The 144,179-nt window shown below is 36.4% G+C and overlaps 6 protein-coding genes and 3 long non-coding RNA genes across 33 annotated transcripts in view; 6 read left to right on the plus strand and 3 right to left on the minus strand.

The window, feature by feature from the left end:
• Window positions 1-4,158: 4,158 nt before the first annotated feature.
• LOC118279338 (uncharacterized) lies at window positions 4,159-15,459 on the minus strand. 2 transcript variants are annotated; one of them, XM_035599003.2, is made up of 6 exons: window positions 14,770-15,459; window positions 13,937-14,207; window positions 12,968-13,110; window positions 10,381-10,508; window positions 4,969-5,056; window positions 4,159-4,263 (listed from the first exon to the last, which is right to left on the minus strand). In XM_035599003.2, exons 1-6 carry the CDS (start codon window positions 15,362-15,364, stop codon window positions 4,217-4,219), a joined length of 1,272 nt encoding a protein of 423 aa, XP_035454896.2. In that variant the 5' UTR covers window positions 15,365-15,459; the 3' UTR covers window positions 4,159-4,216. The 2 variants fall into 2 exon arrangements, 1 of the variants encoding a protein (XP_035454896.2); XR_007705906.1 differs by lacking the exon at window positions 4,159-4,263 and having other exon boundaries at window positions 5,036-5,056; window positions 12,823-13,110.
• Window positions 15,460-19,268: 3,809 nt separating this feature from the next.
• Window positions 19,269-22,997, plus strand: LOC118279258 (23 kDa integral membrane protein-like). Its single transcript, XM_035598900.2, has 5 exons — window positions 19,269-19,498; window positions 19,949-20,146; window positions 20,535-20,693; window positions 21,527-21,757; window positions 22,239-22,997. Exons 1-5 carry the CDS (start codon window positions 19,445-19,447, stop codon window positions 22,323-22,325), a joined length of 729 nt encoding a protein of 242 aa, XP_035454793.2. The 5' UTR covers window positions 19,269-19,444; the 3' UTR covers window positions 22,326-22,997.
• Window positions 22,998-23,493: 496 nt separating this feature from the next.
• LOC118279223 (serine/arginine repetitive matrix protein 1-like) lies at window positions 23,494-44,767 on the plus strand. Of its 3 annotated transcripts, none has more exons than XM_050698257.1 (19): window positions 23,494-23,572; window positions 23,781-23,982; window positions 24,987-25,136; window positions 25,656-25,716; window positions 26,225-26,320; window positions 26,730-26,839; window positions 27,245-27,884; window positions 28,526-28,597; window positions 30,067-30,175; window positions 30,855-30,986; window positions 31,966-32,059; window positions 32,525-32,637; window positions 33,273-33,523; window positions 34,336-34,489; window positions 34,959-35,095; window positions 35,742-35,821; window positions 36,245-36,307; window positions 36,760-37,110; window positions 40,426-41,790. In XM_050698257.1, exons 1-19 carry the CDS (start codon window positions 23,562-23,564, stop codon window positions 40,555-40,557), a joined length of 2,958 nt encoding a protein of 985 aa, XP_050554214.1. In that variant the 5' UTR covers window positions 23,494-23,561; the 3' UTR covers window positions 40,558-41,790. The 3 variants fall into 3 exon arrangements, with proteins under 3 accessions (XP_050554214.1, XP_050554215.1, XP_050554216.1); XM_050698258.1 differs by having other exon boundaries at window positions 34,339-34,489; XM_050698259.1 differs by lacking the exon at window positions 28,526-28,597 and having other exon boundaries at window positions 40,426-44,767.
• Window positions 44,768-45,731: 964 nt separating this feature from the next.
• LOC118279224 (endoplasmic reticulum metallopeptidase 1) lies at window positions 45,732-74,436 on the minus strand. 5 transcript variants are annotated; one of them, XM_035598810.2, is made up of 20 exons: window positions 74,256-74,436; window positions 67,177-67,251; window positions 65,255-65,308; window positions 61,052-61,168; window positions 59,794-59,974; window positions 58,025-58,186; window positions 57,224-57,351; window positions 56,733-56,831; window positions 55,931-56,075; window positions 55,146-55,297; window positions 54,457-54,601; window positions 53,481-53,601; window positions 52,763-52,865; window positions 51,591-51,783; window positions 50,889-51,070; window positions 50,171-50,311; window positions 49,440-49,657; window positions 48,375-48,493; window positions 47,015-47,196; window positions 45,732-46,544 (listed from the first exon to the last, which is right to left on the minus strand). In XM_035598810.2, the coding sequence occupies exons 1-20, from the start codon at window positions 74,307-74,309 to the stop codon at window positions 46,377-46,379; spliced, it is 2,739 nt and encodes a 912-aa protein (XP_035454703.2). In that variant the 5' UTR covers window positions 74,310-74,436; the 3' UTR covers window positions 45,732-46,376. The 5 variants fall into 5 exon arrangements, with proteins under 5 accessions (XP_035454703.2, XP_050554217.1, XP_035454705.2 ...); XM_050698260.1 differs by lacking the exon at window positions 74,256-74,436 and adding an exon at window positions 68,137-68,154; XM_035598812.2 differs by lacking the exon at window positions 67,177-67,251.
• A 23,717-nt stretch (window positions 74,437-98,153) lies between these two features.
• Window positions 98,154-144,179, plus strand: part of LOC118279402 (uncharacterized) — a 46,572-nt gene continuing 546 nt past the window's right edge. Inside the window, exons 1-9 of one of the 16 annotated variants that reach the window (XR_007705893.1) lie at window positions 98,162-98,705; window positions 98,867-98,944; window positions 101,190-101,267; window positions 130,055-130,132; window positions 137,094-137,171; window positions 139,491-139,568; window positions 141,803-141,880; window positions 142,019-142,151; window positions 142,308-142,447. Coding sequence is in view for 9 of the 16 variants with exons in the window: in XM_050698247.1 (XP_050554204.1) it covers window positions 98,887-98,944; window positions 101,190-101,267; window positions 130,055-130,132; window positions 137,094-137,171; window positions 139,491-139,568; window positions 141,803-141,880; window positions 142,308-142,348 (489 nt within the window). In the remaining 7 variants the exon portion in view is untranslated. Of the gene's footprint in view, window positions 98,706-98,866; window positions 98,945-100,798; window positions 101,100-101,189; window positions 101,268-122,255; window positions 122,435-122,587; window positions 122,666-122,793; window positions 122,927-125,516; window positions 125,650-130,054; window positions 130,133-130,260; window positions 130,394-132,806; window positions 132,940-133,096; window positions 133,237-137,093; window positions 137,172-137,299; window positions 137,360-139,490; window positions 139,569-141,802; window positions 141,881-142,018; window positions 142,152-142,307; window positions 142,448-144,167 lie in introns of those variants that run through there. The other 15 variants (XM_050698246.1, XM_050698245.1, XM_050698247.1 and 12 more) reach the window with 15 other exon arrangements.
• Window positions 103,507-104,021, plus strand: LOC126911366 (uncharacterized). Its single transcript, XR_007705904.1, has 2 exons — window positions 103,507-103,573; window positions 103,962-104,021. It is a non-coding gene; the product is annotated as an uncharacterized LOC126911366 (long non-coding RNA).
• On the minus strand, window positions 105,914-110,385 carry LOC118269700 (uncharacterized). The gene has a single exon (XM_035584953.2). It carries the CDS (start codon window positions 109,968-109,970, stop codon window positions 108,996-108,998), a length of 975 nt encoding a protein of 324 aa, XP_035440846.2. The 5' UTR covers window positions 109,971-110,385; the 3' UTR covers window positions 105,914-108,995.
• Window positions 119,953-128,250, plus strand: LOC126911365 (uncharacterized). 3 transcript variants are annotated; one of them, XR_007705903.1, is made up of 3 exons: window positions 119,953-120,068; window positions 120,230-120,307; window positions 128,213-128,250. It is a non-coding gene; the product is annotated as an uncharacterized LOC126911365 (long non-coding RNA). The 3 variants fall into 3 exon arrangements; XR_007705902.1 differs by lacking the exon at window positions 128,213-128,250 and adding an exon at window positions 123,086-123,123; XR_007705901.1 differs by lacking the exon at window positions 128,213-128,250 and adding an exon at window positions 120,727-120,764.
• LOC126911364 (uncharacterized) lies at window positions 134,566-135,162 on the plus strand. Its single transcript, XR_007705900.1, has 3 exons — window positions 134,566-134,770; window positions 134,925-135,002; window positions 135,122-135,162. It is a non-coding gene; the product is annotated as an uncharacterized LOC126911364 (long non-coding RNA).

Below are 144,179 nucleotides of genomic sequence, written 5' to 3' on the forward strand. Positions count from 1 at the left end.
CACGAAATAAAGCAACCCTGAGTACGTATGTAGACATATCAAACAGGCAAATATCGGTACTACGAGTATCCTAATCCTCTCACCCTCGATAATTGCCAATTCCCAATACAGCCAAACATCGGCTATCCACAGAAACACGATTCTAACTCACAAACGTCAACTCTCGGACCCTCAACTTTTGGCACCCCAAAAAAGCATTAGAAAGCGTGACGTAAGCAAGGGAAGGTTCAATGAACTTTCATCCCTTATAGAGTAAACACGAGTCAACGACCTTGCAATGAGGGTTAGAAATTTTGTTAGATACTGTGACGTCACGGTCTATGGGTACGAGTTATTTTGACGTAACGTTACCGCGTTGCGCCTTCTGATTGGTTGGTGAGATTGTAGCAGCCAAATTCAGCCAATCAGAGCGTTGGACGTCACAAACGTGTCCATCACGTTATAGTAAAGTGAAGCACTCAAAAAATTTTGGCTGTGGTCGCCGATCGCGTGTTTGTCCTTAGGGAGACATGTTGTAAATCGTCGAGGGTGCGTTATTGAATGGCAGTATTTCTATTCTATCAATAATAAATGGGCTGGCAATCTGTTGTCGTGTGGACGTGTATATATACAGGTTTCTTTTTGACAATAGTATCTTATTATCTTTTGAGTTTTCTATTGCAAAGTTAGTATATTACGGAGCCGCGGAAGACTTGACGGGTTTACGGGGCTCTGACTCGAAGAGCAGGAATAGGAACGTAGAAGTTTTAGGCAGAAATAGTCTGATGTTCCCTCTCGCCTCACCCGAACCCGAAGTCATTGGATAAACCCTTAAAAAAGTAGTACCTATAATTTCCAAAGGATTGTTTTGGGTTCTAGAGTAATATAAGTACCAATTCGGCAGTTATGTTGCCTGCTTTGTCAGTTGGAAGAAATAGAAACCAATCTGCAATCTCCAACCTGTTGCCATCTTGTATAACTGAGTGCAGTGGCTGAGCAAAAGTTGACTGTTAAGATGTACAAGAAAAATACAGTTTTTTTTTTATATAAAAAGGTGTAAGTATAAGAAAGCGTTGCTGCATATATAGACTTTCAAATGTGTAAACCCAACGACTTTTAAAAGGCAAAAATGGTAGTAGGGAAAAATAGAAGTACTGACCTGAGTTTGTTTCGGCATTTCTTCTGTGAGTAGTCCGATAGGAAAAGCCGGCCTCATCTAGTTATTTAAGAGATTGACGTGTAAAAGTGTTATCTATACATATAATAAAATCGTAGAAAAGTGCTGTCTGTACATTGAAAATAAAAATAAAAAAAATAGCAGGGGTTATTGTTATGTCGATGTCGAACCCAAAAATGTAATTAACTTTTTTTTTGTCTGTTTGTCTGTTTATCTGTTTGTCTGTTTGTCTGTTTGTCTGTGTGTCTATGCGCGCTAATCTCAGAAACGGCTGATCCGAGTTGGATGCGGTTTTCACGAATATATTGTGGTATGCTTCAATTTACATTTAGTGTTTGTTTCATGTCAATCGGTTCATAAATAAAAAAGTTATGTCAAATTAAAGAATCACGTCGAACACTATTCTATGCTTATACAATTAATCTCCGCAACTATTTGACGGATTTGGTTGAAATTTGGTACAGATATAGTTTAGAACCTTAGAAAGCACATAGGATACATTTACATTCATTTGGTTGGGTATCGGCCGAGCGCTTCGGTACTATCGTAAAAGAAGTGTATTATCAGTCGTATGATTATTTGTCTGTAGTGGTCCTGCTGTTTCGTATACCTATTCTAAATAAATTGGTTTCGTTGTATTTGTCAATTAATAAGTTTATTTGTTGGGTTTTCCTGGTTTTCTGGTTAAATTATTTAACGTAGGTTTAGTTTGATATCGATTATTAGTAGTTACTGTAGTTAGTTTTTTTAATAAAATTGTAAGTCTAATTTATTAATTAATTAGATTAGATAGATTAGATTTAAGTCGTTTCTTTTAAATTATTTAGTTTAAGCTTGGTTATTATAGCATAGAGGATAGGTTGTAATATAATTTCTTTTTTAATTGTTATAAATTTCGTAATTCGTAGCTTTCTTTAGTTTTAAGTTAGTTTTCATCTTAAGTTCGGAAAGATTATAATATTTCTTTAGTTTAAGTCCGTTTTTAAACTATTTTTTTCAATGCCCTAAGTGAGTATACATCTATTAAATTCAAACGCAGAGCTCATTATGTTGATTTTTGAAGAGTTCCCTGGAATATCTTCTACATCTCATTTTTGAAGAGATTCCGCGAGATCGGGAACTATGTGGTTAAAACCAAAAATTTGCCGGAAGTCACTATTCCACGCGAACGAAGTCGCGGGCAAAAGCTAGTCTTATAATCAATTTGCAAAAATAAATATCATTTACCTACACATTCATAACTCTCTCTTAAATAATATGCGACTTATTTATGGACCTACAGTAAAATCACCCTTTTTCAAAACAGGTAGCCTGACCCATCGTAAAATGGATTCAATTCTATCTCTAATGGACTTTCAATTAAAGTAGAATTCACTTTGTTTGATCCAGTGCAGGAGAGGGGCCGCTAATATAATAAAATCTGATACTTACGCCGTTGATTAATCGCATTGATTAAAGCTATGGATGATGCGAGGGTCGCGGAAATGCTCTATATTATAAGTATCAATATATAGATACTAGGTACCTTTCATATATTTGTATATTACTACCTACTAGTTAAGTACCTGCGTAAAATTCATAACATTTTTTTATAGGTACGTACCTAATAATTTCATATCATTATTATGTAATATTTATATAACTGAGTAAACAAACTAAATATTCCTCTTCATAAAATTGTGTAAACTAGTTTGACAAAAATGCAGTCAGTATCACGTATCAACGAAAATCTATTATAAAATTTCTTCAAGAAAATTAATTATCCCTTTACAACTATACGATTTTTACTTCGAACTCTTAACGCCATCTTACGTCTAAAAGCAGAAACGTTGATGGCTAATGCTATCATTTACACACAGATGGCGCTGTTTGAAAATTATTTGAGTATCCTATCGTAAGTCTACATCTACATTATTTATCATATACTACTATAAATATAGGTAATTTCAATTGATAACGTAGTTTATTTATACTTACATTTTGTTTACAAGAGGCGGTATCTAATCTCATTGCCTTTACCGCTAGATGTCGCTCCTAGTAGCAAACGCCATTGCTAACTTTCAAGTCGAGGCCCAGTCGAGTAGAAACTGAATGTATCGTTTTTATATTGAACAAGCGACTATTTAATTTTGCCTTATTATACAATATTCTTCAGAGAACACTTTGGCATTTTGTTAGATGAAGGTAAGCGTCCACAGACCTGCATCGGACAGATGGCATCAACTGCGTTCACTCTATCTACAGCGATCGAATTGCCGACGCGATTATCAGCAGTCGGATAGCCGATACCAGTTTCAAGCGGATTTTTAGCATCGGCATTCCGTATGACGTCACCGGTAAGCATCGCATGTAGGCATTGCCAATGAGCGGTCCGTACGATGCGGATCAGTGGACGCAGTTGTACGAGTTTCTATACAAGACAAACTAAAATCCGTTGCGTGCGATGCGGGCCTGTGGACGCTTACCTTTAATCTGGACGGTTTTGAGATGTTGAAAGTGAGTCTTAGGTTTTAAAATTGCCCGTGTGTGCTCAAAGAGCCATCAAACCACCACAGATAGGGCCCAGTAGGGCTGATGCCTGATCCGGAGCTGCGGACTACCTAGCGGGTTTACCGGGGCTCCGGCTCGAAAAGCCGGAAAGAGGTGGTTTTTAGTCAGTAAGAGTCTGACACTCCCTCTCACCTCACCTAAGGCGAAAGAAGTCATTGGATGATTTTTCCCCTCAAAAAAAAAAGAGGTTTTAAAATTCCATGCCGAGGACATTAAAAAAAAAATTCAAAGCCCGTAAATTGGCCAAGCTCAAGACCTTGCCCTAAATGAAGCACACGATGACACACTACCAAATTAATCATTAAACTAAGAAAAATAACCTTAATTCCATATTAACACAAAACAATTACCTTCAAATTCCTTTGCAAGGGGAATAACCCATTGAGTATTAAGATAATGTATCAACAAACGCGATATAACGGATTAGGATATACGAACGGAAACAATGTGTATATCGTGGTCATATATCTATATTGTATTACTATCTAATGATATAATGATAACTATCTTCTATCTCGCCATGTGGTTGCCGATCTCACATCTAAACAGTTCGTGTCCTGTTGACAAAGAAAACAAATGTTATTAAAATAGGTATTCACACTATTAATGAAGTAGCTAACTAATTCATAGGTATTTTTATTAAATATTTATTACGTATTTTTAGGCTTTTGCCCTAGAGTGGGACGATCATGGCTGTAATCTAAATCTAAACTATTAAGTATTTTTTATCGTTTATATAAAAATAAATTGCTGTTCGTTAGTCTCGCTAAAACTACATAACTGCTGAACCAATTTGGTTATTTGTGAAAGCTGGACTTTCCAGTGTGTGTAAGCTTTAAAAGGTGAGAAAAGTTATTAAGGCGTTACGAAGTTTGCCGGGTCAGCTAGTAAAAGATAAAAATAATATGGTGAGAACCGGTTTGAAACCATTTAATATGGATGAAATCAATTGTAGAATTGAAGTTTTTACTGATAACTAGGCATTGTAAGTCCCCATTACTTTTAATTAAAAATAATGGTTAAAAGTTCTACTAGTTTCGACTAGACTGCGCGACGTCGCCGCGTCCGCGCACGCTCCTCACGAGGAAGTCTCTCTGTGACTCCAAACGAAGTCTCTCTGTGACTCGTAACTAGTAAAGCTTTTCTCAGTATATTCACGTGAGTAAACCGTTATTTTTAGTTAATTTAGTATACCCCACGATTTTTCTTCCATGTACTATGATAGATACATTAAAATACCTATCTAGTTTAGGGTATATTACCTTGATGAGTAGCAACGTGTTCCCTCAACTTCTTGATACTGATGAACTGGTCCTGGCACACGCGGCACTTGTAGTGGTAGTCTACTATCTGTAATTATAAAACACAAGAGTTCGAAAACGGTTTTAGGTTTAGATACCCGAGGTAAATTTTTCTAATCAAATCAAATAACTTTAATGCATCTGTGGGACACATGTTACCTCAACGCACTCCTTACCGCCAGCCTGCAAACATCAAACAACCGCGCGCGCCGAGCGCGCCGCGCATACTGCCGTGGCGCGGGCGGCGATCGAAGACAATATCCATCCGTTGAAACAAACATGAAACTGACCACGGCGAGATGGGGGCGCTGTAGTTATTTATACGCGGGCGCATTCGGTCACTCAAAAACTAGGGTCCAGCTACCCTAGATCTGATTGGCTGAGCCATTTTGGAATGATTTTGATGTAGGTACAACGTTCACAGATCATTTGTATATATAGAAGCGAAGTTTTGGAAAATAAATTCATTCACATTTTGACCTCATCATCGCTTGTTTGATTTACTCAAAATACCCAAGTCTGCGTGTGGAAGTACCCCACAATTGGTGACCCCGAGAGAAAAAAAAATGTCGCTGGAGAACTCAAGCGAAGGAAGCAAGCCCAAGACGATGGACTCCGACCTAGCTGCCATATCCGTCCAATCAAGACTGCTACCTTTCTGGCGGGAGATTCCACGAGCCTGGTTTATCCAGTTTGAAGCCGTCGTGGATCCTTTAAAAACTTCAGATGACCAGAAATTCCGCTACGTGCTACAACAGCTGCAAACAACTGATCTTCAACAGCTGACGGACATTTTATACAACCCACCGACCACGGAAAAATACAATGCTGTGAAAAATCGTCTACTCGCCGTGTACGACAAGTCTGACGTCAAGAATTTCCAGAAGCTGATCAGTGGTCTAGAGCTGGGTGATCAAAAACCCACACAACTGCTGCGCAAGATGAGAGAACTAGGGAGCGGCATGATCACGGATGAGGGATTAAAAATCGAGTGGCTTAATCACCTACCCACACAAATGCGCGTTGTGCTATCGGTCAATACGGAATCATCACTAGATACCCTCGCAGCAATGGCTGATAAAATGGCAGAATACTCCGAACCCGCAACGGTTGCCGCAGTGTCCACAACCTCGCAAGAAACCATGACGTCACAGTTTGAAATACTATCGAAGCAAGTGGAGAAATTATGCCTTGAAGTGGCTGAGCTACGCGGACGATCAAGAGAACGCCACAGAAACCGTTACACACCTTTCCGATCACGGTCACGTTCACAATCTCGCCGACAGAGTAACAAGACGTCAGTCAAACCTGGTGATCCTACGTGGGAGTGTAGATATCATTTTCGATTCGGTGAAAAAGCAAAGCGCTGCGAGTCACCGTGTTGTAGAAAAAACAAAAATAAAACGGCGTCAAACTAGCCTCGACATCGACGGTGGCGGACGTCGATGTCCCCTGTTCCACCAACCGCCTTTGTGTCTTCGATCGCGACACTCGACAGCGTTTCCTCGTAGACACCGGCGCCGAAATTTCCGTGTTAGCCGCAACAAATAGAAGAAAAATAAAAACAACAAGCGCCTACACATTATACGCTGCAAACAATACACCAATCAATACTTACGGTGAAAAAACGTTAAGGTTGAATCTTGGCCTAAGACGCAGTTTTCTATGGACATTCATCATAGCCGACGTTAAAACCTCGATCATAGGGGCTGACTTCCTACGACACTTCAAACTGCTGGTCGACCTCCACAAGAAGAAGCTCGTCGACTACGTGACTGACATATCAATCGACGCGTTTGAAGTTGCATCAAGTGAACAATCAGTGCATGTCATTAGCTCTGACCAGGCATACTATGACATACTGAAGTTATTCCCGGAGGTGCTGCGACCTATGTCCTTGAAGGAGCCAGCAAAACACGACATCGTGCACCATATTGAGACGAGTAGCCCACCGGTCTTCGCACGAGCCCGCCCTTTGCCGCCCGATAAATATAAGGCTGCTAAGGAAGAGTTCGACCACATGCTGGAACTCGGCATATGCAGACCTTCAAAGAGCCCGTGGGCGAGCCCGCTGCATATTGTTAAGAAGAAGGATGGAGGCCTAAGGGTATGCGGCGACTACCGACGACTGAACGCGGTTACTCGACCTGACCGCTATCCTATACCACGGATACAAGACTTTACGTACCAGCTGCACAATATGAACATATTCTCGAAACTTGACCTCAAAATGGCCTATTATTGGATCCCAATCGCAGAAGACGACGCACAGAAAACAGCCATTATCACACCATTTGGGCTGTTTGAATTTACATGTATGACGTTCGGCTTACGCAACGCTAGTCAGACGTTTCAGAGGTTCATGCACCAAGTGCTGCGTGGCATTGACAACTGCTTCTGTTATGTCGATGACATTCTGCTATACTCAGAGAACGAAGAGAGCCACAGACACCTTCTACGTCAAGTACTGGAGCGCCTTAAGAAGTATGGCGTCATGCTAAAGGTTGAGAAATGTGAGTTCGGCAAAAACAAGATTAATTTTCTCGGCTACGAAGTCTCAGGGAACGGGATCAAGCCCACTGAAGAGAGAACCAAGGCAATATCAAGTTACCCGAAACCCAGGACAATAGCAGAATTACGACGCTTTCTGGGTATGCTCAATTTTTACCGCAGCTGCTTACCCCGTCAAGCCGAACTACAGAGCGAGTTAAATAAATATCTACACAACATGAAACGAAATGATAAAACGCCCATTGAGTGGACACCGCAGGCAGAGTTGGCTTTTGAAAAGTGCCGCCAAAGCATTTTGGAAGCCACAGAGCTGATGCACCCACTACCTGGAAGTCCCCTTGCCTTGATGTCAGACGCTTCTGATTTCAGCCTAGGCGCTGTTTTACAACAGAAAATAGGAAACGGTTGGAGGCCACTCGCTTATTTTTCAAAAGCAATGAGCTTAACCCAACGTCGCTACAGCGTATATGACCGCGAACTATTAGCGATTTATACGGCTGTCAAGCACTTCAGGAGACTTATAGAAGGAGGCGACATCACAGTGTACACAGATCACAAGCCACTAGTGAATGCACTAACACGCCCACCGAGTAGCAGTGACACTCCGCGTCGAGAGCGTCAGCTAAATTTTATCAGCCAATTCTGTACGAGCATCAAGTACGTGCAAGGCGAAGATAACTCGGTGGCAGACGCACTGTCACGAATTGAAGACATACAATGCCCTTCAATCATCGATTACGCAAAGTTAGCCAGCGAACAAGAAAAAGATCCTGTGTTGAAACAACTCAAAGGTCAAACAAACCTGAAGTTCATTGACGTCACAATGCCTGGGATTCAACAACCAATCCAGTGCGAAACATCTACCGGAACGCCCCGACCTTACTTACCGATTACATATCGTTTTGAGGCATTCAAAGCTCAACACGATTTGTGTCATCCCGGCGTAAAATCAACTAGAAAACAGATGTGTTCCAAATTTTTCTGGCCCAGCATGAACAAAGAAGTAAGCGACTGGACTAGAGCCTGCATCAGCTGTCAGCGAGCGAAGGTTCATCGTCATGTAGTAACCCCGTTGAACGAGTTCCCACCGTCAGCACGCTTCGAACATATACATATAGACATAGTGGGACCACTGCGATTGTCCAATGATCGACGATACTGTGTGACTATCATTGATCGTTGCACTAAGTGGCCAGAAGCCGTTCCTGTGCTCGAGATTACCGCTGAGGAAGTAGCGAAAGCCCTATACGTAAATTGGATTACTAGATTTGGTTGCCCGCTAAGAATATCAACCGATCAAGGACGGCAATTTGAATCATCATTGTTCCGGTCACTAATGATCAAGTTCGGAATATCACGAATACGAACATCGGCGTATCACCCACAATCCAACGGCATGATCGAGCGGTGGCACAGATCATTCAAGGCAGCACTGATGGCACGCGGCACTACTACACAGTGGACAGAAGAGCTACCTACTGTGTTATTAGGTTTACGCACGGCTTTGCGAATCAATAACAGTTTAAGCCCAGCAATGATGACGTATGGCACTACGCTTCGCTTACCATCAGATTTCATCGTGCCAACCAAGTCAAACTTTGAAGAGAACGACTATGTACGCCGCCTCACAGAAACCATGGCTTCGTTAAAAAGTGAGCCTCGATCAAACAACAGTCGAACAAAAACATTCATACATCACGATCTCGCCACGTGCACACATGTTTTCGTGCGCAACAACACTGTTCGCGCCCCGCTAACGCCGCCGTATGACGGGCCGTACGAAGTTATCGAGCGATATGACAAGTGTTACAAAATAAAGTTACCGCTGCGCACATCAGTGATTTCTATAGACAGGCTCAAACCAGCCTATATCCTTAATGAGTCTGAAGAAGATCATCACGGGCCTGATCAAGCAACCCAGCCGCACATCACAAAATATGGAAGGACCGTGAAGCCCGTTGTACGCTTTGCTTAGAGGGGAGTGATGTGGGACACACGTTACCTCAACGCACTCCTTACCGCCAGCCTGCAAACATCAAACAACCGCGCGCGCCGAGCGCGCCGCGCATACTGCCGTGGCGCGGGCGGCGATCGAAGACAATATCCATCCGTTGAAACAAACATGAAACTGGCCACGGCGAGATGGGGGCGCTGTAGTCATTTATACGCGGGCGCATTCGGTCACTCAAAAACTAGGGTCCCTAGATCTGATTGGCTGAGCCATTTTGGAATGATTTTGATGTAGGTACAACGTTCACAGATCATTTGTATATATAGAAGCGAAGTTTTGGAAAATATATTCATTCACATTTTGACCTCATCATCGCTTGTTTGATTTACTCAAAATACCCAAGTCTGCGTGTGGAAGTACCCCACACATCCATAGTGTACAGTGTGGTCTACAATTTTATCGTATAAGCCGGTAAACGAGCCAGCGGATCACCTGATGGTAAGCAATCGCCACCGCCCATGGACACCCGAAACACCAGAGACGTCACAAGTCGTTTACTGGCCTTTTAGGGGTTAGGAATTTAAGGGTGATTGGGGAACAGGGGATTGGGAAGATTGGAAAGGGGGTAATTAGACCTCCTGCCTCTAAATCCTTAACACCTCTGGTGTTTCGGGTGTCCATGGGCGGAGCCAATTGCTTACCATCAGATAATCCGTCAAAGTCAAAGCATTTATTTCAATTAATCCTAAATTAGGCACTTTTGAAACGTCAAATTGAATTGTCCGTCAGTCAGTCTGTCAGTGAAGCTACGCGTCTGCTCGTTTACCGGCTTATACCTACCATAAAAACCAATTGATATTTTATCCAGACAGTTAATTCCTAGCTGCTATTTAACGAACACAATGACTTACCTCAGCCAAAATAGAAGATATAACAGTCTTATATTTCTGCACATCTTCCGAGGTATGTGTCTTGAAGTGAGCCAGTAGGTTGTACACCGTCACGAACGAGCGCGTACATATCGGGCAGGCGATGCTCTCTGTAGAGGAAAGGAGACAAGTCATTAGATTATAGTAACAGTAAAACTAACCGACGCCGCGAACCTTGGTTCACCTTGAAAAAGGAAATCAATTATCTGGGGCTTGTTTTGAAAGTGCCAACGAAAAAATTGGTACGTGTCGATAGAACTAGCCATTTGGAGCAATAGTTAATACAGCAATAAACTTGTAGGATCCAAAATGTAGAAGCTACACAGGTTTGAAGATTCATCATTTTCATACATTGTATGGAGGCGTCTGATCTCCTTTTCTGCGCATATTTTTTTCTTACGTAAGACATTTATCCTATTAATAACAAACCCAACAAAAAGAAGAATTAACGAAATTGGTTCAGCTGTTTTCGAGGTTTGCGCTTAGCAATACATTTAGCTTTTTTCATTTTCATATTATAGACTAGCTGATGCCCGCGGCTTCGCTCGCGTGGATTACGGACTTTCTAACTGATAAAAGTAGCCTAAGTTACTCCTTAGTGCATTAGCTACCTGCCAACAAAATTCCCATCAAAATCGGTCCAGCCATTTCAGAGATTAGCAGAACAAACAGATCGACAAACCAAATCAAATCATGTTTATATGCTCAAACACATGTGTACATACATTAAAAAAAGAACAATCGCATGCCAGATAGCAGTTTAAAATTGTAAAGAATATGATAAATGATATTTATTTCTGTAAGTAGGTTATAAAATAACACTTTTACACGTCAATATTTCAAATAGCTAGATGAGGTCGGCATTTCCTATCCGACTACTCTGAGAAGAAATGCTGAAACAAACTCAGAGGTCATAGTCTCTTTTAAAGTCCAGACAATGAAATAGAGGATAATGTGAGAGAAGCGTGCAAGTTGATTCTGTAGTGGTCTTTAGAGGAAAGAACCACAACAGTATGAGTATGCTTTTGGTGTACCTATGTATTGTATGTATATTCATATGCATGTAGTAAAAAGCGGTTATTTCAATATTACACACAGACACTCCAATTTTATTTATTAGTCTAGATTAGATGAATTATGATATTGTTTGGTATCTATTTATTAAAAGTTGACTGGTATTTCATAAAGATAAGGCTATCATTCAAAGTAGTTGTTGAAATAAACACGAAATAACGATAAGAAAGGCAATTAATCATTACAATTCCCTGAAAAAACAAAATATTTTTGAAATTTAAATTTTTATCGGAAATTTTCAGTATGACACAATTCTTTGTGTAATCTACAAATTATTGACTCGGGTGTTATATTGTTTGTTGATGAAGCGAAAGAGGTACCTATGTAAGAACCGTAACAGTTGGCGTTCCATAGTCTCTGCCTACTCCCATGGCAGACAGGTGGAGCCTGTCACCTGTCCGTCCTGTCTCAGATATGTAGTTAGGGACATTTAACAAAACAGTGATGGATATTTAAACACGTGATCATACTCATGATTACAAACAACTTTTCCAAAGAAACTTTTTTGTATACTCACAGGTTTTATTTTTATCACAATAACAAAACAACTAATTTTCGCGTGCTCTCGCATGATCAGCTGTTAGCAGTTAAAGTAACTATCTAATTACTATATATAGTCTACCGATAACGGGGCCGCGGGCGCCTCGCCTCGCGAAATTTGTTCTCCACCCTCTTTTACATGGGACTTATAACTCAAATGGTGAAAAGTGACTGTACACTATACAGTGGCATTACATGCCGTAATGTGCACATCTGCCTACCTCATAAAGGTTACCACAAATGGGGCTCACTACGGCTGTTACCCGATCCGGAACTGCAGCCTACCTAGTGGGTTTACCGGGGCTCCGGCTTGAAAAGCAGGAGTAGGAACAGGGTGGTTTTTAGTCAGTAAGAGTCTGACACTCCCTCTCACCTCGCCCAAGGCGAGAGAAGACATTGTATGATATCTCCCCTATAAAAAGTAGTGTTATTTCCAAAGGATTGTTCTGGGTTCCAGGGTAATATAAGTACTAGTTAGCCAGCTATGTTGCCTGCTCTGTAAGCAATCAGCAATCTTCAACTCTAGCCAACCTGTTCCCATCTTGTATAACATAAGATGATTCCCCCTTAAAAAAAGGCTTGGCGTGACGATACAAAAAATAAATCTAATAATCTAGTATACCTCGCAATAGTTATGATGCAAGAATTACCACTGAGGGACTCACTCTTAGTGTTCTTCTTGACGCCGCGCCACGAGGTCTGGAAGCAGGGCGCGCACATCCTGCAGTACGCCAGCTCCTTCATGTACATCTTCTAATCTAGTATACCTCGCAATAGTTATGATGCAAGAATTACCACTGAGGGACTCACTCTTAGTGTTCTTCTTGACGCCGCGCCACGAGGTCTGGAAGCAGGGCGCGCACATCCTGCAGTACGCCAGCTCCTTCATGTACATCTTCTAATCTAGTATACCTCGCAATAGTTATGATGCAAGAATTACCACTGAGGGACTCACTCTTAGTGTTCTTCTTGACGCCGCGCCACGAGGTCTGGAAGCAGGGCGCGCACATCCTGCAGTACGCCAGCTCCTTCATGTACATCTTCGCCTCGTCCTCCTCGTCTTTCTCTTCTGATTCGTCCTTCGTGTCTGATGATTTTCTGTAATGGACCATTTTAATATCAAAGTTAGGCAGTAGGGTATGTTACATCACTAATATGTAAGTGTGGGAGAGCCATGCTTCGGTACGAATGGGCCGGCTCGACCGGAGTGACACCACGGCTTCACAGAAAACCGACGTGAAACAACGTTATGTGAGTGAGGTTACTGGAGGCCCAATGGCCCCTTCCCAATCCCCGTTTCCCCAATTAAATTCCTATCCCTCAAAAGGCTGGTAACGCACTTGCAATGCCTCTGGTGTTTCGAGTGTCCATGGTGCGGTACCGATTGCCCACCATCAGGTGTTCCTTCTACTGGTTTACTAGATTATCCCAAAAAGGAAATAAAATAAATATTCCAAGCAGAGAGCGCGATGCGCGCGAAACTCGAGTCGCCAGTAGTCGACAATTGCCGCGTCGTGTGTCGCGGAATGCTGCTCATGAATATCGACGGTTAAAAGGAAATAAGCGACATTTTGGTCAAAAATGAGTTTATTATGCTATCCTACGTAAAATTTTCCTCTTTCGAATGCGCTTACTCTCAAGGCTCTACGATGACATTTTTGGCGTTTATACCCTAGAAAAAAAAAACATTTTCCTAGTAGTCTTTCGACGACCGACAAGTTTAAACGGCTCTTCTGAACATTTGTCGCTTATACCCTATTTCCTTTCAACCGTCGATATGAGCCTCTAGCATGTCTGGAAACTAGTCGAGCTACTCGTTAAACAGTTATGTGAGTAAGCTGATAACATAATACCTAATTAATTTAGTATGTCTCACGAAAGTTATAATAAAATTATAAAATAAATACATGAAACAATAGCTAACCTGTCACTTGCAGTTATCAACTTGTACACCGCAGAAGAGGATTCTTTTGGTTTGTACGCAACGAGGACTTCTCCCTCCTTAGTCTCTTCTTTACTGAGAATCACCTCATCTGTGATATGATACGCTCTATGTCTTCGTGTAGCCAGCCCGAATGTTGTCAGAACCTTTTTCTCCTTGTACCGAGGGAGCACGCATTGGAAGATCTCGGACTTCTTATCACCATCCTCGTTCTCAACCGATGTCTTACTCCATATTGTCGTTTCTGGTTTACCTGTAGTTATTTAATTATCAGTTTCATTATGATGTAGATATATTGGGTAATATCATTAGGTATGTATTTGAATGTGTATAATTTTATAATTATATTTTAAATGAATTAATTGTAATAAGTATGTTTTTAATTAGTGGCATATTATAAATACGGTTGTTACAATTAAGTAATGTGTACAGCTTAACATTACTTTTTATTTTATTTTTTGGCACAGTTAAAGATTAAGAATATTGATGATCATCAGCCTGTTCTCGTTCACTGCTAGACTAATAAGCCTCTATAATGGGACACTACTGAGCTGAATATTACACATTTACCCCAACAGTCATTGATTCTTTGACAAATGTGACCGGCCACGGCCACTACAGCTTTGTAAATCCTTTGAGCCACATTGGTATCTTTAGCTATTATTACTACACATAAAACAAAGTCAAAGTCAAAAAACATTTATATTATACCTAAGTTAGGCACTTTTAAAGCGTCAAATTGAATTGTCCGTCAGTCATCAGTCTGTCTGTCAGTGAAGCTAGGTGCTCATTCCAAAGTGTACAATAATACAAACCTGTTTGTTTATTCGGAACATTACGAAACACAACAGTTCTAGTGGAACTGAAAGTGTCCCCTCTCTCCGGCTTCAGTAAGTTGTCGCAATGTTTAAAATGTTCCAAACACACGTTATTCCAGTTATTCAACCTCTTTTCGTCAGTGTCCTCATTTTTTATAGCTTTCACGGGCAAGCATAGTGGGTCATCGTAATCTGGGATCCTTATTTGACATAGTTTACGGTCTATGGTGGGCTCTTTAACAGGTAGATACTTCACCTTCTTAGCTGAACCTAGTTTCGAAGTGTTGGCTGGTTCTTTAGCGTGGTACGTTTTCACTTTACTTTTGATTACGTTTTGTTTTTTCTTCTTGCCTTTCGTGCTTGGTGGACTGGCAGGGACGAAGTCATTTCTGGGATCGTAATCTGAATCCTCATCGTCCTTCCTCCTCTTGCGTCTACGTTCAGCCGGCTGCCGTTCCACAAGCAATGGGGTTATCTTCTGTTCGACGCGGGGCACTAAATGTGGAACCTGTACAGGAACCGCTTGAACGCATTGCTGAACAATATCTGCGTCTTCATCTAAAAACTCTATATCACCATCGGATTCAGCCATAATTTTAATATTTAGCTTAGTTTTCTTTAATAATAACAACACAAACTATCCAGTAAAATCGTTTATTTATTTTGACATAATCTGTCAAACTCTACATTTTCTTAAATTGTCTCTGGATTATCATTCGTTTAGAAATCATCAAATCAAGCCGACACAGGCTCTTCGAAGTATTTTAATTTAACTAGCTTTGTAAGCGGCTTTGCCCATTTTTATGGCGCGGGTTTAGGATATAGAAATGCTTAGGTAGTAAGTAAGTAAAGTATATGGTAAATATCTTTTGTTTTAGGGAGAAAATCCTCATCATCCTTGCCTTTTCACGCCTTGGGTGAGGCGAGAGGGAATGTCAGACTCTTACTGACTAAAAACCACCTACTCCTGCTCTTCGAGCCGGATCTTCCGCAGCTCTTTATCTCTCACCAGCGCTTCTGGGCCCCAATTATGATGATCTGATGGCTCTTTGAGACGCACGCGGAAACATGACGCGCCGTAATTCTTTCTAAGTTATTTTAACCGTGGTATGACTCAAACGTGCTGACAAATAATTTCATGGAATTTAATTACCTAAACCAGACATAAATAAAAATACTTACTTACAGACATTCTTCCGGTATTTACAAACCTACTTAATGAAATTTAAATGTGTTGTCGCAGATTATTATCAAAATATAGACCTGATAAGAATATTTTGATGACTATCAGCTATATTGAATTTATGCTGTAATCTACGCACTTATTTATTAAAACCATAATAAATTATACAGACTTTAGTATCAGTTTTTGCATGTTATGACTAGATAACTAGCTACTCTCACGCGGTTTCACTTGCTTCTTGGCTCCCATTAAGCATAACAAGTGGTACAGTTGTTTGTGCCTATAGTACCTACACTAGGCTGTCGCTTTCGTGCTCTCCTGACTGTCCGCACATGCAGAGTCTTGATTTATTCATGCATTGACGATGATCGACGGATCTCTATGACGTACGCACCATGAGCGTAAGATTTTGTTCGCAGCGCGATGGACGGCTGTATGAATAAGTTTAAAGTAATTAAAATTATTGTACTGGCTAATAACTAATGTATTGGCTTAAGAATGTAAAACTATGCATGAATTTTTCTACTAATAAATACTTTTAATAGCGTGATGTATGTTATAAATAATAGCCTTTGACTGTATCATGTCAAATTATGCATTTTTGTCTACTAATAAATGATAAATAAATAGCGCGATGTTTTATAACTAACTATAATAAGTAATAGCCTTCCTAGATAAATAGAGTATCAAACACAAAAATAATTAATTCGGATGTAGATTCGGAAATTAGTGCGTTTAAACAAACAAATAAACTCTTCAACTTTATAATATTATTATTACAAAGTATAGACTGATTATAGATAATGCCCAATTATTATCCAATAAAATACCTAAGTAGAAATACTTAGGTTTTTCAAGAGGTTCCTAAGTACTGACAAGTAGTAAACGGCGATGCGGGTGTGCTCCTGGGTTTTTAGTGGGTATGCCGGGCATCTACCGGAGAGTCCCACACATCCAAGGGTCAAAAAAAGATGTTGTTGAAAATTATAATCACTTTTAATGGCCTAGGGATTTTATCTGAGAAATAAAGATCGAAAGTCCTATTTACAAGCACTGGACCAGCCAGGCAACCACATAATAATTTGTACCTAATGTCGCACTTTTGATAGTATTTTCGGTCATATTCATTAATAACTCAAAATCTCAATATTTTTTAAACGTTGCCTCACTCTAGATTAAATTTTCTCCTGTATCGTGGTATCGAGGGTGCGTTTACAAACACAATTACACATGCACATGACACCCATAACGGAAATAACAATTTGTGGATCACACAAAGAGTTGCTCCGTGTCGGAATCGAACCCGCTGCACGTTGCGCGGCAGCCGGTTGTCCTGCCACCGCGCCAACCGTGCAGTCTAATCTAGTCTTTGTGTAGCGTATGTAAAATGGTCACTCCTATTTAAAAACGTAACGAAATCAGTCACGTCTTCATTTGGTTAGTTTACGGCAAACGTGAGCGCATGAACAATTACGTCTACAGAAGTATTATTGTCTGCAATTTTATCAAAATTCGTCATTTTTATTTTGGTAATAGTTCGTAATCTACTTCATTCTTAATGATCGAAAATTATTCGGGCATTGATCCTCTTAAAACGTCAAGATAAGTAAAGATAGATTTATTTATGTGATAAACTTTATAAAATAATGAATCAATGTTTTTCTTTTAGAACGGCCATAGAAAGGCAAAGATATGGAGAAGTTTGGAGGACCCTTTGCCTCCGGCAAGACAAACAGACACACAGAAGTGGAGGAAGAACGCACAAATACTAATAGCTTAAGATATTTTTTTCCATGTCCAAATAAATAAGAAACTAACTTTTGCCCGCTCCTTCATCCGCATGGAATAATGACATCTGGCAGTATCATCAATAAAGCGACAGACACAGTGAAAGAGATAGTTCTTTCATAACAAACTCATACGTATCTACTCATCAGTAGCAGCGCGGCAATCGCCGCGTCGTGTGTGACGGAATGCTGCTCATGAATATGAGCCTCTAGCATGGCTTGAAACTAGTCGAGTTCCTCGTCAAACATTTACGTGAGTGAGCCGATAACATAATAATTAAACTCATACGTAATTCATTTTGTATATAAAAAATATTCATAATCAATAATTTGCATTTAGTATTGTAATCTTCAAACATAACACTAACTCCCACTAAAGCCGTGGCAGATACTTTTAAAGCTCCTTATATAGATATAGAAGATAATATTTATTTATCATTGCACCACTCGCCATCGATAGGTATTTCACGTTCACACATTGAAACCCAAGTGGATCCGTACATTTCAATTCCAGAGGAAGTTCCTCAAACGGAACCTCCGACTGTTGAATGAAATCCCTGCCACAGTTTTCCCAGAAGGCTACACTACAATTTGGGGTTCTTCGAGAATAAATAGGGATTTTAACCTCTTACCTAGGTGGATTTTTTGCAAACATCGTGAAACGGCTGAAGAAATAAGACGCATATTCAGTTCAAGAGTGACCGTTACAGACATAAGGAAGCTTGTATTCATTGTCACTTTGAACAAGATTTTGTAAATAAAGATGTTTTTGAAATTGCCCTTTTCTCTATACACTCTATTTATCATCAAGTTATTAATTTGTTTTGACGTTTCTGGATAATTATAAACCAAGGAAGATTTTCTTATGTACGCTTAGTGTAACATCATTTTTTTTAATAATTCCAGTTTTCTGTTGACCAAATTAGAAACACAAAACAAAATTCGATAAGACTTTACTTGCTATTTTAAAACGAATGATATTTCAGCCATTATTAGTATTCATAAATGTTTATTGATTATTTATTTTATTTATTTATTCAATTTCCATATAATTACATTACAATATACCTACTAAGCCCCACAAAACCGTTTTAATAGTTTGACTGTGGGGTCGCTGAATCTCTATGTTAATAATATATGTTTTTACAAATTAAAAGTGTCTAAGTAATATAATTTTAATTGAATGAATTGGTAACTGATAAAAACTAAACCAAACGAAATTCAACCAGTAATTTTTTATGAGAAACAGAAACTAGCCACTTAAGGACCACAGCCTTAGGACTGATTTTGTAGAAAATCAAATGTATTATCAGCTTCCGATAGGAATACGTCGAATTACAAGTCACCCTGTACATAAATACGGATATAGGCAGGTAAACACGTTGGTAAGTCTAATATAACAGCTATGCAGTATAACATTATTACTGATACCCCGTATCTCACTTAGGTATTATAAAGGTATCAACGCGGAAAGGTTTACGTAGAAAAAAGACCCGTACTTAATCAATGAGATATAATTTCATATGCATTAACAACTACACAACGATAAGTTAACAGGTTTGGCTAATCAGTCGACTTCGAGATTTGCAACGGATACACCACCAATGTGCCTTGTGAACACTTAAAAGCTTACCATTAAAAATTTGGACTGTACACAGTCCGACTAATTGTGAAGTGAATACAAAATAAAAACGAAATCAAAATGTGTCGGTGTCTAGCGAAATATATTTTGTTTGCAGTTAATTTAATATTAACGGTTAGTATTTTAAAATGTTTTATATGATTCTTGTTATTGGTTTAATAAAGCATATTGAAGAGTCCAACAATAAGAATACAAGTTTATGTTTTTGTAAAAAAATAAACATAAGTGATTTTAGTTTCATGGATAGATATTATCGAAAATGATAAGTTTTCAACGATGAGAAATATCTAAAATTATTATTAAACGCTTTCAATATTTAAAAAATGATAATTCTACGGAAACTAGCAAACCCGGCAAACTCCGTTTCGCCACCAATTATTTTCCCTGTTTTCCTGCTTTTCTTTTGAATTTTTTTTTTTTGCTTTAAACCTCACGAAGCCCAAAACCTTTCCAACAAATACAAACCATGGAAATCGGTTCGTGCGTTCTGGAGTTAAAACGTCAGGAAGGAAAACCAAACTTATTTTTGTATTACAACTAAATTATAATACTTTTATGTTTCAGCTCCTAGGCCTTTTCCTTATAGGCTTCGGAATATTTATAAAAATCCAGTACAACAAGATGCTAGATGACGTGCTTGGCATAGAACTCGATCAAGACTATGCACCAATCTTCGTCATCTGTATAGGTGTAATAGTAGCTATTATTTCCATGTTCGGATGTTGTGGAGCCATCGCCGAGTCAAGAAAGACGCTTAAATCGGTGAGTTTTTCAGTGGAAAATTAAATTTATTTGCTCTATAGGTAATGTGGTGGCTTACTCCTAGAAAATCTAGGCTACTCGTATTAGATCTTGACGCAGGAATAAATTATTTTTTAATACATCATCCAACAAAGTTTCAACTATGTAGGCTCAACAGTTTCGGAAATAAATGGCTGTGACATATAGACAGACAGACATGACGAATCTATAAGGGTTCCGTTTTTTACCATTTGGCTACGGAACCCTAAAAACCAAGTTCTTTACTAATGGTAAAGAAGAGTTTGAAGAGTTCTTCGCGTTTTGAAAATGTGTGTAAATAAATTGATATTCAATATCTCGAATTGAAAACGTTGCGATTAGAAAATAATGATATGATTTTCTTTTTCAGTATGCCGTGTTTATGGGTATATTAGCTGTCTGTAAGATAGCGTTCACAATATACCTGTTTGTGGCAATGTCTGAAGTGAAAGACAGTTTACAAAGAAATATAGAACAACACTTTAACGACCCAGGTCAGAACGTAGCGTTCCACGCCCTTGAGGCTACTGTAAGTATTTTTTTTAATAATTTACTAGCTACATCCGCGCGGTTTCACCCGCTCTGCTCAGCTCCTATTGGTCATAGCGTGATGTTTTATAGCCTATAGCCTTCCTCGATAAATGCACTATCCAACACAAAAAGAATTATTCAATTCGGACCAGTAGTTTCGGAGATTAGCGCGTTCAAACAAACAAACAAACAATCAAACAAACTCTTCAGCTTTATAATATTAGTATATATAGTATATTAGTATATAGATATATTTAACATTTTCTCTCGTACTCAACAAAGTCATCTAATGATTACTTAAAGTATTCCTTAGTAACGACATGGTTCCGAAAACAATTGCTGAGGACTGAATGACTAATCCTAAATCTAATCATTAAATGACTCTGAGTATGGCGGTTTATGTACGATCGAACAAAGGCGGGCTTAATGCCGAGTGGCAGAGTGGTATAGAGAAGTCTTACGGTATAAGCATTTCAGAGATTATATCGTTTTTTATTGATTTAAATGCGTAAAAAGTAAAGACAGAGTCTACTAAATTGTCACCTACGTAAAATATGAACCGTTCAAACGCTAAATTTGAAACCGATTTTATCACTTACGGTAATTGTAACAAACAGACCTTACAACGCCAACCCGCATTAAGCAAGCGTGGTGATTCATGCTCAAACCTTCTCCATGCGAGAAGAGGCCTTTGGTCAGCAGTGGCCACTTATAGGCTGTTGATGTGATGTGACAGACTCTACAATCATATTATTTCCATTCTCTTTAATATGTCACAAATTATTATTTTTAACGTTCATCATCTAACGGTAAATGTAATTTTATTTACAGTTCAAGTGTTGTGGCACAACAGGCCCAGAATCTTACATCAACAACAACAATTTGGCAGCACCAACGTGCTGCGAGAAGTTCAACAAGGACCCTACGACTACTGACGATGCGAATAGAATCTGCTCAATAAACGAAGCCTACCCAGTCGGCTGCACTCGATTCATTGGAGACCTCATTTACAATTTCTTAAGAACAGTCGCTTTTATCTTAATAGGATTTATAGTATTTGAGGTGAATATTTTTTTAAGAAATTTAACTAGGTATAGCTATATTTTATTGCCTGCCTCGTTGGTCGAGTGGTCGCAAGTGCGACTGCCCGGCAAGAGGGTTTTAGGTTCAAATTCTGGGTCGGGCAAAGTATTGTTGAGCTCTTTTCGGTTATTCGAAAGTTTTTCAGTAGTAATACGGAGTCTGGAATTGTGTATGTCAATAGGCTTGTTATTGGCCCTATAATCTTGACTGCAGACTGCTACGTAACTTATCGCAGATATGCAGATTAGATTTCTGCATGGAATAACCTGCATCTTTGTGTGAACCACATTTATTTTATTTTGTTATAGAATGTGTTTGGAAACTCAGGAGACAGAAAAAAATCCTGGTATAAAGGAACTAAATATAAAAAGAAAAGAAACAAGACTTATATACTGATAGAATATAAAGGTGTGATATATGTGTTGTTACCGAGAGCTAAAATAACAAATTTGTCTTTCAGTTGATGGCGATGCTGTTGGCGCTATATGTCGCCGCTACGATACCACTGCCGGTTGTGAATCCCCCTACAGTATACTATTCCTACTAACGTGTGCGTGTGGCTTCGCCTGCGTTTACGTGGCATAAAAAGTAGCCTATGTGGTATTCCAGACTACCTACCCCTTTCCGAAATTTCATACCAATGACCCTTCAGCCATTTTGACGTGAAGGAGTAATAAAAAAACAAATATGCACTCTCGCATTTAAGCCCCGTCTCCACTAGCAACATTTGTCATTGTTGAAACTGTTCCTTGTCGCACAATCAACAATATCGTGGCGATGTCGTCCGACGTCACCTGACATCGTCCTATGTCTCTGGGGACACAATATGTCGCTCGACAAATGTTCCTAATGGGGACTAGGCTTTATAATATTAGTAGGGTTACTAATGCCCGAATACTCAAACGCTACTCAATTTTAAGACGCTCTCAAATGTAGTTCTGTCACTATCAATTCTTTATAAAATGACAGAGATAGCACGATATTTAAGTACAACTTAAAATTGAGTAGCATTTGAGTATTCGGGCGTAAAGCTCATAATTATCTAACTGGTGCATAATTTACCTTCTGTATATTTCCTATTCATAAAGTGTTAAAATGTGCACCAATTATACCAACGCTAAGTAGGTAGCTCTGGAATTAATAACAAACCTTTAATCTCTGTACAGATTATCTTGATAATATACTCGTACAAAATATATTTTATACTTATTTCTTAAAACTGTGTTTTATTTATTTATATGAAATCCTTTTATATACTTAAATAGATTAATGGATTAGTGTTATCTAAGTTAATCTTATCATAATATTATTGGAAAGTACATTGACATTTTTACATTTTTTTTGAGAATTTGATTAATGATTGGATGATGTAACTTGCTCATTAATCGTAATCAGTATATAAGTCAGTAATTGAAATGATGATGCTTGCTTCTGACCACTAGAATAAATTAGAAATACACAAACAAAAACAGGCCTAGAATATCTATGTTCAGCAGTGGATCTCTTGAGGCTGATATGATGATGATATAACAAACAAGTAGCAAACTTGGATTACAATAATAAAACCAACATAATAAAACCAAGGACGTTGAAAAAGATGTTTCTTTCAACATCTTTCAATAAAACACACAAAGGGAGTGATGAGATTTTTTTACATTCTGTCATCCATAGACTATGGTGGTTTCTGAACGAATTATTACTGTTCCAGTCATAGACAACACAAACGCTTTCAGCTTTTCTCAAATGAACGTATAGTCTATGGTTAACACTTATTATTGTCAACATGTCGGACAAGTTAGTATTTTTGCAAGAATTACTTAAATTATAATTTTAATACAAATATTTAGTGTAAAATACCATTCTGTGTAATCTAAAGTGATCAATTAACGTTATTACATCAAAAACAGTGATTAAAACTTGTAATTCCGTCGTAGAATTTGCGTCGCAAAATTCTGACATGTGTTGGTTTATCATGATCGATAAAATGTTTTTTTATTTGCAGTGAAGACTTGTTAGGTGACGATTTAGGAGACCAGAGCCTTGCGGACTATAACCTTGGCAATGAGGAAGAGGAACAGCTTTTGGCTGATGACTATGACAGTGCTGGACCTCAAAATGTACCGACCTCTATTGGATCCAGTTACCGTGAGCCCATTGATATGGGGCCACCGGAGTATCCCAGTCATCTAGAGTATAATAACCAGGTATGTTATTTTATTCACTCCTTTCGCCCCTAAAACGACCCACCTGACCACTCCTTTTTCATAATTATCCCAAGTTAGTAAGGACTGGCACAGTAACTATGTGTTCTTTTTACATTCTCCCCTATTAGACATGATTCTATCATAAACTCCTTTCTCTTACATATAATTTTTCACACAATCTGTCTATTGTTACTGCGAATATCTGATTAACCATCTTTCTGTGGTATTTAAATGCTCTTACAGCTAATTTTAATAATGATTTCATTTAATATTGTGAAATATTGCATATTTGTTGTGTCGCACACAACAAATATGCTTTACTTTTATTATAGAATTATGTCATAAAATACAAAATGGTATTTTTTTTATGTTAAATGGGCCGACGTTTGGCCGCTATCTCGCCTGATGGTAAGTGATGATGCGGCCTACGATGGAGCACGTCACATTATTAGATTAACTGCTGAACTCAGAGACATTTAATGATGACCTAAACCATTAATTAGTAAAAATGTTCTTAAGAAAACCATGACTGAGGATTGGTTTAGGTAAACATTAAACGACTCTGAGTATGGCAGTTAGTTTAGTCTCATGCAACATGTCAAAACATGTTCAACAGAGTTCTAAACCAATAAATATCTTTGGAATTTGTTATACTTATAGTCTTACTAGCATTGGTCAGCGGCTTTACCTTCTCATAGGATAAATAAAAAGTATTCCATTAAACAAGTCAACTCACACCCTGTCTGTTTACCAAATTTCATCAAAATCCGTTCTGTAGTTTCAGTCTGATTGATGAATTAACATCCAAACAAACTTTCACATTTATAATATGAGTGTGATAGTATCTGCTTAACCCTATTATATTACCCCCAAAGTACATATAACTCTGAAAAGTCACACTGGTGGGTTTTGAACCCTCACTCTCATCCAATAGGAAGCGGATTGTGTCTTAAACCACGATATATATCAATAAAATATTAAACTTGTTTCTATTTTATTTCTAGCCACCCATACAGTACCAAGCTATTGCGGACACAGAGTGCGTAGTGCCGAATATAACGGTAGAAGTACCGAATGCTCCGATACCAGAGGTGCCTACATATGCTCCGTATGAACCACCAGTTTATGAGGAACATGCCGTACCACCAGCTATCGTAAGTTTACTTATTTTCTATTTAAGTTTTCAACATTCATATTCATAAATAAAAGGCATGACTATAGTTAAAAACTTATAACATAATAAAAAATGTATAACATAAATAAATAATGTGTAATATGATTAATTACATAAATAATTATTTACATATTTATGTTATAAATGCTTTGCCGGCCTTTTGGAGACTAGGTATTTAAGGGTCGTTGGGGAATCGGGGATTGCGAAGAGGGGTAATTCGGCCTCCGGTAACATCACTCACACAATGTAAGGGTTGCTTGACGTCGCTTTTCTGTGAGCCCGTGGTATCACCCTGGTCGAGCCGGCCCATTTGTGCTGCAGCATGGGTCTCATAAATTTTAGTAAGGAATATGATCCACAAGACTTGGTCTTCTCTAAACTTTGTACTCTCCTAAAACTTTGTATTTCATTCTTGTAAGACTAAAAAAGACATAAGTTCAAAGAGATTTAGATGTGTTTGTGCGATGTGTTTCACCAAATGTGTTGTTTGTGTTTGCAGCCAGCAGCCCCAGTGGAATCCCCACAGATAGTGCCAACGGACATGAATGCCCAGATACAAAGTAAGTTTCAATACATTGTGTTACTAGAAAACTGTTACCAGCCTATAACTATCCTTGTCAATTACTTACAATTAATTAATCTAGTTAGCTTGTTACATCAAGCTAATGAATATAACTATTTCTTTTTAAATTCTCAATAAAAGTCTCCTTAACTGATGAGGATGCATGAAAAGACTGATGACTAAGAAGTAGGTACATAAGATTCATAGCAATTGACATTCCATTGTCTCTGCCTACCTAAATTAATTATTATGTTATCGGCTTACTCACGTAACGTTTTGACGAGGAACTCGACTAGTTTCAAGCCATGCTAGAGGCTCATATTCATGAGCAGCATTCCGCGACACACGACGCGGCGATTGTCGCGCTGCTACCTTCTCTGCCTACCTCCTTGGGAGACAGGTGCGAGGTTATGTATGTATGTAATTTCAGAATTCAGAAATCTTGTATTGTTGTCAGTGTGCATGAAAATACGTAATTAACTTCTAAACTATATTTTTATTCCCAGATGGAGATCTGGGCGGTCCTCGTGAAAGGTTTGTCTCTGAGAGACCGCCGGGCGCTCAGCGACTGCCGCAAGTTAGAGATATACCAGATACCTTAGGTAAATATTTCTTAATTTGTTTCTTTTACATAAACAAAAAAGTAGTTTTAAACTTTTAAATGACACAGATTGATAAAAAAAATTACTGCGGATTTCCATATAAACCTAAAAATAGCTTTTTAAATTAATGAAGTATCGTTAGTGTAATAATTTTTAGTCCAGTTAGTCTTGGACTGTCTTGAATTGAAAAAAAAATTACAATATTTGCACCGCACCGTTGGCGTGGTGGCTGCCGTGTAACGTGTAGCAGGTTCAATTCCCGTACGGAGCAATTCTTTGTTTAATCCACAAATTGTTATTTTGGGTCTGTGATCAAATATTAGTGTGGTGCACTTGAAATTTTTTTGTAAAGTATTACCAAGTACATTGTACCATACCCCAATAACGTGAAGTCCCCCCCCCCCTGCAGACAAGGTGGTGATCCCCCGCGGCGGGTTCCCCCGCGGGCGCACGTCGTGGCGCAACCCGCAGTACGCGCAGCGGTTCCCGCACCCATACAGGAGGAACAACGTACATCGGGTGAGTGCCGCAATACTGTTCATTTAGTATTTACTGACTTGAATGTAGATAAACTGCACGATTGGTGCGGTAGCTAAGCAACTGGTACCCTACAATGTGTAGCGGGTTCGATTCTAGCGTAGAACACGTTACGAACGCACCTACGAAGCAGGAGATAGTGATTATTGATATTGATAGAAATTAATGATGCTTAACATCAGACGCCTTAACTAAGATCTTCAATATTCCTCAGTTGATATAGTGATAAACTTCCTAGGGAAGGTTAATAATGCAATAGAAGATCCTCACATCTGCTAATGAGATACTGAAGTTGAATCATTGCTTCTGCTTACCCCAATGAGACTCAATCGTAAATTGCCTCAAGTTTTGTGTAGATATCTTCTAAATTTGTTCCTTTCTTTACAGGGAAACTTCAACCAGCGCCCATCATTCCCACCCCCGCAACTAAGACCCAGTCCCCCACACAACCGACCTGAAATCCATCCCGAAATGAGGCCAGAAATCCGCCCTGAAATGCGGCCTGACATCCGACCTGAGATCCGGCCTGAACTACGTCCTGAAATAAGGCCAGATATGAGACTGGAACCTCCGAATCTCCCACCAATGGGGCCGGAAATATCCCCGGAACGGCCATTAATGCCACAGGACATGCCTCCAATGTACCGTCCACCGATGGAACGTCCTCCATTCATGCCCCGTTTCCAGTTTAGGCCCCATATGGATGAGCGTCCTCAATTTGGGCCTGTGAGGCAGAACTTTGAGCCTAGGCCAGTGTTTTACAGGCCGGGTTTCCCACCGAGGCCGTTTGCTCCCCCTATGAGGGAGATAGTGCCTAACGCTAGCCATATGCCGCAAGTGACTATTAGGCAGGCGATGCCCATGCCCGGGCCTAGTATGGACAAGGTGATTAAAGAAGGTCCCAGGGAGCCTGAAGTTAGGATGTTACCGGTGCCTCTGCCTGCGAACCTGCCTCCAAGAGGATTGGCCGGCAAGAAGGTTCTGATCAATCCACACTTTAAAGGGAACTTCCAACCGCCTGTTGAAGGTAATTATTATGTTTTTGTATTATAGAACTAAGTTTTAAGTGGTCATTTTGACTGCACGGTTAGTGTGGTGGCTGGGCAACTGGCTGCCGCGCAACGGGTAGCGGGTTCGATTCCCGCACGGAGCAACTCTCTGCGTGATACATAAATTGTTGTTTCGGATCTGAATATCATGTATATGTGAAATTGTATGTTTGTAAACGCACCCACGCCAAAGGAGAAAATCCTTGTGTGGGTCAACTTTTTTTAAAAAGAAATAAAAATAGTTAATGTTATACTGGTTATATCATTTATCGGAAATGACTGGCCAGATTCTCATTGTCTTATCTTTTTTGGATTTCTTTATATTTGTTTGTGAGCAATCGCCGCCGCCCATGGACACCCGAGGCGTTACAAGTGTGATAACTTTTGGGGGTTAGGAATTTAAGGGTTGTTGGGAAATTGGAGATTGGGAAGATTGGAAAACGGGTTAATTGGGCCTCCGGTAACCTCACTCACAAAACACAAGCGTTGTTTCACGTCGGTTTTCAGTGAGGCCGTGGTATCACTCCCTATGTAATTTTCTAGTGTCATAGATTGCCATAAGCGAAAAATGAATGTAAAATAAGTGTGTGTCCGTACTGAAGTGTAACACTGTTGTTAGGGTTGCCGGTCTACATTCCGACACGGATACAAAAGTCGCCGCCGCTCAGTCCCACGATTGAGAACAAATTCGGTAAATGCTAGCTTTATTAGTGTTTAGTGTTCATTTTGTATTATTTTATTCGTATGTTGTGTAGTGCATGTCTTGTAGATTTAGCGCCGATGTTTTATTCTTATTTAAGCACTAGTTAGAAGCCAAAACTTCGATCTATTATACTAAAAATCGTTATATGTAAATAATTCTCATAACTTAACTATGATAAAATTCTATTGGCTTGCGTTTTTTTATGGTATAAACCGATAAACGAAGTCAAAGTCAAAGCATTTATTTCAATTAATCCTAAATTAGGCACTTTTGAAACATCAAACGTCAAAACGAGCAGACATATCGCATGATAGTAAGCGATCGCTGCCGCGCATAGACACCCGAAACACCAGAGGTGTAATTAGTGTGTTGCCGGCCTTTTGGGGATTAGGAATTTAAGGTTTGTGGGGAATCAGGGATTGGGAAGATTAGGTTGGGGGTTAGTGGGTATTCGGTAAACTCACTCACGTGGCCGTTTTCTGCTCGGCCGTGGTATCACTCCAGTCGAGCCGGCCCAGCAGTGCCGAAGCATGGCTCTCCCACACTTAATTTCTCCTGGTACTTCAAAACGATTAGGACGTACGTGAAATTAATATTGCAAATATACCGTTACCTTACGTAATAGTACAGATTTAAATAATTATTTTTGTGTTGGATAGTCCACGTATCAAGGTTATAGGCTATATAACATCACGCTATGATCAATAGGAGCCGAGCAGAGCGAGAAGTAGTTAGTTAGGTTATAAGACCGTAAGGTACCGGCGCATTATGCCCCTATGTACTATGTGTAACTATGTATCTATGTGCTAATAATACCACTTTTCGTGCACCATTGTACTATGTATCCTTGCTTTTTGTTTGACTAGATTAGTAAGTCACAGCACACGCAAAACTGAACCTTACACAATAGAAATAGAGTCTATATTTATATATATGAATTGGTTTGAAAGAGTTTTGGTATGTACTCTAGCCCAGTTTGTAAAGTCTATGTTAGACACATTGTACTATTGTTAGTTTTCCTAAATAAAAAAAATAAATAAACAGTACCCTGAGTACAAGAACGCGTTCGGCGCTGTGATTGGTCGGTGCGAATGATCCAACCAATCACAGCTCGAATAAAGCCAACTTGAACAAACCAGCTAATCAGAGTGCCGAACGAGCGCTCGTTTTGATTACTTTAAACGTAAAGCAAACTCATACTAAGGTACCTGATTGGCCGGTGCGAATTAACCAACTAATTACATATAGCGCTAAGCCATGTATGAGTATGTGTTTCTTACCTACATGAGAAAATCTTAGTGTGAGGCAATATTTTTGTAAAACAAAATATAATTATGAAAGAAAATAAGAGTTTGTGATACGTGTGAGCAAACATAAAAAAAAACCACAAATAAACAACCACAAGTAAAACTATGAATAAAGACAACAAGACTTATATCTATGAATATTTTGCGCAGGCCCAGTGAAAGATATCGATGATGCAGCGGAGAGGTTTATCGCGGAACAGCGCAATGCTCTCGCCAGGGCCGCCGTCAGGAAGTACTCTAGACGATCACCGCCACAGAGGTAAGTCGGAATTATTTTTAACTAGCTGTTTTATAGAGCACAGGGATCACCATCAGAGTAATTACTCTTGAAACCAATTTCAATCCAATAAAATTTCAAAACTATACACCCCTAAACGAAGCTGTTAAAAAAGCATTCAGAGTACGGAATATACCTAAAGCCAAACTCAAAAGGAATGAGTACAATGGGTACTAGTGTTGCTATTCAAGAGTTCGTAATTTCACAATGTCAAAAATGTCTATCGAGAGTACATTTCACAATATCAGTATCGATCGATCGGAATTGGATTCAAGAGTAAGCCACGAGATGATCCTGATAGTCAGCAGTCTGCGCCACCCATGGATACCCGTAACGCTAGTGCACTAAACTTACTAATAGTGTAGTGTATTACTGGCCTTTTAGGGAATGGGGTTTGGGTCTGAACATCATAGGATTCTGGTAACCTTATTAATAAGGCTGCATACAACGCCCAGGGGGTTTCAAACGGCGACCTGTTTGAAACTCCTGGGCGTTGTATAAACCGACTCGACCGTCAGACCATTCTTACTGAAGCATGACACCCAATGTCACAAATGCTTCACTATTGAGGATAGAGATATATATTAGATATCGTGAGGCATGTTAAGAGTAATTAAGTATTCCCAAATTGTCTTAACAACTAGTATTGTATTGGTTCCAGATACATAGAGAACACGACGATAGAGATAGAGAACGAGCTGGCTGGGGGTAGACGCCGCAGCCACGACGACGACGACTTACTGCGCCGCCAGGAGGAGTTCATCAACGCCAACCGCGCCGGGCTCAGGAGGAGGTACGCACTACACACACTTGTACTCTTTATTCAATTATGTGGAGATTATCGAAATAGACTAGTTTCCTACTAGTCAAATTTAATACGGTACTTTTTTCGAAACTTCAAAAACTATATTTTCTATGAAATTTGTATGAAATACTCTATTATGACGTCATCAGTTTTTTAACGTCAAATAGCAGACTTATTTCTAGAAATTTAGCTAGAAGAAATCGAAAATTAAGTAGTTCATCAAATTTATGAATGAGAGTGTGATTATTTTTGAATATTTTATTGTATTGAAAAGTTGTAATAATTTATTTTTTACCCAGTCATCATCCCTATTGCTTTTCAAAAGATTTACATATCAGAAATGAGCAAAGTTTCCTTTTGTCTATAGGGTAACTGGTAATTAGTGAACGATATTCAAACACGTGATTGTACACATGATTACAAACAACTTTCCCAAACAAAATTTTTTGTATTCTTATTAGTTTTCTTTTTATCACAATAATAAACAACAGACGGATATTAAAAACGTATTTAGGATAACACCCTATTGCATTGACAGAGATCTATACCAACTAGTGGACTAATATGAGCTGATAATTATAGTAACTGTTTGGGAGAACTCGACTAGTTTTAAGCCAAAAAAATGGGCCTCTAGCATAGAGGCATTCAAGCTTCCTTGTGCGAACTGCTAGGAAGTGGAACTCCTTGCCGGAGTCTGTGTTTCCTGATGGGTATAACCTGGGTGTCTTCAAGGCCCGAGTGAATAGGTTGCTTACTTACCATCAGGTGAAATAGCGGCCAAACGTCGACCCATTAAATGTAAAAAAAGAGGCCCATTTTCACAACCAACATTCCGCGACACACGACGCGGTGCTGTCGCGCTGCTACGTATTACTGCTAGTAGTCGTGAAACAGTTACGTGAGTCAGTCGATAATATATGAATTGATTTAGATAATAATGTTACTGAATGATTGTTGTACCCTGTAGGATGCGGTCCCCGTCCCCGGTGCGTCGCTCGGTGTCCCCGCGCCGCTCGCCCGAGCGACGCCCGCGCCCTGATACTGCACGCCACTCCGACGAGGTAACTACTCTTCTGATACTGTCCTTATTGACTTTCAACTATATTGGCTTGTGAAAAAGAACATATATGAAGAGCTTTATACAACTTTTTTAGATTGAATTAAATAGTAGTTTAAGATTTTTAAGAATGGTTCCCATTTCTTAACTGATAGGTTTACCTTTGTTGAAACACTTTTGAAGTCGCCTCAAAATGTAATGTGAATTTGAATTATCGATAGTTTGACGCCAGTAATTTTGATTCGAATTATTAAATATATACAATTTTTATTTAGTTCCAAATACAAAGACTTTTCTAAGAATCGCGTCTTAACTTTGAATTTCCAAAAAGTTCAAATTATCGAAAGTTTAAAGTTAGTCGGCTGTATTATGCATTAAGTTTGGTATCACACATAATAGTACATAATCTGTACTGACGATATAGAATTATCACAAAACTGATGAATATTTCTCCCCACCCCCCCTACAGGACAGTGAGTACAAGCGGCGTCTCCGCGAGCAGGAGAGTTTACGCGAGCGAGTACTGCGCGCCAAGGAGGTACGGCGGAGGAAGAATGCGCTGCAGAGGATACACGGAGACCGGTGAGTCCTAGTGCATCTCATTGTGTTTTTTTATGGTATAAGCCACTAAACGAACAGACGGATCGCCTGATGGTGTGCAAGGGCCTTCAGTTGGGGCCCAGTAAGGCCCGGAGCTGCGGACTGCCTATCGGGCTACCGAGACTCCGGCTCAAATAGCAGGAGTAAGAACAGGGGTGGTCGGGATGGTTTTTAATCAGTAAGAGTCTGACACTCCCTCTCGCCTCGCCCACGGCGGGAGAAATCATTGGATGATTTTCTCCCCTTAGAATAAAAAATCCCTTGCGTTTCAATTGTTTATGTGTGAGCACCAAACTAATGATATAGTTTTGTTAGCCTAAAACAGAATTTTTAGTAAAACATGTAAAACCGAAACCCGGATAATGCTTAAAAAATCACAAAAAGTTTAGTGTCATTATCCTCATCCAACAGCTAACAATTCTGCCAATTGAAATCATAAAATTTGGTTTCAATAAATTGAGCTGTGTGACTGCTCAATCTATCTAATAGAAATAAGATGATAATAATTAATAAGCTACCACGATGCTTAAAAACGCGGGAGAATAATGATTTGTTAAATAAAAGTTTTTGAAGAAGACCCTGTTCAACCCTAACTATAATTTCCTATTTGTCAACAGTGAGCGTGAAAACCAAGAAAAAGAAGCCTTACTCAAGACTCCAGAGCAACCAGCACCATCGGAACCGGAGAAGGCCACGGAGACACACGCACAGACACACGCACAGACACACGCACAGACACACGCACAGACACACAGGCCGGACACGACCCGGACCAGTCCCGACGGAGACAGTGCCAAGCCTGACTCCAAGGAGCCGGCCCGGGACAGGTCGCCCGTCAAGGAGGAGGTCGAGGTTAATTCTACTTGTGGTGAGTGGCTTTTGGACATTGTTACGGTCGAATGGCTTGGAAAGATTGATTCTTACGGTCGAATGTACATTTGGGAGCAAAGAAGCGGGGTTCACTTTTAACCGTGTTAAAAAAGAAGGAGGTTTTTCAGTTTGACCTGTATGTATGTAGGTATGAATGTATGTATGTTTGTGCGCGATTATCTCACGATTGGCTGAACCGATTTTGATACTGCAGAAACGTGTTTGTTAAGGTGCTCCCACACAGCAGTTATATAACATTATACAACATTGTGTAACATTTATAATAGCATGTAACATACTCTACAACCACTGTTATAATTTGTTTAAACACAAATGTTAAGTTATATGTCTATAACGTTATATAACTGCTGTGTGGGAGCACCTTTACGTTTTAGGACAAAATACTCTTATTTTAAAGGTAATTAAATTACCTTTCACACTACATACTTGTATCAGAAAATATTTATCAAGAAATGAAAAGTAAAACGCTAGTGATTCCATTTCTTTGTCCCCAAGTGTAGATATAGTGAAAGAGGTAAAATCCCTTCGTCTTTTCTAATAACAGTTTTGACTCTATGTTTTTTTAATATGTAAGACCGCTTTTTAGTTACAGTATGGAATGAACAAAAAGCTAATCTTTACAGGCCATATTTTATCTTGTAATAATAATTGGGGCAACTGCTTGATGTATAAGTCACGGATTCAATTAAAAAAATTGTTTCCATTTCCTCTGCCTACCCCCTGGGAGACAGACGTGAGGTTATGTATCTATGTATTTGTTATGATTCACAAATTGTTATTCCCCCCCAGAAGGGCTGACCCCCCCTAGGGGCGAGGCACTAACCCCCCCACTGCCGTCGCGGCGCGGGGACAGCGACGACGACCTGGACCTCATCCTGGGCGACATCGACGGCATCCTCTCCGACGACGACGACTCCGGCCGGTTCAAGGACAACGCTAACAAGTACGTATACTGCTGACTGACTTACTGTTTATAGAAATCGAAACGAGAGCTTGTTGCTTGTTCGGCGCTCCCTTAGTATGAGTTTGCTTTAAGTTTAAAGCAATCGAAACGCTTTGAGGCTTGAATAAACCAACCAATTAGAGCACCGAACGTGCTCTCGATTCAATCTCGTTGAACCGAAAGTAAATTCGTACTAAGGTAATTAAAAGGTACTTATATTCACAAAGCGACTACTGGTTAGTTGCCTACTTGAGTCATTTAATGGTTTCTTAACCCATTCCTTAGCAATTGGTTTCGGAACAAAATCGTTACTAAGGAATAGTTTAAGTTATCATTAAATGTCTCTGAATACAGTAGTTAGCTTGTACTTTTATCCTTCTACATACACACGATCTGTGAACAATTTAGTATTGAACCAAGCTTAGAAAATGTAACAAAATAAATATGAACCGTCTTCCTTCCCTCCCAGACCGGAGCCCCAGAAGTCGAAGCCTCAAGTAGACCTCCGCACGAAGCTGCCTCCCAAGTCCGGCGGTGAACAGAAGAAGCAACAACGACAGAAGATCGTGTTCACCGACGACAGAGACGAGAAACCCAAGAAAAAAGGTTTGTACTACGAAATACATTAAATTGTCGGTACGATTTAGGTTATAATACATTTAAGATAAGCGTCTACAGGCCCGCATCGCACGCATCGCACGCATCGGAAGAATCGCATCAAACGGTAATAAATTTTTCAGACTGTGTCCACGGATTGCCGATATCACTTTTTTCTTGGAATTCTGTATGACGTCATCAGTACGCATCGCATGTAGGCATTGCTGATGATGCGGTCCGTACGGTACGATGCGGATCAGTGGACGCAGTTATAGGAGTTTCTATACAAGGCAAACTAAAATCCGTTGCGTGCGGTGCGTACTATGCGGGCCTTTAGACGCCTGCCTGTAACAAGCACGGCACTGGCTCGCTTCCGGCACGGCGCTTTTTTATTTTGGTAACAATACAAAACCGCTGCAAGCGCACTGGCAGGGAGATGGTAGTGAATTTATCTTTACGAAGGAGTCGGAACTGGAGTTTCTTCCTCGTTCTTCTCCATTCTAAGCTACACTCTGGAACGAGCACCTAGCTTCACTAACAGATAGACAGACATACTATTTAATTTGACGTTTCAAAAGTGCCTAATATATGATTAGTTGAAATAAATGCTACTTTGACTTTAATGAATGTTTCATAATTATTGATGTTGTTACAGAGAAGTCCCCACCGCGCCGAGCTGTAGTCACTAGCTCGACGGTCACTGATGACTTCGAACCAGAAGTTAAGAAACTAAAGGTATGTATCGGATATCAATCTTCTGTTGTTGGAATAATAAATATTAATTAACGCCTGTGTTACGTCTTTCCTATTATACTCGGTGTAAAAGGACCATTTCCGAAAACGAATACAGGTGATAATGAATTGAATACCACAAAGAAGCCGAATTTTATTACAAATGTAATGATTTTTCCATGTAATGTCAGCCTAAAAAATTTAATAAAGGTTTATATGTGGATCACGTGAATATTCATAAAAGCTCTTCTAGTTTCGACTAACAGAGGGACTCAGTTGGTTACTGAGTGACTGAATTAGCAGGGCAGCGCGAAGTCATCGCGTCTGCACACGCTGCTTATGATGAAGAGTCCCTAACCGCTATTTTTAGTTAATTTAGTATGTCTCACGATAGTTATTATAATTGTATTCTGTTTATTTTTGCAGGTAAAACCCAAGCAGGACTCAACCCCTGTGAAATCCAGACAGAGGATAACTTATGAGAAAGAGGTAACGTTTAATATTATATAAAACACGCATTGTTCTTAGATAGATTTGATAACAAATAAAAATTAATCCAAATAGCTATCTTCTGCTTGCTCGGGACAGTTTCGCAAATATCAAGTGAATGACTCATCATTATGCCAACTTCACAATTTGGCAAGTAACAGAACCTTTAAAATTTGTAAAGTTACAAATAGGACTTAATAACTATCTTGGCTGCATGATTGGCGGCATGACACTAGCGTGTTGTAGTCTCGCAAGGAATAACTCATTGTTGTTATCCACAAATTGTCCCAAAGGTGCGATGTATATGTGAACTTGTATGATTGTAAACGCACCCACGACATAGAAGAAAATACAGGATAGGGGCAACCGTATTTTGTAAACAAAATAAGTCGTTCATATTTTGCCTGCTTTCTCTACGAAACATTATCTAAACAACCACAATTTGTCAACAGCAAGCCGACAAAGACAAGGACGAGGATAAAAAGTCGAGTTTCTCGAACCGGCGCGTCATACTACAGAGGAAATCTCCAAAGGAGAAGTCAGTGTTCTCCCGCATCGAGGTCAAAGCTGACGTGTCGCACCCCGGGGCCGGGATATTCAGCCGCGCCGTCCGCACGGCCATCAACCCCGACCCCAGACCCGCGCAGACCCCGGGCCAGCCCCGCGACCCCGCTGTCCACGTAGACTCTGGTTCAGACGACGAGGACGAGGTCCAGTCGTCCGCGTCCACGGCCCGGGTATCGAACCTGCCCCCCGGGATCACGGACACCCGCCTCAGAACTCTCGCCGGCAATGAGCTACAGGTAACTTCTATAGGGTCACTTTATCGTTGGTTTTATCTCTTCAAGTTGGTGGCTCGAATGGTCATGTGAAATATTGGTTTTGCTTGAAGAATTGTGTACCTTTGGATTGAATTGCCGTAATGTACACCTCTGCCTGCCCCTTCGAGGATAAAAAGGCGTAATGTTGTATACCTTTGGTATTGAGTATAGTATAAGAGTTTTCTAGTCATTTTATCTTGAACGATAACTTTGTATTATGTAGTATTGAGATTTATAATAATGATCTGAAGAAAAATGAAGCACATACATTCCGTATATTGTTAAAGAGAGACATTTCTTCATACACAAGAATGTATATGGATGTGAACCATTTGTAAGAATAATTATCTTTTTATTGTTAAATAATTACTGCTGTGTGGAAAATGATTATTGATAAATGAAAACTGGTTCGATATCCAGTTTTGAAACGGACATAAGTCACTGTATAGTTATGTTGTTGAAAGAGCATTTAATTGCGCAAACTTGCGCATCGATGCGCAAAATGAAGTTGATCTTTTCAAGTTATTGTGCAGACCTAGATGTACCCGGTCATATTTTGGTATTTATAATAAATGGTGGTCAAAGCATTTATTTCAATTAATCCTAAATTAGGCACTTTTGAAATGTCAAATTGAATTGTCCGTCAGTCTGTCTGTCAGTGAAACTAGGTGCTCGTTCCAAAGTGTAGCTTCGAATGGAGAAGAACGAGCAAGAAACTCCATCGTTACTCTTTAAAAAATGATTTTTTTACAATCTCTCTGATACATTATTTGATCATTTACCTATTGTATATATATGTGAGAACAATGTAACGACAATACAGCGTCATGGACGATGCACGACAGTTTTATGTGAATTTTATAATAACTTCTGTTTTTTCTTTACTTTTATTTATTTGGAGACTTAATTGGGTATAAGATATTCTGATATTCCAACCTTTTTAGAAGTAAATGAATCCATTCGAGCCACCAATCGTGTGATATTGTTTATACACTGTGATATCCGACTGTGATATTTATTTATATGTACATACGGTATATTATTGCGTACCTTCGTAAACGTACACTGTAGTACACAACTTTTATATTATTGATTACTAGTTTAATAAATTGATAGTTATATGCAGGCTTATTAATTCGCTTTAAAAATTTCGGTAACTGGTATAGATTCAAAATATGTATAAACCTCAAGTTTCCTGCTTGATTATCTAGAAAAAACTACCTTCAATGCCTTTCGTGATTAGGTTGCTCGGCTGATTAATATTTAAAAAGACAGAATTCTATAAAAAAAATATTTTTTCTCTATAAATTGGGTTTTGAAACATTTTATGACTATAGAAGAGTGATATTGTGTCAATCAAGAGATTCAGAGGAAATTTGAAAAAATAAAAGAACTTTATTTTATTATCTTTATTACTAGCTTCTGACCCTTTGCTCGCGTTCCCATGGGAAAAAAGGCCTATAGTTATTCCAGACCATAATCTACTCCTGTTCCAAATTTCACCTTGATCCCTCAGTCGTGTTTGAATAACAAACATATAATAATTCAGAAGACCGGGCGGCACTTTTGTACGTCAAAGATCGATAGACGAAAGATGTAGATAAAAGTTAATTTGAAACAATAGAAATTAATAAGCCTGTAAGTATATTTACTAAGTTATTTTCACATTTGTTGTATTCACAGAAATATAGTATGATTCACGAACTATTATTTTTATAATTCAAATATTTTAAAGAAGACAATTTTACGACAAGTGTGATTAGTTTAGTATTATTAATTGAAATTTTAATTACCTTTTAGACTGAAGTACTTACGCGTATTGTACCAACATATTTTTTTTTACAAAAATTATGTACCAAATGTTTTTGTACATTACACTCTTATACGGGGTGATATTTACCTTGTTATACACAGAATGATTAAAATAATCTTTATTTATGTTATACCCCTTGTTTTAAGTACAGGGGTCAAAATGATTTGTATCAAATCTTCTACAAATGTTTGTCCAATGTATGGATCAAATGCTTGCCATTATATGACCAATGTTGGCTTGTTACATATTACTCAATATAATGACTTATTCTATACGTTGATTAGTGTATACGGTATTCATATATTTCGGAAAATTCGTAAGTAATTTCGTTCGAACCCGAAACTTTTCGGACAGTTCCGAAATATATGAGTGAACCCATATACTCTAATTAACTAATTTGTTACTTTAACGTGATCTTAATATATGTTACAAAATAGATCATGTGAATGATTTAAAATTATATGAAAGATATTATGTATATGTATGTATTTGTATTTAAAGTATAATGCATGTGTTGTGCTATAGTTTTGTAATATTTTATATGAATGATACAATTTTAATACAAATTATTTTTATAAATTATTCTTAAATATATGGACATAAGATTCAATTCGTTATTGAATTAAAGTTCTCAGAATAGTGAAATTAAGAGTTTATATCTACAGTAAAGTATTATTATTTGCCATATTAGAGTTTTAAAGTTATAAAAGAAATTGCAAGATGTTAGAAAGTGCCATATAATTTTTTTTTATGAAATTTAAGTAGTTTTCAGCAAATCCAAATAACTGATGTTTAAGTATTGCTTGGCTTTTGTCGGTTATTCGAAAATTTCTCAGTAGTAGCAAGGATTCTAGAAATGTGCCCGGTATATGGCAATAGGCTCACCCCCTATTACATGGGACTTATAACACAAATGGTGAAAAGTGGGAGTACATTGTACAGTGGTATTACGTGCCGTAATGTGCACCTCTGCCTACCTCTTTGAGGATAAAAGGCGTGACGATATAATAATGATGTCTTTACATTAATGATTTGTTTAAGTAATCAATATTTGTAGAAATAGACGTGTGATAAACACAAAATTTGAATTTAATCAATTACTGTCTAATCGACGTTTTAATGGAATTCAGTGCTTATGTCCAAAGCAGTAATGATCAAAATTAATTTATTTCAATACCTTTACATATTAAAATTGTATTATTCACAAATAAAATAAGAAAAGTGTTAAGTGATTGTTTTTGTATTTAAGTCTCAATATTGTAAAGAAATACCGCCATTTTGTTTTAGTAGTAAGCTCATCACACTATGTACTGCACATAACATAACAATACACTTGTATATCTGTCCATAACATACCAAAATGTTCTTTATATGTATATTACTTAACATTTTTCATATTTTCCAAGACAGCTTTGTACAAAAAGTTAGTTTTTTAAGGAGAAAAGGATAAAAAAACCAAAAAACATCGTCGATTCATGTTCCAGAGTTTAATATTGGATAAGGAAGATCGCACAGCGAAGATTGTATTCAAAACGTCGGCCGCAGCTGAGAACTTCAAAAAGAAATTTAATAACAAGATGGTTGCCGCTAGCCGATTAACTGTTACTTTACATTGAACCTTAAAAACTGTACTATAGAACCTATATTGCATTGTCTAACAGTAGAATAGAGCTCATTTTTCCTTAACATTATGTTGTCATACGATAATCGACTTTATTAACCATTGGGTAGAGTAGATATTTGAATAAACTGTTTGTATTTAAGTATAGGGAATGTTACGTTGTTTGGATATTGCTACGGGATGTTCAGAATTTTGTGACTTATGTTATTAATGCACCCTTAGAATGAAAGTGACCGAATCTTAAAAGTAAGTTGTGGGAAATGAGCCAGAAAGTCTCAAAAAATTATAGTATTGAATACATTTTAGTATATCTCTTCCATATTCCATGATTTTTACTAGATTTATGGATTAGTTCTTTGGTTGTAGAGTATATTTTATAACGCCAGTTTATGATAAAATCGAATGTTACAGAAATTTTGAGTTTAGTCACTTTCATGTTAAGGTGCGATATGTTATTACGTAATTAGGTATTTAGTCTTTAGATTGACTAAAATATGTTTTGACACAAAAATTGTGTTTTGTAAAATCTTTAGACTAGAATCTACATATTAGTTATTGTAAGTAGCTGGATTATGTTGTTCGAAATTGTATGTTTTTTAGTGTTTTTGGCATGGTTAAGTTAAAATGTATTTTGATACTTATTACTATAACAGTGGAGTATACATTTCAATGCTTCAGACGACTTCGCTGTTTTAAAACGGTGAATGGTAATTAATTTATTGAAATAAGTACTTTATTTGAAGGTAATAAGTATCATAGTATGTTGTTCGGTAAATATCTTCCAAGCACTTTATCCCAGTAACATATTTTTCACTTACTTGTAACAAATGGACTTTATTACCTAATACATAAAGGTTAGTTTACTACAAAATATTATAATGTAACACATATACTGTTTTAAACTTTATTTTCATGTATTTAGAGTCGATATTTGTTTAAACAGCAATAGTAGGTAAGCATTTTGCCATAGTCACTGCAGTTTTTATGTAGAAACATGATATACATGTAAGCACCAATATTATATATGCTATAGGATTTTAAACCATATGTACAATAGTTAAAGTTAAAAAATCCAATGTAATAGTAGAATGTTCTGAATTGTAAATCCACATACATTTGGTGTGAATTTATGTAATTACAGTGGTTTATTGTTATAGTTTATTTATATGTCTAGGTGAGACGGGTTTAGGGAATAATAGTAATAAAAAAGAAACATAGTGTCTCCAAGGGTAAGGTCCAAGGTCAATGGCTTACCCTTTGGTGAATCGTCTACACATTTGCCCCTTTTTCATAAAAACTGTAAAAGAAATTTAAACGTCATGAAACAACTCGAAACTGCAATTTGTGGATCACACAAAGAGTTGCTCCGTGGGAATTGAACCCCTACAATTGCACGGCAGCCGGTTGGCCGGACACCGCACCAACCATGCAGTCTAAGCCTTTAACAGTCTCTCTAGACATGTAGATAAACTAGCGACTAGTTGGACAGGTTTTGAATAAGATACAGATAAACTTCACTAGCAGATATTATTATTACGCATACATTTTTTTATATTTTAAAGTATTGATATCTAGAATCTGTGAAACAATGAATAATAATCCTAAAAATATATAAAATAAGGAATACGGTTTTAATGGACTTATATTGTATGGTCACCAACAGTTTGAGAGTGTGTACCAAATATCAGATCGATCGGACGTCAGATTATATGCAATTACTAAATTTGACTTAAACAAACAAACAGTTTAAACTAAATAAGACCGTTTAAAAATGTGTACAATGTAAAATGTTGTAATATTATGCAACTGTATTTGTATTTAATTTAGTATTCCATAGTCTCTGTATATCCCCATGGGAGACAAGCGTGAGGTTATGTATGTGTCTGTATGTAATTCATTATCTTCCTTGATTTATAAAGACACAAAAAATTAGTGAATAGTGAATATTTCTGCCTATCCATTATTGGATTGTGTGTTATTGTAATTTCAAAGACTCGATTTGCTCTTTTTTTTTCAAAATTGTGTATACATGTAGTTGTAAACGTATATTAACTTGAAAGCAATATTGTATATAAAGATTTATATTGTTTCATAACTAAAACATATGAAAAAATACATTTTGTAAAGTTAAAACCTAAATATCTGTATTTGTAGTATCAAACTTTCTTCTGTTTGTGGGTTGAAAGGAGTGATGATATGATTTGTATTATTGTTTGGAAATTAAAACTAATATTGACTTAAGATAATTTTGAACTGTGAAGCAAAATCATTTGTTTTTGTCTTCTGTTTACTAACCAGTATAATAATATATGTTAATTTACTTAAAACTGTTGAGAAAATGACCAAAATGTATTGTGGATTTCGAAATTTTCAATTGTATGTATGTATATGCCATTGTAACCCTTATTAACATTGCAATAGAGCTCTTAATCCAGTTGTTACTGTTTTTAAATTGTTGTTTGTTTATATAATAAGTTTCATACATAAATATCTATGTCCGAATTATGTAAAGAAGTATGTTTCTTTAGTATTTTGTTTATACGTTATTTGAAATACGCATTTAAAAAAAAATGCTCGAAAATATTCACTGTATAGAATGGATTCTAGTTATTATTCACAAACGGAAATACTGAAACAGTCTTATACTGTTATAATAAATATCGTGAGACATACTAAATTAACTAAAACCAACTGTTTACTTACGTAAATATATTGGGAAAAGTTTGACTAGTTTCGAGTCACAGAGATACTCTTTATCAGCCTATTGAGAGCAGAGTAGACACGCTGCTCATAGTGATAAAGAGTCCCTCTGTGACTCGAAATTAGTAGAGCATTTCTCAATATATTTACGTGAGTAATCCGTTATTTTTAGTTAATTTAGTCTTATATTATTGTAAAAATTGGAGACCCAATTGTATATGATTCCAATTGATAAAAAAAAGAAGTGATCTTAACAAACTTACTTTTTCAAAGTATTATTACTTCCCCATACAGTCTAGTCCGCTTATAACTAAAAAGCAAAATCAAACAAATAGTTAGTTTATTAGAAAAAGGGAAATATAGCGATTTACTCTCATATTCGCTTACACACGTTCTCATATTCAAATATGAATTTTACGTTCTATAAAATAAGGTCTTAATTTCTACTAACGACATTAGGTGCTTGATTTTATCAATATTGCATTTATAACATTTTAGATGTTGCTTCCAAGATATTCTAAAACTTAAATATAAAAGGATATCTTAGATTTTATAATATATAGTTGTAATAATGGCTAAATTAAAGAGTAGTTCGTTTTTCTAACTTTTCACTAAATATGTAGTAGGATTAAAAATTTTATTACATCAAAATCGAATGAAGATTCGGAGACGTTTGTTTTTCTTATTTCGATCTTATAATCCTATTTTTTAACATAATGTAAAAGGTTATATCTTAAGTTTGGTCTTATAGGATTAGTTTTTAGTATTTTAGTGTAATTATGCTTTGAACGAAGCTGATTTGTTTGATTTAGAAATGTTTTTTTACCTATTAAGGTAACTGTTAGCGCGTATAATGAGAATTATACAAAACTTATATATATTAGACTTATATATTATATTTCTGTCTTATAAGTCAGCTTCGTTCAAAGCGAGAATGCAAGATATTGTTACAACAATGTAAAATGCAAATAAAATACGCTAGATTATAAACTTTGTTGTTTGTTTTGTCTAATGTAATGACCATTCATATAATGATGTGATTTTTTTATATATATAGATCTCAGGAAATAAATATGCAGGCAAATGTTGTGTTTTAATTTCTTATTGTAATTTATTGTTTTACCCCGTTAGTATAAGTTTAGTTATAAGGTTATAATTACTGATTTTGTAATATTCACTTTTGTAAATTACTTTTTGAGTGTTGTATGAGTGCTTTTGAGTATTTTTGTATATGTTTTAAATGGAAGTGTGATGTTATGAAGTCAGTAAGGTGTTCACTCACCAATTGTTAGTGAATGAATGAATGAGTAACTTCATTCGGTCATTCACTGAAGAAAAATCTAAGTTAAATCATGTTACAATTTGTTGGGTGAACCAATGTTTTGTTATTGTTTTTTTTTTATTTGATTTGTGATGAAACAATCGTTTTGCTTCGCGTATTCCTTGGAATATGATTGGAGCGACCAAAGACTGAATTTGAAATAAAAAGACTTTTAATTTTGAAATATGGTATTTTTATTGAGAACATCCCTAGTGACATGGCATTGTCGCTGCCTACCCCTATGAGAGACATGATGATAATTTAATATCATCATTACCCTACACATGCACTTTTGCATTAATAAAATCTGGTCATAATTCACAAATTATACCTTATATCACTGCACAGAACTAAGTAATTAATGAATATTATTACGTTAACGTCCAGGATGTTCATAACCATTTATAATGGTACATAGTTTGACAAATGTCAGAGTTGACCTCTTTTTTTTACATTTGATGAGTCGACGTTTAGCCACTATCTATCTCGCCTGATGGTAAGTGATAATGCACCCTACGATGGAGCACGTCTGTCTATAAGCAACCTATTCCTTCGGGCTTTGAAGATACCCAGGATATACCCATCAGGAAATAGACGGCAAAGAATTCCACTCCCTAGCAAGACGGTCTTAGATTGTGCCGACTATAATCGGGAACTAAATTCCAAATTTAACGTAGTTTTGTTAGTCTAAACAGTATTTTTAGCAGCATTTGAAACTGATACGCCCCAATTTATAGCGGTACGCACATCAAACATACTGACAAAATGTCAGAGTTGACCACTTAGATTGTTAGACTATAATTTCACGTACGTCGTTTTCATTTTCAAATACCAGGATTAACATAGAATTCTATTATCATGGGCCGTAGGAAATATTTATGAATAACAATTTATTTTGATAGAAATTTTAATGTCATTCAAGAATGTTTGCTACCCACTTTGTAATATACTTCTTTGTGAAGACTTACTATACACAGTGCCGCCGGCATGAGCCGCACAAAGCCGCCAAACATCATTCCAGTTGTGATACTGACATAGAATGCTAGTGATGTGCCCATTTTATGGTTGGTTGGTTGCAATAAATAAGGAAATCATCAGCACTGCCGCCGCAGTTGTAATTTGTTAACGAATAAAAATAAAATACAAAATTAGGAAACAAGTTTTTATTCACTGGTCCAATTCATAAAATATAAATTACTTAATAAAAAATATCAAATAAATAATTATGACTAAAAACACAGTTATACTGTATTTTATTATAAATATTGAGCCATTTCACATCTTACAAACTAACTTGTTCTACAAAAATATATATAAAAAAAATCTTAATCTTATTTACAATCTGTGGGAGGCAAGAGTATTGTTATTGTCCCTGGCTTTACTTGTATCGGTCATTCTGTTCAGTTCATTTCAAAATATTACACAAGTAACATACAATACAATATAAAGCTATATTAACATTATAAATGTGTAACCCATTGCCAAAATCTGCTTTAACGACTTCAACGAGATTTGCAACTCATAAAATTAAATAATAGTTTGAGTTTATTCGTTTAGTCAGAGCGTATGTGCTTGTTTACTGATTAACGAGATTGAAATGCGTTCGGCGCTCTGATAGGCCGGCTGCGATGAATCAACCAATCAGAGCGACAAACGCGCTTCCGTTTCGATCTGGTTAAACGTAAAGCAAATCCGTACTAAGCCCTCAGTAGCCATCAATGCCCAAATTCATCTGTATAATGAAAAATCGTCTTTATAGTCTTTCAAAGTAAACCTACCAACTACTCCTTTAACTAAAACACATAGTTGTTCCTAAAACTAAGGAAGGTGGCGACATTAAAGTACCGCGGCATGGCATCCAATATGGCGCGGTACTCGGCCGTCATCTGCTCCGGGTGGTAGATCTTGTGCGAGTGGTGGGACACGTCCACTATTGGCTGCGACTGGAGGGAGGCTGGGACCTGGAACAGGGAAAAGAAGAAATAAATATATAATAAATAGTTCAAAACAATCTTAAAGACGACTATAGTCATAATTATGTCCATAGCATAAGAAGAAATGGATACAAGCCTAAACTATAATTACATGAGCTTATAACAGCCTATACTGCTGACCAGAGGCCTTTTCTCCTATGGAGTAGGTTTAAGCATTCATTACCACGCTTACTCAATGCGGATTGGCAAATCCAAACTTATAATTACAAATTATAAGCCTCGGTTTCCTTACGATGTCGTCCTTCACAATTTTCAGTGATGTCTATATAATCTTAGAAAGTACATTTAACTTGGAAAAGTCACATTAAACCCACAATCTCATGCATGATAAACCTTGAATCTCCGGGCGACCACAACTTACAAACATCATTATCCGCCAGTTATTCTACATTTTTATTTTAAACTATTAAAACGTCAATGAACAAATTCCAACTCACATTAAAAGTTACATCAAGATAGTAATTGATGGAGTCCTCGAAGTACGTAGCAGTGGAGTGATAGATGACGTACACAGGACGCTGCAGTAACTCGCCGCTGCTCTTTGGGGCGGAGGACAGTGACCACGATGTCACAGACACGTTGGTACGTGGCCATAGGGTTATCATGTTGTGATGCGCTCCTGGAGAAAAGTAATGTGATTTGTTTTAGTAGAAGTTATATGTGATCTGGCGCTTCGTAAATTTTGTTATGTTATAAACCCCATGTAATAGAGGTTGCATGCACTGCCATACTCGGCACAGTTCCTAACTAAAAAGGAGAAAACGATGTTTTTCAAAATTGATGACAGGAAATGAAAATGAAAAATCTATTTAATATAATCTTTCAGTTAGGTAATGAAAAAATATTAGACACGTATTTTTTTATTTTGTCATATAAGATAACAATACTTAGATAAAACGAATGAAAGTTTAGGAGTGGGAACAAATACGTCATTTCTACGAATAAAATGTACCTATAAGTGACTACACGAGATATTTCAAATCGATATGATTTGAAATATTGACTATTGTTTGAAAGTATTTGTTTCCGTAAGAAAACAAAGTATACATGTCTAATATTTTAAAATAATCTACAAGATGGACATTAAAATAGAAACTTGTCATGTTTGCGAGCTTGCAGGAATCTGAGAGCCCTTGTATAAAAGTCACGGATGCAGTCAATCGACTGACTTTAGACATAAGATCTCTAGATGTCATTTACCTCAAAATCTAAATTCCCAGGTAAAATACTAACTAATAATAAAGAACAATAAGCGTAGTAATTATTGAAAACCTATTTGAAATTAAAGTTAGTTAATGAGCTAACAACTTTGGCCTATTTAAGAGGTCAACTCTGACATTTGTCCAATAGAACTTGTTATGAACGTCCTGGAACGTTAATGTAGAAATATATATATATATATATATATATATATATATATATATATATATATATATATTATGGCATTGCTTAGGGATCGGTTATAAACAGCAACCGATCTTATTTACCTCTCACTACATGGCATATTGGTAACTGTCAGAGTTGACCTCTTATTTTGTGCCGACTATAATGGCAGACGACAAAAGCCGCACATAGACGACTGACGAGCAAATTAACGGATGAAGTAATAAATCCTACATCGCACGTTATTATGAAGTTTACATGCTAATACACATGGATAGAAAATTCCAACGAACAACAGTTGGGCAGAAAGCTCGCCAAGCACGATCATCTCGCCTGGTTGGAGAATGATTTTTTTCTTAGGGAACTTTAGTCACTGTTTCCTAAATCTCAAACAGCTTACATAATAAGACTTACCAGTGAAAACGAAGCTATATTTGCACTCGTCTCCAACACAGGATTTGTTCGCCACTCTGGTAGAGGCGGGCGGGTCGAAGGGCGCAGGCGGACCCGTGGATAGCAACATTGCGTCTTTTCTGTACGAGATATTATTTGGTATTAGTATTAATTAATACGTGATGCAAAAACTTTGGACTTTTTAGCGATAATTGCGCGGACGTAGGAGCATAAAATTTGGTACACTTATAGTTATGTGTAGGAGAAGTGCAGAACGCTAATATTTTTTAGAACTAATGCTTATAAAGTACATTAAATCAATAAATAAAACATTACACACTACCATGCATAGTATCTGATCGTATACATATGACAAAACGTCAAAAACGACAGACATTGCGATGATATTCTCATGTCTCATATGAATAGAGTTTTATTAAAGAGTTTGAGTTAAATAAAAATTATCCTTCAACGTACGTTAAGTGGTATTGTAAATTAAATCATATATGGTCGACATTTCGACCACTAGGCGACCACTAGTTAGTATTAATAGTTTACTAGCGGTAATGAGATTACCTGTGTGGTGATCGTAAAGAGAAAAATTGATTTGTCACCATCACTACTCTTATATTTTGTTAAATATGCAATCTCCATTTCGTTGACCAAGCTGTGGAGATCACGACAAACCCTGTCTATGTAAAGGAGGCCCATTATCTAGTAGTATCTAAGAGAATTTTCTAATAATCTCCACACTTAACTGTGGGATAAGCTTTCGTCGGCGGTATTTCTGATGAGATAAAGAAAAGCGTATTCCTTTTCAAAAAGCCAGCAATGACTTTACTGGTGTTGCGGGTATCCATAAGCGCGTTGATCGCTTACCATCAGGTGATCTGATCTCTTACCGTCGCTGATCGCTTACCGTCTGCTCGTTTGTCCCCTATTCTATAAAACAAAACAAAAAACTTGGCGGGCAGGTTGGAGATCATTGAAACGACACTCAGCCGCGAAAACAGTGCCGTGCCGTCGCCATACATACCTAGAGTAAAAATGAAAACGTATTTTTGTAAAGTATAGGCAAGTACTCACAAAAACCTCGAAAATCCAGTCCTAAACAGTGGCAGACCACAGAAGACTTGTTTCTCACAATCCTCATCGAAGCCTGTCCTGGATTCCAGATTGTACCCGGCAGCAGACAGGGCGCGTAGTACCCGGGGTGCAGAGTAAGCGTCGTGTTTCGTGACCAATATACCTGATGTGGAGGATTCTAACTTGCCCGTGTGGTCGTATGAAGATATTTGTGAATGCTGGAATGGGATAAAAAATGTTAAGCTTTTTTTATGGTATAAGCTGGTAAACGAGCGGACGGATCACCTGATGGTAAGCAATCGCCGCCGTTCATTGACACTCGAAACACCAGAAGCCTTTTGGAGGTTAGGAATTTAAGGTAAGTACCCCTACTTATTGAGGATTCGGATGATTTGGAATGACAATTACCCCCGAAATTACTAATTGTCACTCATTCACACAACGAAACACAACGCAAGCGTTATTTCACGTCGGTTTTCTGTGTAAAAATACTTCTACTCTATACTTTACTAATTTGTTAAACGTTGTCCACGTTAGTATTTTCTTCTGTATCATACGTGTGTTTACAACACCCAAAATCTTAGCCCTGGGACACTAATTTGTGGGTCACACAAACTGAGTTGTTCCGTCAGAGAATTGTACCCGCGCCACCGGAATAACTATGAAGTCATATTAATAAATTTCTATTTCTATGTTGATTGTGCAAAATAAATAAATAAACAGATACTCACAAACCAGTAATGTCTCTGTAACGCGATGCCGTCTTCATCGTACGGCGAGAACGGAATGAACATGAGCACTATACAGGCTGCGCCCGACACTGATAGCACTAGCCACAGGAACTTGCGAGAAAACAGCAACTCTATACCAGACTGGGGAAGAAAAATGGGGTAGATTGAGAGGAGTAAATAATGGGTCCTTAATTCCTAGTAAATAATGTAAGTAACCGCTGTATTCAGAGTTATTTGGTTCATTACTTATTAATTATTTATTTATTCTCCCTCTAATAATATCTTTTGATTTATTCCGTTGCGGGATCCAAATTAGTATTCGTTAATAATAATTACGATTGAACTGAAAACGTATAACGGACAAACAACACTTTAGTAACCAAACTGGTGGTTTAAAATTGTAATGGCGGCTTTTTAGTATATTAATCTCTGAATAATTCGTCTATTCTATAATATAAAGAAAATTATATTCATAAATAATATTGTTTACAAAAGTGTAAAAGTACTGTAGTAATATTATAGATTTGACTTATTACATTTTTACGTAGACGTTCCAGGACTTTCATAAAATGTTATACTTAGACTGACAAATGTCAGAGTTGACCTCTTAAATTGTGTCGACTATATTTTTTGGAGGTCGATATCCACTTTGGGTTACCGAGTGAGACGTCTATAAAATTATGTAAGAAACTTAGTAAAAATATACAATTATACTTACAACAGTACAGGCCACGAGTATAACGAGCGCTATATTGATCATGGCGACGGTGACATCAGGTTTGTCGCCAGCCGAGCGTCCCATGACGGGCAGTATCTGCGCGTCCAGGCGGAGCGCCAGCGACAGTGTCAGCATACACGCGGGCACCGACAGGATCAACTCCAGGAGAAGGTGCTGCCAACCTGACAGACGGAAATATAAATATAAAATATTGTTCGAAAACACCAATCGTATAATCGTATAATAAAAAATAAAATCAAAATTGTCCATAAAACATCATAGAAGGAGTGGTTGGTATGAATCTTTTTTGTCCGTACAAAAATGTCAAAACCACATGCTCACTACAGTCGACACAATCTAAGAGGTCAACTCTGACAGTTTGTTTTTGTCAGACTATGTACCGCTATTTAGTAGTTATAGTAGTTTAGTATTATGGATTTTCTATCGCATTGATGAAGCTTGTAATGGTAGTTTTTAGGTGCGATTTAATAAATAACTTGTAATGAACGTCCCGAAGCGTCCACTAATAATATTAATTCATTACTCATACTCTTTCATAAAGAGTGCCATTTATACACTCTTTAAGTCGTCGTATACGTCTTTGATAACAGAGATTTTTATATTTTAACATTTAAAAACTTATAGAATAATAATTATTATGTTTTAACTAAACTTTGACTAAGAACTTCAAAAACCACTTACCTCGTAAAGCTACGAATCTGAGTATAGTAAGCGAGGCTAGTGATGTCATAGACATGATGAAGAGTGGCGCGCTGAATATATATCGCAGTGACGTCAGCGAGGGCACACAGCACAACACTAGCAGTATAACTGACAGTAACAGACGGGTCCCCGCCATCGCTTGGGCACAGCGGAGGGAACGAGTCAGTCCTGTCTGGAAAAAAGAAACAAATTCATAGTTGAAATACTAACTGCCGCATTCAGAGACATTTAATATTCACTTAAATTATTCCTGAGTAATGATTTTGTGTCAAAAACAATTGCTAAGGACTGGGTTAAGTAACCATTAAATTAATCTGAGTAAGACGATAAAAAACACTTCCAATCATTTGTCATCTTCATTAGGAGAAATGGCCATAACTATTGAGCCCAAACTCGACGTGATTGTTAGCGAGCAGCTCAAGGTTCTATCAGCCACTTTCCAATTTGAACATAAGGAGGCTTAGGTACTCTTGAATCCAATTGGGTACTATCCTCGGTCAAAAATAAATTATTACAACTTTTCAATACAATAAAATATTAAAAAATAATCACACTCTCATTCATAAATTTGATGAACTATTTAATTTTCGATTTTTTCTAGCTAAATTTCTAGAAATAAGTCTGCTATTTGACGTCAAAAACTTATGACGTCATAACGCACTATTTCATACAAAGTTCATAGAAAATATCGTTTATGACGTTTCGAAAAAAGTATTGAATTTGACTAGTAGGAAAGTAGCCTATTGCGATCGAACGAAATTTATATTGAAAATTGCATCAATCATCCCATTGCATCCGAGGATATTAAATTTAATGACCTAAATTGGTATGAAGTTTGGCTTTACAATCCGTATTCTGAATGCTATTTTAACGGTTACGATTGGGGTTGTATAGTTTTGACATTGAATAATTATTGAGATTTTATTGGATTGAAATTGCATTGACGTTGAGATTGGATTTAAGAGTAAGCGCCCAGACCACCTGGGTGGTACCAAATATTGTATGGTCATCAGACATATCAAAATTCTTAGATTTTATTATATAGTTCGAACTAATAAAAGTCTATTAGAAAGAAAAAGCACATTTAAGATTTATTATTTATCAGTAAGCGTTATAAATGTATAAAACAATAATAATAATTAATTTCTTACCGTTTTAAAGGTGTAAGCATCGAATCCCTGAGAGACTGCGACCGCTACAATAAGGTACGGTATCCAGTACAATGGTACCACCAGCCAGGGCTCGGACAAATATCTGAAATATTACATTATTATTACATGAAAATATTGGATTAACACTTCATCATCATTTAGTTATCTAAATGGCTGACCTCTTAAATCATCATCAACTATGAAGTTAGTATGTGACTATAAAGTCAGCACAATTTAAGAGGTCAACTCTGACATAATGCTGACTAAACCACTGCTGACAAAAGGCCTCTTTTCACACAGATATTAATTACCACGTTCAACTAAATTGGGTTGGCAATTTCAAACATATAATTAGAAATGAATTAAGTTCAGGGGGCCTACTCTAATTTAACGAACGAATGAATGAAAAACTTCGCAGATTGCATACTACAATTTCTATTTATTGCGAACTTTCGTGAACAAAAATAAACGAATGAAATGAAGATAAATAAATAGGTTTTGATTTAAAATTAAAAATAAAACGTTATTTTAAGTAATTCTATTAGTAAATCAATAAAACCTATGGCCGAAGATTAAACGAAACTTCGCATTCGAGAACCGGAGTAGCCCTACAGGTTGCCTCTAGATGTTTTCCTTCCTGGTATGTATTGCTGTTTACCACCAGTTTAACTACCTGCTTGTTTATCAGTAAAACACACATAATTATTATAATACTGACCTCAATTGCACAGTTGTAGCGACCATTATAAACGTGAACACAAACACGACGCCTGCTCCAATCAACATCGCTAATATGCGACTTAATGCACTCAGCGATAGCTTTGTCACTGCCGACCACCCTGGTGATAGAAACCATTATTTTTTAATATAACAAATTCAATAGGGATAACAACTGGGTCAAAAATAAATTATTGCAACTTATCAATACAATAAAATATTCAAAAATAATCAAACTCTCATTCATAAATTACGATGAATTAGTTAATTTTCGGTTTTTCTAGCTAATTTTCTAGAAATAAAATCTGATGACGTAATAATAGAGTATTTCATACAAAGTTGATGGAAAATATCGTTTTTGACGTGTCGAAAAAAGTATTTGATTTGACTAGTAGGAAACTAGCCTATTATAGTCAGCACAATCTAAGAGGTCAACTCTGACGTTGTCAGTCTATGTACCGCTATAACTTTACCATAGTGATGTTACGTGTCAGTTGCCCTTGACAGATCTATCGTGACAACGCGGTCAATATTGACTGACACTAGTGGAGGATTTGCCTTCAACAATTTTTAGTTAGCAGTTAAAGTCTTAAAAAACGGGTATTTTAACAGATTCTGTATATTTGTATTATGTAATATTAAAAGGTAAAATATCAAAATCGAATTATTTATCGTTTTGATTTTGTGTATATTGATGTGGATCTTTCAAAAACCTTTTTATCTCAATGTCATTGATTCGTCAATGTTCTGCACAGTCACCCTATTTCGGAAGAGCTTGAGATATTAGTATATTTTCTAATCCAGTAATTACAAACTCTTAACTATTTTTACTCGATATGACTTAGGAATCGATCATAAATAGCAACGGATCTTATTTACTTCTCACTACATGGCAACTGTCAGAGTTGACCTCTTAAATTGTGCGGACTATAACTGCGTGTAACAGTGAAATTAAAAGTATAAAAAGGACAACATACTGAATCCAACGATCCACACGTAGTAGGCGACGCTGCTGAGTCCCAGTAGAGCTATCAGTACATCCACGAAGTAAGACGCAAACAGTGAGTAACTGACTAGGAACCAATTCAAGTAATCATAGTACACTGCCGCTGAGGGCTGGATCTGAAAGAAGGATGATTTATTTAATTCGCAGTCCAAGTTTTAATTCAGTATCAATTCTTAAGTCACAAGTCATAGGCAACTTAGAAGCCAAGTCACTCGCCAAGTATGAAGATAAGATTAAAATCAACAAGTCTCAAGCCAAGACTCAGGTTAAGGCTCAAGCAAGCTTCAAGCCAGGTCCGAAGTGCAGCAGTGTGTGTGATAAACTATAACTATACTAGTCAAGTATCAAAGCTGGGCTTCTTCGTCAATCTTATTACTGGGCTTTTCGGTTTTTCGAATATTTTTCAGTAGTAGCACGGAGTTACGAATTGTACCCAGTATATGGCAATAGGCTCACCCCCTATTACATGGGACTTATAACACAAATGGTGAAAAGTGGGTGTACATTGTATAGCGGTAGCGGGATTAGCTGTAATGTGCACCCCTTTGGAGATAAAAAGGCGTGACGTTGCACATCAAGTATCAAATCTCAAGTCACAAGTTTCAGTCTCAAGTTCAAATATCAAATCTCAAGCCTAAGTAAAGTCTCTCTTTAACCCACCTTATTCGCCAGTTCCTGATTGGAAGCAGTCTCAGTAAGTAGCGCCAGCATCATGTCCCCGGCGCCCTGCATGACGCCGGGCTGCAGCAGGGACGGCTCGTCATTGCGCGTGTGGTACACAGCCGCCCACTTTACGAATGCTATGTCAATACCTGGAGGGAAGGAAGAATTAAAAAAAAAATAAGACAAATCCAAAAATGTATAGTATCTCAGAAACTAGCCATTTTCGGACTAGAGACCGAGGGGCTAATTTTGTAGGAAATTTGTTGTATTGTCACCTCCCGAGAGGAATAAGTCGAATTACAAATCATCCTGTATTTCTATAATATAAAGATAAAGAAAAGATAAATGTCTATAAATGAAATCATTTATGAAAGCGTATGAGTAATGAATTAAAATTATAGATCGTCTCATTTATATTATTTTACTGTCTAGACCGTCTGGTCCAGGATGTTCATAACAAAAAATAGCGGTACACACTACACAGACTGACAAATGTCAGAGTTGACCTCTAAAATTGTGCCAACTATAGTAAGATCTCTGGTCGGATAAAGAATTATAAAATTTTTTTGGTTTTTTAGTACCTACTAACATAGATTTTAAAATAATTGAGGCTGGTAACAAAGTTCTTCTATAGCAAAAAAACCCAATACTTATTTAATTTCACGACGGAATTTAAAGACATTGACTACCAACAAAAATCTGTTAAAGGCAAATTCTCCTCTAGCGCCGGTCTCTTTTGCCCCCCATGGCGTTTAATGTAATGATCTTATACTAGTAGTTACCCTGTATATTCCCGAAGTCCCTCCATATCCTGAAGTCAGTGTCGGAGGGTATGATTCCGTTGGAGAATATGAACTCGGCCATGCCTTGAGCGTTGGGGCGCGGCGCGGAACGGTGGTACGCTTGGAGTACTCGCGGATCTGTCACCTGGAGGAAATTTAACATGCTTTTATTGGGTCTAACTATATTGGGTGACTGGTAATAAGTAATAGATAATTTAACACGTGATTGTACTCATGATTACAAACAACTTTCGTATAGCAACTTTTTTGTATACTAATTAGCGTCCGCGTTATAGGAAGACTAGTAGCTATTTCGACTTTACTTTGTTATTGTTATAGAAATAAAACCTAACGAGTATACAAAAAAAGTTTCTTTCGGGAATGTTGTTTGGAATCTCAAGATTCACGAACAATTGTGTCTTGAAATATATATATTTTTTTTATTAACAATTAACTGTTTAAATATCTTTCACTTAGTACCAGTTACCCTATATAATAAAATATAAAAATCTAAATTACGCACACGCTTTCAATGGGGGCTACCGTTTTTTTGGTTACCTAGCACTGACAAATTTGTAGCAATAGGTATTTTTGTCCAATTACTGTAGCTGTCAAATATTGTAACATCCAATGGTGTGACACTAGTTATAATCAACAACCGATCTCATTTACTTCGCACTACATGGCAACTGTCAGAGTTGACCTCTTAAATTGTGCCGACTATAATTCCGATGAGATACTATGATTAAAGCATATTATTATTTCTGTAAATAATGAATTGACTCGTATGTAGTTTACATACCTGAAATACCGTCGGTTTGCCATTCATCCCCGCTGCGTCCAAGTTGATGACAGCTACGGCGCCCCGCGCCCACGGGTGTTGCAGGAATGCGTGACTTGCCTGTAATTCGTCATTATTTATTAAGTATAATAAAGGTGAAATAACAGAAAAGTGAAGATTTTTCAAAATTTTGTTAGAACATCTGACGCTGAACGCGTGAAACTTATAAACTATAGGTCCGATATGATTTTTTTTTATAATTATCAAAACAACTAAAAAAAACACAGGTTAATTTATAATTGAAAATTGTTTTTTTTTTTATTGATTTATATAATATACAGAATAGGTTAAAATATGGACATACAACCCGAGAAACAATTCAATTACTACATAAGTCGGGAATTTTCGGGCAAGGAAGGAAAAGTATTTTTCAGACAAGCTAACATTTTCTAACTTTATAGTGAAAGGTGGGTGTTAGATTGTAGGTACATGTACACTCTGCCCAACCTTACCTGCAAGCCATTCTCCTCGGCTCCGTTGAAGAGGAACAGTATGTTGTGTTTGAGCTTCTGTTTGCTGCGCGACAGGCGGTTCAGGGACTCCGCCATTATGGCGCAGAACACCGCGTTGTCTGATGCCCCTGTAATATTATAAAAAAAGAAATATTTGTTAGTGTTTCTCACTCTTATTCTCTCTGATCTAGTAGGTATAGTCTTGGTGATACAATCGACCTGTTTTTAGTTGTATAAAAAATATGATTATAAGTCATCGTGAAAAATAAACTCGAAATCGACTTGGAACCAATAGTAATTTGTTAAGTCGAAGGCGCGGGCTAGACTAGTCGTTGTGTGAGCGACAAAGTCCGAGTTAAGTATAAATTAAGACTTAGAAAACATTCCGATTAAAGATGTGTTTACTTATTTATACTAAGAAAAGTACACTCTCTCCCTCTAATAGAGCGACAATATTATACGTAAACTCATGATTATCATCATTATATCAGCCACAACAGGTCCACTCCAGCTGAACATAGGTCTCCCCTAATGACTTCCAGATAGACCAGTTGGAAGCGACGTGCATCCATCGGCTCCCTGCGACCTAAATCAGGTCGTCTGTCCACCTTGTGGGTGGACGTTCTACGCTGCGCTTGAAGTACGCGGCCTCCATTCGAGAACCTTTCTGCCCCAGCGACCGTCGGTTCTCGGCATTATATGCCCTGCCTACTGCCACTTACGCTAATCTGCTGGGCTGTGTCAGTGACTTTGACGTGACGTGACGCAAACTCATATACATTGTAAAATAAACCTACTTACCAAGCGCAAAAGGTACAGAATCGTAGTGGCAGTTGACGAGTATGGAGCTTCCTAGACTGCCATTGGACAGGAACCCGCTCTCCCCTTCCAGTAAGGCGACAATATTGGACGCGTTTTCGTACACGTTGTAGAACGATGATGAGGATTGGTGGAAGTAGTCCCCTGGAACATTCAATATTACTAATAAGAGCCGATTTAGGGAATCAAGATACCCTTTTATGGATTGGTATTCTTATGTAGAATAAAACTTTGTATTACGGCTAAGGTCAAAATTCTGTGGTTTCGGAGTTATACTGCCTATAATGTGTTCCTCACAGAATACTGTAATCACACTGCACTGTAATAAAAATCTTATACAATATACTTAAAAATGCGAATATACAGAAGTGACTTTAGAGGTAAGTGTCCACAGATCCACAACGTACGGACCGCTCATCGGCAATACATATTGTATAAGATTTGTGTATATCTTTATATATGTTATTTCTACGTAATATAACAATCATAAAGGATAGCTGAGGAACTGGTTACTAAATAATATCACGCATATATGTTGATCTCCAAGGTTAAGCTTTGTTTGCCAAGGTTAGTTTTTGGATGGGTAGCAATTTACTGTCGAATTTCCTTTATCTACTTTACTTACTGTTAGGATAAATCCGGCGTTGCCGACTTTTACGGATTTAGGAATTTAGGTGAATAGGGAAAGGACGGAGTTAGTTTCCAGTTAGTAAAACTCTTATCCTACGTTAAAATAAATCCCACCCAAAACATAAATGTGAAAGGCTGCCAAGTTCGATAATATTGGATTGCTTCGCCTATAAAAGAAGTGAGATCTAAATAAGTACCAAGTTCCATACGATAGACCTCAGTTAAAAATGATTCCTGGTCTATTTGAAATAAATGATTTTGACTTTCACTTCTATGGATAGGTATTCTTCACTACATAGTATAAAACAAACTTGGCAAGTTTTCTGTCACACTTTGTTATAAACCTACTAAACGCAATGACGTCAAGTATATAATTTTCTATTAAAACTTGCCAAGTTATATCATTTTTAACTGAGGTCTGTGTATGGAACTTGGTACTTATTTAGATCTCACTTCTTTTATAGGCGAAGCATTCCAATATTATCGAACATTGGCAGCCTTTCACATTTATGTTTTGGGTGGGATTTCATTTATTTTTGTAAGGTTTATTTTCTTTTTTTTATTTTACTTTACTTTGACTAAATACAAACCTTCGTAACGAATTTTAGGTCGGTACGACCATTGGAAGATATAGATAATTTTTTTGTTTTAGTTCCTTAGGGGTATGAACCTTAGGGGTATGACCTTCATTATTTTTAAAACCGACTCACACTTGGCCATTTTCAGATTTTTTCCTTTACCTTGACCTAAAGACCTACCTCCATGCCAAATTTCAAGTCAATACGACCATTGGAAGTGGTCTAGGTTTTTGATGAGTGAGTGAGTCAGTCAGTCAGTGAGTGTATAGTAAAAATAGCGATTTTCTGACGTCAATATCTCAAGACCTACAATAGGTACATTAATGAAATTTTGTATTTTAGATAAGTAAGTAGATCTCGACAGATTTTAGAAATTTCATATGCGTAGATAAAATAGATTTTGAGTTATAGGTGGGTCGAACTTGGCCCGAAATGGTTCGTGTAATATAACCCACGGCCGGTGTGTCGGTTTTTTTGCTCGAACTTGGGGACACACTGCCGTGTGTCTAGAACCCTGAAATATCTAATCACACATACACTCACCGGTGGCAATCTGCCAATCTGTGTGGACTTTCTGTTGGGCGTTCTTGGCGATATCATCAAGCATTAGCTTCAAGTCTTTAGTCTGGTTGAGGTGGTACGGGGTGCCTGACACCCGCGGCTCATCCCCTACTATACGCGCCAAGTACTTCAGAGCAGCCTCCTCGCTGAATTTCGAGGCATCCTGAAATGTAACTTATGTGTTTAGATGTAAGGTGGTTTTTTAATCTATACTAATATTATAAAGCTGAAGAGTTTGTTTGAACGCGCTTATCTCCGGAACTACTGGTCCGAATTGAATAATTCTTTTTGTGTTGAATAGTGCATTTATCAAGGAAAGCTATAGGCTATAAAACATCACGCTATGACCAATAGGAGCCGAGCAGAGCGGGTGAAACCACGCGGAAATAGCTAGTTATTTATATTTTAATGGATGTGCCATTTTTGCTACACATGTGAAATTAGACTTTTCCTTGTCATCGTACTCAAGGCTAGACAAAACACAATATTTTAGACTACTATTATAGTGTGTCATGTGTCACGGAATGCTGCTCATAAATATAGGCCTCTAGCATGACGACATATAACATAGCTGCGAACAAGGCTCGGATACCGGTTAAATTTTCAAACCGTTATTATGTACTTGGACGCAAAACCTTTACATTGGGTTTCGTTCGCGAAACCGGTTTTTTTAAACCGGTATTTGGAACAGTATTTTCATAAAGGTTTTTTCGGATTAAACGGTTTAGAGCAATAAAAACCGGTTAATACGACGCACATCAAAGAAACGTCGCGCGCTGTTCAGATTATATTCAATAATAATATTTCAACGCGTGTACCGACATGCCCCTCGTCGAATAAACCGGTTAATTTAGGTTAAATAAAGTTCTTTAAATGTTCACGTTCTTAAGAAAAGTTCGGAGGAAAACCGATATAAACCGGTATTTTTTAAACCGGTTCCGAGCCTTGGCTGCGAATGAACCACCCAATCAGTACTCTTAGTATGAGTTTGGTTTACGTTTAAAGTAATCGAAACAAGAGCGCGTTCGGCACTCTGATTGGCCGGCTCGAATAAACCAACCAATCAGAGCGCCGAACGCGCACTCGTTTCGATCTCGTTAATCGTAAAACAAACTCATAGTAATCCCTCAGGGTATGAACAGACTTGAGTGATGTGATAGGATAAATATTTTAAGCGAAGTCGCTAGCAGGACCTAGTGCTAAATAACTTTATTGACTGTATAATAAAATGAATACATACATCAACAGCAACTTCCTTGTCGAGTATGACTGAGGGCATGGCATCTTCGACGAGCTGCGTGAGGTAGCCGAGCAGTAGATACAGACCCAGCACCACTACCAGTAGTGTACTTGGTACCTGCAAGTTGTAGGCACGATATTATGAGTATAATATATTAATTTTGATGAGCGTAGTAGTATTGTGGTTGGTGGTGGTTTTCCGAAAAAAATCACAAAATGTTAACGGCGTCATTATCCTCAACCAAAAGTTAACAATTCTGCCGATTAGAACACGAAATTTCGTTTCGATAAATTAAGCTGTGACACCGCTCTCAACCAATCCAATAAAAATTAGGATGATAATAAGCTACCGCGATGCTTAATAAATAACGCAGGAGATTAATTATTTGTTAAATAAAAGTTAAAGATTTTTGAAAAATCACCCAGTACCTCTGACCTCTACCATGAGTTTGAAGCAATAGTGCAACGTCACGCCTTTTATCCCCGAAAGGGTAGGCAGAGGCGCACATTACGGCACGTAATGCCGCTATACAATGTATTATACATCCACTTTTCACCATTTGTATTTTAAGTCCCATGTAATAGGAGGTGAGCCTATTGCCATATACCGGGCACATTCCAGACTCCGTGCTACTACTGAGAAATTTTAACAATTGTAACACATTGCCCAACTCGGGAATCGAACCCGAGATGGTGGTAGATGTACAGAATTTGTCTCATATAAGCCAGTATCAACAAGCTACCAACATCTTTTGGCTTTTAGTTTTTATATTATATCTATTATATAAAAATAAGTCGGGTTTTCCTTCCTGACGCTATAACTCCAGAAGGCACGAACCGATTTCTACGGTTTTGCATTTTTTAGGAAAGATCTCAGGCTCCGTGAGGTTTATAGCAAAAAGAAAAACTGGAAAAATTCAAGAGAAAAACCAGAATACCGAGAAAATCATTGGTGGCGAAACGAAGTTGGCCTGGTTTGCTAGTTACTTATAAATATATTTCAAACCCATCAATCAACAAACACAATTAATTTCATAGACATTACAAAACATATAAGCAAGCAAAATATTAATAAGCAAAAATTGCATTGCAAAGCACATTCTTATAGGCAGTCTAATTTCCACAAAAATAATGCCAAGCTAATTTTGAACCTTATTCCCAAACTAAATAAGGTCTTATTTACTTCCATACTACAAAGGTACTTACCTTCTAATGTAGAAGTAGAAAAATAATATCTATATTAAAGAAATTAGTAAAAGTTAGTCTGATTTCGTGTTAAAATTGGTTACAACGATTAACTTTTTACCATTTTAAAAATAAATGGTTAGTAGACACCGTTCTCTTTAGCAAAATAATCTACCAATCACAATTTTACTTTCATAATTTACTGTGATATGTAGCCTTAGTACGAGTTTACTTTACGTTTAAAGTAATCGAACCGAGTAATCCATCGGCGCTCTGATTGGCCGGCGCGAATGAACCAACCAATAAGAGCGCCGAACGCGCTCTCGTTTCGATCTCGTTGAACGTAAAACAAACTCGTATTAAGCCCTCTGATTGGTTAAGTAATGGCGGCTATAAGGAAGTTTAACTATTTTGTTATAGAGAACGGACTGATTGTGAATCTTTGGAAACAAACAAAATGTGTTTAGTGTTTAGTAATCTATGGAATGCCATAATGATATTAGTTTTATACCTAAATATGTATTTTTATAACACCTACTATACCTAATGCGCTCTAACAAGGTGCGGCTGACAGATTCAGTAACGTTTCGTATCACTCTTGAAAGTTGCTGCGATTTAAAAATTATGCCTTAATATTTTAGCTGTATCACATTCGTATTATGTTAAATCATTCGGATGCGTAGTTAATTAAATTAAAACCAACCGGAATGTTCTAGTATTCAATTAAAATCTAATGAAATGAAAAATAAAGTAAAGTGTTATGCGTATAACGTAAATCCATAGTCGTGTTTAGTGATGGGATGTACGGCTACGATGGATAGGTAGTCGATGTTTTTTTAGAATAAAAAACGAAAATCGTGCGTCGTTCAATTATCATTCTTAAAAAACCTTTAATTATGTGGGTAAATCCACTGTAGACGCGGCTCTCTCTGCCCAAACCACAGTGACATTATCTGAGCAGAAATATGTAGTAGGCATTTTTCTAGACATTTCCGGCGCCATTGATAATGCGTGGTGGTACTATTCCAACATATACAAACTAATATATCCTTGTTTTCTTCACGGTTCTGTAAAACTGTAACTCTAAAACACCTCAGGGCTCGGTCATAAAATATTTATTTTGACAAGTATATACACGTAGTTAGACTGCACAACTAAATAACACACACATTTAATAAAAAAATTCAAGAGAATTAAATGTATGCTGCGAGTATCGATAGCGATAAAGAAAGATTTTTCTAATGTCCATCCCTAAAGAGAGACGTCAACGTCATACTGGCATCTGTCAGCCGCACCTTGTTAGAGCGCATTAGGTATAATAATGGGTGTTGTATTGTTTAATTACAAATCCCTGCGTTGACCAATTCGTTATACCTACGTACTAAGGTACTATAACTTAGATTGTTTATACATATATTAATCTTATTTTTTTTTGTAATTTGCACGTGATTAATTATTAATTTAAAGCATACAAAATTGTTTCTTCACAAAAACCACAAGGTTTCGAAATCTTTAGCATTTTTGTTTGATTAAATAGTGATTATCAAGGTTGTGCTTATCAATTGAATGAAATAACGTAACATAATGGATTACCGTTATGCAGGCTTATAAAAGTCTGCTTATGTCTAGACCAAAATATTTGCGATAAATAGCCAAATCTATATTTGCATGGCAGAAAGCATATTTTCCAAAATAACAATACTGTGTTCTACTCATTCAGTACCATTCGCATACGATTCATAGGTCAAATAGCATTCGGTACAATGTTTGAAGAATATTTTGTACCAAACTACATATATTTTATTCAGTTTTTCGGCCAATCCCAATAACCTATCTATCTGTCGATTTGCCTACTAGAGATAGTATTTTGACATAAGCTGCATATAAAATATGTCAAAATTCTATCTCTAGTAGGCAAATGTACAGATAGATAGGTTATTGGAATTGGTCGTTTATCAACATTATCTTGATTTCACGTGTATATTGTAAGATAACACAGACTGCTAGCATTAAACATTTCGCGATAAAGTAATTAGGTCACCTATTTACCAACAGTTACTAATTAAAAACGTGCGTTGAGATTATCTATAGATAGTTCGGGGCAAGAAGCGTGATTTTTAAGCATAATAATTAAAAGAAAATTTGGCCATGGTTTTGGTTTACATATTATATGGAAATATGTATATTATAAGAAGAATTGAATTGTATTGTAAATCTGATTGAAAAAGAGTAACCTATGGAGTTTCTTGCTCGTTCTTCTCCATAGGAATCTACACTTTGGAACGAGCAAATAGCTTCACTAGAGGACTGACCGACAGACAGACGTTATTAATATTATTATATTTGCTTTGACGTTCAAAAGTGCCTTCCTGGTCTATTTGAAATAAATGATTTTGACTTTGACTTTGACTATAGGTATATTATACCATAAATATATGCGTTTTATTCCCAAAAAAAGAGATGCAAACTTACTTCAAGCTAGACATAGAAATAATTTACCATGTCATAATAAAAACCCTTTTATTTGCGAATTTACTTACCATAGAAAAGCACCCAAACAAATAAATATATTCTTCAAAGCAGTGGATAAGCGAACACTGTATTAAATCTCCTTTGAAAGCAACATTTAATATAAAACCCGAGATATTTGGCAGTGGTGCATCACCGAATTCAGCCATCAAAATAGGCTATTACAAATAAGGGTTCTACCACATCAATTGATCGATCGATACCATCGATCGATGGAAGAATTGACAAGTCGACGTCGATCGATGCCATCGACCACCAACCGATCGATTGGTTTGTGAATCGGTACCCGTCGATCAATTAAAGCATATTAATCGATCAACATCGACCGATGTCGATCGATGGGATTGATCGAAAATCAATAGTTTAGTGTGGTAGCACCCTAACATTTTTCAACATCACAAATAAATATAAATAAATACGATATATTCCCAAACATTGATCCCAATGACGTCACGATTTCCAAAAATATCCCTTCTGTATTATAACTTACTGATCTGATTGGGTTATTTAAGTGAGCTCCTCTCTTAGTGAGACTGCCGACAACCTAAAATAACATGTATTTGAATATTATCATAAAAATGTACACATTTATAAGTATGCAATAATCTTTCAGCATATTAAATGCAATATTCAACCTAATAACATAAGCAGTGGAGTTAAAAATTAAATGCACTATCTTTCTTTTCTATTTGATATGGTCCATAATAGATAACCTTTAGATTCACGCATGTGCAAATTCGTTTAGGTAGATAAGAAATGCTTTAAAAGTAAAGCAATACATATTTTTCTTTATTTACGAAACTATAAATCTAAATTACCTACTATATCTGAAGGTTTGAATATGTCCATCAATTTAAAATTCATTCATTAAAGTTCATTCAAGTAAAGACAATAATCGACACTAGCGCCACCTACTAAGCGCCAAAATGTATCAATGAAATTTTTAGGTGAATGGAAAATTAAGAAATTCAGAAATATGCCTAAGACAAGACGATTGATAAACATTTCAACAGATTAAAATATTATAGAATTAAAAAGATTAATCGTAGAATATCGTACGATACATTGTTTAGTAATCTTCAAAGGTAATAAATTAAAATAGTTTCACGATAGAGATTAGACTAATAATCTAGGAGGTATTAATATAAATCTAGAACAATCATAGATTGTTACAATATTGAGTAATTAATATGGAAATTTAATTGTTAATCTATTATAATCTTAAAACTAAAATCCTATGTTTCTATGTTATAATTAAATCAGGGGCATGATTAGTTTAGATTAAATTTGATTTTAAAGGCGCGGTTATAGAACATAAACAAATAAAAAAATAAAATTATAAATGGTTTTTTTTCTAAAGTCAATTTTGCTACTATCCCTGTACATAGATCAGAGCTGCTGTTTACATGAGAACATTAGCTCATGACGATACCTAAGTACGTGTGTCGCCTGGACAGTCTACGCTACATCCTTGTTGACTGGACATCTACACTACATGAGCTGCTGTTTACATGTGAACATTAGCTCATGACGATACCTGTATCGCCTGGACAGTCTACGCTACATGCTTGTTGACTGGACATCTACACTAAATGAGCTGCTGTTTACATGTGAACATTAGCTTATGACGATACCTAAGTACGCATCGCCTGGACAGTCTACGCTACATCCTTGTTGACTGAACATCTACACTACATGAGCTGCTATTTAGCACATATTTCAACAATTTTAAAGGGAATAAAACAATCTAGATTTCATGCATTATTAGTATTTACACAATAAGAAAATCTATAAAATGTATAAGAATGATTGAAATATCAAAAGTATTGAAATGAATTGGCAAGGAAATAAAGATTTGTATGTAAAAGTCAAGTTATACATACCAAAGAACCAGTTCGTATGGCTTTTTGTATGTGATAATGAAGATGTATGAAATTAGTTGTATTATTTTGTTATTGAAAAGATGAACGAGTGAATGAATGAATTTAACAAATGTGAGTGACTGAAGTATTGAATGTAATTGAATGAATGAATGAAACATAAGTGCTAGTGCTAATACTAGATTAGTGCAATATTTAAATAATCTATACTCCATTTAAAAGTTATAAAAAAAAAATGAGTACAATGCTACCCATGCTTCTTTATTTTGGGGCAAAAACAATATTTACAAACGTGCAAACAATTCTGAAGTTTAATATCACATGCAACAGAATTCAAAATTGATTAACATCAAACATTTTAATCCAGCATTCCATTTTCAGTCTAAAACGCAAAGCAAAATATACCAAAACTACAAGACGTTAAGATTGAAAATTGTGTGACACAAAACTTTTTGAATGGAGTATAGATGGTGTTCGAAAAAATGCAAAGTGAAGTATACAAGGTGTTGTAAATAATGAATGGTTTGTTAACCCGTTGCCAGGGCTTTTCCGCTCGTTCGTCGTCAAACTCGAAGGTGGGAACTCCCGTGTAGCCATAGTTATGTGTCTGAAACGCAATAGTTGAAGGTTATTAGTATGAAAAGAAATGCTAGTCAATTTTAAGTTGTAGGTACTAAAATATCGTGCTATCTCTGTCATTAACAAAGAATTTGTTGAGACAGAACTATATTTGAAAGCGTCTTATTGCCGCACTCAGAGATATTTAATGATTAATTACTTAAATTGCTAAGGACTGGGTTAAGTAACCATTAGATGACTCTGAGTACGGCGGTTAAAATTGAGTGACGTCTGAGTATTTAATTATAAGAAAAATAAGGTTAGTATAAATGTACAGTACCCTTAGTACAAGTTTGCTTTACGTTGAACCAAAACGAAACGATAGCGCGTTCGGCTCTCTGATTGGCCGGCGCGAATGAACCAACCAATCAGACCGCCGAACGCGCTCTCGTTTCGATTTCGTTAAACGTAAAACAAACTCTTACTAGGGGCTCAGATCCGCATATCAACTTACACCAGTCTGTCAATAGATTTTAGACCTTACTACATAGATGTAAAGTTAAAATTTATTGCCAGGACTGGTCTAGATTGACTTGCTGGTGTCTGTATTAGTCATGACAGGCTTTATAGAGAGTTTATGTTTTCTGTGTCTTTTAAATGTGTAGTAGAGTAGACCCGCAATAATTATATAAATGTTTTTAGTGCAACATCAGGCACAAACAATCAACGCGAAGTAAAAACAAGAAACAAAATAAAAAAAAAATGGTATACAGTATGGAGTACTCGTCCACAGAAGCAAAATGCAACTACACATAGGATAAAAAAATCCGTAGTCTGTGTTTCCTGATGGCTATAACCTGGGTATCTTCAAAGCCCGAGTGAATAGGTTGCTTATGGGCAGATGTGCTCCATCGTAGGCCACATCATCACTTACCATCAGGCGAGATAGCGGCCAAACGTCGACTCATCAAATATATATTAGAAAAAAAATCTCACTCACCCACACATACATACTACTAGAAAGTTACTAATCCGAAATATAATAAAAATGCATAGACAGCGAAGAGTAAACACGACATGGCAATCAGTACTCTATACGTCCACCTCACAGTTGGTTATCGCGAATATTGTCCCACAATGCAAGATTACACCGTACTACCATTTAAAGAAAGGTATTTGTTATTATGATATTGTTTAGACGCATATAAAACATATATAGGGTGACTGGTAATTAGTGAACGATGTTTAAACACGTGATTGTACTCATGATTACAAACAACTTTCCCAAAGAAACTGTTTTTGTATACTCGTTAGTTTTATTTTTATCACAATAATAAAACAATTAAATTTCGCGCGCGCGTGCTTTCGCATGATCAGCTGTTAGCAGCTAACGTTCCAAAATACCTACCTAGTTACTAGTTTTCACCTTGCGAAATTTTGTTGTTTTGTTATTGTGATAAAAATAAAATTAACGAGTATACACCAAAAGTTTCTTTGGGAAAGTTGTTGTAATCATGAGTACAATCACGTGTTTAAATATCGTTCACTAATTACTAGTCACCTTGTATATCGAAATATGTTTTCCATTGTGGTAGCAAGGGACAATGAAATGCCAAATGACTGATTTAAATCTATAAACAACAGTCAAGGATTTCATGGTAGATTCGTCTCATCTGTTGCTAAGTAACAAGCAAGATTCCAAGCTCTATTGTTATTAGGTTCTAAGAATTAAGAAATTATACAATGCCTGATTCGGTGATGAAATCTGATATTTAAAGAATAAGGATGCCTTTCTACCAGTGATGTGCTATGCTACGTTGCTGTGGATGCGTTTGGCTTCCACCAATCATATTAATTGCTGTAGCACTGGTGGAAACGGACTCATCTACCTAATATATGTTTTGATATGGAAAAACGCGTGTTATTAATGCGTGCTAGAAAGAGTGCTATGGATGGCTTCCCTACTATCATTATATCGCATACTCGAGCTGCGCATCTTCGTAGCACATCTTACTCGCACAGCTACATAGCTTAGTATCAGTGGAAACGGTCACATAGTTTCACAGCTTAGCTATTATATTCTCGCAGCACAGCTACATAACACATCTCTGATGGAAAAGCACCGTAAGCATTCTCTTAAAAAACAAGAGATGAAATGATACGATGTTATTAATAAAAGACAATCGATGCGGTTGATATTATATTACTTAATAACAAAGATATGTTGTACGGATATGTTTCATAATTATCGGTTTTTATGCGAAAGATAACGTTAAATAATTCGGCGATTAGGTCATTTCTTTAAGGTCAGACATAACTCGTTAGGTCGTAATCTTCCCCGGAGCTGCGGACTACCTAACGGGTTACCGGGGCTCCGGCTCGAAAAGCAGGAGTAGGAACGGGGTGGTTTTTAGTCAGTAAGAGTCTGACACTCTCTCACGCCTCACCTAAGGCATGAAAAGTAAAAAAGTCGTAACCTTAATGTATCTGTAAATAAATTTGTTTTTGAAGAAGGAAAGTCATTCGATGACTTCTTGGGCGAGGTGGGAGGCAGTTTTACACTCTACCTGACTAAATACCACCTCGTTCCTACCTGATCCTGCTTCGGTAACCAGCTAGGTCAGGCATCGGAAGATATCTAGCTCTAGATTTGCTTACCAAAGATAGAATTTTGCAATAAGCTCAATAAAAACACATAAAATGTGAAAAATCATATTTTTAGTAAGAAAGTCTACTAGTTAATAAAAAATGGCAGTAATAGTGAGAATACTTAACGTTTCTGAGGAGACCTTGACAATATATGTAGGATGTAGGTAATCATTGAAATTTTTGTAATATTCAGACAAAAGACCATCAAACATTGCGATTAGGGCACACCTCTTCCGTTCTCTAATCTATATCTTCACGCAAACAGTATTAATTCATAATACCTGTATTAGCCACTTATACCTTGGATTAATTCAAAAAATTATAATCATATTCTGCCTTTGAAATTCCAATCAATCATATTTCTATTTAATAACAAAAGTAACTTGATAAGCAAGTAAGTTAAATGATCCGTCTGCACGTATACCTGCTTATACCTACCATAAAACAATAATTAGTTACTTATAATTTTATTGTAACTTTCGTGAGACATACTAAATTAATTATTATGTTATCGGTTTACTCACGTAACTGTTTGACGAGGAACTCGACTAGTTTCAAGCCATGCTAAAAACTCATATTCATGAGCAGCATTCCGCGACACACGACGCGGCGATTGTCGCGCTGCTACTGATTTTACGGGACATAAAATATAAAGCGTAGGAACAAAGTTTAATACAGGTGCCTAACTATCTCTATATATAAAAATCAATTGCTGTTTGTGAGTCTCTCTAAAACTTGAGAACTGCTAGATCGGTTTGGCAGTTTTGGTTCTTGAATTATTTGTGGAAGTCCAGGGAAAATTGTTTGACGCGGTACGAAGTTCATCGGGTCAGTTACTTAGCACTTAGGAATAAAAACGAAGAAATAAAATAATGATTTACAGATGTTGTAAATCGATAACAGCTTCAAATCACTAACAAAATATTTTATATGATCGCTATAAAAAAACGTTAGAAGTCGTAAATTAACGTGGCGGAAGCGGCACCTATTGTGTTACTAAGAAACTAATCTTACGTTTATTTTTCCATTAGTATTTACCTATTGTTATACTTATTATTAGACCTATGGACCAGAAACGTGGTCTCTCACAGTGGGCCTTATACATCAACAGCCTATTTGTGGTCACTGCTGACCAAAGAAGCTTCTTCGCGCACGGAGATTGTTTTGAGCATTAATCACCACGCTTGCTCAATGGAGGTTGTCGATTTTAAAGTTATAATAAGAAATTATAATCACGATGTTTTCCTTTACCGTTTATCAGTGGTTTCTAAATAGGTAGTCTTAGGAAGTACAAGTATGTAGACTTCATATAGGACTTTATACTGCGTAACTAATTATCAATAGTGCAACAACATTTTAGTGATGCCCGTTTAGAAACACCTAATGTTTCTCACCGCTCTCCTTATGTTTATTCTTAACAAGAGTCCATTTATTTGTCTAGCTACTAGATAGGACAATTACCTTCATTCTTGTCGAGACAACGTCAATACGTTATCAGTAACTAGGCACCGAGATTTACTTGTCGAGATAAGCGAATAGCGCGCCTATATCAATGAGATACGGCATAGATTAGCTTTGTATAACATATTTGTGTTTGAAGTACTATTTTATAGTTACTAATGCATGAGTTCGCCAACCCGCATTGAGCAAGCGTGGTGATTAATGCTCAAACCTTCTCTGTGTGAATCGAGGCCTTTGGCTAGCAGTGGCCACTTATAGGCTGATGACGTGAATGCATGACTTCAAGTACTTATGTCTGAACTCTGAAGTAGGTAGGTCTAAAGAAGGAAAAATATTGAAGTTGTTGCTAATTAGTTATACCTAAATATTAGTAGTTCTATGTACTTAATTAGGAGTTGGGTGAATCCTTTTTATGTCATGCGTTATTCTGGACTCCATACTAGGTACTTTAACACTATTATTAAAGTAGCTAATGTATTAATGCGTCTAAAACGTAACTAGGTCTACGAATTCTTAGATTACCTATACTGCCTTGGGCGAGGCGAGTAAAAACTACCCCGTTCCTATTCTTGGTTTTTGAGCCGGATCCCCGGTAAACCTGCTAAGTAGTCAGTAGCTCCAGATCAGGCATCAGCCCTACAGGTCTGTGGTGATCTGATGGCTCTTTGACGACGCGCCCTACACTCGGGTCTACTTCTGGTCGGGCCGTGAGCCACCCTTGCTCGCCATCCGCAGATACGCACATGACTTACCTCACCTTTGATCTTGAATTTAAATATAAGGAAACATTGCTCTATTTTATCAATGCAATAAAATGATAAATTATTGTTCTTTATACCGATATTAGTTTATGGCTGCAATTACGAACTTTTATTGTCTGATTAAAGACGCTGAAATGCTCAAAACATGCCAACTTGCCGGTAATACCTTAGATTATGATAGTTACTTAATCAATTTTTACAAAAATTTAATTAAGTACAAAAATGCTGAAGCAACATATAGACAGCTGTAAATTTGTATTAGCATTTTTTCCACAAAAATGGTGTTACGACGACATTAGACATGTTGCGAGAATAATTTAGGGTACAGTGGTCATAGAAAGGCCAGAATAGAGAAGATTGGAGGTCTTTGCCACTCGGCAAACGGACACGCAGAATTGGAGAATGAACGCAGTGATAGCTTAAAATAAGGCTATAAATAAATAGCAATTTCTTAGACAACCTCGAGGGCACAAAACAAAATAACGAGTGTGTTCTGGAATGGAGACCACACTAAGGAAAACATAGTGTAGAATTATTTGCCCTATTTATTCTATAGGTAGGTAAACTGATGGTATCTGGTGTATGACTGGCATGTCGTAGCAGTTTACCACTTTAAAACTAGGTTTAATTATTTTTCTTACGAAATCTACATAGTTACCTAGTATCAATTACATATTTTTATAAGTTTGTTCGATCTGCTACCCTATTCCTATAGGTACTTACCTATTTGTATTAATTCACTACATTACTGATAATACATTTTGATATGAACTATTGGGAATTATAAGGTTTAAAAGTATAGTATTCTTGTTGCGTTGATAAGTCTGCGTTTGGCTATCTACCCGCTTACTACTAGAACAGCGAAGCGAAGATGTGGCCGAAGATGGAGCACACAGACTTAGAAACTTACTGATGAGTACTAAATTAATTAGTCTTAGTTATTTACTTATTAGGCAATGCAACCAGCCCTGTATTTATTTTCCTCATAGTTAGTTATAAAAATAGGGTTCTTTCAGGTTTTTCCTTAAAATTTTATTTTGTATTAAGTAAGTGGGACATGTTATTTCTACTTTTAATACTACTATATGTATATTATGCACTAGCTATTCCTGGTTTCAATCGCTCTGCTCAGCTCCTATTAATAGCAGCATGATGTTTTATAAACTATAGCCTTCCTTGATAAAGGGACTAAGTATGTAATAAAAACAGAATTATTCAAATCAGACTAGTGGTTCTGGACATTGGTTTGAGCAGACAAACAAACTCTTCAGCTTTATATATTAGTTCAGATATTTTTTCCGTTAAAAGGTGCTGTTATAAATTGTCACAACTACACTTACTAAATAAAACTCAATGCAAAATAATCAATTTAGAGAATCGAATTTCTTCTGAATAAGTTAGTGTCAGGTTTACATACCAAGCAAAGTTTATTATTTTTAGTGATAATGTGTGACTGGAAATAGCAAACTGGTTATCATATGATGGTGTTATGTTACAAACATTCAACAATACTTTATCCAATATAGTCTTGAAATACTACCGAGGCTACCTACTAAAAAGTAAAGTACTTAACTAGTAGTAAAGTAAAGTACTAAAAATTAGGAAAAAAGCCCACTAATACTTGGCCCAACCCAGGTATCACACCCGTAATACTTTGTCCAACAGTCGCACTTGCAACCACTTGATCAACGAGGCAGTAGTTAATAAATAAATGTAATAAATTATAAGTAAGTTTTATCTTCAACTGTGAATTAAAGTTTGTAGTTTCTAGAAACTTAAGTTTAGTAATAATAGCGTTTTGTTGTAGTGTTTAGTCATAAATAAATAAATAATAAGTAAGTTTTTCTTCAACCTCATAGTAACTGCATAGATATCAAAGATAGTTGTTTCCAGAAGCATAAGTTGATAAGTTTAGTAATTCTAAGATAACCCCCCAGACCGAAATAAACTTGGCGTTTTATTGTTTTAATAGGTATAATAAAGATATTTTCTAGACAAAGTTGTAAAGTTTTTAAAAGTAAGTATACTTACCTGAACAAATGTTCATTATTTATATCTAGTATCAACTGATACTGCATTACAAAACTATGTTTAACCTAATATTAAACTATTTACCTATACTTATACTTAATTTGTAAATAACTTACAAATTTAAAAAAAAGTATTAAGAAACAAAACGTACCGCAGCTAATCTCCTCGTTCGGGGTAAAGGTTCAGGTTTGTCTGGATCATTCATTTTATTTATATTATGTTATGTACACTATATTTCACTATTGTAATATAAATTATATTACGAAATGTCTAATCAGAAAATACTGAAACACCAGTAGGCTGTATGGTTAGTGACAGTGACACTGATAAAAATAAACACAAATCCGTCCGGCCGGTATAAAACTGTCAATGTCATCTGTCAAAGTGATTACTTGATGGTGTTGCCGCTTTGAAATTAAGTTGGTACTTTTATTTAGTTGGATTATTTTGATTGGTTTTAATGATTTTAAAAAATATTTTATGTAATTAATTGCTTTTTTATGTTTTTGTTATCTGAATAGTAAAAGACACTGCAGGTTTAAAGATTTTAATTGTTGAAAATATAATATTGTAAAGTTGATGTTACTATTCCTTACCTAAGTGAAATAAAAGCCGAGCTTTGTGACCGGCCACGTTATTTTTATTTAATCCACTAATAGGTGGCGTTAGTCGTACAATATTATTCTGTCTCAAAATACATACATACATAACTTCACGCCTGTCTCCCATGGGGGTAGGCAGAAACAATGGAGCGCCAATTGGTACGAATCTTACATACCTCTTTCGCTTCATCAACAGTCATCAGTGTAAGGTTAATTTAATAATTTGAATGATAAATCTGCATTTAATTTAAAATTATACTTTTTGACCGATAGAAAACTAGGGCTTCCAATCTCGATATACCGAGATCTCGGTATTGCGGGATCCCGCGTATTTTTCCACTCCCGCGTGATGCGGGATTACGGGTGCGGGATCCGCGAGATTTGCGGGACTTAAATTGCAACGGGAGTTAGAGTTAACTATATCGTCAGCATGTAATGTACTTTGCCCGTCACCATCTCGAGCTAATACACTTGAGTCCATTATAAAAAAAAGAAATGATTCTCTATGAATCTGGGGGGTTAATGGGAAAATATCTTACATTTACATATAAAGCATTAAAAGGAATACCGCCGCCAAGTGTGGAAGCCGAAAGGGCATTTTCTGCTGGTGGCTATATTGCTTCTAAAATACGCAGCAGTTTGGCAGATGACATTTTAGATATGTTGTGGTTCCTTCGCAAATATTTTCAATTAAAAGCTTTAGCTGACAAACTAACTTTAATTTTCAGTCGAAATTTGTTTTTTTAGTTGATATTTTATTTTTTTGGTGTATTTTATGAAGAAGATAGATTTTATGTTTTTTCAGTATTTGTTGCTGTATTTGTGAAGAATAAACGGTGTAATTTGATTGATCTCATACTTATAATAATATTTAAATAAATGCGGAGTTAGTTGATTAATTCATTTTCAATATGAATATTTTCAATATGCGGGATCCCGCAAATACCGAGATCCCGCGGGATTTAAAATTTGTAGTCCCGCAAATACTGAGATTGAATTCAGGCTGCGGGATTGGAAGCCCTATAGAAAACATGCTAAAGCTAAAATCAATCAGCGGATTATGTGTATATTATAAATTTGTTGGACACACTAAATTATTTATTATGTTTCTCGGACTTAACTAAACTCGACTAGTTTCAAGTCATGCTAGAGGCTCATATTCGTGACCAGCATTCCGCGACAGTCGTCGTGTGCCGCGGAATACTGCTCACTGATCACACAAACCACTCGATGTCCTCGTCAAATAATTACCTACGTGATTCATCCGGTAGACATAATACCTAATTAATTAGGGATTATTTTGTTATTTTCCTTCTTTACAGGAAAACACGTCTATTTATGGCACAATTAGTTGCTAAGTGGGAGAAGGATCTACCCACTTGGTCTCGACTCGTCTCCGAATCAATAACTCGTTGCCTAGGCAACGTTTGGAAAAATATTTTTATTCTTTTCTCTTTATTTTCTTTAGCAACGTTTCTTTGTTTGGACCTATCTCTACAAGTATCTGAACCAAAATAATGATAACGAATCTACGTATGACTTTGATTTAAAATATGATTACCTACCATACTCTCTTTGTCTGTTAAGTAGTCACAAGTGCGACTTCTAAATCTGGTACCGGGCTTAACATCTAAACGGTACCGCAACCGGTTCTTTCAATTTGACTGCAGGTTGGTGGGTTGGCTGGGCTCGTTTGTGGTTCTTTCCTCAAAAGACCACTACAGAATCAACTTGCACGGTTCTCCGACATATTTAATTGATTTTGTCTGGACTTTAAAATAGACTATGACCTCTGAGTTTGTTTCGGCATTTCTTCTCAGAGTAGTTCGATAGGAAATGCTGGCCTCATCTAGTTATTTAAGAGATTGATGTATAAAAGAGTTACATTGTAACCTATTTGCAAAATTCAAGTTCAAAATCAGGTTGACCTGAAAAACCTGCAAGATCGTCTTCTATATCATCTTGTCCAACAAGTTTCACATAAAAATCATGTAAGTCCTGTGGAATAAGGTGTAACATACTTTTTAAATCTTTTAATTTAGCTTCAGAGACAGGTTTCCCTGTTGGCCAAAGTGGCTCCATTATCGTTTTTGTTAAAAGATGTTTCCACGAACATATTTTTTTATGTCTACTACCATAAATTCTTCAATTAAATCAGTTTTCATGAAAATTTTAAACATTTCATCCCTGCATGGGATTGTTTTTAGGGTTCCGTAGCCAAATGGCAAAAAATGGAACCCTTATAGATTCGTCATGTCTGTCTGTCCGTCCGTCCGTCCGTCCGTATGTCACAGCCATTTATTTCCGAAACTGTTGGGCCTACATAGTTGAAACTTTGTAGGTTGATGTATTTCGGTAACCGCTATTCGAATTTTGAATAAAAAATAATAAATTTATACTCCATATATGGAACTGATTAAAAAAAAAAATTACAGCTAACATATCCGTGATGGGTGTCTATGGATAGGTCTTTAAAAAAGACATTAAGGTTCCTAAAACCATTTTTCGTTAAAATCAATTGTTTAAAAGTTAGACGCTTCCAAAGTGGAAAAACGAGTGTCCCTCCTCTAACTTTTAAAATAAAAGAGTGAGAAAACTAAAAAAAATATATGCTATAGATTTCAATGGAATCTACCAATGAAAATTGGTTTGAACGAGATATCATAATTAGATTTTAAGAAATAAAACATTTTTAAAAACCGCAAATATAACTTTGTCGTTCATACAAACACTATGCAAAACCAAGTTATTTTATAACTTTTATATTATGTCATCTACTTGCTGCTACGGAACCCTTCATGGGCGAGTCCGACTCGCACTTGGCCGGTTTTTTAAAGGACTCTACTTTAATTTTACAATTAATTATGCATTTGTACCCTAAATTATTAAATACCTAAATTAACTAAGTAGGTATATTAAATTAATTAGGTGGTAGCTGGGACCCAAAGTCAAAGCAAATTCTATAATAAACATTAATAGGTACAGGTTATTAATAGGCAGTATACATACGTATCGCAGTAACAATAATAAAATTAAATGTTTTTTTTTCTAATTTAATATTTAAAAATGTAATCAACAAGTAAGGTAAATAAATAAATTGAGATAAATTAAAAAAAATAGTGTAAAAAAATTTGGTGTCACAACGTCACAAGACACCGATCACATCAATTTCAACGTACACATATAGAGGAGTGCACATCGTGAACTCATGGTGGCCGGTTATCGAGAGTCGCGATACGGTGGACCAGTTGCAATAATAAATTAATGACTCATATAACGATGCGAGCCCATAAAAGATAAGGCGATGACGCAATTCGCGATGACGTAATTCACACAGGTGGCGAGGGAAGCAATTGCAGTCACTTATTGATTGATGTTTATCTATAAATAAATATAATTATAAATATAAATATAAATAAATAGAATAAATAAATAAGTATAGTATAAATAAATAAAAGATATTATATAAAATGTAATGTCCTAAATCATATCCAAGTAGATCCATAACAATTTTGGACTATGTAAGTATTTTTATTGACGCAATCAAAAAAATTATAATTGTATCATAGTATTTTACGAATCATTAATTTAAAATTTAAAATTATATTAAACATATTACATTAATTAAAAAAAGTATTAATATTTTAAAAAATCAATATAATTTTATTGACTTTTTATTGTCATGTCTCATGACGTCACGTTTCATACGGAATAAGAAAAGAACATAAAAACAAATAACATTAATTTTCATAGTTATCCGCGCCAAAACATGTCTGGAATGCAAGCGAAATGTATGTCTACAACAAGTGCTTGGAGGCGCTATGGCCGATATCTCGATGGCGCATCGTATAATATAAGGAGAAAATTAAAAAATGATATCGAAACTATCTGTTCCTACTGTATTTCGATTCCTCCGTTACATATGGCGGGTGGCGTGTAGATTACTTGAACGACAAGCAAACAGCCCCTATTTTGTAGAGGACTACAGGTTGCTTGATCCAAACTATGTATCAGCAATAAATGTAATTAAATGTAAATTCAAGTGTGGGAGAGCCATGCTTCGGCACGAATGGGCCGGAGTGATACCACGGCCTCACAGAAAACCGACGTGAAACAACGCTTGCGTTGTGTTTCGTTGTGTGAGTGAAGTTACCGGAGGCCCAATTCCCCCTTCCCAATCTTCCCCATCCCCGATTCCCGAACAACAACCCTTAAATTCCTAACTCCCAAAAAGCCGGTAACGCACTTGTAAAGCCTCTGATGTTTCAAGTGTCCGTGGGCGGCGGCGATTGCTTACCATCAGGTAATACGTCTGCTCGATTACCGGCATGTCTCATAAAAAAAAAAGATTACTTGAACGACAAGCTAACAGCCCCTATTTTGTAGTGGACTACAGGTTGCTTGATAAGCAAAATGAATTTATGTAGCAAGTACTATGAGGCCATACAACGCATACTCCGATGGCAAATCGTATATATAAGAGAAAAATAAAATGATATCGAAACTTATCGCTCGATTCGCCCGTTACGTATGGCGGGTGGCTTGCAGATTACTTGGACCACAGGGAGATTGCCCTGCCATTGTAGAGCACTACAGGCTACTTGATCCAAACTGCATACACATGTATCAAAAGCATGTCATAAGAAATGACTTAAGGAATTGCCGACGAAACTGATCCGGAAATGTCACACATGAAGAGAAGATGCTGAACCATTAAACTGATATAAAAAAAAAACATATGTAACACTGTTGATTTGGACCATCCAATATCAACTTGTGTTACATATGTTTTTTTTTCAGTCCTCGATATATAAAAATCCCTCGTATATGTAGACTTTAGTTTTTGAAAATATACGAATTTATATTTCTCTCGGGATAAAAAAAAAAAAACAACAATCGTACACATATCTTTTAATAATTTGATGAGTATTTTTAATGGTTTCAAAAATATAGTCTTTTATCATCCTCGTGTTTTAGCAACGAAAGTTGGTCAAGCTTGAAGAAAAAAAACCGGCCAAGTGCGAGTCGGACTCGCCCATGAAGGGTTCCGTAACAGCAAGTAGATGACATAATATAAAAGTTATAAAATAACTTGGTTTTACATAGTGTTTGTATGAACGACAAAGTTATGTTTGCGGTTTTTGAAAATATTTTATTTCTTAAAAACTAATAATGATATCTCGTTGAAACCAATTTTTGTTGGTAGTTTCTATTGACATCTACAGCATATATTATTTTTGGTTTTCTCACTCTCTTATTTTAATGTTAGAGGGGGGGAGGGACACTCATTTTTCCACTTTGGAAGCGTCTGACTTTTAAACGATTGGTTTTGGCGAAAAATGGTTTTAGGAACCTTAATGTCATTTTTAAAGACCTATTTATAGACACCCATCACGGATATGTTAGAAAATTTTTTTTAGTCTGTTCCATGTATGGACTCCACTAATTTTTAAATTTATTAATTTTTATTCAAAGTTCAAATAGTGGTTACCGAAATACATCAACTTACAAAGTTTCAACTATGTAAGCCCAACAGTTTCGGAAATAAATGGCTGTGACATACGGACGGACAGACAGACAGACAGACATGACGAATCTATAAGGGTTCCGTTTTTTGCCATTTGGCTATGGAACCCTAAAAAGGAATGAAGACGAATCTGCCTATCACTTCAGCTTAAAATATCATTTCTAGATTTCCTTTTTCCGGAGCTGCGAACTACCTAGCGGGTTACCAGGGCTCCGGCTCGACAAGCAGGAGTAGGAACGGGGTGGTTTTTAGTCAGTAAGAGCCTGACACTCCCTCTCGCCTCACCTAAGGCGGGAGAAGTCATTGGATGATTTTCCCTCCTTTAAAAAAAGACTCCCTTCGTCGGTTTAGTGGCCACAAGTGAGACTGCCGAATCCGGTACCGGGTTGAACCTCTAAACGGTACCGGTTTACTCAATTTGATTGCACGGTTGGTGCGGTGGCTGGGCAACCGGCTGCCGTGCAACGTGTAGCGGGTTTGGAGCAACTCTTTGTTGGAACCATAAATAGCTGTTTCGGGTCTGTGAGTTATGTGTATGTGAACTTGTATGTTTGTAAACGTACCCACGACAAAGAAGAAAACACTTGTGTGGGGCAACGTCTATTTTTGAAGACGTAAAGATTGATGAAAACCCTCATGTTGCAAATATAACCAAAAAATATACACACACACAACTTCACGCCTTTTATCCCCGAAGGGGTAGGCAGAGGTGCACATTACGGCACGTAATGCTGCTATACAATGTACACCCACTTTTCACCATTTTGTGTTAAAGTCCCATGTAATAGGAGGTGAGCCTATTGCCATATCCTGGACACAATTCTAGACTCCTTGCTACTACCGAGAAATTTTCGAAATTCTGAAAAAGCCCAGTAACTAATACCTGTAATCAAACCCGAAACCCTCAGCAATCAATCGCGACCACTCGACCAACGAGGCAGTCAAAAACCAATCATCCCTAATTAAAATCATCCCCTGATTGGCAAGAACAAAGGAAAATTCAACGAGAACTATATAACTACATATACAACTACTAAGTACATATAGCTATATAAAACCAGTGCGTCAGCTCTCCATCAGTGACCTTAGTATGAGTTTGCTTTACGTTTAAAGTAATCGAAACGAGAGTGCGTTCAGCGCTGTGATTGGCCGGTTCCAATAAACCAACCAATCAGAGTGCTCGTTTTGATTACTATAAACGTAAAGCAAATTCATACTAAAGATAGAGAAGGCCACAGCTCTGCCCGGGCCCGAGTCTACAGCGCAGGTGCAATATGCAGGGTGGTACAACTCCTGATCGATGTAACGTCCTATAAATAGACGCCAACGGGGTGGCACATCACCCCTTTTAGTGTTCCGCAATAAATCATGCGAAACGCAGGATACAAATTATTTAAATAGCTATTGAACTGCACGGTTGGTGTGTTAGCTAGGCTACTGGCTGCCGTGCAATATGTAGCGGTTTCGGTTCCCATACGGACCAACTCTTTGTGCGATACACAAATTGATGTTTCGGGTCTGGGTGTTATGTGTATGTGAAATTGTATGTTTGTAAACGCACCCACGACCACGACACAGGAGAAAAACCTAGTGTGGGGCAACGTTTTTTTTTTTAAAAAAAACCTTAGCGTGAGTTTCCTGAGCAAGAGCGCGTTCGGCGCTCTGATTGATTGGTTTATTTGAGCCGGCCAATCAAATCGCCGAACGCGCTCTCGTTTCGATTATTTTAAACGTAAAGCAAACTCATACTAAGGGATTGCACTTTCATCGTAGTTGAAGGTGGAAAAAAATAAGCATCGCTAACGCCATTATTAAGAGTTTTCTGACATGTTTTGTAAAAGATCATTTTTGATTACAATTTACGATCTGAGACCTGTAGGGAGGGTAGGGCTACTCCGGTTCTTGAATCCGAAGTTTCGTTTAATATTCGACCGTAGGTTTTATTGATTTACTAATAAAACTACTTAAAATAACGTTTTATTTTTAATTTCACATCAAAACCTATTTATTTATTTTTACGATATATAGATATAATATATTTTTCGAATTGTACTACGAAATCTGCGAAGTTTGGGACGAAACTGTTTATGTTTTTCGTTGATTTAGAGCAGGATTGTAGTGTTTGAAAAGCAATTGACTGTACAGTTGACGCGGTGGCAGATTGTAAATAAACCTCACACAACATCACCACGCAACAGATGGAACAAAGCCCTGTCTACCGCAATTACAACCCTATACTCTTCAGAATAAAAGTGGAATTCGTCAAGCGTATATAATTCAGGGTTGAACAGAAGGCACCCTCGCGAACTTGAATGATTATCTCAAGAACGCGGCCATGACCTTGACTGAGTAAAATGTTGGGGTAGAGTGTAACCGAGACTCTGCCGTCATTTGCATTTTTCACTTTAAGGTAAGTATGATTGCAGTTTTGTTTTAGAGGGTTTTCTTACTGGCCAGCACGTGGTATTTAGAGTAGGTATGCGTAGTGACATAGTATGACTTAAAGGGGATCTATGGACGAAAATATTAATCTTTCTAAAGGTCCATTTTTCTTTTTAATGATGGGGAAAGTTTTCATAAGGCGCCTAGCTTTCTGGGGATAAAGGACTAGGGTGTGTGCAGCTAAATAAAACCATCTTGGTGGCCACCCTCTACACCTGTAAGGAGCACCGAGTCCTCTCAGTAGAGCTGATCCGGAGCCCCCACGGTGCAACACCTGTGTAAGATTTGTTTGTAGTATGATGAGTATGTGGCTTAAAGTGGAGTCACATAGAGAGTTTGCGAGCCCCTGTATCACTAAAACTGTGAAATTGTGAAGATCCTGTGGTCACTGAAGTTGCTAGACTTTTCTGACGCAAATAAAAGGTTGCAGTCATACGACCACATAGAGATAAGACAACTACTTGCACGGTTGGTGCAGCGTGTAGTGGGAAATAGAACAAAAAGCTTTTTGTGAGATCCATAAATTGTTGTTCTGGGTTTCGGTATCGTGTGTATGTGAACTTGTATGTTTATAAACACATACGACACAGAGGAAATCCTAGGGGCTACGTCTTTTTTTTGAAGACGTAAATGTTGATGAACACCATCAAATTGCAAATATTACCAAATAAATAAATACATTAAAATATGCAGAACCATTAGTCAAAATATTACAGTACCTAACTGATCTCATCCCGGTTGCAGGTAGGGTGCGTTTAATTCCATTTTCCAGCGACTACGTGGAATTTGAACACGCACACTAGCGCAAATAATTCCACTCACACAACTATCATGTTATTTGTATGTGTGTGTTCATGAAAAGGACCCCTTGTTTGGTTCTGTGTAGTCCTTTGATGTCGATTTAATTGAGTCCTTATATGTATGAAGGGTGGATTATTTGCTTTTCAAATTAATTTGTATCTCTATAGTAATATAGTACTGTCTGGACTATTTAGCTTGTAATACAATGGAGTCGTGTTTTTTGTTCAGCTTTTTTTTCCTATATAGGGTGACTGATAATTAGTGAATGATATTTAAATACGTGATTGTATTCATGATTACAAACAACCGAAATGTGCCGGTAAGGCAGACGGATGACCTGATGGTAAGCAACCGCCGCCGCCCATGGACACTCGAAGCACCAGGCGTTACAAGTGCGTTGCCGACTTTTTGGGGGTTAGGAATTCAAGGGTTGTTGGGGAATCGGGGATTGAGAAGATTAGGAAGGGAGGATTTGGGCTTCAGGTAATCTCACTCACACAATAAAACACAACGCAAGCGTTGTTTCACGTCGGTTTTCTGTGAGGTCGTGGTATCACTCCGGTCGAGCCGGCCCATTCGTGCCGAAGCATGGCTCTCCCACACTTATTATTAGAACTTAAGACGGGATATTTACCATGTTTATTCACTTTTGTGAGTTTCCGATATTTCGGCACTGTTGCAAGCGCCATGATCACGGATTAACTGAGTTAATCTGTCATAAGTTCTAATAATAGTGTTAGTGACCATGTCAGTTTAAAAACTTATCTCCCACACTTAAAATTCCAACCACATTTGACCAAAAGCCTCTGTAGTTCTGATGCCGTTCACCCGCTTATTTCCCAGTTGATTTATGGATGTGCACTTTCCCTTGCACCCTGGCTGCTTGCCAAGTCAGACGGGTGAATGGCTTCATGTGCCACAACCGTTTGACCTAGACATGGTAAACCACATTTTCCCTTTCTTTTGGGTACATAATATAAATAATTGAATGAGGAATTCTGCAACGGTTGGTGTATTTTTGTTCAAATTTTGTTGTCATTGGTTGAGGGGATATTTTTATATTGATAATAAACTGGAATCTTCAATTCATCTGCCAAACGTACAGATTAGGGCAAAGTCCCCAAAGGTAGATCAGACCCATAGCAGTAGGCTGAAATTCTTACCAGATTTTATAAGAACACTTTTTTTTGAGGGGGAAAATCATCTAACGATTTTTCCGCCTTAGTGAGGCGAAAAGGAGTGTCAGACTATTACTGACTAAAAACCCCCCGTTCCTACTCCTGATTTTCGAGCCGGAGCTCCGGTAACCCCTAGGCAGTCCGCAGCTCCTGGTCTGAAGGAACACCTATAAGTACGCCATAATAAAACATGAAAAGCATCGCCAATTAATTTAAGGAATATTTAAAATAAACATTCTATGGCTTTCCTTATCAAAACATTGCTGAAATAATTTTAATATTGTACTCTCAATACTGCCAATAGACTGACAAGTACCTATGAAAAGCTGTCACACACATACATCAAACTACCTTCATAAGCCATATTTGTATACAATAAATACATTTCCAATCTCTCTCTGTGTGTGTGTGACAGCATCCATACTAATAATAAAAATTGGAATGTCTGTTTGTCAATCCCTCTTTCACTTTAAAATACGACTAAAGGTACGAGTCCACAGGCCCGCGACGTACGCACCGCACGCAACGGATTTTAGTTTGTCTTGTATAGAAACTCATACAACTGCGTCCACTGATCCGCATCGTACGGACCGCATCATCAGTAATGCCTACACGCGATGCGTACTGATGACGTCATACGGAATGCGTACGATGCAGGCACATGATTCTATCATTAAAAGATTAGCTAAAACCTCACCGCAGATAAAAAAAATATTGTTGACATAAGGCGTAGTTCGTTTCCTTGATAACAGATGGCGTTAGTGTACTATGAAAATTTTAAAGTCGTTTGATTGGTGAAATATGTGAAAGGGGCATAGTCGGGCGTTGTGGCTAGTATGTTGTAAATTAAATATCTCCCGCTGCATCGATCGCATCTGGTCTAGATGCCCCATCCCACTGCATTGCACCCCCTGCATTGGGTGGCGCGCTCGGTCCCTGAATTCAGGCAGTTCCTGATTTGAGCTCCTTTCGAAACGGTCGTGTGCATCTCTAGATAAATTTGGTATTTTTTTTTGTGCTAGCTTGAAAGGTAAGTAGTGAAGATGTTGGTGGAAGCTGAGCGTGAGAAATGAGGTAAGTGACATTACATTTTTTTTTAAGTTTTCGCATTTTTTTTTGTTTTTTTTTTACTTATTTGGAAGTTGTTTTTTTTTAATATAAATTGTTTTTTTTTAAGTTCCATCGAATTTTTCTTTTTACTTTGTACTTATTTGAAACTTTGTTTTTTTTAACAGAAATTGGTTTTATTACTTTACGTTCTTTTATCAACTTTGCGAATCTAAGTGAAAGTTTTTTGTTTTCTTAATATGACTTTTTTTTAAGTTCTTTAGCTGATTTATATTTAGGTGCTGGCTGGTGAAGTAAAGTTTTTATTTGTATGTTGTAAAGTTTTTTAAAAATGTGTCTTAACATTTCAAAATACCTTTACAAGTTATGAATAAAAATGCAAGGAGGATATTAAGAAGAGGGAGAAAAATGTTATAATCAGAAAAAATACCGACGATTTTGATTTTAACATCTATCGTAATAGGACTTAAAATCTTCTGATTTTAAGAAAGACATTAATTTTTGTCGTAATTTTATTCCGTCAACATTTTTATAAAGCTTGTTCTATTAATTTTTAATATCATAAGTGACTTTAGTGTACTTTTTTAAATATTATTGAGTATCGTTTTTCCTAATTGAGATTTCCGTATGATTTTCGTTTGTCAGTAGGTACCTATGTACGTACCAATACAAACTCCAGCCACCAGGAACATTAATATTTTATTTAAATAAAAGCAACCGATCGCTCAGCCACTTTAAATGCCTCAGCAAACGTTTCTTTTATTATGGACTAGCTAGCTAATTAGCTTTTGCCTAAGGCTTCGCTCGCGCTCTTTAAAGGTATTTTTTATTAAGGTGGGAAAATCATTCAATATCTTCTTCCGCCTTGGGCGAGGCGAGAGGGAGTGTCAAACTCTTATGGCGCATTTACATTATTCGGTTAGACCGTATTCGGCTGCAGGCCGTATTCGGTCACCAACTAATATAAACAGGTATTCGTTTGGCCGTAATCGGTTTGGCCGTATTAATTCGGTTTCTGTTAAACCGAATGCGGCCGCCGCCTTCGGTGACCGACCTACGACCGACCTAATGTAAACGCGCCATTACTGACTAAAGACCATACCGTTCCTATTCTTGCTTCAGGAGTCGAAGCTCCGGTAACCCGCTAGGCAGTCCGCAGCTCCGGGTCCTCTTTTAACGGGTTGGGGGGAGATTAACAAAAATAAATAATGTACATTAGGAAGAGACCAGATTTTTCATTGTTGGCTTAGTTCCTGGGCGATCGGCTGCAGCGTCACTTTATTATTTATTTATTTAAACTGTTTTTATACATAATGAAAAGCAATTAGGTTTGCAAACCACCATTATTTTTTAAAAGGAAAAGCCATCCAATGACCTTTCTTGGGTGAGACGGGAAGGAGTGTCAGACTCTTACTGACTAAAAACCATACCGTTCCTACTAATGCTTCAAGCCGGAGCCACGGTAACCCTCTGGGCTAAATGTAGCTCCGGATTAGGCATCAGCCCTGCTGGGGACTGCGATGGTCTGATGTATCTGTGAGGCGCACACGAAACGCGCCACACATACGGATCCAGTCTTATGCTTTTCCTCCCTTGAAATATATATGTATATATATTTATATATTTTTTAAGGAGGGAAATTCATCCAATGACGTCTACCGCCCTGGGCGAGGCCAGAGGGAGTGTCAGACTCTTACTGACTAAAAACCACTCCGGTAAACCCGCTAGGTAGTCCGCAGCTCCGGTCTTTGAAATAATAGTCTGATCTTTTAAGTGTACTCAACTGCCTCTAGGTACCAGTAGCAATAGTGTTTTTTCTCTTATTTCCGCTTTAGTAATAAATCAAAAAAATACTCTAGGGAAAATAAAAGATGAAACAATATTGTGTCAGTCAACGGCTGCGTGTGCGTCGAGTTATCATTGGGTTCTTTATTTATTTTAGTATTTAAGGCTCTCCCACACAGGCGCGTTATTATAAATCAATAAATAAATACATACATTTATTAAAAAAAGTATAAACAAATTACATATTTATGTCTTAATTCTAGCATTAAATTATATAGCAATATTATGACATGTCATGTGCCTGAACTAGGTTCGAAACCTGTACCTCAGGCAAATAATTATAGGTCGATAATATCGCATGCGGTATTGCGTTAATGCGTCCCGATTCCTTGCACACAGCTGCGTTTTTATCGCCCGATATTTCTTACGAGAGAGCGCGTTATTATCGCAGGTGTGTGTACGGTCGTTTGCGTCCTGATACAAAACATTCTAGAACTCATATCGGAATATCGCAGGACGGAGAAACGCAACGTCCTACTTCTTGCGGCGTTATTATCGCAGCAGTGTGTAACTACATGACCGTCTCAATACAAAATGTACTGAAAACAGATATCGCAATAACGCATGCGATATTATCGACCGATAATAACGCGCCTGTGTGGGGGAGCCTTTATAATCGCGCGCGTGTGCGTGAATGTGTGTGTGTGTGTGTGACTTAAACTATTTCAGAGCTCTTGCCACTAGCAATGGTGTTTATTCTTTTATTGCCACTTTGGTGTGAAATATGTAATATTGCCAATATGACAATGAAGGATAGAACAATATTGTGATAGTCAACGGCAACAAGTAAACATTTTAGGTATTTTTTTATTTGGCTATTTTTATAATAGTGTATATTTATTGCATTTTGTATAATTGTTATTCGCGTGTTTTTGATATAAGCCGGTAAACGAGTAAACGGATCACCTGATGGTAAGCAATCGCTGCCGCCCATAGACACTTGAAACATCAGAGGCGTTACAAGTGCATTGCGCGCCTTTTGGGGGTTAGGAATTTAAGGGTTATTGGGGAAGCGGGGATTGGGACGATTGGAAAGGGGGCTAATTGGGCATCCGGTAACCGCACTCACACAATGCAAGAGCGTAGTTTCTGTGACATCAGTTCTCTGTGAGGCCGTGGTATCGTATCGTATAAAATCGTGTGTGTGTTATAACTTTTCAGTGTAGTGTACTATGTCTCCGGCACCATCGGCAATGGTGCTTACTCTTTATTTGCCACTTTAGTGTGACACAATATTACTAAAATGGCAAACAAAGACTGAGTATTGTTGCCCCAGTCAACGGCTTCGAGGACATCCTACAAGTTATATAGTTATACAGTATGTTAACTAACAGATGGCGATCCTTTAGACTTTAAAAATAGTTTTTTAATGGTAATATTTTTTTAGCATGTATGGATGCTATACTTTTGCGGGTTAACAGGAATGCCCTGTGTTAGTTAACATACTGTATAGTATAGAAATTATGTTCTTTGTTATGTATACAGCCTGATTTTTTTAGCCGAAGCTTCCGTGTCCAGTAAGCACCTGCGTCAGGCGGTAGGTGAGGACGCCGTGACGCCTCTCTAGCCACTCCTCAAAGAGGGGACTTGGCTAGAGTGGCGTCACGGTATCCTCACCTACCGCCTGAGGAGTTTATCGAGCCTGCGTGTGTGATTTAAACTTTTTCAGTGTTCCTGCCACTAGCAATAGTGTTTCTTCTTTTATTGCCACTTTGGTGTGAAACAATATTACCAAAAGGACAATAAGAGATAAAACAATATTGTGACAGTCATCGGGTGCGCGGACGTCGGCATCGCGGCGATCAATGTATTTATTTTGTATGTCCTTTCCATTCACGGGACCACAGGGTCCCAAACCTTGGAAGGCGGACAAGGAGCCGAAGCTAACTCGCAGAGGCCCGTTGAACAATATTATCTATGTGAAATGGGACATCAGCCGTATTTATAATTAGATGACTAATTTTTATTTTAATAGCCGTCTTGTAGATCATTTTAAAATATTAGATTTAAGGGGCTTTTAAGACACGTATTTTTTATTTTCTTACTGAAACAAATACTTTTGAAGATATGTATATCGATTTGAAATATCACGTGAGGTACATTTTAGACAAAGAAATGACGTATTTGCTCTTACTCCTAGACTCCTAGACTCCTTTGATTCGTTTTATCTAAGAATTGTTTTCTTATTAGACAAAAAAAAAAATACGTATCTGATATTTTTTCATCATCTAACTGACGGAATAAATAATTTTTAATTACCATACCCCGTCACCATCCCTATTATATGTGTGAACAATTTCAGTGGAGTCAACAACATCTGTGGTAGCAATGGTGTTTAATTTTTTATTGCCACTTTTGTTTAAAATATTATTATTTTAATAACTAAATGACAATAAAAGATAAAACAATATTGCTAAAGCCAACAGCTGCGTGGAGGTGGATATCATCGTACGGACTTGTACTTGGAAATATTAATAGGCTAGTTTCCTACTAGTCAAATTCAATACTTTTTTCGAAACGTCAATAACGACATTTTCTATGAATTTTACCAAAATTCATAAAATTTTTTACGTCAAATAGCAGACTTATTACTAGAAAATTAGTTAGAAAAAATCGAAAATTAAGTAGATCAACAAATCTATGAATGAAAGTGTGATTATTTTTGAATATTTTATTGTATTGAAAAGTCGAAAAAATACATTTTTGATTGAGGAAACTAGCCAATTCTTTATGTGGTACTTTCAATAAAAGATGCACAGCACTGGTCTCAGTTTACGCACTTCAAGGAAACTGTCTTTGTTATCATGTTACAATGGGGTGCTTAAATGCTAGAGACCGGTTTTGGCTGCTACTCGTCGACGGACTTGAGAGAAGATTGTACTCTGACATTTGACAGTTGTAATCTACGACTTTACACGTTTACAAATAAAGTATATAATCGCAAACTCAATAATGCAATATCATCTACACCGTTTTATTTAAATCTTTATATATATAATTCTTCTGTAAGTGTGTATGTCACTGAACTCCTTTTAAACGACTGGACCGATTATGATGAAATTTTTTGTGTGTGTTCAAGGGGATCTGAGAATGGTTTAGAATCACAATTTTGTCCGCTGGACAATGTTTTTTTAAATAATTTTTAATTTATTAGTAGTTGTTGATTTTGGAATGTTTTACATTGGATCGGACAGACGGCGCTACCATCGCAGTGTCAAATATTAATGACGTTAGATATTGTCATAACATTTGAATAATAATTTTCATCAAAATGGTCCAGAATGTTTTAGCTTACGAGTATTAAAAAAAGTTTAAAATTTTCTAATTAAAGACGTGTAGACAGGACAACGTCTGTCGGGTCCGCTAGTATTAATTATAAAACAGGTACAACACGTGTGGGAGAGCCATGCTTCGTCACGAATGGGCTAGCTCGAACGATCAATCCGCTTGAGCTAGCCCATTCGTGCCGAAGCATAAGCACCACGACCTCATCGAAAACCGACGTGAAACAAAGCTTTTCCGGCTCGACCGGAGTGATACCACGGCCTCACAGAAAACCGACGTGAAACAAAGCTTTTCTCTATGCTACGCTTGCGTTGTGTTTCGTCGTGTGAATGAAGTTACCGTAGGCCCTATTACCCCCCTTCCCAATCTTCCCAATCCCCAATTCCCCAATAACCCTTAAATTCTTAACCCCGAAAAGGTTGGCAACGTAACTGTAACGCCTCTGGTGTTTCAACTGTCCATGGGCGGTGGTGATTGCTTACCATCAAGCAATCTGTCTGCTCGTTTACCAGCTTATACCATAAAAAGGACTCAACAAGACAGATTATTGTAACAGTCTCGTGGAATAATCATTGTATTTATTTGTTTGCTATTGTTAATCAAATCTGTGTAATAATTTCAGTATAGTAATGGACCACATCTACTGCTACCAGCAATGATGTTTAATCTTTCATTGTTGTCCCGGTGTAAAATATTATCACCGAGATGACAGTAAAAGGTGAAACATTAATTGTAACAGTCAACGGCTGAGTGGGTGTGTCGTGGTCACCGTCGAGCAGTTCATCAGTTAATTATTATATTAATATAAGAATATTAAATTAACTAACAAACCGGAGGCCCAATTCCCCCTTTCCCAATCTTCCCAATCCCCGATTCACCAACAATCATACATTTCTAACCCCCAAAAGGCCGGTAACGCAACTGTAACGCCTCTGGTGTTTCAAATGTCCATGAGCGGCAGCGATTGCTTACCATCAGGTGATCCGTCTGCTCGTTTACCGGTTTATAACAACAAGGCAGATATTGTGTCATCGATGAATAAAATTATTGCATTTATTTGTTTGCTATTAGTAATCGAATATGTATGATTATTTCAGTGAAATGGACCACACTAGCAGCAATGATGTTTAATCTTTCATTATCTTGCCGCTGTGAAATAATATTACCGACATGACAGTAAAAGGTGAAACATTAATTGTAACAGTCAACGGGCGTGTCGGTGTGTGGTGGTCGCCGTCGAGCCGCTAAACATTGTATTTTATATTTATTATTTAGTTCTCAGCTTTTGCCGAGGCTTCGCTCGAGTTGCCTTAGGATGAAATGTAGCCTATGTGTTATTCCAGACCTATTCTTGTTCCAAATTTAATCCAGAACTCAATCGCACCAAAACGGCTGAACCTAGTTTCTGCCAGCTTCTGCCAGTGGTTTCGCTCGCATTCTCGTGGCCGTGGGATAAAAATTATCCTGTTATTCCAAACCACAATCTAACCCTTTTCCAAATATCATCCCGAACCGGTCAGCCGTTTTGGCGTGATATAGTAATAAACATATACACAGTAAGATGTAAATTTTGTTGTGTCGTAAATTTTTTAGAGGTTTTAATGCGCCTTTGATATTAATAAAATGTCAATAAAAGATAAAACAATATTGCAACATTCATCGTCTACGTAGAGATTAAGTAACCAACATTATAATTATATAATTTGTATTAATAATAATATATGTATATTTTTTTGAGTAACTAACAATCACGATTTACTCATATACATTAATGGCTGCGCGACGTCGCCGCGTCTGCGCACGCTGCTCATGATGCAGAGCCCTCTGTGACTCGAAACTAGTAAAGTTTTTCTCCATTAAGCCGTGATTTTTAGTTATTTGATATATCTTATGATAGTTCGTGACTCAAAACTAGTAAAGTTTTCCTCCATTTAGCCGTGATTTTTAGTTAATTTAGTGTATATCTCACGATAATTATTATAAAAATATGTTTTGTGTAATAATTTCAGTAAAGCATGTACTGCGCTGGTCTGGGTCCAGGTATACAGGGAAACTGTTCTGTAATCACGTTACCCTGTAAATCCGGGACCTATAGACCGGCGTTGTCGACACTCCAAACTCCATTGAAGACTTCCAGAGCTCAAGAAATGCCTTTTGTGGAACAAGATTCTAAAGTATCCAGTGTTCCTGCCATTCACAGTAGTGTTTCCTCTTTTATTGCCACTTTGGTGTCAATCAATATTACCAACGTGACAATAAAAGATAAAACAATATTGTGACAGTCATCAGCGGCGCAAGAGGATTGAAAACAAATGATTAATTATTGTATGCATATATATACAACGTGTAACAAAAAGGAGGTATACATATCAATTGCACGGTTTCTAGATAACATAACAAACGATACGGGAAGGATTTTTTAAACTCATGTTTTCATGGTACCAAGTTATGAATTTTACAAAACGCGCTGGTGCGCGAATCAAAATTAGGTAGACAGGTACTAGGTGATCAGATTGACAGGAGAAATGTTTCGTAATATTAGGGAGTGTTCCCTGTAGTGTTGTGACACGTTTATATGATTTGAAATCAAGAACTATGCGATACCAAGTATTTGGTACTAATTTTTTTAAACGTATTTTAAGCTGAAACTTTGTGTAGAGATTCTATTTAACCTGTATTCATCAGGGCTTCTTGATGTATATGGGTATTTTGTTACACGTTGTATATCTTCACGCCTTTTATCGCCGAAGGGGTAGGCAGAGGTGCACATTAAGGCACGTAATGCCACTGTATAATATACACCCATTTTTCACAATTTATGTTGTAAGTCCCATGTAATAGGTGGTGAGTCTATTGCCATATATACCGGGCACATATCCAGACTCCGTATTACTACTGAGAAATTTTCGAAAAACCGAAAAAAGCCCAGCTATACTTCGCCCGACCCCGGAATTGAACCCGAGCCCTTGCCAGGCAGTCGCACTTGCAACCATTCGGCCAACGAGGCAGTCGTATGTTTTTTATTTTTCTTTTATAATTTGTTTCTGTATTACTAACTAAATGGACACCATGGTCTGAATTAAATAAATGATTATGATTATGATTATGTATGTAACGATCGTATGTATTTCTGTTAATACAGATTTTTATGTAGTTTCATTACAGAAAGTGCAACGCTGGTCTGGGTCCAGGTATACAGGGAAACTGTTCTGTAATCACGTTACCCTGTAAATCCGGGACCTATAGACCGGCGTTGTCGATACTCATCGAGGGATTCACCAATAGTATTGTCCGGAAATTCCTCTCTCTTGAGCCCTGACCGCCCGGTAGCTTGGATTTATCCCGTTACTGGTGGACTACTGCTTTTTATATTTTTAAATGTTTTTATTTTTAATTTAATATTTAAAAATGTAATAAATAAATAAATAGAAAAATACTAATAAGTGTTTACTTACTCGTTTATTGCCACTTTAGTGTGAGACAATTATGAAGCAAATTCGAAGAAGAGATGATAACTTACTTAATTAAGAAATTATGTACTGTTAAAAAAATCTATTGTGAATTGTATGATTTGTGTCTATAAATGTATTTCTTGTATGTATATTCTTATTAAAACTGTGTAAATATATTTTTAATGATTGTCTGATTGCTGTAAGTTAACATGTGAACATTTTTTTTATAGTCAAAGCCGGTAAACGATCAGACGAATCACCTGATGGTAAGCAATCGCTGCCGCCCATGGACACCAGAGGCATTACAAGTGCATTTCCGGTTTTTTTGGTTAGGAATTTAAGGGTTGTTGGGGAATCGGGAATTGGGAAGGGTGGTAATTGGGCTTCTGGTAAACTCACTCACACAACGCAAGCGTTGTTTAACGTCAGTTTTCTGTGAGGCCGTGGTATCACTCCGGTCGAGTCGGCCCATTCGTGCCGAAGCATGGCTCTCCCACACTTATATCTAAAATGAATTTAATTTCCAGGTTATGTACGAGCACAAAGCAGGATAGACTACAATGATGAGATGACTTCATGATTTCAAGGGAGTTAAGGAAGACGTATTGTTTTACTGACATGTCTCGTGAGTCGACGGGGTGATAGCACACTGTAAAGAACTTTTATACATTATTAAATGATTTAAGGTGTTCAATATTTTATTTTATTTTATTTTATGCTAAACCTATAATATCTATTGAATATAGACTAGTTTAAGATAGATTAGAGTACATTAACCTATAGGTACTTGTACTTAAACTAATTTTCATTTTCAGGGCCAAAAATGCGAACACAAAACAAGAGACGAGTCGTCATCTCCCCATCTTCAGACCCACGCATCATACATCTGTTATCACCATCTTACGAACTTCGAGTCACCGTGACGAACTCGCCAAGAACTCGCCGAGTTGTGCCGATACCATATCAACTACGAACTTTCGTGGAATATAAGTGTGCTGATAACAGGGTAGTCATTTTCCGAGGTCGTCGTGTCATACATATCTTGTCCCCATCTCGTCAGCTTCGTGTCACTATATCGAACTCGCCCGGTGTAGGACGAGTTGTGTCGATACCGTATGTGGTACGAACTTTTGTGGAACGTAAAGATTGATTTAATAGTTATGTTTTTGAGAGATTTCTGGACTGTATACATAATTTTAATATTTGATTAATAAAATCTGAAAACTTGGTATAAAATGTAAATAATTGTTAAATAATGATGTATGTGAAAATTATTTAATTTAAAATCCTCTGTTAGGCCAATGGTATCTTGAAATCATGAGGACTTTTTCATTCTTTCTGTAAATGTGTAGGTATTAAAATTTCACATAAAACGTATTATGTAAATATACCTATCATGTATTATGATGAATAAGGTTATGTGGAGTACTTTTTAGATCGATGACTTTTGGGCGTATGTCATTTTAATTAATTTTAGTGTGTAAATAAACATTGTTCATAACTGTGCCTACATTATTCAATTAAAATATTGTTTTTAAATCTCTTAACCGTGGTTTTATTGTTTATATTATAACATTATTAGTCCACAATACCTATATTGTTACCAGTTTTGTTATGAGTTCCATGTAACTGAAACTATCGATATGATAAGTTCTACTGAAAATGAAGCTAAATCGAAATCAAGTACTCGAGTGTCATCTCGATTATAAGCTGTACAATTAGTTAACTGATATTTTTATAATAACAAATAAATCTAATATTCGAACAGTGAAAAAAAGTTTGAAACGAGAATTAAATTGAAAACATTTTTTTTGTATTAGGAACCCTATTACAAGGGACTAAAGAGTATATTTGAATAGTCTTCATGGTAATGAAGGTGTAAATTCATACCCCTAAGGAACTAAAACAAAAAAAATATCTATATCTTCCAATGGTCGTACCGACCTAAAATTCGTTACGAAGGTTTGTATTTAGTCAACGTAAAGTAAAATAAGAAAAAAAGAAAATAAACCTTACAAAAATAAATGAAATCCCACCCCAATTTCCATTTTCTTTTAAAACTGAGTATACTGAGATCTTGAAATGTGCATTCGTATTTTACATTCAACATTCAACCAAATCAGATACACAATACACATAAAAAAACAACTATTATTTCAAAACCAGTTTTGCAATGTATTTGCAATCATCGCTTACATGCAGACCGTTACACAACAGATGGCAGGACGCAGGACCCCTTTCAAGGCAACGTATTATTACTTAAGCACTAATTTAGTACCCGAATGCCACCAGTCAAGTGCCACCAGCGAGTCGGTTAAATCACCAGATGGCAGTATTGTCGATAAAGATATTATGGTAAAGAGTAGTTAGTTCTCGCTAGGGACAATAAATAAAAATGAGTTTTGGCGCAATAGGGTTTATATAATAGGTTTCATGTTAGTTTCAAAGTTTGAAACTAGATGGCGCTGTACTCAATTAAGACTTATTTACCTTTAGGCAAACTCTTAGCTTTTTTGTTGTTCTTTGTTCCTGGTTTACAAGAGATGTAGTTGTTGATACAGGTTACATTGAAATAAAACAACCCGTAACCAAGCAACCCGTAGTATAACGTAGATATTGGCAGTTTTATGTACAATTTACAAATAGGGGAATAAGTTTTGAGTTAGGGTTCATATTAGTTACAAAGTGCACTAAGAGATGGCGCTGTGCTCAAAAATGTTTTACTGTGTACTACACCATTTTTAATTGTTCTCTGATTCTAGCTTACACAAATTGCAGTAGATAAAAAGTTTACTGAAATAAACGATTAAACAAACGACTAATAGCAATCAGATATCTATGATAGATAAAATGTAGCTCAACGTAGACGGGATTGCTACGGCGTAGCATAGCCTATAGCAACACGTAGTACAGTACGTAGCAACACGTAGCAAGCAATCGAGTTTATTGTATAGAAACTAGTTTTGCATCATGTAAGTATCTACCACATTGTATGTAACATCACATCACAACAGACCGTTACACGACAGATGGTGGAACCCCTTTCAACGCTCAGTATTATTATTTAATACCTAGGTACGTACTCGAAGCTTAAAGTGTCAAGAGCGAACCGGTTCAGCATTTGGTGTTCCGTAGATTCAAATATACAGAAGTTGTGGACGCAGGTACACTCAAGTAGTACATTCTTTATTCTAATAATGCAAAGCGCCACCGTTTCATGGTGGATACTCCATATTCCACCATTTGAACGAAGCGTTTCGTTTGAAGTTTCTTTATAAGACGCTTTCTTTAAGTTAGAAAAATCAACCAATGACTTCTCCCTGCCCTAGGTGAGGCGAGAGGGAGTGTCATACTTATATTGACTAAAAACCATCAGTTCCTACTACTGCTTTTTAAGCTGGAGCCCCGGTAAACCCGCTTGGTAGGCCGCAGCTCCGGGTCAGGCATTAGCGCTACTGGGCCTCATGTGTGGTGGTCTGATGACTCTTTGAATCACGCGGGCCACGCGCCTTACGCACGGTTATAAGAACCGCTAATGGGTTAAATTCCTTGCCAGAGTCTATCTTTAGCAGAATATCCAAGGTATCTTCAAGTCGCCAAAATTGTATGCAGATGAAGTAGAAATTCAGCAAAGTTTTAAAATAACAAAGTGTTTCTTAAGACACTTAAACAAACATCGAAGAAAAAATCTTAAAATGAATATCGAAACACTGGATGGTACCCTAAACAGTGACTGATTGTAAATAGGGGTGTCGATGAACAGAGTACATAACATACAAATGCACAAAGTCTATATTGCAGTTATCGATCTGTCTGTGTTCTGTATGTGTGCGTGTGACGCTAGTATACATGTGTGCAGACCAGGTGCTTCACTCCAACCTTAGTGAAGAGATGATGTCGATAGATTCTGTTTAAACAACTTACAAGTTACTGACGAATAATAGAATTTTTCTGATATAACGTCACAAGTAAACCAATTTTGAGGCAGTAGTAGATGATTAACAGCAAATCACATTCGTATATGATTGAATAATTGATTTAATCTGGTTTTAATATGATATTAACAGCCAATACTATAATATGATATAAGAAAATACCGACAGTTTATCGATAACACTGCCGTGTCTACACTACATCCCTACAGTACACACGCCGAATGTACCTTATATACAATTATAGCAGTTATCGATCAAAATCCGTCTGGGTCCTGTATGTGTGCGTGCGACGCTAGTTTACATGTGTGCAGACCAAGCGTTGTGTCTACACTACACATCCCTACAGTACAGACGCCGCGCCGCGCACATCTAGCCAGTCTCGTTACGGACCATGCGCGGTACAGACGTGTGTCGTAATTTCACAAATATTAAAGTAATTATTGAGTAAAAAGATCCAGAATTATAGGTAAGTGTCTACACTTAACAACATGTGATATAGAACAATTTAAAAATATATTTCTCTGACTCCTAAGGTCAGGAAGACAGAGTGTGTGTTCGGTGTTAGGTGACCCTATACTAAGTTTTATTGAATAAACGTGTACTTATGTAATATATTTTACTTTCCAGATCTCCCTGCCTCGTCCGAGATGACCTCGAGAATCTTCCACAAAAGCGGTGTCAGGGAGGCGCGGAGTGTTATTAAAGGTACGTACTTATTAATGATACTCTTTCTAGAAAACCATGTCTTACAATGAAGAATTACGACGATTAGTGAATTATTTTTGTGATCCGAGATGTGTATTCGTTCCTCCTCTAATTAAGTTTATTTTATTTCCAGTTGCTGCAGTGCTGACTGTATACCTCACGGGTGGCCGGTAGTTATTGTAGATTATTTAAACAGTTTCTTAATGGTTGTTGCGATGCAACTCAAAACAAAAGCGGTGTCAGGGAGGCCGGAGTGCTATTAAAGGTACGTACTTATTAATACTCCTTCTAGGAAACCATTACAATAAGGAAACGATTTGTGAATTCTTTTCAGTAAATTATTTACGAGAATTTCTGAAAACATCCAACTCAAAAATTCTTTTTCTGCCGATTCCTAATTAATTTTATTTTATTTCCAGTTGCTGCAGTGCTGACTGTATACCTCACGGGTGGCCGGTAGTTATTGTAGATTATTCAAAGAGTTTCTTGATGTTTGATTCGATAGAACCTACATGTACTCTCATGTAAACATTTTTAAATAAATTACTGTGACTTGTAATGTTGTTGTTTATTTAACCTTAAAATATCCTTTACCCGTGTTCGGGTTCGATCCCCGAGCTTTTTGAATTAACTCAGTTTCCAAAATACTTTGTTCGAACGAAATTAATAAAAAGTACACAACCGAGTTTTGTTTACTTTTTTATACATTTCTAGTTAAATTAATCACTCACTAAATGGCGGCATTGTCGATATAAGGATTTAAGATTCCTTACTTCTTACTGATAGTAGTAACGATATGCTTTAGCGGGTTAGGTTTCGTGATAGGGTTTATATTAGTTACAAAAGACAAAACTAGATGGCGCTGTGTTCAAAATAGTTTACTACAAAACACATTCTGTACACTACTAAATCAACTTATCAAATGGAAGTACTCGTATAACTACTGAGCTCATGACAATATTTCAAATTTTGGTCAGCTATCACACGAGAGATGAGAGTGATTGTTTGAGTTCTCAATAGATGGCAGCACTGTCTATGTAGTTTTGTTATAACCATGAAATCATCAATTTCCTGGGAAGATATTACGACTTTCTTCCGCAGATATTCAATTGTGACTAATGTTTATTAATTGTGAAGAATATATTTATTGCATGATGTTGTTTAGAAAAACAGTTTTCATAGTTCTTTGATTCTGGATTATATATAGTAGTTCAAACTGATGGAGGACATATCCACAGAATCAGTTATTAAACTACGAGTTGGTGTCACACATATAGAAATGGAAATAATTTAGATCATAGTAAAAGCGTAGCGATGAAGTCATTGGTGCTACGCCGTAGTCGATTACGTAGCAAAACGTAGCAAGTAATAAAAAGTGTTAGAAAAACAATTGGAATTAGAAAAAGTTTTATATCATTAAAGTGAAGTAAAACCACCTCAACCCAGACCGTTACACGACAGATGGTAGAACCCCTCTCAATGTAAAATATTATTACATAGTACCTAGGTATGTACTCGAAGTTTAATGTCAAGAGTGAATCGGTTTGGTTGCTCGTGTTCCGCATATTCAAATGTGCAAAAAGTGACTATGGTAGACTAGTGTTTCAATGAAAATATAATTAAGTTGTTTTTTAAACAGTTTATCAATCAAAATTTAAAATTATGCAAATGATGGGCAAGTTGCTTAAAAAAATTCATCTAATTTATTCATGTAAGGTAAGTGGGAATAGTTAATTCGGTGTGATATATAATTAGTAAATTACTAGAAGTATTCGAAGAATTCACATATTACGAAAATAATGATATTTGAGGGAAATGAGATGACGAAGGAAATGAGATTTCACCAACTAAACATTTTAGTCAGACGGTACCCTAAACAGGGGCCTATTGTAAATAGGGGTTGCTAACGAATGTACCTTATATACAATTATAGCAGTTATCGATCAAAATCCGTCTGGGTTGTGTATGTGTGCGTGCGACGCTAGTTTACATGTGTGCAGACCAAGCGTTGTGTCTACACTACACATCCCTACAGTACAGACGCCGCGCCGCGCACATCTAGCCAGTCTCGTTACGGACCATGCGCGGTACAGACGTGTGTCGTAATTTCACAAATATTAAAGTAATTATTGAATAAAAAGATCCTGAATTTTAGGTAAGTGTCTAACAAGATATATTTCTGACTTGTGTTCTACTAAGTTGTATGGAATAAACGTGTACTTATGTAATATATTTTACTTTCCAGATCTCCCTGCCTCGTCCGAGATGACCTCGAGAATCTTCCACAAAAGCGGTGTCAGGGAGGCGCGGAGTGTTATTAAAGGTACGTACTTATTAATGATACTCTTTCTAGAAAACCATGTCTTACAATGAAGAAACGATTGTGAATTATTTTTCTGATCCAAGATGTGTATTCAATTCCTCCTCTAATTAAGTTTATTTTATTTCCAGTTGCTGCAGTGCTGACTGTATACCTCACGGGTGGCCGGTAGTTATTGTAGATTATTTAAACAGTTTCTTAACGGTTGATTTGATGCAACTCAAAATAAAAGCGGCGTCAGGGAGGCCAGAGTGTTATTAAAGGTACGTACTTATTAATACTCCTTCTAGGAAACCATTACAATAAGGAAACGATTTGTGAATTCTTTTCAGTATATTATTTACGAGAATTTCTGAAAACATCAAACTCAAATTTTTTTTCTGAACCAATTCCTAATAAAGGTTTTTTTTTAATTTCCAGTTGCTGCAGTGCTGACTGTATACCTCACGGGTGGCCGGTAGTTATTGTAGATTATTTAAAGAGTTTCTTGATGGTTTATTCGATACCACTTACATGTACTCTCATGTAAACATTTTTAAATAAATTACTGTGACTTGTAATGTTGTTGTTTATTTAACCTTTATCCTTTACCCGTGTTCGGGTTCTATGCCCAAACTGGTTGAATTAACTTAGTTTCCAAAATACTTTGTTCGAACAAAATTAATCAAAAGTATAGAACCGAGTTTTGTTTATTATTTTATACATTTAAACTTAAATAATCACTAACTAGATGGCGGCATTGTCGATAAAGGTATTTTACCTTACTTCTCACTGGCGGTAGTAACGATGTGCTTTAGTTGCTTAAGTTTCGTGATAGGGTTCATATTAGTTACAAAAGACAAAACTAGATGGCGTTGTACTCAAAATTATTTACTACTAAACACAATCTATAGTACTAAAGCAAATTGTGGAATGTAGGTAAGTAGTATGACTACTGAGCTCATGACATTATTTCAAATTTTGATCAGCTATCAGACGAGTGATGAGAGTTGTTGTTTCAGTTCTCAATAGATGGCAGCACTACTTATAAAGTAATGTTATAATTGGGGAAATTATCAATTTCCTGAGAAGATATTATAGCATACTACGGTAAACATTCAATTGTGACTAATGTTTATTAATTATGAAGAAATATTATTACATGACGTTGTTTAGAAACATTAGTTTTCATAGCTCTTTGATTCTGCATTATAGTAGTTGAAACATTGCTAGAGGACATTTCAGCAGAAAGCTTGTTATAAGCCACAATACGGATAGTACGTATAAAACTTGGAAATAAATAAGATCGTTTACAACACAGCGATGTCGCGATAGTAATACTACGCCGTAGTCGATTACATAGCAACACGTAGCAAGTAAACAAAACACTTAGAATTAAAACTAGTTTTACATCATCAAGTGAACTAACTACATCAACACACACCGTTACACGACAGATGGTAGAACCCCTTTCAATGTACAATATTATTACATAGTACCTAGGTATGTACTCGAAGCTTAAAGAGATAAGAGTGAATCTATTTGGTTGCTTGTGTTCCGCATATTCAAATGTGCGAAAAAGTGATTATAGTAGAATATGGTTTATGTAATTAAACATATATATTCTTGTTAGGTTGTCTGTTTAACGGAGTTTTAATCAAAATACTTATGAAAATTATGTAAATTACGGCTAGTTGTTTAAGGGTTGTCACCCTGTCTATTCATACAAAGTGAATGGGAATAATCGATTCTGTGTGATATCAAACTCAGTGAAATTCTAGAACCACGAAGTATTCCTCATATGACGAAAATAAAGATCTTCGAAGGAAATGAGATGATGAAGGAAATGAGATTTCACAAACTAAACATTTCAGACGGTACCCTAAACAGGGGCCAATTGTAAATAGGGGTTGCTAACGAATGTACCTTATATACAATTATAGCAGTTATCGATCGAAATCCGTCTGGTCCTGTATGTGTGCGTGAGACGCTAGTTTACATGTGTGCAGACCAAGCGTTGTATCTACACTGCACATCCCTACAGTACAGACGCTGTGGCGCGCAGATCTAGCCAGTCTCGTTACGGACCATGCGCGGTACAGACGTGTGTCGTAATTTCACAAATATTAAAGTAATTTTTAAGTAAATGATCCAGAATTATAGGTAAATGTTTAAAAATATAAATCTCTAACTCCTAAGGTCAGGAAGAGAAAACGTGTTCGGTGTACTTATTATAGTATATTTTACTTTCCAGATCTCCCTGTCGTCCGAGATGTCCTCGAGAATCTTCCACAAAAGCGGTGTCAAGGAGGCGCGGAGTGTTATTAAAGGTACGTACTTATTAATGATACTCTTTCTAGAAAACTATGATTTTGTGAATCCGCTCCTCATATAAGATAATATAATCTAATTAAGTTAATTTTATTTCCAGTTGCTGCAGTGCCGACTGTATACCTCACGGGTGGCCGGGAGTCATAGTAGATTATTTAAACAGTTTCTTAACGGTTGATTCGATACAACTCAAAACAAAAGCGGTGTCAAAGAGACGCGGAGTGCTATTAAAGGTACGTACTTATTAATACTCCTTCTAGGAAACCATTACAATAAGAAAACGATTTGTGAATTCTTTTCAGTAAATTATTTACGAAAATTTCTGAAAACATCCAACTCAAAAATTCTTTTTCGGCCGATTCCTAATTAATTTTATTTTATTTCCAGTTGCTGCAGTGCTGACTGTATACCTCACGGGTGGCCGGTAGTTATTGTAGATTATTCAAACAGTTTCTTGATTGTCGACTCGATACCACCTACATGTACTCTCATGTAAACATTTTTAAATAAATTACTGTGACTTGTAATGTTGTTGTTTATTTAAAACCTTTTTATTGTATGGATGAAGAGATACATAATTAAAATATTGTGTCTTTTCTATAAATTATCTTTAATTAATTACCGTGTTCGGGTTCGATCCCCGAGCTGTTTGAATAAACTCAGTTTCCAAAATACTTTGTTCGAATGAAATTAATCAAAAGTATACAACCGAGTTTTGTTTATTTTTTAAACATTTCTAGTTAAACAATCACTCACTAGGTGGCAGCATTGTCGATGAAGGTATTTTACCTTACTTCTCACTGGCGGTAGTAACGATATGCTTTAGTGGATTAGGTTTCGTGATAGTGTTCATATTAGTTACAAAATACAAAAGTAGATGGCGCTGTGCTCCAAATGGTTTACAACTGAACACAAACTGTACTACTAACTCAACTTATCAAATGTAAGTAGTCGTATAACTACTGAGCTCATGACAATATTTCAAATTTTGGTCAGCTATCACACGAGAGATGAGAGTTGTTGTTTGAGTTCTCAATAGATGGCAGCACTGTTAATAAAGTTATGCCGTAACTTTAAGAATAATTTAAGAATAAATTTAAGAATAAATTTATTAACGAACTTCACAATCATTGTGGTCTTATACTATATCACAATAATTTGTTTAATTTTGGTGTTGTCATCAAGTGTATCGGTAGCCCCCAAACTAGGATAATCCTGTATCTTGGGGACTTGAGTTGAGACATCTTGAGTACATTATTAGGTAGGACTATTGAGTGAATCTAAATTACAGCGAAATTGATAGATATTAAAGATAAACTAAGTCGAATTATACAGCAATATGTAGCATACTAAGTAAGAGCCTGAAAATTAAATAGTCCATGGTGCAAAGTTCTTGAATCACAAAATAAAATGTTAAAATTTTCCAAATCTTAATGTCTTAAAGTCAAACTTAAAGACAAATCAAAATCACAAAATAAGGCATGGTAAGGACTATATAAGTGATTGAATCACAGAGTTAGCTTTAACCGTTTTGAGCCATAACATAAAATTAAATTCTTATATCATTATTACTCAGTCTTATATAATAGAATAATAAAATTTTAAATTCAAAACAAAAACAATGAATTCTAAGGTAAGTACAAAGATAATAAAAATTGTGTGTGTGTGTGTGTGTGTGTGTGTGTGTGTGTGTGTGTGTGTGTGTGTGTGTGTGTGTGTGTGTGTGTGTGTGTGTGTGACTGTGTGTGTGTGTGTGTGTGTGTGTGTGTGTGTGTGTGTGTGTGTGCATACGTGTTGCAATAGTCTTAGTAGTCTAGTAATGTTTCAATATTTCCTCGGTCTCTTCATATGTCAATTCACTTAGCCACTGTGTAATCTTTTTCTTACAGGATATTTTATTCAAATTTTTGACGTCGCAACTTTTGTTGATTGTGTTGTACACCTTGATGTGTGAATATAATGGACATCTTCTGACGAGAAGGTTATTCGCGTCCGGTAATGGAATATGGAGCACGCGCTTGTTGATTATTTCTTTGTAATCAGGCCTACTTTTTAGGGATTTATGCACGCTTAGAGTCGCACATAGTATGAATAGGTGACGCACTCTCAATACCTCGAAATCTTTGTAAATTAAATCAGTGGGATAGCGGAAAGGCTTCCGTAAGGCTACTTTTATTACGGCTCGTTGAGCTCTTTCTACTTCTATTAGTGTACTTTTTGCAGCAGCACCCCAGATTGCAATCCCGTATTGTAGAACTGACTGGCACAGGCCAAGATAGATGATGCGTAAGGTTTTTGTTGGTGTACAGTCACGGAGTTTTTTCATTATGAATATTAGTTTGCGAGCCTTGCTGGAGAGTGATTGTATGTGTGCTTTAAATGATAGGTTTTCGTCTAGCGTGATGCCGAGATATTGGATAGTAGGTGTGTGTTCTATTGTAGTACAGTTGCAGTGTGAAGGAGGTGGTTGAAGGGGTGTGTAGCAGGTGTGGTATTTTATTGCTAGTTGTCTTGGTGGTCGGGAAGCCACTGTTTTGTAGAAGGTGACGTATTTGGTTTTTTTTATGTTCAGTGTCAAGAGATTTCTGTCTAGGGCTTCGGAAATTATTAGTAAACCTTCTTCTGCTAGTTGGTATACTTTCTCCCAAGATTTGTCGTGAAACAGTATAACGGTGTCATCGGCATATGATATAGTTATGGAGTTAGGTATATGTGTGTTTAAAATATCGTTCATATAGAAACTAAATAAGGTTGGGCCTAGTATGCTACCCTGTGGGATACCGAAGCTAATGGGAAGCAATTCACTTGAATATTCCCCTACTGTTACCATTTGCTTGCGGTTTGTTAGGTAGTTGGTAAACCAGTCTAGTGCAACACCTCGTATGCCTACACATTCCAATTTTTTCAGGAGGAGGTTAATTGAGATGGTGTCGAAGGCCTTTGCCAGGTCTAAGAATAGCCCTAGAGTTTGGTCTCCAGCTTGAGTGAAAGAGGCTACTGAATTTGTTAGAAGTGTAGCTGCGTCTACTGTTGATTTCCCTCGCCGAAAACCAAATTGCCGATCTGAGTTTAAGTTGTGTTTTTCAAAGTAGTTCACTAGGCGGTTGTTTACTATTTTTTCAAGAATTTTAGACATTATGGGTAAGAGAGCAATGGGGCGATAGTTTTCGGGAGTATCTTCTGGTCCGTTTTTGTGTATTGGTCTGACAGATGCAATTTTCCAGCACTCCGGAAAAGTCCCAGTCTGCAGACTAAGATTAAAGATATGAGTGAGTGGAGTGAGGATTGAATTCTTGTGTTTAAGGAGGAACTTTGTAGTTATACCATCTATACCTGGTGCACTGTCAATTTTAAGTTGGTACATGAATTTAAATACTTCTTCTTCATCTGTTGGGTGAAGGAAAAAAGAGTTTTGAGAGAAAGAGTATGAGTGTGACGTTTTATATTTTCTGGTTAGAGATTCTTGTGTTTCAGAGATACGTGTTAGTATGCTGTCGGATAGTTTTGTTCCTACATTGGTGAAGTAAGCGTTACAGTTATCAAGTGAGCGGACAGGATCCACCGCGTTTAGAATTAATTGATCACCAGTTTTTGTTTTATTTTTATCAGGGCTATAAATTGATTTCAAAGTGTTCCATAATTTTTTCGGATCTTTTTGGTTTTTGTTTATCAGTTGACTATTGTATTCAGTTTTTAATTTGTGTAAGAGGCCGTTGCAAAAGTTTCTGTATCGGGTATAAATTAGTTTTTTTAAATCGTCTTCTGGGTCAGACTTCGTGATTTGGTGAAGTTTGTCACGATGCTTTATACATCGTAGAAGTCCTGGTGTGACCCACGGTTTGAGTGTGAATCGGCTTTTGCTTACTTTAACTTTGTGTGTGTGTTTATTTATTATGCTAGTGATGATAGTAGTGAGCGTATTTGCAGCTTTGTCAGGACAGTTTGATTTAAGTATGTCACACCAATCCGTTTGTGACAATTCTTCATTGATGGCGTTATCGTCTGTTTTGGTAACTAATCTGTGTTTCGTGTATAGGTTTCTGTCTCTATTTGCTTGTGAGAGGACTGCCAAAGCAATATCGTGGTCTGTAATTGAGCATTTTGCGACTATCCCCATGGAGTTATATTTAGATTTTATGAATATGTGATCGAGGCAAGTGTCTGTTCTTGTTTGAGCTGTTATTGCAGGTAGAAGAGAGTGTGAAGCCATTAAACAGAGGTATTCCGAGCTATTTGGATTGGTTGCATTTATTATGTCTATATTTAAATCTCCAGCAAGTGTAATTGTTTGGTATTGTTTTAGTTGTGACAAAGTGGAGTCTAGTGATGTTAAGAAGTTAGTTACATTTGGAGTAGATGGAGATCTATATATTCCTATGACGGCTATTTTGTTGTCCAAGATGACTATTATGCTGTCCGATTCTAGGATCACTGAGTCAAATACTTTTACGTTTCTATTTGTTTTAGTATAAATTATGACGCCTCCGTTTTTATTTAGTTGCGAGTGAGAGCGATACATTGCGTAGCCCGGCAGTGGTTCTAATATTGAACCTTCCCTAAGCCAACATTCCGTCAGAACAATGACATCTATGTCAGAGTCAAGTCGATTCAAAGCTAAACAAAATTCATCAAAGTTGCGATTATAACTCCTTATGTTAAATGTCAGTATTTTGAGGTTTTGGTTATTATTAGGTATAAGTTTCCTACAGTCTTCCAATGAGTCACATTTATGACAAGTTATATTTACGTTAGAGTCTATGTCTTGTATAACGTCAAATACAGCCATTTATGCAGTTTAAGAAAATTGTGTTGTTAGTTCTCATTATTCTTGTCACTATTACTATGATTATTATAGGGTGTAAGGAAACTAGACATGTACTACTTGGGTTTAATTGAGTTATTATAGGTCTGTCAGTGGTGTGGATCGCAGGACGCAGATGAGTATTGTATGTAATAGTTGTTATTGTGTGTACTAGACGTGCGTTGAGAAGTGTGCGGATTGAGACAGTAGTTCTGTGATTTATTTCGGTGTGTAATAAGCAGGTGTTGTGAATAATTATGTGAGTTAATGTAGTGTGTGATAAAAGTGTGTGTAGTAAGCATGTGTATATTATTACGTGTAGTAAAAACGTCTTATAGACGACGTTACTAAATGTTGACTTTGAGAGAATGTGTGTATGAGTTGATGCAAAATGTAATAAGTCGTTTAGTGTGTCGCGTATTGTGGTAATAAGTGCTGTGTTTGGGAACTTAAGTCTATAAGTGACTATAGTGTCTGATGTACATAATATCAAGTTGTTCTTATGTTTTGTAATGCTTAATACTAAGTGAATAAAATTAAGAGACAAAGTAACAAAATTATAAAAAAGGATAAAGTAAGAATTGTGCTTTGTGAGATCATTACAATATTCAGTTCTGTCCTTAGTCCGCTGGGGTTGTAGATGCCGGAGACGCGGTGGATGGTCCCAAGTAGCGGTCCAGGTCATCAGAGTTCCGTATACGGATCGGCGGGTTCCCTTCTTGTTTTCGGATAAGGATTGCTCCGTTCCTGCACCAGCAGTATCTATACCCGTGTTCCTTCGCAGCCAGTCTAGCCGCACGAAATAACTGCCTGTTCCCGGGAGTGAGACGTTCGTTGATATACACTTGTCTGTTGGCTCCGGGTATCTCTATATCAGTTGAATGCAGAGGACTTCTGGTTTTTGCAGCTTTCAAGAAGTTGTCACGCTGATGTCGGCGTACAAAGCGAACTATTAGGTTCCGGGGTAAATTATCGGTGGTGTTTGACACTTGCTGCCGTCGTGGCCCTGCTCTGCTCACATAGTCAATGTCTTGGTCATCGATGGAGATTCCAATTTTGTGTGCAATTACGCGTACGGTATGCATCGGGTTTTCATTTTTATATTCGTTAATTCCCGAGATTTCTATTTCATTTTGTATAGAAGCTTGTGTGTGTGTGTTTAGTTGTTCGCGTAGATTACTAATTGTGTTGTTTAGGCAAATAATTTCTTCCTCCCGCTTTTCAAGTGTCTTGATTCGTGTATCATATTCGTCAAGTCGAGTGTAGCACCTTTTGAGGTGCTCGGATACGTCGTTAATATGTTGCTTTAGATCGCTCACATCGCCACGAAGCAATTTCATTTCGGAAGCTAGGCTGCGCAGGACTTCAGAATCAGAAGACTGCGTGGTGGTTGACAGTGGTGATAATGCTGGTCCAGGTGATCGAGTGATATTTAGCACTGTTGGTTGACATAGTGGGCATAGCCAGTCTCTAGCCAGCTGTTTGGAAGTATTGGATAGGTTTACACAGACGTAATGGTACACAAGTTCGCATTGAGTACATTTGGCGTGTGTAGCTTTAACGGGCTTATTGCAGCTTGCACAGTTATTTGCCATAATTTATAATAGGTAGTGTAAACAAAGATAGCTAAATAAAATAATTCACTCGTAAGCGCAGTTTGTGCGCGCGCAGGATTGTCCAATTCCCGGAATTCGTCGCCGGCCGGCGGCCGCGGTAGGTCGCGGAAAGAACGTCGTAAGCGCCGTGGATATTGTGTCGCTTACGCGTTTTAACGCACTGTCGTCGTCGGTCACAACAAACTTTTTTTAAGTGAATGTTTGAAATATTGTTTTGTTGTTTACTATTAAGAAACTACAGAATCTTCGTTAAAAACTTATGCACTCTGTTCACTGTAGTGTTATAATCACAGATTTCACTAAAATTTGATTCGGAGAACACTTTTACCGCGAGATTTTAATTATTTTGCGGAGCGGATGATTTACGTGGCGTCCTTGACCAGTGTCCAAACTCAACTCCAACTCAACAACAACTAGTGAAATTATTCCTCAGAAAGTATTAAAACTTACTTCAGCAAATATTATTAGTTATGAAGAATATAATTATACATGAGGTTGTTCAATGTTATAAAAATGGAAATGAATTAAATCGTAGTTAAAGCGTAGCGACGTAATCATTAGTGCTACGCCGTAGTCGATTACGTAGGAAGTAATCAAAATAATTGGTATTAAAACTAGTTTTACATCATCAAGTGAAGTAAAACAGCACCAACACAGACCGTTACACGATAGATGGTAGAACCCCTTTCAATGTACAATCTTATTATATAGTACCTAGGTACGTACTCGAAGCTTAGTGTCAAGAGTGAATCGGTTTGGTTGCTTGTGTTCTGCATATTCAAGTACGAAAAAAGTGATTGTGGTAGAATATGGTTTGTGTAATGAGACATATATATTCTTGTTAGGTTGTCTGTTTAACGGTTTTTTAATCAAAATACTTATGAAAATTATGTAAATTACGGCTAGTTGTTTAAGGGTTGTCACCCTGTCTATTCATACAAAGTGAATGGGAATAATCGATTCTGTGTGATATAAAACTCAGTGAAACTCTTGAATCAAGAAGTATTCCTCATCTGACGAAAATAATATTTTTGTGGGAAATGAGATGATGAAGGAAATGAGATTTCACTAACTTAACATTTTAGTCAGACGGTACCCTAAACAGGGGCCTATTGTAAATAGGGGTTGCTAACGAATGTACAAATTGCAACGATAACTAGTATACACCAACACATCGACACAACTATCGCTACACAATATCCCTGTGTGGGTATTCCGTAGTAATGTGCATAAAAACGTTTGTCCATTACACACACATTGGTATATACTATAAATTATTGTGTCGGTATATGTAAGAATTTCGTAAAAGATTTTATGAATAAAAACAAGGGTAGACATAAAAATAATACTTAACAAACATTTAATAAATCGAACAACGAAAGATCGAGCTACACAAATTATACCCATACAAATATATCTAAAGGAATCTTCTTGTCGTATATTTATGTTATTGAATCCATTACAATATTTCGTAACATTTATTAATTGCACGTTTGGCGTAATGGTTAACGCTTTGAGTTATCAGGCAAGGTGTCGCAGGATCGAACCCAGCAATAACTAGTTCTTTTTGTAGTGTTTATCAAATATTTTTAAACAACATCTAATTCTAAATTTCTAATGATTCGATACTTGAGTATTAAATTTGTAATGTTTGTGGCGACCACGCAACTCTCGGGTCATTTTATTTAGCCCGTTTATAAAGTAACTACCGTCAATTCTTTAAATATTTTCCAAATCACCCAACTTACAAAATAAAATTATATTCTTAGTTGTCAATTTATGAGCATTTCATTTTCATAGTTTATTGCTACATAATTCGTGTGTAAAGCTCAACATGTCTGAACACTTCACAAATTTGAAAAAGGCAGAAGTAATTATTTTGCACGAACAAAAGATAGATCTTTTCTTTAGTGAAATAGAAAGGCGCTTAACGATATCGGTGAGTAAATAAGATAATTATTATGTTGATATTTTGGGTAATTGATTGAATTAATAATTTTATTTAAAGTTCTCTAAAATTATATTTTTAAATATAATAAAATAATGTTATTATTTTTTGTTTTATAAAACACATAAAATAAGAACATTAAAAAATTTATGAATATTAATATTTGAATACAGTTGCGCGCGGGCGCTGCATATCGTTAGACGCGTTGTTCGCTCGACGCCAAACCGGTTTTTGTTTACCTGCTTTCGGCCCGAGTATTATTGTTCGCACTTATTAAACTCATTACGATGTTGTTTAAAAATGGCTAGCGACGAGTTAGATGTTTCAGAGTTAAATGATCATGATAATGTGAGCAGTATGACTAGGGAGAATAGTGAGATGACAAGTAGTATGGAAGAATTGAATCTATCGAGAGATAATCGTGAGGTTGACATGTCAAATGCTGTTATATCTCAACAACATTCTACGGCAGCAAAGAGGAAAAACCGAGAAGTAAGCCGGGATGAGATTTGGACGACAGTTAACAGAAGAGGTAAAAGATATGCCAGAGGAAGTGAGGTAGATGACTCAATAAGAACAGCAGAAGACAGAATCGAAGTATGCGTTTCATCGACCAGTGTACTACCGAAACAATTTAAATTGGCAAAGATATTAAAATCGGAGAACATATGTGACATAATACGAATAAAATACATTAACCCTCACAAAGTACTGATGGTGTTTAATAATGAAGACAGTTGCGATCGGCTGATTAATTCTCAATATTTTAAGAGCGAGGGCTATAAATGTCAAAGAACTTTGGAAACAATCCAGTCTTATGGAGTAGTGAAATATATTGACCTGGATTTATCTGAAGAAGAAATATTGGAGGGATTGGAGAGTGATATACAGATCATAGGAGTGAAAAGGTTAAAACGCAGAAGTACCATAGATTCCAGATGGGAGCCATCGGAGGCAGTTCGTATATGTTTCATGGGGTCGTCGTTGCCTTCCTTCATTTATATATTTAATACTAGAGCAGAAGTTACGCCCTATATATTCCCGGTAACGCAATGTTCGCGGTGTTGGCGATTTGGACATACAATGAAATTATGCCCATCAAATAAGGTTATATGCCCAAAATGTAGCAAGAATCACCCTAATTGCGAGACAGTTAACTTCAAGTGCAATAATTGTTCCGGAAATCACATGACTTTAGCAAAAAACTGTCCCATATATATTAAGGAGAAAAAGATCAGAGACTTGATGGCCGAATTTAATTGCACCTACAAACGAGCCCTTACTATGTACGTCCCGCCAGAGCACCCTGCAATGGAAACCTCCAGAAGAGAGTGTCCATATATTATAGGAGAGGAGACACATGGGTCGGGTGACAACCTTACCTTGGCTCGGTCCCCAACAAACAAAAATACCTACTCAGACATAGTAAAAAGAAATAATCAGGATGGAAAAAATACAAGGAAGGTGAAGAAAAGGAATGGAAGGAAGGGTACCCCCGTTCCCGTGCCCCCTCTGCAGAACTATGGCTCGGAAGAGGTATCGGAGGGAGGTTTTCAGGAATCGGACAATGACATTGAGTGTGGTAACTTGGAGGATAAGAATGGTGCTAACGGTTCTGAAAGAAGAAGATCGAACATTAGTGGGATATGGAGTAAGTTAAAAGAGAAAATACTGGATACAGAGACTTCGTGGGAGAATAAAATAACTAACTGTGCAGGTATATTGTTCGAATGGATCAAATCTTTTATTTTGAAGTACATTTTAGAAGCGCCAGTTTTTATTAATATTTCACAATGGATCAAGAAAACAACAGACACTCAATAATTAATATCCTACAATGGAATGCTCAAAGCCTCCGGCCTAAAGCCACTGAGTTCGAAGCGTTGCTGAGTCAAGAGAAGGTGCACATCGCAATAATTAGCGAAACGTGGTTTGAACCTGAGAGCAATTTTCGTATAAGCGGTTACAATACATTCAGAGATGATCGTGATGACGGATATGGTGGCGTCGCAATTTTAACTCATTGGTCTTTGAGAGCAAGTCGTTGCAACACCAATACCAGCAATGCTGGCATACAGTTATTACAAGTAAGGGTTACTAATTGTGAACATTTAGAAAACGTTATCGCTATTTATTGCCCCTCCTCTGTATACACTAGTAAAAGAGATTGGGACCAAATATTTTCTCTAAAACAAGAAAGAACACTTATAACTGGAGATTTCAATGGACACCATACTAACTGGTCATCTAAGACCGACGCTAGAGGTTTACAACTGTTTGACTCCATATTCGAAAACAATTACGTCGCTCTTAATGATGGAACTTCTACACGTGTTAAACTGGTTAATGGTATCTTACAAAGTACTTCACCTGATTTGACCATAGCATCCCTGGATTTGGCAATGAAGTTTAGCTGGCAAGTTATGAATGAGAACCTAGGGAGCGATCACTTAGTCCTAAAAATTAAAACTGAAATCAACACTATAAATACATGTAAAACTAAAAGGAATTATAAAAGAGCAGAATGGGTAAAATATAGAGAGATTATAAAAGAAAAAGTTCACGTTTTAGACATACAAACAGATAATCAAAAAGCATACGATAATTTTATTGAGGTCCTGAATACGGCAGCAGATCAAAGCATACCTAAAATAAAAATTTGTGATAATCCAATTCGACAACAGATGTTTAAACCTAAACCATATTGGGGGCAGGACTTATCACGCGCTGTTGCTGAGCGACGTCTGGCCTTAGCAGAATTCAGGAAGAACCCGACACCACAAAATTTAGACAAGATTCAAAGGAAAACCAGTGAGGCCCAGAAATTGATTCGGAATAGCAAGCTTAGTTCGTTTAGAAACTTCTGTGATAGTTTGGATAACACAATGTCAGCAGCTGAAGTGTACAGACGAATGAAATGGCTCAAAGGCCACAGGATGGCGAGATGCGCTGTGGATCAGGAACAATCGGAAAAGTTGCTACATAGCTTAGCACCAGATTACGTGAGCCCCCCTCCTCCTAATTTTATATCAGAAAATGAGCAATTGAGCAGTCCAATTTCAATACAAGAATTAAATAATTGTATTAAACAAACTGATACAGCACCCGGTGGAGATGATATATCCTACTCCATGATCAGACATTTACCAGAAGAAGGAAAACTAGTTTTAGTTTCACTATACAATAGATTTCTACTTTCGGGCTTTGCCCCGAAACAATGGAGAGAGGTTAAAATAGTGCCCATACCAAAACCTGGTCGGGATGCTGGATCCGTATCAGGTATCAGACCAATTGCTTTGTTATCATGTCCTTGTAAAATTTTACACACAATCTTAAACCGTAGGCTCGAATGGTTTCTTGAAAGAAATAATTGTTTCGCGGACGAAACTACCGGATTTAGGAGAATGCGATCTTGTGCGGACAACCTGACTAGATTAGTATCGCGCATTCAGGAAGGGTTTTCAAAAAATAGTAGCACTTTGGTATGTTTTATTGATATTGACAGCGCTTATAATAACGTTAATTTAGTGGCCCTTTTAAATATATTAGACAGGATGGGAGTGGGAGCGCAATTGTGCAGGTACTTATGGGAATTTCTACACGACAGACACCTTTCAATCCAAATTAACGATAGTAGCACAGTTATAAGAACCACAGGGACAGGCATAGCACAGGGCGATCCGCTATCCCCACTATTATTTAATGCTGCCACTTCAAAGATTTGTCACAATATAGTCGAGGTGTCTGTGTCCCAATATGCGGACGACTTTGTATTGTATGTAACTAAGAAACAAATTTCAGACTCCGTCACCAACATTCAAAATTCACTAAAAATATTTCAATGTTTAATAGAGGAAGTCGGATTAGAGATCTCTCTTAATAAAACAAAAATATGTTTATTCAGCAAGGGTAGAACTAGAAATGTATTTTCCGTAAAAATTAATAACCATAGCATTCAACAGGTTGATAATGCAAAATATTTAGGTATGTGGCTAGACAAATCTTTGAAGTGGAAAAAACATATTAACGAATTACGGGAAAAGTGCTCCAGATTAATAAATATATTTAAGGTTCTGGCTGGATCCAAATGGGGCGTCCACCCGAAACACTTACGGCGTCTATATATCTCCATGATTCGAAGCAGATTCGATTACTGCAGTTTCTTATTTGGCAATTACGCTAAGAGTCAATTAAATAAACTAGACGGAATTCAAAATTTATGTATGAGGATTATAGGGGGCTTCATTAGAAGCACACCAATCCATGTCATGGAGAACGAATTGTGTTTACAACCACTACAGATCCGCAGAAGATATTTAGCGGGAAAATTCTGGCTCAAATCTAGATCTATACAGAATAATGTTACAATAAGTATTATCGATGAATTGTCAAACCTGTGTGAGGGTCAATACTGGAGAAACAAAAAGATTCCACTTATAGTAGACATGCATAGGAAATTGCAAGATTTACCTATTTATTCTAGTCCCATATTAGGAGCATTCTCATTGAATACTTGGTTGTCCAGTATTGACTTAACAAAAAATATTTATTTCGATATTCCTGATGTACACTTTCCAAAGAGATCGATGAATACGTTAGATTTAATGCAAAAATGTTCCAAATTCTTATGCGATAAATATGGTACGTTTTATCAACTGTACACAGACGGATCTAAAGACGCGCAGTGTGCGGGAGCGGCTGTATTCGACCCCCAATCAAATGATATGTTTAAATTTAAAATAAAGGCTAATATTTCTATAATGTACTGCGAGCTGATAGCGATTTCTGAAGCTCTGTCTTACGCGTTAACTCTTGACACACAACGTATTGTAGTTATAACTGACTCTAAAAGTGCCTTATTGCATTTGGCTCGGCTACCCTCGAACTATCGAGGTACCCCGATAGCCTTAGTTATCGTTCAGACTATTTTTGAGCTACTTAGGACTAACAAGACTATAATTTTACAGTGGATTCCATCTCATGTTGGCATTATGGGCAATGAAAAGGCGGATCAGGCAGCAAAATTAGCGTTATCGGAAGGGATCCCATACACTTGCTTACCTTTACATTCAGACCAAGTTCACAAAGTTAAATATATCTGCAAAGACTTGTGGCAGGAATACTTTGATGAGAGATCGCTAACAAAGGGCATATGGTACAGGACTATACAGGCTGAACCTTTTCGTTGCCCATGGTTCCAGGATATGGAGGCCCATAGACAATATGTTGTGACATTGTTGAGACTGCGATCTGGGCATATCCCATCAAATAAATTTGCACATTTAATGGGTAAAACGGATTCACCTAATTGCACCGACTGTAACGTGATCGAGGATGTTCACCACGTTTTGCTCGAATGTGTCCGGAATGAGACTCAGCGGCGACAGGCTCTTGAAGGCACGCAGTACAATATAGGAATATGTAGCAGCATCTTGGCCTTCCCCTTTTCGGAAAGTGCCAAGAAACTGTGTTCATTATACTTGTCCCGTCTACCGGGCGGAGGCACTGCCCAGCAACGGCTGGGCGATACTTCCGCCCGTTCGCTAAGATAAGTTTTTAGAGTGTTAAGAGATACCTAGCTATAACAGTATATTATAATTTAGAATTACGGGGCGACATCGTCATGTTGACCGAGTCCCCTTAAATAAAGATTAAAAAAAAAAAAAAAAAATATTTGAATAATGAATACTTTTTTATTATTATTGATGAATTTATTATTAAGAATAAATAATTATTTTATTGTAACTTTCGTGAGACATATTAAATTAATTATTATGTTATCGGCTTACTCACGTACTGTTTTGACGAGGAACTCGACTAGTTTCAAGCCATGCTAGAGGCTCGTATTCATGAGCAGCATTCCGCGACAATCGCCGCGGTGATTGTCGCGCTGCTACTGAGTAGCAGCGCGACAATCGCCGCGTCGCGTCGTGTGTATGGCTAGCATGGCTTGAAACTAGTCGAGTTCCTCGTCAAAACAGTACGTGAGTAAGCCGATAACATAATAATTAATTAAATAATTATTGTTTAATAAATTTAAAACTTAATCTATTTTAATTTATATTAATAGGATACTAATAATAATATTTTCTTAAATATCCTTATAAATAATTTATTATTAATCCTGTTGTAGCTTAAAGGATTTTAGTAGCATTTTATTACTGTGTAAACCTATATATATATATGTTGATTATAAAATATTGTATAATTATTGTGTTTACAACTAAAGCTACTTGTAGTTATATTTTATTCCTATTGATAAGTAACTTTATAGATTTTCATGGTATTTTAAATAATATATTTTTGTTTAATAGTGTAAGTCCGTGCAGTTATGGGTGCGCAGATATGCGGAGACTGGTGATATTGAAAATTGCCAAGCTGGGCCGAAGCCGAAGGCAAATTCGTTAGCCCGGCACTACGACATCATAGCCAGGCATAGGGCTGATTCCTTTTTCAACGCGCACTGCAGCAACGGCACTCGATGTTTTCACGCAAACAATAAGGAGGCACCTGCATTCTGGTTTAAGGTGCAGGGAGCCACCCAAAAAGATATTACTGCCCACAACGCACCAGGAACAGCGATAAAATTTTGCCAGAAGTTTTATAAATTTTGATAGGGCTAATAATGTGGTTATATTTATCAATGTAAATAATTAATTTCATGCTAGCAGCATAAAGTTTAAATTTATTTGTATTGAATTTTTTTTGCGTTAACGCTGAGTTATATCGATTTATTTTTCGATAATCAGTTACTGAGCCATCAGCCAAATTATATATAGTCCAAATTAACTACAATGTTTATATTTTTAAAATAATATTAAAATGCAGTCTAGAAAATACGGTGAAGTGATGTTATTGTTATGCGGTTAGAAATTGTCATAATTTCTTTCTATTCAACATGTTGATTCACTTCACTTCTCATTTTTAATAACTTATGTAACTGCTGTTCAACTAATTTGAAACATTATATTTACGCTCATCCTTAACCAACTTAGAGTATGATTCGAAATTTTATAATGTTAAAAACTTATTTGTATTAATCGTCACATTTTTGCTAACATATTGCCCACTCGATATTGAATCTTATAGCAACAGCCTTAAAACACAAAATGGAGAATTCTAATAACAAAAATTTGCTAATTTCAAGAAATAACAATATTTACTGTGAAGCGGAAATTTGGAAAACAATGTTTTAATTAAATTTTTATAATAATTTTATTTTTTAATACTTTTTTTAATTTTAAATTTTAATATTAAAAAAATATATATATATATATATGTATAATGTTTCTTATTGTTTAATAATAAGTAATAAAACATATTAAAATTTAATTTATTATTATTTAATTAATAATAAAAATTATTATTTAATAATATATTTTTTTTTGTAATAATCATTAATAAATAAAAAATTGTCTATGAAAACAATTAATAACATTTTTTATTTGATTTATATCCAATATTTATACTTTTATTTACCGACTTAAATGCTTCTTTTATAGTCTGATTTTATTATACAGAAAACAAAAATAAACTTAAAATAGACAAACAACGAAATAAAATTCATCTAAAAATACGTTTTGCTGGTTTCGAACCCACATCGGCGTAGAGGGAGACGATTAGAGCAAGCTTGTTAAACCACTCGTCTACGAGCACTACGTCTAGTTTAGTGAAAATGTTGAATCATATCATCAATTGTAAATATTTTTAACCTTACCCATCTATTAAATTATAAAAATACATATACCGACACAAAATTTATAATATATACCAATGTGTGCGTAATGGTCAAACGTTTTTATGCACATTACTACGGAATACCCACACAGGGATATTGTGTAGCGATAGTTGTGCCGATGTGTTGGTGTATACTAGTTACAGTTGCCGCGTGTACCTTATATACAATTATAGCAGTTATCGATCAAAATCCGTCTGGCTCCTGTATGTGTGCAACGCTAGTTTACATGTGTGCAGACCAAGCGTTGTGTCTACACTACACATACCTACAGTACAGACGCCGCGCCGCGCACATCTAGCCAGTCTCGTTACGGACCATGCGCGGTACAGACGTGTGTTGTAATTTCACAAATATTAAAGTAATTATTCAGTAAAAAGATCCAGAATTATAGGTAAGTATCTATTCTTAACAAGATGTGATGTAGAACAATTTAAAAATATATTTCTCTGAATCCTAAAGTCAGGAAGACAGAGTGCGTGTTCAGTGTTAGGTGACCCTATACTAAGTTTTATTGAATAAACGTGTACTTATGTAATATATTTTACTTTCCAGATCTCCCTGCCTCGTCCGAGATGACCTCGAGAATCTTCCACAAAAGCGGTGTCAGAGAGGCGCGGAGTGTTATTAAAGGTACGTACTTATTAACATGATCACTCTTTCTAGAAAACCATGTCTTACAATGAAGAAACAATTGGTGAATTCTTTTTCTGATCCGAGATGTGTATTCGTTCCTCCTCTAATTAAGTTTATTTTATTTCCAGTTGCTGCAGTGCTGACTGTATACCTCACGGGTGGCCGGTAGTTATTGTAGATTATTTAAACAGTTTCTTAATGGTTGTTCTGATACAACTCAAAACAAAAGCGGTGCCAAGGAGACGCGGAGTGCTATTAAAGGTACGTACTTATTAATGATACTCATTTTAGAGAAAAGCATTACGATGAAGAAACTATTTGTGATTTGGTTTTGGTAAATTATTTAAGAGAATTTATTTCTGATACAATTTTTTTTCTGAACCCATTCCTAATTAAGTTTTTTTTTTAAATTTCAGTTGCTGCAGTGCTGACTGTATACCTCACGGGTGGCCGGTAGTTATTGTAGATTATTTAAAGAGTTTCTTGATAGCTGGTTTAATACAATATACATGTACTCTCAGGTAAACATTTCTAAATAAATTAATTTAACTTGTAATGTTGTTGTTTATTTAAAACTTTTATCCTTTACCCGTGTTCGGGTTCGATCCCCGAGCTTTTTGAATTAAATCAGTTTTCATGGTTAAATTAACTCAGTTTCCAAAATATTTTGTTCGAACGAAATAAATCAAAAGTATAGATCCGAGTTTTGTTTATTTTTTTATACATTTCTAGTTAAATAATCACTCACTAGGTGGCGGCATTGTCGATGAAGGTATTTTACTTTACTTCTCACTGGCGGTAGTAACGATTAGGTTTCGTGATAGGGTTCATATTAGTTACGAAAGGCAAAACTAGATGGCGCTGTGCTCAAAATAGTTTACGACGAAACACAAACTGTAGTATTAAATCAACTTATCAAATGTAAGTACTGAGCTCGTGACAATATTTCAAATTTTGGTCAGCTGTCACGCGAGAGATGAGAGTGATTGTTTGAGTTTACAATAGATGGCAGCACTGTCTATGAAGTTTTGTTTTAACCAGTGAAATTATCAATTTTCTGAGAAGATATTACAACTTTCTTCAGCAAACATTCAATTGTGACTAATGTTTATTAATTGTGAAGAATATTATGTATTACATGACGTTGTTTAGAAAAGTAGATCCCATATCTCTTTGTTTCTGGACTAATAGTAGTTGAAACATTGCTAGAGGACATTTCATCTGAACTAGTCACAGACCACTAGTACGTACATATGAAAATTGAAATGAATAAGAACGGGGTTACTATATAATGACGTAGGCATTAGCGCTACGCCGTAGTCAATACGTAGCAATACGTAGCAAGTGATCGAGTTGGGTTGATACTTGTTTTGCATCATTTTAATGAAACAAAACCGAACACCAGACCGTTACATGGCAGATGGTAGAACCCCTCTCAGTACACAATATTAGTACATAGTACCTAGGTACGTACTCGAAGCTTAATGTCAAGAGTGAATCGGATTGGTTGCTCGTGTTCCGCATATTCAACTGTGCAAAAAGTGATTATGGTAGACCATGGTTTGTGTAATGAAACATAATATATCTTAGTTAAGTTGCGTATGTAACAGTGTTTCAACAAAATATTTTTGAAATTTATGTAGATTAGATAGCTGGGCAGTTGCTTAAGGCAATCGTCCAGTTTTTTGTTTATGTAAAGTGGGAATAGTCGATTCGGTGTGATGAATTCAGTGAAACTTTAGAACCACAAAGTATTCCTCATACGAAAATATTTGATCTTTGGGGGAAATGAGATGATGAAGGAAATGAGATTTCACAAACTAAACATTTCAGACGGTACCCTAAACAGGGGCCTATTGTAAATAGGGGTTGCTAATGAATATAACTTATATACAATTATAGCAGTTATCGATCAAAATCCGTCTGGGTCCTGTATGTGTGCGTGCGACGCTAGTTTACATGTGTGCAGACCAAGCGTTGTGTCTACACTACACATCCCTACAGTACAGACGCCGCGCCGCGCACATCTAGCCAGTCTCGTTACGGACCATGCGCGGTACAGACGTGTGTCGTAATTTCACAAATATTAAAGTAATTGTTGAGTAAAAAGATCCAGAATTTTAGGTAAGTGTCTATGCTTAACAAGATGTGATATAGAACAATTTAAAAATATATTTCTCTGACTCCTAAGGTCAGAAAGACAGAGTGAGTGTTCGGTGTTAGGTGACCCTATACTAAGTTTTATTGTGTACTTATGTAATATATTTTACTTTCCAGATCTCCCTGCCTCGTCCGAGATGACCTCGAGAATCTTCCACAAAAGCGGTGTCAGAGAGGCGCGGAGTGTTATTAAAGGTACGTACTTATTAATGATACTCTTTCTAGAAAACCATGTCTTACAATGAAGAAACGATTAGTGAATTATTTTTCTGATACGAAATGTGTGTTCAATCCTTATCTAATTAAGTTTATTTTATTTCCAGTTGCTGCAGTGCTGACTGTATACCTCACGGGTGGCCGGTAGTTATTGTAGATTATTTAAACAGTTTCTTAATGGTTGATTCGATGCAACTCAAATCAAGAACGGTGTCAAGGAGGCGTGGAGTTTCATGAAAGGTACGTTCTTATTGATGATAGTCTTTTAAAGAAAAGCATTACAATGAAGAAACTATTGTGATTTGGTTTTGGTGAATTATTTACGAGAATTTCTGAAAACATCCAACTGAAATATTTTTTTTCTGAACCGATTCCTAATTAAGTTTATTTTATTTCCAGTTGCTGCAGTGCTGACTGTATACCTCACGGGTGGCCGGTAGTTATTGTAGATTATTTAAAGAGTTTCTTGATAGCCGGTTTGATACAATATACATGTACTCTCATGTAAACATTTTTAAATAAATTACTGGGACTTGTAATGTTGTTGTTTATTTAACCTTTATCCTTTACCCGTGTTCGGGTTCGATCCCCGAGCTTTTTGAATTAACTCAGTTTCCAAAATACTTTGTTCGAACGAAATTAATCAAAAGTATACAACCGGGTTTGGTTTATTATTTTATATATTTTTAGTTAAATTACTCATTCACTAGGTAACGGCATTGTCGATGAATTTATTTTACCTTACTTCTTACTGGCGGTAGTAACGATTAGGTTTCGTGATAGGGTTCATATTAGTTACGAAAGGCAAAACTAGATGGCGCTGTGCTCAAAATAGTTTACGACGAAACACAAACTGTAATACTAAATCAACTTACCAAATGTAAGTACTCGTATAACTACTGAGCTCATGACAATATTTCAAATTTTGGTCAGCTATCACACCATAGATGAGAGTGATTGTTTTGAGTTTTCAATAGATGGCAGCACTGTCTCATAGTTATTGTAGTTATTTAAACAGTTTCTTAATGGTCGTTCCGATACAGCGTACATGTACTCGCATGTAAAATCTAAATAAATTAATTTAACTTGTAATGTTGTTGTTTATTAAATTTAACCTTTATCAAAATACTTTGTTTAAACGAAATATATCAAAAGTATACAACCGGGTTTAGTTTATTATTTCATATATTTTTAGTTAAATTAATCATTCACTAGGTGGCGGTAGTAACGATTAGGTTTCGTGATAGGGTTCATATTACTTCAAAATAGTTTACGACGAAACACAAACTGTAATACTAAATCAACTTACCAAATGTAAGTACTCGTATAACTACTGAGCTCATGACAATATTTCAAATTTTGGTCAGCTGTCACGCGAGAGATGAGAGTGATTGTTTGAGTTTACAATAGATGGCAGAACTGTGTATGAAGTTTTGTTTTAACCAGTGAAATTATAAATTTTGTGTGAAGATATTACAACTTTCCTCAGAAAACATTCAATTGCGACTAATGTTTATTAATTGTGAAGAATATTTATTTAATACATGTTTAGAAAAGTATTTTCCATAGCTCTTTGATTCTGCATTATAGTAGTTGAAACATTGCTAGAGGATATTTCATCAGAACTAGTTACAGACCACTAGTACGTAAATATGAAAATTGAAATGAATAAGAACGGGGTTACAATATAACGACGTAGGCATTAGCGCTACGCCGTAGTCAATACGTAGCAACACGTAGCAAGTAATCGAGTTGTGTTGAAACTTGTTTTGCGTCATTTTAATGAAACAAAACCGAACAACAGACCGTTACACGACAGATGGTAGAACCCCTCTCAATGCACAATATTAGTACATAGTACCTAGGTACGTACTCGAAGCTTAATGTCAAGAGTGAATCGGATTGGTTGCTCGTGTTCCGCATATTCAAATGTGCAAAAAGTGATTATGGTAGACTATGGTTTGTGTAATGAAACATATATTTTTGTTAAATTAATTGTTGAACAGCGTTTCAATCAAAATATTTTTGGGAATTATGTAGATTAGAATGCTGGGCAGTTGTTTAAGGAGCAACCGTCCAGTTTTTTTATACAAAGTGGGAATAGTCAATTCGGTGTGATAAATTCAGTGACATTTCAGAACCACGAAGTATTCCTCATATACACGAATTTGATCTTTGGGGGAAATGAGATGATGAAAGAAATGAGATTTCACCAACTAAACATATTGTTAGTCAGACGGTACCCTAAACAGGGGCCTATTGTAAATAGGGGTTACTAACGAATGTACCTTATATACAATTATACCAGTTATCGATCAAAATCCGTCTGGGTTCTGTATGTGTGCGTGGGACGCTAGTTTACATGTGTGCAGACCAAGCGTTGTGTCTACACTGTACATCCCTACAGTACAGACGCCGCGCCGCGCACATCTAGCCAGTCTCGTTACGGACCATGCGCGGTACAGACGTGTGTCGTAATTTCACAAATATAAAAGTAATTATTGAGTAAAAAGATCCAGAATTATAGGTAAGTGTTTAAAAATATATATCTCTAACTCCTAAGGTCAGGAAAACAGAGTGCGTGTTCGGTGTACTTATTATAGTCTAATTCATTTTCCAGATCTCCCTGCCTCGTCCGGGATGACCTCGAGAATCTTTCACAAAAGCGGTGTCAGGGAGGCGCGGAGTGTTATTGAAGGTACGTACTTGTTAATGATTCTCTTTCTAGAAAACCATGTCTTACAATGAAGAAACGATTAGTGATTAGTGAAACTTTTTCTGATACGAAATATATTCATTCCTTATCTAATTAAGTTTATTTTATTTCCAGTTGCTGCAGTGCTGACTGTATACCTCACGGGTGGCCGGTAGTTATTGTAGATTATTTAAACAGTTTCTTAACGGTTGATTTGATGCAACTCAAAATAAAAGCGGTGTCAGGGAGGCGCAGAGTGTTATTAAAGGTACGTACTTATCAATGATACTCATTTTAGAGAAAAGGATTACAATGAAGAAACGATTTAGTGTTTTTGGTAAATTATTTACAAGAATTTCTGAAAACGACAAACCTAAATTTTTTTGGCAATAGGCTCACCACCTATTATATGGGACTTACAATATAAATTGTGAAATGTGGGTGTACACAGTGGCATTACGTGCCATAATGTGCACCTCTGCCTACCCCTTCGGGGATTAAAGGCGTGACGATATGTATGTTGCTAGCTTCTGCCCTGACTGTCCGCGCGGATGTCGGTCTTCGCGTGGAAGTTTTTATTTCTCCATTTTGAGTAACTCTGACAATGACATCTTATAAATATCTATTGGACCCAAATACGGCGAGGCCCATAATAATTAAGAAGATCCCTCTATTGAGCTACTGCTGTTGAGCAGAATAAAACAGAAAATAAAGATTTTTTTCTACGTATTTTTCCAGGATAAAAAGTAACCTATTTTATGTCCAGGATAATAAGATATAATTATACCAAGTTTCATCGAAATCAAACCGTTAGTTTTCACGTGATGCCTGAACATATATAGACAGACAGACAAAAAAATAATAATCACATATTTGGGTTTGGTATCGATCCAGTAACACCCTGCTATTTATTTTTTCTATATTTTCAATGAACAGAATTGACCCTTCTACAGATTTATTATAGCCCGCGACTTCGTTCGCGTGGAATAGTGACTTCCGGCAAATTTTTGGTTTTTACCACATAGCTCCCGATTTTGCGGGATCTCTTCAAAAATGAGATGTGGAAGATATTCTAGGGAACTCCTCAAAAATCAACATAATGAGCTCTGCGTTTGAATTTAATAGATGTATACTCACTTTGGGCATTGAAAAAATAGTTTAAAAACGGACTTAAACTAAAGAAATATTATAATCTTTCCGAACTTAAGATGAAAACTAAAGAATTAAAGAAAGCTACGAATTTATAACAATTAAAAAAGAAATTATATTACAACCTATCCTCAATGCTATAATAACCAAGCTTAAACTAAATAATTTAAAAGAAACGACTTAAATCTAATTAATTTATAAATTATAGACTTACAATTTTATTAAAAAAACTAACTACAGTAACTACTAATAATCGATATCAAACTAAACCTACGTTAAATAATTTAACCAGAAAACCAGGAAAACCCAACAAATAAACTTATTAATTGACAAATACAACGAAACCAATTTATTTAGAATAGCTTTTGCCCGCGACTTCGTTCGCGTGGAATAGTGACTTCCGGCAAATTTTTGGTTTTAACCACATAGTTCCCGATCTCGCGGAATCTCTTCAAAAATGAGATGTAGAAGATATTCCAGGGAACTCTTCAAAAATCAACATAATGAGCTCTGCGTTTGAATTTAATAGATGTACACTCACTTAGGGCATTGAAAAAATAGTTTAAAAACGGACTTAAACTAAAGAAATATTATAATCTTTCCGAACTTAAGATGAAAACTAACTTAAAACTAAAGAAAGCTACGAATTACGAATTTATAACAATTAAAAAACAAATTATATTACAACCTATCCTCTATGCTATAATAACCAAGCTTAAACTAAATAATTTAAATCTAATCTATCTAATTAATTAATAAATTAGACTTACAATTTTATTAAAAAAACTAACTACAGTAACTACTAATAATCGATATCAAACTAAACCTACGTTAAATAATTTAACCAGAAAACCAGGCAAACCCAACAAATAAACTTATTAATTGACAAATACAACGAAACCAATTTATTTAGAATATACGAAACAGCAGGACCACTATTCGATGAATTAAAACAATAACATGAACCGAAGTCGTGTAACGATCGACATAGAATTATCTATACTCCGTTAGAGCATTTTCTTTGTACTAAATGTTTTATTATATTGATATTATTTTTTTCATACCTTTTTACTATTTATTTACTTTTTTTCGATAAATTAAAACAATAACATGAACCGAAGTCGTGTAACGATCGACATAGAATTATTTATAAATAATTTATTTCTTATTTTTATTTTTGAAATAAAAATATATCTATGTCCTTTCTAAGGTTCTAAACTATATCTGTACCAAATTTCAACCAAATCCGTCAAATAGTTGCGGAGATTAATGGTATAAGCATAGAATGTTCGACGTGATTCTTTAATTTGACATAACTTTTTTATTTATGAACCGATTGACATGAAACAAACACTAAATGTAAATTTAAGCATCCCACAATATATTCGTGAAAACCGCATCCAACTCGGATCAGCCGTTTCTGAGATTAGCGCGCACAGACGAACAGACAAACAGACAAACAGACAAACAGACAAACAGACAAACAGACAAACAGACAAACAGACAAAAAAAAAGTTAATTACATTTTTGGGTTCGACATCGACATAACAATAACCCCTGCTATTTTTTTTATTTTTATTTTCAATGTACAGACAGCACTTTTCTACGATTTTATTATATGTATAGATGTAATTTTTTTTCTGAACCCATTCCTAATTTAGTTTTTTTTATTTTATTTCCAGTTGCTGCAGTGCTGACTGTATACCTCACGGGTGGCCGGTAGTTATTGTAGATTATTTAAACAGTTTCTTGATAGCTGGTTTAATACAATATACATGTAATCTCATGTAAAAAAATTAAAATAAATTACTGTAACTTGTAATGTTGTTGTTTATTTAAAACCTTCTTAGTGTATGAATGAAGTGATACATTATTTAAATATTCATAATATTAACTATTATTTATTGCTCAGTTTCTTTATAGCCATAAGTTCGATCCCCGAGCTGTTTGACTTAAGTCAGTTTCCCACAAACTTTGTCCAGGTGTAAAGATTTTAATCAAAAGCATATAACCTAGTTTAGTTTTTTATTTTATACATTTCTAGTTAAATAATCTCTTACTAGATGGTGGCACTATCTATAAAGGTAGTTGATAAAGATTCCTTACTTCTCACTGGCGGTAGTAACGGTATGCTTTAGAGGATTAGGTTTCATGATAGGGTTCATATTAGTTACAAAAGACGTAACTAGATGGCGCTGTGCTCAAAATGAATATAGTTAACAGTAAACCCAAACTGTAGCACAAACAATAACAGCTGAGCTCATGACAATATTTCAAACTGGTTAGCGACCACACGAGAGATGAGAGTTGTTGTTTCAGTTCTCAATAGATGGCAGCACTGTTAATCAAGTTATGTCTTAACTGCTGAAATAATTACTGAGAAAGTATTAAGAATTACTTCAGCAAACGTTCAATTTTATTGTCACAAATACATATTTATTATTCATTAATAATATATTTATTTCATGACGTTGTTCAATGTTATACAAATGGATATGAATTGAATCGTAATTAAAGCATAGCAACGTAGTTATTAGTGCTACGCCGTAGTTGATAACGTGGCAAGTAATCAAAACACTTGGAATTAAAACTAGTTTTACATCATCAAGTGAACTAACTACATCAACCCAGACCGTTACACGACAGATGGTAGCACACCCCTTTCAATACACAATTTTATTATATAGTACCTAGGTACGCACTCGAAGCTTAAAGAGTCAAGAGTGAATTTGTTTGGTTGCCTGTGTTCCGCATATTCAAATATGCAAAAAGTGATTATGGTAGACCCTGGTTTGGGTAATGAAACACTTATATTTTGTTTGAGTGGTTTGTTTAACAGTTTTTCAATCAAAATACTTTGGAAAATTATGTAAATTACTGGCTATTGCGTAAGGGCAGTCACCTAAGTCTATTTATATGAAATGAGTGGGAATAGTCGACCATTCCCTGCGTTTCCAGATCAGAATCGATTCTGAGTGATATAAAACGTAGTGAAACTCTTGAATCACGAAGTATTTCCATATTACGAAAATAATGATCTTTGTGAGAAATAAGATTTCACAAACAAAACAGTTCAGTCAGACGGTACCCTAAACAGGGTATGGGACAGGGCAACAGGAATGTACCTTATATACAATTATAGCAGTTATCGATTAAAATTGGTCTGGGTCCTGTATGTGTGCGTGCGACGCTATTTTACATGTGTGCAGACTCAAGTGTTGTGTCTACACTACACATCCCTACAGTACAGACGCCGCGCCGCGCACATCTAGCCAGTCTCGTTACGGACCATGCGCGGTACAGACGTGTGTCGTAATTTCACAAATATTAAAGTAATTGTTGAGTAAAAAGATCCAGAATTTTAGGTAAGTGTCTACACTTAACAAGATGTGATATAGAACAATTTAAAAATATATTTCTCTGACTCCTAAGGTCAGGAAGACAGAGTGCGTGTTCGGTGTTAGGTGACCCTATACTAAGTTTATTGAATAAACGTGTACTTATGTAATATATCTTACTTCCAGATCTCCCTGCCTCGTCCGGGATGACCTCGAGAATTTTCCACAAAAGCGGTGTCAGGGAGGCGCGGAGTGTTATTAAAGGTACGTACTTATGAATGATACTCTTTCTAGAAAACCATGTCTTACAATGAAGAGACGATTAGTGAATTATTTTTCTGATCCAAAATGTGTATTCGTTCCTCCTCTGATTAAGTTTATTTTATTTCCAGTTGCTGCAGTGCTGACTGTATACCTCACGGGTGGCCGGGAGTTATTGTAGATTATTTAAACAGTTTCTTAACGGTTGATTCGATACAACTCAAAACAACAGGAGTGTCAGGGAGGCACGGAGTGTTATTAAAGGTACGTACTTATAAATAATACTCGTTCTAGATATGAAACCATGACTTAATGAAGAGATGAATAGTGAATTGTTTTCGATGATAATTAACTAACAACAAGTATAATTCCAGTTCCTGTGCTTTTACTAACTGAGAATTTCTTATTATTTAAGAAATTGTCAGTTAGTCTTTAGTTTCTCAGTTAAAAACTTAACAAGTTTTACCTTAACTCTAGAATCGTATATGCTCCTCATATAGTATATAATCTAATATTTTGTTTATTTTATTTCCAGTTGCTGCAGTGCTGACTGTATACCTCACGGGTGGCCGGTAGTTATTGTAGATTATTCAAAGAGTTTCTTGACGTTTGATTCGATAGAACCTACATGTACTCTCATGTAAACATTTTTAAATAAATTACTGTGACTTGTAATGTTGTTGTTTATTTAACCTTTATCCTTTACCCGTGTTCGGGTTCGATCCCCGAGCTGTTTGAATTAACTCAGTTTCCAAAATACTTTGTTTGAACAAAATATATCAAAAGTATACAACCGGGTTTGGTTTATTATTTTATATATTTTTAGTTAAATTACTCATTCACTAGGTAACGGCATTGTCGATGAAGGTATTTTACTTCTCACTGGCGGTAGTAACGATTAGGTTTCGTGATAGGGTTCATATTAGTTACAAATGACGAAACTAGATGGCGCTGTGCTCAAAAATATTTACTACAAAACACAATCTGTAGTACTAAAGCAACTTGGAATGTAAGTAGTAGTATAACTACTGAGCACATGACAGAGTATTTAAAATTTTGGTCCGCTGTCACACGAGAGATGAGACATTATTGTTGAGTTCTCAATAGATGGCAGCACTGTTAATAAAGTTATGCCGTAACTAGTGAAATTATTCCTGAGAAAGTGTTAAGACTTACTTCAGCAAATATTCAATTGTGACTACTAGTTATTAATTATGAAGAATATATTTTTTTCATAAAGTTCTTCAATGTTATAAAAATGGAAATGAATTAAATCGTAGTTAAAGCGTAGCGACGTAGTCATTAGTGCTACGCCGTAGTTGATTAAGTAGCAAGTAACCAAAATACTTGAAATTTAAAACTGGTTTTTATTCCGTCAAGCCAAATAAAACCGCCTCAACCCAGACCGTTACACGACAGATGGTAGCACACCCCTTTCAATACACAATTTTATTATATAGTACCTAGATAAGTACTCGAAGCTTGATGTCAAGAGTGAATCGGTTTGGTTACTTGGGTTCCGCAAATTCAAATACAAAAACTAAAAGATAAATTTTACTTGTTTAATTTTATTTTGCCAACTGTTTCGAATTGTTACTTTTTTCACACTTATGTATGCCGTTACTGTAAATTAGAAAAATGGAATTACCTATCACAAGAAAAAACTTGCTTAAAAGGCAATTCCTAAAACTGTACATTTATGAAATAAGTGGATGAAAAAAATAATTTTAATAATTTAATTTTTAATAAATACGCAAAAAGTGACTATGGTAGACTATGGTTTGTGTAATGAAACATGATATTTCATAGTCAAGTTGCCTTTTTATATGTGTTTCGATTAAAATATTTTTGGAAATTATGTAAATTAGATATCTGAGCAGTTGCTTAAGAGGCAATCGTCCAGTTTTTTTTTATACAAAGTGGGAATAGTCGATTCGGTGTAATAAATCAGTGAAATTGTAAAGCCACGAAGTATTCCTCATATTTCCAAAATATAAATCTGTGGGGAAATGAGATGATGAAGGAAATGAGATTTCACCAACTAAACATTTTAGTCAGACGGTACCCTAAACAGGGGCCTATTGTAAATAGGGGTTGCTAACGAATGTACCTTATATACAATTATAGCAGTTATCGATCGAAATCCGTCTGGGTCTTATATGTGTGCGTGCGATTCTAGTTTACATGTGTGCAGAACAAGCGTTGTGTCTACACTACACATCCCTACAGTACAGACGCCGCGCCGCGCACATCTAGCCAGTCTCGTTACGGACCATGCGCGGTACAGACGTGTGTCGTAATGTCACAAGAAATAAAAGTAATTGTTGAGTAAAAATATCCAGGATTTTAGGTAAGTGTCTACTGTCTACACTGAACAAGATATTTTTCTGACTAGTGTTAGATTAAGATATACTTATGTAATGTGTTTCATTTTTCAGATCTCCCTGCCTCGTCCGAGATGACCTCGAGAATCTTCCACAAAAGCGGTGTCAAGGAGGCACGAAGTGTTATTAAAGGTACGTACTTATTAATGATACTCTTTCTAGGAAACCATGTCTAACAATGAAAAAAAATATTAGTGAATTGATTTTGATGATTATTTACGAGAATTTCTGCAAAGAATGTGTATGTGCTCCTCATATATCGTATAATCTAATTAAGTTTATTTTATTTCCAGTTGCTGCAGTGCTGACTGTATACCTCACGGGTGGCCGGTAGTTATTGTAGATTATTTAAACAGTTTCTTAATGGTTGTTTGGATGCAACTTAAAACAAGAGCGGTGTAAAGGAGGCGTGAAGTTTCATGAAAGGTACGTGTACTTATTGATGAGACTCTTTTAGAGAAAAAGCATTACAATGAAGAAACTATTAGTGATTTGGTTTTGGTAAATTATTTACGAGAATTTATTTACGATACAATTTTTTTTTCTGAACCCATTCCTAATTAAGTTTTTATTTTATTTCCAGTTGCTGCAGTGCTGACTGTATACCTCACGGGTGGCCGGTAGTTATTGTAGATTATTTAAAGAGTTTCTTGATAGCTTATTTAATACAATATACATGTACTCTCATGTAAACATTTTTAAATAAATTACTGTAACTTGTAATGTTGTTGTTTATTTAACCTTTATCCTTTACCCGTGTTCGGGTTCGATCCCCGAGCTTTTTGAATTAACTCAGTTTCCAAAATACTTTGTTCGAACGAAATTAATAAAAAGTACACAACCGAGTTTTGTTTACTTTTTTATACATTTCTAGTTAAATTAATCACTCACTAAATGGCGGCATTGTCGATATAAGGATTTAAGATTCCTTACTTCTCACTGGCGGTAGTAACGATAGCGGGATAGGTTTCGTGATAGGGTTTATATTAGTTAGAAAAGACAAAACTAGATGGCGTTGTGCTCGAAATAGTTTACTACAAAATACATTATGTTGCACTAAATCAACTTATCAAATGAAAGTACTCGTATAAGTACTGAGCTCGTGACAATATTTCAAATTTTGGTCAGCTGTCACGCGAGAGATGAGAGTGATTGTTTGAGTTTACAATAGATGGCAGCACTGTATATGAAGTTTTGTTTTAACCAGTGAAATTATAAATTTTCTGAGAAGATATTACAACTTTCCTCAGCAAACAAATAATTGTGACAAATATTTATTCGTTATGAACAATATAGATATCAAATGAAATTGTTTAGAAAAGTAGTTCCCACAACTCTTTGTTTCTGGACTAATAGTAGTTGAAACATTGCGAGAGGACATTTCATCAGAGCTAGTTATAAACCACTAGTACGTGACATACATATGGAAATTTAAATGAATAAGACGTGGTTCCAACATTACGACGTAGGCATTAGCGCTACGCCGTAGTCGCAATACGTAGCAAACGTAGCAAGTTGGGTTGAAACTAAACTTGTTTTGCATCATTTTAATGAAACAAAAATAAAACAGAACCGAACAACAGATCGTTACACGACAGATGGAAGATCCCCTCTCTATACATAATATTAGTACATAGTACCTAGGTATGTACTCGAAGCTTAAAGAGCCAAGAGTGAATCGGATTGGTTGCTCGTGTTCCGCATGAAATGAAACATGTATATTTTTGTGTTAAGTTGTTTGTTTAAGTTTTTCAAAGTACTTTTGAAAATTATGTGGATTACGGACAGTTGCTTAACAACAGTCGTTTAATTTTTATACAAAGTAAGTGGGAATAGTTAATTCGGTGTGATATATAATTCAGTGAAATTTTAGAACCACGAAAAATTTCTCATATGGCATAATGATCTTTGAGGGAAATGAGATGATGAAGGAAATGAGATTTCACCAACAAAACATTTTAGTCAGACGGTACCCTAAACAAGAGCCTATTGTAAATAGGGGTTGTTAACGAATGGACCTTATATACAATTATAGCAGTTATCGATCAAAATCCGTCTGGGTCCTGTATGTGTGCGTGCGACGCTAGTTTACATGTGTGCAGACCAAGCGTTGTGTCTACACTACACATCCCTACAGTACAGACGCCGCGCCGCGCACATCTAGCCAGTCTCGTTACGGACCATGCGCGGTACAGACGTGTGTCGTAATTTCACAAATATTAAAGTAATTGTTGAGTAAAAAGATCCAGAATTTTAGGTAAGTGTTTACACTTTAACAAGATGTGATATAGAACAATTTAAAAATATATTTCTCTGACTCCTAAGGTCAGAAAGACAGAGTGAGTGTTCGGTGTTAGGTGACCCTATACTAAGTTTTATTGTGTACTTATGTAATATATTTCATTTTTCAGATCTCCCTGCCTCGTCCGAGATGACCTCGAGAATCTTCCACAAAAGCGGTATCAGGGAGGCGCGGAGTGTAATTAAAGGTACGTACTTATCAATGATATTCTTTCTAGGAAATCATGTCTTACAATTAAGAAACGAGTTATTTTTCTGATCCGAAGATGTGTAATTCCTCCTCTAATTAAGTTTATTTTATTTCCAGTTGCTGCAGTGCTGACTGTATACCTCACGGGTGGCCGGTAGTTATTTAGATTATTTAAACAGTTTCTAATTAAGTTTATTTTATTTCCAGTTGCTGCAGTGCTGACTGTATATTCACGGGTGGCCGGTAGTTATTGTAGATTATTTAAACAGTTTCTTGTATACCTCATGGTAGATTAAAAAAGTTTCTTGATGTTTGATTCGATAGAACCTACATGTACTCTCATGTAAACATTTTTAAATAAATTACTGTGACTTGTAATGTTGTTGTTTATTTAAAACTTTTATCCTTTACCCGTGTTCGGGTTCGATCCCCGAGCTTTTTGAATTAACTCAGTTTCCAAAATACTTTGTTCGAACGAAATTAATCAAAAGTATACAACCGAGTTTTGTTTATTTTTTTATACATTTCTAGTTAAATAATCACTCACTAGGTGGCGGCATTGTCGATGAAGGTATTTTACCTTACTTCTCACTGGCGGTAGTAACGATATGCTTTAGTGGATTAGGTTTCGTGATAGGGTTCATATTAGTTACAAAAGACAAAACTAGATGGCGCTGTGCTCAAAATGATTTACAACTAAACACAAACTGTAGCACTGAATCAATTGATCAAATGTAAGTACTCGTATAACTACTGAGCTCATGACAATATTTGAAATTTTGGTCAGCTATTACAGTAGAGATGAGAGTGGTTGTTTGAGTTTTCAACAGATGGCAGCACTGTCTAGAAAGTTTGTTTTTTACCAGTGAAATTACAATTTTCTGAGAAGATATTTCGACTTACTTCAGCAAATATTAATTTGTGACAAATATTTATTATTTATGAAGAATATTTTAATACATGTTTAGAAAATGTAGTTTTCCATAGCTCTTTGATTCTATTATAGTAGTTGAAACATTGCTCATTTCATCAGAACTAGTTACGATCACTAGTATGTCATAAATATGAAAATTGAAATGAATAAGAACGTGGTTAAAGCGTAGCGACGTAGTCATTAGCGCTACGCTGTAGTCGATTACGTAGCAACACGTAGCAAGTAATCGAGTTGGAATTAAAACTTAGTTTTACATCATATTAATGAAACAAAACGGAACAAACAGACCGTTACACGACAGATGGTAGAACCCCTTTCAATGTACAATATTAGTACATAGTACCTAGGTACGTACTCGAAGCTTAATGTCAAGAGTGAATCGGTTTGGTTGCTTGTGTTCCGCATATACAAATGTGCAAAAAGTGATTATGGTAGACCATGATTTGTGTAATGAAACATAATATCTTAGTTAAGTTGCCTATTTAACAGTGTTTCAATCAAAATATTTTAAATAAATAATATACTATAATATCGAAAATGATGTAGATTAGATTGCTGGGCAGTTGCTTAAGGGGTAATCGTTCAGTTTTTTTTTATACAGTGGGAATAGTCGATTCGGTGTGATAAATTCAGTGAAATTTTAGAACCACGAAGTATTCCTCATATTACGAAAATAATGATCTTTGGGGGAAATGAGATGATGAAGGAAATGAGATTTCACCAACTAAACATTTTAGTCAGACGGTACCCTAAACAGGGGCCTATTGTAAATAGGGGTTGCTAACGAATGTACCTTATATACAATTATAGCAGTTATCGATCAAAATCCGTCTGGGTCCTGTATGTGTGCGTGCGACGCTAGTTTACATGTGTGCAGACCAAGCGTTGTGCTACACTACACATCCCTACAGTACAGACGCCGCGCCGCGCACATCTAGCCAGTCTCGTTACGGACCATGCGCGGTACAGACGTGTGTCGTAATTTCACAAATATTAAAGTAATTGTTGAGTAAAAAGATCCAGAATTTTAGGTAAGTGTCTACACTTAACAAGATGTGATATAGAACAATTTAAAAATATATTTCTCTGACTCCTAAGGTCAGGAAGACAGAGTGCGTGTTCGGTGTACTTATTATAGTATATTTTACTTTCCAGATCTCCCTGCCTCGTCCGAGATGACCTCGAGAATCTTCCACAAAAGCGGTGTCAGGGAGGCGCGGAGTGTTATTAAAGGTACGTACTTATTAATGATACTCTTTCTAGAAAACCATGTCTTACAATGAAGAAACGATTAGTGAATTCTTTTTCTGATCCGAGATGTGTATTCGTTCCTCCTCTAATTAAGTTTATTTTATTTCCAGTTGCTGCAGTGCTGACTGTATACCTCACGGGTGGCCGGTAGTTATTGTAGATTATTTAAACAGTTTCTTAATGGTTGATTCGATGCAACTCAAAACAAAAGCGGTGTCAGGGAGGCGCGGAGTGTTATTAAAGGTACGTACTTATTAATGATACTCTTTCTAGAAAACCATGTCTTATAATGAAGAAACGATTTGTGAATTGAATTTGGTAAATTATTTACGAGAATTTCTGAAAACAACAAACTCAAAAATTATTTTTCTGAACCGATTCCTAATTAAGTTTATTTTATTTCCAGTTGCTGCAGTGCTGACTGTATACCTCACGGGTGGCCGGTAGTTATTGTAGATTATTTAAAGAGTTTCTTGATGTTTGATTCGATAGAACCTACATGTACTCTCATGTAAACATTTTTAAATAAATTACTGTGACTTGTAATGTTGTTGTTTATTTAACCTTTATCCTTTACCCGTGTTCGGGTTCGATCCCCGAGCTGTTTGAATTAACTCAGTTTCCAAAATACTTTGTTTGAACGAAATTAATCAAAAGTATACAACCGAATTTTGTTTATTATTTTAAATATTTCTTGTTAAATAATCACTTACTAGATGGCGGCATTGTCGATAAAGGTAGTTGATTAAGATACTTCAGTTCTTACTGGCGATAGTAACAATATGCTTTAGTGGATTAGGTTTCGTGATAGGGTTCATATTAGTTACAAAAGACAAAACTAGATGGCGCTGTGCTCAAAATGGTTTACAACTAAACACAATCTATAGTACTAAATCAACTTATCAAATGGAAGTACTCGTATAACTACTGAGCTCATGACAATATTTCAAATTTTGGTCAGCTATCACACGAGAGATGAGAGTTGTTGTTTCAGTTCTCAATAGATGGCAGCACTACTTATAAAGTAATGTTATAATTGGGGAAATTATCAATTTCCTGAGAAGATATTACAACTTAATACAATCAGCAAACATTCAATTATGACTAATACTTATTAACTATTATGAAGAAAATATTTATTATATGACGTTGTTCAGAAACATAGTTTTCATAGCTCTTTGATTCTGGTTATAGTAGTTCAAAACATGGAGGACATTTCATCAGAACAAGTTATAATAAGTATGCGTCATACATATGAAAATTGAAATAAATAAGATCGTGGTTACAACGTAGCGACGTAGTCATTAGTGCTACGCCGTAGTCGATTACGTAGCAACACGTAGCAAGTAATCAAAATACTTGGAATTAAAACTAGTTTTACATCATCAAGTAAAGTAAAGTCGCCTCAACCCAGACCGTTACACGACAGATGGTAGAACCCCTTTCAATGTACAATATTATTACATAGTACCTAGGTATGTACTCGAAGCTTAAAGAGTCAAGAGTGAATCGGATTGGTTGCTTGTGTTCCGCATATTCAAATGTGCAAAAAGTGATTATGGTAGACCATGATTTGTGTAATAATACGTGATATATCTTAGTTAAGTTGCGTATTTAACAGTGTTTCAACAAAATATTTTTGAAAATTATGTACATTACGGACAGTTGCTTAAGAACAGTCGTTTAATTTTTAAACAAACTAAGTGGAAATAGTTAATTCCGTGTGATATATAATTTAGTGAAATTCTAGAACCTCAAAATATTCTCATATGACAAAAAATAATGATGTTTGGAAGAAAATGAAATCATGAAGGAAATGAAAATTTCACTAAATAAACATTTTAGTCAGACGGTACCCTAAACAGGGGCCTATTGTAAATAGGGGTTGCTAACGAATGTACCTTATATACAATTATAGCAGTTATCGATCAAAATCCGTCTGGGTCCTGTATGTGTGCGTGCGACGCTAGTTTACATGTGTGCAGACCAAGCGTTGTGTCTACACTACACATCCCTACAGTACAGACGCCGCGCCGCGCACATCTAGCCAGTCTCGTTACGGACCATGCGCGGTACAGACGTGTGTCGTAATTTCACAAATATTAAAGTAATTATTGAGTAAAAAGATCCAGAATTTTAGGTAAGTGTCTACACTTAACAAGATGTGATATAGAACAATTTAAAAATATATTTCTCTGACTCCTAAGGTCAGGAAGACAGAGTGTGTGTTCGGTGTTAGGTGACCCTATACTAAGTTTTATTGAATAAACGTGTACTTATGTAATATATTTTACTTTCCAGATCTCCCTGCCTCGTCCGAGATGACCTCGAGAATCTTCCACAAAAGCGGTGTCAGGGAGGCGCGGAGTGTTATTAAAGGTACGTACTTATTAATGATACTCTTTCTAGAAAACCATGTCTTACAATGAAGAAACGATTAGTGAATTATTTTTCTGATCCGAGATGTGTATTCATTTCTCGTCTAATTAAGTTTATTTTATTTCCAGTTGCTGCAGTGCTGACTGTATACCTCACGGGTGGCCGGTAGTTATTGTAGATTATTTAAACAGTTTCTTAACGGTTGTTCCGATACAACTCAACACAAAAGTGGTGTCAGGGAGGCGCGGAGTGTTATTAAAGGTACGTACTTATTGATGATACTCTTTCTAGAAAACATTACAATGAAGAAATAAATTTGTGAATTCGTTTTGGTAAATTATTTCGAGAATATTTCTGATAATTTTTTTTCTAATTCGTATATGCCCTTCCTAATTAAGTCTTTTTTATTTCCAGTTGCTGCAGTGCAGACTGTATACCTCACGGGTGGCCGGTAGTTATTGTAGATTATTTAAAGAGTTTCTTGATAGCTTATTTAAAACAATATACATGTACTCTCATGTAAACATTTATAAATAAATTACTGTGACTTGTAATGTTGTTGTTTATTTAACCTTTATCCTTTACCCGTGTTCGGGTTCGATCCCCGAGCTTTTTGAATTAACTCAGTTTCCAAAATACTTTGTTCGAACGAAATTAATCAAAAGTATACAACCGAGTTTTGTTTATTTTTTTATACATTTCTAGTTAAATAATCACTCATTAGATGGCGGCATTGTCGATATAAGGATTTAAGATTCCTTACTTCTCACTGGCGGTAGTAACGATAGCGGGATAGGTTTTGTGATAGGGTTCATATTAGTTACAAAAGACAAAACTAGATGGCGCTGTGCTCAAAATAGTTTACAACTAAATACAAACTGTAGCACTGAATCAATTGATCAAATGTAAGTACTCGTATAACTACTGAGCTCATGACAATATTTGAAATTTTGGTCAGCTATCACACGAGAGATGAGAGTGATTGTTTGAGTTTTCAATAGATGGCAGCACTGTCTATGTAGTTTTGTTATAACCCGTGAAATTATCAATTTTCTGAGAAGATATTACAACTTTCTTCAGCAAACATTCAATTGTGACAATTATTTCTTCGTTATGAACAATATTAAATGATGTTGTTTGGAAAAATTGTTTCCATAGCTCTTTGATTCTGGATTATATTAGTCGAGAAAGGTCATTTCATCAGAACTATTTTTTGACCACTAATACTTGACATACATATGAAAATTTAAATGAATAAGAACGTGGTTACAACATAGCGACATAGGCATTAGCGCTACGCCGTAGCCAATACGTAGCAACACGTAGCAAGTAATCGAGTTGGGTTGAAACTTGTTTTGCATCATTTTAATGAAACAAAACCGAACAACAGACCGTTACCCGACAGATGGTAGAACCCCTCTGTACAATATTATTACATAGTACCTAGGTATGTACTCGAAGCTTAAAGAGTCAAGAGTGAATCGGATTGGTTGCTTGTGTTCCGCATATTCAAATGTGCAAAAAGTGATTATGACAGACCATGATTTGTGTAATGAAACATAATATATCTTAGTTAAATTAATTTTAACAGTGTTTCAATCAAAATATTTTTGAAAATATGTAGATTAGCTAGATGGGCAGTTGCTTAAGCAGCAACCGTCCAGTTTTTTTATACAAAGTGGGAATATTCGATTCGGTGTGATAAATTCAGTGAAACTTTAGAACCACGAAATATTCCTAATTAATATTTGGGGAAATGAGATGATGAAGGAAATGAGATTTCACCAACTAAACATTTTAGTCAGACGGTACCCTAAACAGGGGCCTATTGTAAATAGGGGTTGCTACCGAATGTACCTTATATACAATTATAGCAGTTATCGATCAAAATGTGTCTGGGTTCTGTATGTGTGCGTGCGACGCTAGTATACATGTGTGCAGACCAAGCGTTGTGTCTACACTACACATCCCTACAGTACAGACGCCGCGCCGCGCACATCTAGCCAGTCTCGTTACGGACCATGCGCGGTACAGACGTGTGTCGTAATTTCACAAATATTAAAGTAATTGTTGAGTAAAAAGATCCAGAATTTTAGGTAAGTGTCTTAACAAAGATATAGAACAATTTAAAAATATATTCTCTGACTCCTAAGGTAGAGTGTTCGGTGTTAGGTGACCCTATACTAAGTTTTATTGAATAAACGTGTACTTATGTAATATATTTTACTTTCCAGATCTCCCTGCCTCGTCCGAGATGACCTCGAGAATCTTCCACAAAAGCGGTGTCAGGGAGGCGCGGAGTGTTATTAAAGGTACGTACTTATTAATGATACTCTTTCTAGAAAACCATGAACAATGAAGAAACGATTAGTGTGATGAATTTTCGAGAATTTCTGATCCGAGATGTGTATTGCTCCTCATATATCTAATTAAGTTTATTTTATTTCCAGTTGCTGCAGTGCTGACTGTATACCTCACGGGTGGCCGGTAGTTATTGTAGATTATTTAAACAGTTTCTTAACGGTTGATTCGATGCAACTGAAAACAAAATAGCTGTCAGGGAGGCGCGGAGTGTTATTAAAGGTACGTACTTATTAATACTCCTTCTAGGAAACCATTACAATAAGAAAACGATTTGTGATTTGGTTTTGTAAATTATTTACGAGAATTTGTTTGAAAACGACAAACCCAACAATTCTTTTTCTGAACCGATTCCTAATTAGTTTATTTTATTTCCAGTTGCTGCAGTGCTGACTGTATACCTCACGGGTGGCCGGTAGTTATTGTAGATTATTTAAAGAGTTTCTTGATGGTTTATTCGATACCACTTACATGTACTCTCATGTAAACATTTTTAAATAAATTACTGTGACTTGTAATGTTGTTGTTTATTTAACCTTTTTAACATAATTAAAATATTGTGTTTTTTCTATAAATTATCTTTAATAAATTACCGTGTTCGGGTTCGATGAGCTGTTTGATTAACTCAGTGTCCTACATACTTTGTTCATGTGTAAATATTTTAATCAAAAGCATTATCCCGTGTTCGGGTTCGATCCCCGAGCTGTTTGAATTAACTCAGTTTCCAAAAAATTTTTCGAACGAAATTAATCAAAAGTTAAATAATCTAGTTAAACTCACTCACTAGGTGGCAGCATTGTCGATGAAGGTATTTTACCTTACTTCTCACTGGCGGTAGTAACGGTATGCTTTAGTGGATTAGGTTTGGCGATAGGGTTCATATTAGTTACAAAAGACATAACTAGATGGCGCTGTGCTCCAAATGGTTTACAACTGAACACAAACTGTATACTAACTCAACTTATGAAATGTAAGTAGTAGTATAACTACTGAGTTCATGACATTATTTCAAATTTTGGTCAGCTATCACACAAGAGATCACAGTGATTGTTTGAGTTCTCGATAGATGGCAGCACTGTCTATGTAGTTTTGTTATAACCAGTGAAATTATCAATTTTCAGGAAGATATTAAGACTTTCTTTAGCAAATATTCAATTGTGACTAATATTTATTAATTTATGAAGAATATATTTTTATTCATGAGTTCTTTGTTATAAATATTATGGAACTGAATTAAATCGTAGTTAAAGCGTAGCGACGTAATCATTAGTGCTACGCTGTAGTTGATAACGTAGGAAGTCACAATCAAAATAATTGGTATTAAAACTGGTGTTACATGTTTTCAAATGAAATTAAAACGGCACCAACACAGACCGTTACACGACAGATGGTAGAACCCTTTCAATGTACAATATTAGTACATAGTACCTAGGTATGTACTCGAAGCTTAATGTCAAGTGTGAATCGGTTTGGTTGCTCATGTTCCGCATATTCAAATGTGATTATTGTGTAATGAGAGATTAGGAGAGACCAAGTTGTTTGTTCAACAGTTTTTCAGTCAAAACACTTTGAAAACTTATGTAGATAACGCACAGTTGTTTGAGGGCAGTTATCTACTTGTATTCATACATAGTGAGTGGGGTTAGTTTATTCGGTGTGATATATAATTCAGTTATGTTCTAGAACCTCATAATATTCTTCATAATATTATGAAGATAATGTTGTTTGGGGTGAAATGAGATGGTGAAGGAAATGAGATTTCACCAATTAAACATTTTAGTCAGACGGTACCCTAAACAGGGGCCTATTGTATGTAAATAGGGTTTGTTAACGAATGTACCTTATATACAATTATAGCAGTTATCGATCAAAATCTGTCTGGGTCATGTATGTGTGCGTGCGACGCTAGTTTACATGTGTGCAGACCAAGCGTTGTGTCTACACACACATCCCTACAGTACAGACGCCGCGCCGCGCACATCTAGCCAGTCTCGTTACGGACCATGCGCGGTACAGACGTGTGTCGTAATTTTACAAATATTAAAGTAATTGTTGAATAAAAAGATTCAGAATTTTAGGTAAGTGTCTTCACTTATCAATATGTGATATAGAATAATTTAAAAGATTTTTCTCTGACTCCTAAAATCAGGAAGACAGAGTGCGTGTTCAGTGTTAGGTGCCCCTATACTAAGTTTAATTGAATAAACGTGTACTTATGTAATATATTTTACTTTCCAGATCTCCCTGCCT

Source organism: Spodoptera frugiperda, chromosome 14 (genome assembly GCF_023101765.2).
Source record: "Spodoptera frugiperda isolate SF20-4 chromosome 14, AGI-APGP_CSIRO_Sfru_2.0, whole genome shotgun sequence".
Classification (NCBI taxonomy): Eukaryota; Metazoa; Arthropoda; class Insecta; order Lepidoptera; family Noctuidae; genus Spodoptera; species Spodoptera frugiperda.

Excerpts from the sequence above, each read along its gene's own strand:
- LOC118279258 (XM_035598900.2), top strand. The coding sequence starts at position 19,445 with ATGTGTCGGTGTCTAGCGAAATATATTTTGTTTGCAGTTAATTTAATA. Across the intron at positions 20,694-21,526 it reads TCCACGCCCTTGAGGCTACT|TTCAAGTGTTGTGGCACAAC; the intron begins GTAAGTATTTTT and ends TTTTATTTACAG. Across the intron at positions 21,758-22,238 it reads TAGGATTTATAGTATTTGAG|TTGATGGCGATGCTGTTGGC; the intron begins GTGAATATTTTT and ends TTTGTCTTTCAG.
- LOC118279223 (XM_050698257.1), top strand. Across the intron at positions 25,717-26,224 it reads CATGAATGCCCAGATACAAA|ATGGAGATCTGGGCGGTCCT; the intron begins GTAAGTTTCAAT and ends TTTTATTCCCAG. Across the intron at positions 30,987-31,965 it reads CGCGCCGGGCTCAGGAGGAG|GATGCGGTCCCCGTCCCCGG; the intron begins GTACGCACTACA and ends TGTACCCTGTAG.
- LOC118269700 (XM_035584953.2), bottom strand. The coding sequence starts at position 109,970 with ATGGCAAATAACTGTGCAAGCTGCAATAAGCCCGTTAAAGCTACACAC.
- LOC118279338 (XM_035599003.2), bottom strand. The coding sequence starts at position 15,364 with ATGGCTGAATCCGATGGTGATATAGAGTTTTTAGATGAAGACGCAGAT. Across the intron at positions 13,111-13,936 it reads TTGATAACTGCAAGTGACAG|AAAATCATCAGACACGAAGG; the intron begins GTTAGCTATTGT and ends GGTCCATTACAG. Across the intron at positions 10,509-12,967 it reads CGTCAAGAAGAACACTAAGA|AGAGCATCGCCTGCCCGATA; the intron begins GTGAGTCCCTCA and ends TTTCCTCTACAG.
- LOC118279224 (XM_035598810.2), bottom strand. The coding sequence starts at position 74,309 with ATGAATGATCCAGACAAACCTGAACCTTTACCCCGAACGAGGAGATTA. Across the intron at positions 67,252-74,255 it reads GAACGAGGAGATTAGCTGCG|ACACATAACTATGGCTACAC; the intron begins GTACGTTTTGTT and ends ATTGCGTTTCAG. Across the intron at positions 53,602-54,456 it reads CGTGTGGATCGTTGGATTCA|GGTGGTCGGCAGTGACAAAG; the intron begins GTATGTTGTCCT and ends TTCTATCACCAG.